Source organism: Eublepharis macularius, chromosome 7 (assembly GCF_028583425.1).
Source record: "Eublepharis macularius isolate TG4126 chromosome 7, MPM_Emac_v1.0, whole genome shotgun sequence".
Classification (NCBI taxonomy): Eukaryota; Metazoa; Chordata; class Lepidosauria; order Squamata; family Eublepharidae; genus Eublepharis; species Eublepharis macularius.
Window position 1 is genome coordinate 101,428,119 of NC_072796.1, and position 144,179 is coordinate 101,572,297.

The window sequence follows — 144,179 nt, forward strand, 5'->3', positions numbered from 1 at the left end:
ATAATATTTAAAAAAGTTGAGGTCTTCTGTTGGCTTCATGCTGGAGGAGATTTCCTTTTTTAAAAAAGAAAAGTGTATTGTGGTACTCTAAAGAGAGAGCCTATATTGTTCCATCTACTAGAAAACAATCGTGAGTAGCCTTCATGGCTGACATTTCAATGAAACTTAGAGAAGAAAGAGTTTTTTGGCTTTCACAGCCTTACATGATTATCCTCTTTGGCTTGAGGCTTGAGGAATGCTTATGTCATGGAAGGGAAATAAGACTTGATTGGAGCCTTCAAGGCTGACTACATAATTTATTAAATAAAAAAGTTGAGGTCTTCTGGTGGCTTCATGCTGGAGGAGATTTTCTGTAAAAGAAAGAAGTCTATTATAGAACCCTAAAGAGAGATCATATATTGATGCTTCTACCAGAAATGACTCCTGTGCAGTCTTCATGGCTGACAAGATTTCAATGCAACTAACTGAAGCAAGAGTTCTGTGGCTTTCACAGCCTTACACGATTTCCCTCTTTTTGGCTTCAGTCCTGAGGAATATTTATTTCATGGAAGGGAAATAAGACTTGACTGCAGCCTTCAAGGCTGACTACGTAGTTTGTTACATAAAAAACTTGAGGTCTTCTGGTTGCTTGATGCTGGAGAAGATTTCCTTTTCTGTAAAAGAAAGAAATCTATTGTGGCACCCTAAAAAGAGATCCTATATTGTTGCTTCTTCCAGAAAAGAATCCTGTGAAGCCTTCAAGGCTGACAACATTTCAATGAAACTAACAGAAGCAAGAGTTTTGTGGCTTTCACAACCTTAATATTTTCTTCTTCTTGGCTTCAGGCCTGAGGAAATATTTATTTCATGGAAGGGAACTAAGATTTGATTGGAGCCTTTAAGGCTGACAACATAATATGGAAAAAGTTGAGGTCTTCTGGTGGCTTTATGCTGGAGAAGATTTCCTTTTTTTAAAAAAAGTGTATTGTGGTACTCTAAAGAGAGATCCTATATTGTTGCTTCTACCAGAAAAGAATCCTGAGCAACTTTCATGGCTGACAACGGTTCAATGAAACTAACTGAAGCAAGAGTTTTGTGGCTTTCACAGCCTTACATGATTTTCCTCTTTTTGGCTTCAGGCCTGAGGAATATTTATTTCATGGAAGGCAAATAAGACTTGATTGCAGCCTTCAAGGCTGACAACATAATATTTAAAAAAAGTTGAGGTCTTCTGTTGGCTTCATGCTGGAGGAGATTTCCTTTTTTAAAAAAGAAAAGTGTATTGTGGTACTCTAAAGAGAGAGCCTATATTGTTGCATCTACCAGAAAAGAATCCTGTGAAGCCTTCAAGGCTGACAACATTTCAATGAAACGAACAGAAGCAAGAGTTTTGTGGCTTTCACTACCTTAATATTTTCTGCTTGGCTTCAGGCCTGAGGAATATTTATTTCATGGAAGGGAAATAAGATTTGATTGGAGCCTTTAAGGCTGACAACATAATACGTAAAAAAGTTGAGGTCTTCTGGTGGCTTTATGCTGGAGAAGATTTCCTTTTTTTAAAAAAAGTGTATTGTGGTACTCTAAAGAGAGATCCTATATTGTTGCTTCTACCAGAAAAGAATCCTGAGCAGCTTTCATGGCTGACAACGTTTCAATGAAACTAACTGAAGCAAGAGTTTTGTGGCTTTCACAGCCTTACACGATTTTCCTCTTTTTGGCTTCAGGCCTGAGGAATATTTATTTCATGGAAGGCAAATAAGACTTGATTGCAGCCTTCAAGGCTGACAACATAATATTTTTAAAAAGTTGAGGTCTTCTGTTGGCTTCATGCTGGAGGAGATTTCCTTTTTTAAAAAAGAAAAGTGTATTGTGGTACTCTAAAGAGAGAGCCTATATTGTTCCATCTACTAGAAAACAATCCTGAGTAGCCTTCATGGCTGACATTTCAATGAAACTTAGAGAAGAAAGAGTTTTGTGGCTTTCACAACCTTAATATTTTCTTCTTCTTGGCTTCAGGCCTGAGGAATATTTATTTCATGGAAGGGAAATAAGATTTGATTGGAGCCTTTAAGGCTGACAACATAATACGTAAAAAAGTTGAGGTCTTCTGGTGGCTTTATGCTGGAGAAGATTTCCTTTTTTTAAAAAAAGTGTATTGTGGTACTCTAAAGAGAGATCCTATATTGTTGCTTCTACCAGAAAAGAATCCTGAGCAGCTTTCATGGCTGACAACGTTTCAATGAAACTAACTGAAGCAAGAGTTTTATGGCTTTCACAGACGTACACAATTTTCCTCTTTTTGGCTTCAGGCCTGAGGAATATTTATTTCATGGATGCGAAATAAGACTTGATTGGAGCCTTCAAGGCTGACTACGTAATTTGTTACATAAAAAACTTGAGGTCTTCTGGTTGCTTGATTCTGGAGATTTCTGTTTCTGTAAAAGAAAGAAGTCTATTGTAGAACCCTAAAGAGAGATCCTATATTGATGGTTCTTCCAGAAAAGAATCCTGTGCAGCCTTCATGGCTGACAACATTTCAATGCAACTAACTGAAGCAAGAGTTTTGTGGCTTTCACAGCCTTACATGATTATCCTCTTTGGCTTGAGGCTTGAGGAATGCTTATGTCATGGAAGGGAAATAAGACTTGATTGGAGCCTTCAAGGCTGACTACATAATTTATTAAATAAAAAAGTTGAGGTCTTCTGGTGGCTTCATGCTGGAGGAGATTTTCTGTAAAAGAAAGAAGTCTATTATAGAACCCTAAAGAGAGATCATATATTGATGCTTCTACCAGAAATGACTCCTGTGCAGTCTTCATGGCTGACAAGATTTCAATGCAACTAACTGAAGCAAGAGTTCTGTGGCTTTCACAGCCTTACACGATTTCCCTCTTTTTGGCTTCAGTCCTGAGGAATATTTATTTCATGGAAGGGAAATAAGACTTGACTGCAGCCTTCAAGGCTGACTACGTAGTTTGTTACATAAAAAACTTGAGGTCTTCTGGTTGCTTGATGCTGGAGAAGATTTCCTTTTCTGTAAAAGAAAGAAATCTATTGTGGCACCCTAAAAAGAGATCCTATATTGTTGCTTCTTCCAGAAAAGAATCCTGTGAAGCCTTCAAGGCTGACAACATTTCAATGAAACTAACAGAAGCAAGAGTTTTGTGGCTTTCACAACCTTAATATTTTCTTCTTCTTGGCTTCAGGCCTGAGGAAATATTTATTTCATGGAAGGGAACTAAGATTTGATTGGAGCCTTTAAGGCTGACAACATAATATGGAAAAAGTTGAGGTCTTCTGGTGGCTTTATGCTGGAGAAGATTTCCTTTTTTTAAAAAAAGTGTATTGTGGTACTCTAAAGAGAGATCCTATATTGTTGCTTCTACCAGAAAAGAATCCTGAGCAACTTTCATGGCTGACAACGGTTCAATGAAACTAACTGAAGCAAGAGTTTTGTGGCTTTCACAGCCTTACATGATTTTCCTCTTTTTGGCTTCAGGCCTGAGGAATATTTATTTCATGGAAGGCAAATAAGACTTGATTGCAGCCTTCAAGGCTGACAACATAATATTTAAAAAAAGTTGAGGTCTTCTGTTGGCTTCATGCTGGAGGAGATTTCCTTTTTTAAAAAAGAAAAGTGTATTGTGGTACTCTAAAGAGAGAGCCTATATTGTTGCATCTACCAGAAAAGAATCCTGTGAAGCCTTCAAGGCTGACAACATTTCAATGAAACGAACAGAAGCAAGAGTTTTGTGGCTTTCACTACCTTAATATTTTCTGCTTGGCTTCAGGCCTGAGGAATATTTATTTCATGGAAGGGAAATAAGATTTGATTGGAGCCTTTAAGGCTGACAACATAATACGTAAAAAAGTTGAGGTCTTCTGGTGGCTTTATGCTGGAGAAGATTTCCTTTTTTTAAAAAAAGTGTATTGTGGTACTCTAAAGAGAGATCCTATATTGTTGCTTCTACCAGAAAAGAATCCTGAGCAGCTTTCATGGCTGACAACGTTTCAATGAAACTAACTGAAGCAAGAGTTTTGTGGCTTTCACAGCCTTACACGATTTTCCTCTTTTTGGCTTCAGGCCTGAGGAATATTTATTTCATGGAAGGCAAATAAGACTTGATTGCAGCCTTCAAGGCTGACAACATAATATTTTTAAAAAGTTGAGGTCTTCTGTTGGCTTCATGCTGGAGGAGATTTCCTTTTTTAAAAAAGAAAAGTGTATTGTGGTACTCTAAAGAGAGAGCCTATATTGTTCCATCTACTAGAAAACAATCCTGAGTAGCCTTCATGGCTGACATTTCAATGAAACTTAGAGAAGAAAGAGTTTTGTGGCTTTCACAACCTTAATATTTTCTTCTTCTTGGCTTCAGGCCTGAGGAATATTTATTTCATGGAAGGGAAATAAGATTTGATTGGAGCCTTTAAGGCTGACAACATAATACGTAAAAAAGTTGAGGTCTTCTGGTGGCTTTATGCTGGAGAAGATTTCCTTTTTTTAAAAAAAGTGTATTGTGGTACTCTAAAGAGAGATCCTATATTGTTGCTTCTACCAGAAAAGAATCCTGAGCAGCTTTCATGGCTGACAACGTTTCAATGAAACTAACTGAAGCAAGAGTTTTATGGCTTTCACAGACGTACACAATTTTCCTCTTTTTGGCTTCAGGCCTGAGGAATATTTATTTCATGGATGCGAAATAAGACTTGATTGGAGCCTTCAAGGCTGACTACGTAATTTGTTACATAAAAAACTTGAGGTCTTCTGGTTGCTTGATTCTGGAGATTTCTGTTTCTGTAAAAGAAAGAAGTCTATTGTAGAACCCTAAAGAGAGATCCTATATTGATGGTTCTTCCAGAAAAGAATCCTGTGCAGCCTTCATGGCTGACAACATTTCAATGCAACTAACTGAAGCAAGAGTTTTGTGGCTTTCACAGCCTTACATGATTTTCCTCTTTGGCTTCAGGCTTGAGGAATACTTATGTCATGGAAGGGAAAGAAGACTTGATTGGAGCCTTCAAGGCTGACTACATAATTTATTAAATAAAAAAGTTGAGGTCTTCTGGTGGCTTCATGCTGGAGGAGATTTTCTGTAAAAGAAAGAAGTCTATTATAGAACCCTAAAGAGAGATCATATATTGATGCTTCTACCAGAAAAGAATCCTGAGCAGCTTTCATGGCTGACAACGTTTCAATGAAACTAACTGAAGCAAGAGTTTTGTGGCTTTCACAGCCTTACACGATTTTCCTCTTTTTGGCTTCAGGCCTGAGGAATATTTATTTCATGGAAGGCAAATAAGACTTGATTGCAGCCTTCAAGGCTGACAACATAATACGTTAAAAAGTTGAGGTCTTCTGTTGGCTTCATGCTGGAGGAAATTTTCTTTTTTAAAAAAGAAAAGTGTATTGTGGTACTCTAAAGAGAGATCCTATATTGTTGCTTCTACCAGAAAAGAATCCTGAGCAGCCTTCATGGCTTACAACGTTTCAATGAAACTTAGAAAAGCAAGAGTTTTTTTAGCTTTCACAGCCTTACACTATTTTCCTCTTCTTGCCTTCAGGCCTGAGGAATATTTATGTTTGCACTTATTAGTTATTCCTTGTTAATGCTCTTGTGAGTTTATGCTGGACCCACATTGATTAAATAATGAATGAGCCAAGGTCTTCCATTTGCTTTATGCCGAAGAAGAGTTCCTTATCGGTAAAGAACGAATGAGTCTCCTTCTGGCTTAAGCCCAAAGCAGGTTTTAATGTGTAGAAGGGAAGCAAGAGTCTATTGTGGCCTTCAAGGCTATCACATTGTATGATTTTTTCTTAATCTCTGTGTGGGTCACATGGACGGACATTGCTCTTGCTCACAGCCAGTTTGGAAACTTCTGGAGGAAGTTGTTAGTTGGGAAAGATTCCTCTCCTTCAGAATTTTACTTCCGCAGGCCTTGCTTTTCATGACAGGGCAGTGCTGTGCCATAGGCCTCAACAGTCATATCAGCCACATACAAGACATGTGCTCTTAATAGAAAGGGAGAAAGGTACCTAATAATATTTTAAATATGTAAGTAAGGTAAGAAGCATTTTCAATAAAAAATAAAATAATAAATGTCTTAAATATAATTAATTAAGCTAAAATTAATGACTGGTTAAATAAATAGCTATAATCATTATTAATAACTTTTTATAATTAAATAATTTACTTAATAAAGAACTAACATTCTAAAAGTAACTCAGAAACCCACAGAACCATGTATTGTCGCTGCGCTATCCCACCCAGCACATCTGGAGGGAGCAGTCTTTCCCACCTGAGTTTCTGCTCCAGAAGTTTCCAAATCATGACTGAAGCAGGGGTGAAGTCCATCAGGGTGACCTCTGGGAGAACAACATTTAATAGCTGAGCAACCTGTTGTTCCCTGTAAAAATAAGCAGGTGTCTGCTGGCTGCTTGAAGCCTGCTGCTCTTTGCTTAGATAGAAAGCCAGTGAGATGGTTTCTGTGCCTGACCACTTTTTTCCTAAATGACAGAGCAGCAATGAATGCTGTGATGGCATAAAGCTTCACATGCATTAATGAACAATAACTAGGCAGAGATTCTCTTTGGGGCTACAGTCTGGCCAGTTCCTCCCATAGTCTGTGCAAGATCTCTGAAGGACTCCTCTGTGCCTGTGACCTGCTGTCAGCATTTGAACCTGGGGCGGAGTGATTCGCATCGGGAGGAACTCCATTCCAGTAGGGTAAGCTGATCTTCTGTCAGTATTCCACAGAGAAGGACTTCCTATCTTTATTGGAATGAATGTCCAGAATATTTTAAAATCAGTAAGCCACTTTTTTTAAAAAAGGGCATTGTTCATTTTGTTCACAATAGTATATTTTCTTGCCAAACGTGGTTTGGAACTGACATTACTGGAGGACCACTTTGGGCCTTTCAACCTACTGGCCCACTGCAGTCATCTTCAGAGGCCCTGCTTTTGGGTTCTCCTGCCTTCTGAAATTAGGAGGGTGGCAACCTGGGAGACGGCCTTCACAGTAGGGGCATTGAAACTGTGTAACTGCCTCCCCAGGGAGATTTGTCTGCCCCTTCTATTATACTCTTCCACAAGCAGGTGGAGACATCTTTGTTTTGTTTAATATTCTTTTTGTGAGCCCTCCTCCATGCCTGATGTTTTAATTGCTCTTTTTAGCTTGTGTATGTATTTTAATGCATTAATATTTTTCAATGTTTCTGTCTAACTAGAGATTTTCATCCTGCTGTGTCCGTGAGGTTCAGGGGCAGCTGTGAGGGGAGGTTGGAGGCTGTATAGTTCCTACTTCAAGGAATGTCCGCAAAAAGGTAAGCTTGTGTCTATTGTTGTCCAGTGTGAATATGTCAGTATGTTTTTATATTTATTTTGCAGGAAAGATTTCATGGCTGAGAAATATACTGATGGGTACTGAAGAGAAATAATGAGAATAGTATTTATGCAATGTTTCTGAGAATTCAAAGTATAATTTCATGCACCATGATTGAAGTAGCAGTGGGAACTTCAGGTCCAGAAGCAGCTGAAAGACCAATTCGATTTCTAGGGTATGAGCTGTCAAGAATAAAAAATCCCTTCCTCAAAAGCTCATGCCCTGGCCCCATAGCATTAAAAAATGTGAACCATGTACAAGAGGGATAACTTAACCATAGACTGAACTAGCTAACTCATTAAGACTGAACAAGCTGATTTTTTTTTCTGGATAATTTCAGAGAAGAACTGGGAACAGCAACATCCCATGGCATGCATGAAGAAGAATTTCTTGCATTTAAAGGAACCAGGAGGCTTGGACTGGCTTTAACCTTAAAGAGACTTACTCAATATTAACAAAGCAGGGTTGTATCAGTGGCTTCCTGCTGGACCCATGTGTATTAGATAAAGAAGTTGAGGTCTTCTGGTGGCTTCATGCTGGAGAAGATTTCCTTACCTGTAAAGAAAGAAGTCTGTTGTGGCACCCTAAAGAGAGATCTTATAAAATTGCATCTAAAACCAGAAAGGAGTACTATGCAGTCTTCATGGCTGAAAACATTTTAATACACCGAGCAGGAGCAGAAATCTTGGAGAGGCTTTCACTGCCTAACAAGGTTTTCCATCATGGAAAGGAGTGTCCTTCTGGCTTAAGGCCCGAAGCAGTTTTATTGTCTAGAAAGGGGAAAGCAGCCTATTGGAGCCTACAAGACAAACCATGTTATGAGACTTGTTTCTGGCTTCCATGGGCCCTTTTGTGTTGTGCATGGAGGAAATGTCAATGCATTTAAATGACACTGGATGCTTGTACTAGCTTTAACCATGAAAAGATATATTCCTTATTAATGCTACTGTGGCTTCATGCTGGTTCCATGTTTATTAAATAAAGAACAACCCAAGATTTTCTGTGCACTTCATGCGGAAGAAGAGTTCCTTATGGGTAAATTAACAAATGAGTCTCCTTCTGACTTAAGGCCAAAGAAGGTTTTAATGTGTAGAAGAGAAGCAGAAGTTTATTGTGGCCTTCAAGGCCTACCACATTGTATGAATTTTTCGCAGTCTCTGTGAGGGTCACACGGACAGACGTTGCTCTTGCTCACAGCCACAGTTTGGAAACTTCTGGAGGAAGGTATTAGGTGGAAAAAATTTCTCCTTCAGAATTTTATTCCTGCTGCCTTCCTTTTTGTGATGGGGGGGGGGCAGTGCTGTGCCGTAGGCAGCCAGCCTCAACAGTCAGATCAGCCACACACACAAGACAGGTGCTCTTAACAGAAAGGGAGAAAAGTACCTAATAACTTTTTAAATAGAGCTAGAAGTGTTTTGAATAAAAATAAAAATAATAAATGTTTTAAATAATAATTTAGCTAAAATTAATGACTGGTTAAATAAATAACTATAATCATTATTAATAACTTTTTATAATTAAATAATTTACTTAATAAATGACTAACATTCTAGAAGTAATTCAGAAACCCACAGAACCATGTATTGTCGCTGCACTGTCCCAGCCAGCACATCTGGAGGGAGCAGTCTTTCCCACCTGAGTTCCAGCTCCAGAAGTTTCCAAATTATGACTGAAGCAGGGGTGAAGTCCATCAGGGTGACCTCTGGGAGAACAACATTTAATAGTGGAGCAACCTGTTGTTCCCTGTAAAAATAAGCAGGTGTCTGCTGGCTGCTTGAAGTCTGCTGCTCTTTGCTTAGATAGAAAGCCAGTGAGATGGTTTCTGTGCCTGACCACTTTTTTCCTAAATGACAGAGCAGCAAGAAATGCTGTGGTGGCGAAAAGCCTCACATGCATTAATGAACAATAACAAGACAGGGAATCTCTTTGGGGCTACAGTCTGGCCAGTTCCTCCCATAGTCTGTGCAAGATCTCTGAAGGACTCCTCTGTGCCTGTGACCTGCTGTCAGCATTTGAACCTGGGGTGGAGTGATTCGCATCGGGAGGAACTCCATTCCAGTAGGGTAAGTCGGTCTTCTGTCCGTATTTTATTCTGCAGAGAAGGACTTCCTATCTTTGTTGGAATGAATGTCCAGAATATTTTTAAATTGTTAAGCCACTTCTTTAAAAAAAGATATACAGGAAAGTTACTTTAAACACTGTGAGAATTAGCTAACTAACTAAAGTTGAGCAAGCTTATGTTTTTTTCTGTATTATTTTAGAAAAGAAATAGAAGTTTCCAAACATCTTGTCATCGCATGTGTGGAGAAGATTTTATTGCCTCTACAAGAACAGGCTTTAACTTTCAAGAGGTTTATTCTGTATTAAGCAGGTGGGATTCTTGTGGAGGCTTCGTACCAGACCCTTGTTTGTTAGATAAAAAATGTTGAGATATTCTGGTGGCTTCATGGCTGAGATTTCCTTATCTGTGCAAGAAAGAGGATTGTATTGGCACCCTAGATTATTGTATCTAAACCAGAGTGGAGTCCTGTGCAACCTTCGTGGCTGACAACATTTCTGTGCAAGTAACAGAAGCAGGAGTCTTGTAGCCTTCACAGGAATTGAACCTGTGAACCTGTATTCTTCCACTCTCTCCCTGGGGGCCTGTCCTCTTTTTGCATGACCGCTAAATTTTCTGAGGAGGGATTTTGTTAAAAGCTTTTTTGAAGTCCAAGAATATGGCTCCTGGATTGTCCTTATATATGCGTTTTTGGTTCAGAAAAAAGATATCTATGAGGGGGAAATGCTGGAAGTTTGTAAAATTATCTCTTAGTAATGCTTCCTTTATGTGCTTAATCTTTCATTAATTACAGTTTCCAACACTTTACCTGGAACAGACTAACTAAACTGGTCTATAATTTCCTGCATCTTCTCAAGATCCCCACCACCACTACCTTAGCTTTTAATAACATTACATTCACAACCTTCTAATTATCAGGGAGGCTGATTTTAGCAGCCGGATGCATAATTCCGTTACAAGTTTAGGAATTTTGCATTTGTGACCTCTAAGTGCCTTTGTGCATATGCTGTTTGGACGCAGTGACTTTTTAGTTTTTAATTTATCCATCAGCCTCAGAACTTCATCTTTCATCACCTCTGTTTAACTCAGTTCTTCCAACACCTTCCCAAATACATGCTGACAGACTCCTGTATTCATTGATTGGATGTTGCATCCACATTAAAGATAACCGTGTTTATTCCTTGAAGCAAAAGAGTTATCTTGAACTGCTTATTAGCATGCTGCATTTAGCAGTGCTGTGATGCCTCTTTAGCTCTCCCTGGAATTACCTGACCTTTGGGCTTCATTGGAAAACCTGTCTTCTCACTGTCCCGAGGGTACGCAAACCCATCCACCAAGGCAATGTCTTGCAGCATCCTTGGCCCAAGGAACTTTAGGCCACAATAAACATGTTAGTTTTTAAAACGCCACAAGAGGCTCGCTGCAATAAACTAACTCAAGCCACCTCTCTAGAACTGTAGTGGATTGTAGTTGTCAGAGAGCCCTTGGCAACCTCTTGTGCAGTTTTCCTTTCAAGGGCAGGATTCAGTGCTCAGACAGGACGCTCATGCTGGAGGCAAAATGACATTGATGGGGAGGGGAGGTAACTAGGAGCAGCAGGCCCTCAGAGCGTGCATGGGAATATGCCTCGCCAACGACATGATGCTTTCTGCCAATGGAATATCCTTACAATCCTATGAAAGTCACAATGCAGGAGAGGGTTTTGCTTCCTTGGTCTGTGCACGCCAGTGTTGTTTAGAGATAAACCCCACTGCTTCTCGTTTTCCCCCACCAGAGCAAATAACAATTTGACCGTATATGTATGTGAGAAGGGGAGGCTGCCAACTGCTTCACCATGAAACTGCCCACCCAGAGATCTCAACTAACACAAAACACTAGTTGAAGGTAAACCAAAATTACTTACACATTCACAAATATATTTTTTCTGGAAAAGTGCAAGGTGCTAAAGTGCTAGACAAAAATATATAGGTATAGTATATGCAAATCTAATCCAACATCCAGTAAATTTTCCTATCAATCAATAAATAATACATCCAATACCATACAATAGATAACACACAAATACTTCAGTTCTTAATAGAAAATCTCATACATTACACCTAACCGGTGAAGAGAATCCTATATAAAAAGGACCATAAGAGGTAAATTGTAAAGTAGAAGTAATAAGATTTCCAAAAATTACATCTCACGGTCTCTTTTTTTTCTTTTCAGGTGGTGGGGCAGATTCTCCAAGGGTGATAACAGCAGTCTAGAAAATCATATTGAAAATGGAGCTGAAGCTGAAGAGCCTAATGGGTTTTGCCAGCACATCACACATCCCGTTTTGCAATAAACTTTTTCAAAGGCTCATATTCAACAAAGCATTCACTGTAATAAAAATATGAATATAAATAAATTCAAAAGCTTCCGTCTCTTAAAGATACTGTCCTTATTCATACTAAACCCACAGTTATTTACTTACAGCCTGTAGGCACATTCTGTTGCAACACCAAGTTGGTCTAAAGCTGACCAGCAAGTTGGTCTAAAGCTGACCAGCAAAGCTGTATGAGGCAACATTTGCAATTCTCATTTAGGCAGCCATCAATTTGCTAACTCCTGACATTTTAAAGAAACACACAACTTCATAAAAAAACACAAATACTCAGTTTCATTATTTAGTCCATATGGGGCAAGATAATTTAATCTTAAAATCCATTCAGACTCTGTAATTTTTGTTGTATATCATAATTAAGAGAAGCTTTTATAACGCGTAGTACTGAGATCTTCCTGATGGCACTGTATAAAATGAGAAACTAGGGGGGCTTCTATGTTCTTATTCTTAATTCTTGATATGTTCTTGAATTCTAATATTTAATGGACAGGTAGTGCTTCCTACATATAACAAAGGGCAACTAAACTGTATCACATAAATCACATTTGGGGTCTTACATGTAGAGAAAGCAAAATTCTCAAAATATAAGGGTTTGTTTGTCTTGGGGTTCGTGATAAGTGAAACCTTAATGGAAAGACTATATTACAATTTCCACAAGGGAAATGTCCTTTTGGCTGTTGCACTGTGTTAGGAGAATCCTGGAAATTAGAATGTACAATGATATCCCTCAGATTCCTTGTTCTCCTACATCCAATAGTGGGTGACCCAGCTATGTCCCTCACAATATGCAAGTGTTTGCGTGTAGTTCTACTGATGCCTGACGACAATGGGGTGTAGTTGACTGCCCATCTAATTCTGCTGTCCAGTTCTCTATTTTTAGGGGTAAGCAACAAGCTCTGGGGTATATGAGCTGCTTTTCTATTAGCTTCTTGAATGATCCTCATAGGGCAACCCCGTGCCAAGAAAGAGCTATCTAGAGTTTTGCTTCTGCTCACAAAATCCATGTTTCTGGATGAGCTTCTTTCTGTCCTAAGGTATCACCTGTTGGTATATTCCTTCTCAGATGCCCTGGGTGGAAGGATGAGAAGTGTAGGAAGGAGCATCTGTCTTGTCAGTTTCTTAATTTACAGTCTCTATCTTTAAAGACAGTGACGTCCAAACAACTGTTGCATTGTATGTTGGCCTCCCATGTGAAATGGATATTGGTGTCAACAGTGTTTAGCCATTCAACTAGTGCCCCAGCATGGTCTGAATTATTCATAATCAAGAAAACGTCGTCTAGGTACCATTTAAAGAAACAAATCTCTTTATAATAAAGGTTAATTCTCCCATTCAATACCTGGCTCTATTTCAGATGTGACATATATAAGTTAGTTATGGACGGGACAGCGGAACAACCTATCGCCACCCCCTTCGTCTGGTAGCAATACTGTTCACAGAAACTGAAATAGTTCTTTTCCAAAACAATATCAAGGAGGTCAAGGGGGTGGGGGGAGACTAATTCTTCCAGGCATACAAAGCTGTTTCTATCACTCTTCTGGCTCTTTGTGTGTGTGTGGGGGGGGTGGGTGTCAAGGTATATAAAATTTAACATCTAGTACAATTTTGAGGACTTCCAAGTTTTTTACCATCATGGTGTCATTAATATAAGCAGGGGTTCTTTGCACAAAAGATTGGACAAAACTGTCAAGATAACAAGCCATTAAAATTATACAAGAACATCTATCAAGAATGGAGAATAGTAACATAGAAGCCCCCCTTATTTTCTCATTTTATACAGTGCCATCTGGACTGCAGAGCCTTTGCCTGGCTTGGAGCGGGGTGGGTTCTATAGTCAGGGTGCAAATTTCAGCCTTTGCCTTTCCCCTGCCCCCGCCAAGTCTGTATGCAAGACAGGCTGCTTATTGCTTTGGGGGGAGGGGGAAGTGTAGCTACTGTCTATTCCGTCCTCCTGTTTCTGGAATCCTGGTTGTCAGTCAGTTAGTTCAAGTGAAATGTTTATCTCAGGTGAATGCTGCCTACCTATTGCACAGTGCAAAGACTGAAACCACTGCCCCATTTCAGCCTGCCTTGCCTGGCTTTCAGTGGGTCGAACCACTTATGTTTCCCCTACCCTAGCATGTGGTCCTGGCAGCCACATTTACATTCAATCAGAAAGTTGTTGCAGAGTCAGAAAGACAGCACAACTCTCAGCACAAATGTGCCATTCAGAATCATCCAGTTTGGTGGCAAGTGGCATGCACCTGACTGTGGGTGCAGAGTCACTCTCTGGTCCTGCCTCTCCTGCCACACAGACAATTAAAACCTGACAGTGAGTTGCCAGAAAAACAGGCTGAAATTCTTCTGCCTGGCCAAAAATATTGGAAGCCATGCTCTTAGGAGTCAGAGCACTTATATTTCTGATTGAGATGTAGTTCAGGTCAGATTGTGGCCCAGACTGAGGCTCCAGGTCACCTCCTCTAATTCCTTTGGTGGTGCCTCCTTTTGCAAGGGGAGTGAGACCTGAACATACAATCAAGACTCAGATGTTTAAGATTCCAGCAGGGTGCAGAAACTCATGTTAAAAGAGTTCATTTAACAGAAAAGAAGTTAATAAGTTCTCCAAAAAATAAATGGGTGATGCTTTGGTCAATGAAAAATATCTCCCTGGGCTAGTGGAGCAGAGACATGAAAAAGATCAAGGGTCCCTCATGTAGCTTTAGCTGAAGTGATCCCTAGTTCACCTGTAGATTTCTTGATCCAAATCTGGGCCAATCAATAAACTTGTGCTCTTTGCCTTTGGGGACACCTTCCCATCCACAACAGCTGCCTTGCTGAACTACTACAGGAAGTGGAGAAGAATCTAATGAGTTTCCAGAGTCCCTGAACCTTGCTGGAGGCTTCCTGCAGTCCCCCTTCCCAGCCAGAATGAGTAAAAAGGGCCCATCTAGAGGCTTGAATTTCGCAAGGATTAAATTCTCCCCAGAGAGTGAGAAGCTGCTTCTACCAAATCTTATTCTTCCTAAGATAAATAAATACAGAGCTCATTGGCACCTGAAAGACCCATTCTCTGGCCAGGACACCCAAGTGACTGGCTAGGGAAGCCCAATGAAGAGGGTGTCTGCTGGGGAAACCAGGTCTCCCTCTTCTCTGCCCCCCAACACTTGATAGAGCAGTGGGGGGTAGTCAAAAAAGGCATGATGTCACTTCTAACATATACCTGGAAGTAATGTCACATTGCCCCAACTGTATGGTTTGACCCCAACTGTATGGTTTACTGCAGCATTTTAGCAAATCCCATAGTGGCACATTGTGTGATGTCACTTCTGGTTACTTGCCAGCAATGACATTGCACCATTGGCACAATGTCATCACTCCTCGGCCCCACACCCTCCCTCTGCCACTGTGCCTGCCGATACACCACAGGAGGCAACCGGCATCCTTTTCTGGGCCTACTAGGTCCCTCTCCCCCAAAAGCTTTGCCTTCCAAGGCACTACTCCCAAATCTCCAGGAATTTCCCAAGCCAGAGTTGGCAACTGTAGGGCCCATAGTACCATCGGCTGGGTCCAAGCCAAGTCCTTGTGCTGTTGCTGCAGGAGCTTGGATTGGACTGGGTCAGTTGTAGCAAGGGCCCAGGAAAGGATGGTATACTGGGAGGCAACAAAGGACCCTTAATCTGCTGACAAAATTCTTGCATCTGACGTTTGGTGAGCCACAAGGCACTTCAGCTAATTCCCTGGAATTTCTTCCTAGAAAAAAATGTAATTGTGGGCTGCTACTCCTTTCCAAAAATGCACTGTTTTAAATCCAAAATCCATTTCAGACATGAGTTCTCCTGGACTGAGATGAAACTGTAGTTAACTTTCCCCCTAACCTTGCTGTAATGCTTTTAAGTAAATGTGTACATGTGTCTTTAAATGATTGGTGTGATATAGGTGAAGAGTGGGGGTGAAAGAGAGGGATGAGTGAGTGATATGATTGGTTGATGACTGAGAGTGTGGGCGGAGCGAATGCAGTTTTAGACTGAGAGTGGAGAGAAAAGTTTCAGTCAGGAGAAAGCAGGCTAGCTGTGTGCTGCCTGAGCACGTTTAAGCATTTCTGTGAAAAATATTCAGTCAGAAGAAAGCAGGCAAGCTGTGTACAGACTGAGTAATTTTAAGCAGTTCTGTGAGAAATACTGAGTGAGGAAAAGAGAGACTAGCTGTGTGCTGCCTGAGCAGATTTAAACATTTCTGCAAAAAGTACTGAGTCAGGAGAAAGCAGGCAAACTGTGTGAATGAGTTTAAGTGAAGTAACTTTCAAGAACTGAGAACTACTCTTATGAAACCGATACACTTCTTGAAAAAGATAAAAGTTTATTTTTGTAATATCCTGGAGTATGTCATTGCTATATCCCATTCCTATCCTCAGGGCCACATAGAACCACAAAGGAGCCTGAAGCTTGGGCACATGAAGGGAAATTTAAGTAAAATATTTTGGAATATAATATTCCTGGTAGCAGCAATCTACGCAGAGGGTGTAAGGGAAAGATTAAAGGAAACATCTACCCTAGAGAAAGAAAGGGTCGTAAGTTAACACTTGCGAACAAAATTCAACAGGAATATTATTAAAACTATTGCCTGTTTTTGTGCTGATGATGTGTAACGGGCATAAAAAGGAACTAATCAGGATAGCAGCAATGAACATGAGTGGAAAGGAAAAAGTTCTTTCAATGCAACATATGAAAATGCAAAAGAAAAGGACATTTTTTGTGACATGGTCACTGCAAGTGTAACCCCTGTGAGGTTAATTGGTTTAGCCCAGTGGGGTGGAGTCAGAAGCTAGAGGCAGGCTGCTGAGGAGGAGGCTGTTTGCTGGAGAGCTTAATAAATTATAAGCTCATCACCTTGAATAAGGTAATCAAATGTTGTATGTAAAATGTGATTTAAAGTGGTGTTTGTGTATTGTATGTAGTTGGTGTTACTGGGATTGTATTATTTTTGTAGGGCTATAATTCCCAACAAGAAGACAGAAGCCTGCTGCACAGTTGCTTCAAATGGATGAGAGAGGACTCATCATCACTTCTTGGATGTTGAACTGTTTGCCTTTTCAAGGACATTGTTGATTTGGAGATTTTTTGTATGGTTGCACTTAAGAGTTAATTTTTTTTAAAGTTGTATTTTATTAATTGTTAAAAAGTTTAAAAGAAAAAAAAGTTATTTCTTAAAATTTTATGAAAGTTGCTTTCTAAGCCCCATAGAATCCATGAAAAGAGAAGTTACACAAGCAGACTGACAGTGGCTGCAGAAGCCTTTCTTGTATGGGAAATAAGCAGATCTGGACTTGGGAATAGTTCCCAGTTCTTTTCACTAGATGGCACTAAAGCACCAGGATTGTTTAGAGGGGCTGCTGCTATTGTGCTGTGCTGGAAGAACAGCTGGACGTGCAGGTGAGCAGAGACAGGTGTGCTGGCAGGCTGGGATGATGAAGCAGCCCAAGAGTTACTGATAGCAATGCCTGCCCTAATTCCTACAAGAAGCAGTAAGTTTGGACCTGCACTGCACCCAGCTTCCTTTTGGCCCTGGGTGCTCTTCACCTGTATCTAAACTCGTATGACCTGGAAAAGGCTTATTTAAGGATAAGAAAACTGGGAACCAAGGATGATAGAGCAGTGTGACTGGAAATGAAAGGCCATTACAAGGGGTTTTTTTATTTTTATTTTTTATTTATATCTCATCTCATTCTCCAATGGGGACCCAAGGTGGCTTACATAATTCTCCTCTCCTCCTGTGGGGTAGGTTAGGCCAAGAGTGTGTGACTGGCCTAAGGCCACCCAGCGAGCTTTCATGGAAGAGTGGGGATTTGAACCTGGACCTCCCAGATCTTAGTCCAGCACTCTAACCACTACACAAACTGTCCTTTCAAGAAATGGCAAAACAGCTGACAAGCCTATTGCAAGACCTCCGTTGTAATCCCATGCCCTCTCATTCAGGAGTTAGCCCCATTATACACGACTGTCTTCTGAGTTAAACACATCCAGATCGTGCTGAACAAAAAGGAATGGCAGGAGATGAGCCTAGCAGGAAAACCTGGTCCTCAGAGCGAATATGTTGTGTTGGCCCCAAAAGTAGGCCTGACTTCCACACACTTCCTGAACATTCCTATGCTTTTGTTTCCACAAGGAAAAGGCACTACAAAGCAAACCACCACCACACTGCAAAAAGAAACTAGAGTTCGAAGTCACAGACAAAAACAATTTTTAGCATTACAAGAATAACAGTTAAATGTGGTCAGGAGGAGTTATTAATCCTTAGAAGTGCAGCTAAAAGTTTCTTAAATGCAAATATTTCCATTAATTCTACCTTTATAGGGATAGAGAAGACCCAGAAATACAGTGAGGCAAGAGGGCTTGTAAGGGCTAGAATCCACTTTATTTTCTCATCCTCAAAGTTGTCCTCTGAGATTCAGCAAAAGCTTATGGGTATCTCCTAATATCATCTATTGAAAAGCCACATTTCCTTTATATTTGTAGCTGTATGTCAAAAGCACATGATCCAGGCTGACCCAAAAGCATAGGCAATGCTTTTGGTAATCACCCTGATGCTGTGGAACTCCCTTCCCCATGAAGTTCCTCTTATGCTTGTCTCCTCTCCTTGATTCTTCCTGGAGGCAGGCTGAAGTTGAGTTTTCTCACAAAGCATTTATGATGTGAGGACAATTCACTGCTGATCTTTGGGCTTTTGATGCTTGTAATAGTGTTTTGCATCCTTTCTCCTCTGTTTCTCCCTTTAAGGATTTAAAGGGGTTCTGCTCTACCTTTGTTATTCCTTGACTTCATTTCCACTGTAACAAGAAGGCACAAATTAACTCTTGCAGGATAGCAGAGAAGCCCATTTTATTCACTTTGTTTAAAATGGTGGTATCTTTTATTCCTAGTTTTCAGGAATATAAAACTTTACTGCGCTTGCAGCTAACCTTCATACTTTGCTTTGTCTTTTATGGCTCCCTCTGCAGATATTTCTTACACATAAATAAGACTACACTTGCCTAAGAAGCCACAGCCACCCAGAGCAGTTTCATTAATGAGTCTTTGCCTATGAATCTTCCTTTCATTCATATCAAGTCCTGAGATTGGCCTGGCTCTGCAGCATCCATGAAGCTTCTCAGCAGGAGAGGAGGAGGAGCAGCTCAAGAACTAACAGAGCATAGTGGCGAAGAGAAGGAATTGTGATCCGGATCCACGGTTCACCTCTCTGCCACAAGCTCCCCAGGTGGCCTTGGGCAAGCCCCTTTCTGTCAGCCCCAGGACAACATCGACAGCATGGGGCGATTACACATGTGACAGAAATGTCTCCAGCTGTCTTCCTGATCCAACCACCTCTCAACCCCTCTCTGGCGCTTCTAGTGCTCCTGTCATGTGCAAGAGGAACCGGCAGTTCTAAAAGATGAGCAGATTTGCTAAGAATTCTGGGAAGCCCAAATCTTGCCAGGAAACAGACCTCATGAAGAGTTTGGTGACGCCTTAAAGATGAACACATTCATTGTGGCAGAAGCTGCCATGAGCCGGTGCCCACTCACTGGGTTAGTCTTTCAGGCATCGCACTCTGCAGGGCTCCTCCTCTGGAATTGGTCTGGGCCGAGGGAAAGCAGCTCTGCCGCCTGCTGCTCTCCCTTGGACTTTGGCAGCCTCCCTCTCACTCCCAAACACAGATGGTCCTTGTAGTACTGAGGAAAAGGCATTCACTATCACAAAGATCTTTATGATATGTCTTCACGGGACTGCGTCCTGGCATCAGGGAAAAGCTTGATTCAGTTCAAGTCCAGCATTAATAGGAGTCAGGGATATATAAGAGTTTAAAATCTTCCTTTATGCAATCATAACCCATGAAGGAGAGAATGTGCCGCTTATAGGAATAGGAAGACTGCTGGGGTTGGATCAGATCAAAACAGTCTTCCCAGAGAAGGCTTCCCTCGTGGTTTGTCTTCAGCAGCTTGTGTTCAGAGATACACTGCCTTTGAACATGGAAGCTCCATTCAGGGATCATGGAGAATAGCCACTGATAGACATGAATTTGACTAATCCTCCTTTAAAGCCAACTAAGGGAGTTTCCAGAAGGAGAGATTTGAATGGACTTTGCTGCTTCAAGATGGGGAATATAATTTTGCAATTCTCCTCTGTCTTAAAAAAAAAACCCTCCAAGTGGAAAATTAGCATAGCACAGAGAGTTAGGCTAGAGAGTTTCTCCCTGAAACTGAAAAACTGAGGTGCCAGTTTTCTGTTTGCAGGGAGTTTTCTCATGGAAGACAACACAAAAACATAACCGCCTCTCGACGGTCACAGACATGAGCCTAGAAATTTTATCTGATGATTCTGAATCTACCAAGGCCAGCCTCGTCTCCCCTGACTGGCAGCTGCTCTCCAGGCAGAGGCCTTTCCCATTACCTGTGACCAATCCTTGTAACTGGAGACACTGCAAGGGACTGACCCTAAGACCTTCTCAAGATAGGTAGCCATGTTAGTCTGTCTGCAGCAGTAAGAATCCAGTAGTATCTGTAAGACTAACAAAATTTGTGGTAGGGTATGAGCTTTTGTGAGTCACAGCTCACCTTTTCAGATACCATATCTGAAGAGGTGAGCTGTGACTCATGAAAGCTTATACCTCACCATAATTTTGTTAGTCTTATAGGTGCTATTGGACTCTTTCTACCACTTCGTCCTGGTTCACATATACACCAGGCCTTTCCCACTGGCCAGCATATCTTGGACAGTTAATTCCACAAGTTATGTGAAGATGTACTCCCTTTTCTGTTTTAAATCCACTGTCCTACTTTATGGGATGAGTTGGACTCTGAGTTCTTGTGTGATAGGAGGGGGCAAAAAAGCTCTCTCTCTCCACTTTCTCCATCCCATGCATATTTTTATAAACTTCTATCATTTCTCCCCTTAATTATCCTTGTTCCAAACTGAAAACCTCACCCTCTTCAGCCTTTCCTTATGGGTATGGTGCTCCAACCCCCTAATCATTTCAGTTGTCCATTTCTGCCCTTCTTCCTGATCTGTGATAACTTTCTGAGTTGGCACTCATCATAACTGTATCCAACAGAACCACTGCAGCCACTGCGGATTTAAGGTACTGCAGTCATGGCCATTTCATTACCATGCTCTTTCCTCACCATTCCCGGCCCTTTGCCTTAAAAACCGAAACGTCCTCATAGCGTCTCTTCCCTTTCTCCTTTGGCTCAAATGCCCATCTGTTAGCACTCAGGCCTTGAGCCAAGGGAGCCAATTCCCTCCCTGATGCTGCATCGGCACATTGCTCAGTGCAGAGGTGTTTCTCCAGCCCCAGGAGGAGTTGGAACAAGTTATATACCTGCCCCTTTTACATAAGGTCTCGTGACACAGCCTTGCTGAAGATGTTCCAACCAGGGCAGGATCTAGGGTTGCCGGCGCCCAGGGCAACCCTAGTCTGACCCCCCTTGCATGCGTGCACAGCGCATCATCATGCAGGGCAGAGCGGCAGAGGCAGCGTGTGGGGCTGGGAAGCTGCCCGCACCATTCACCTGCCCTGCAGGACGGGTGAATGGCACAGGCGACTGCGCTGCCTTTTGCCTGCCCTGCAGGACAGGGGGTGCACGGCAAGCTGGCCACCCCGTCCTGCGGGGCAGGTGAAAGGCAGCGCGGGGGGCTGCAAGGCTGCCTGCACTGCCGCCTGCGCACTCTGGCAGCTGGCAGCTGCTCCCAGTGCCCCCTCCCTGGCGGCGCCGGGGACAGACTACCCCCCTGCCCCCCTTGATCCGGCCCTGGTTCCAACATGCTTTCGGCTTTGTTTACTGAGATGCAGTCTGGCTGCTCTCTTGTCAGCATAAGATGCCTGTCCATCAGAATCTACAAGGCTGCCTGATTCATCAGATACAGGGGAGAGCTTCAGTGCAGCAGCTGCAGCCAGGAGTCTCAAGAGCTCTGAAGGTGAATGACTCATGGGTGTCTCCTAACTGCCCACTGCAAAAAAGGCCCACCCAAAGGCAACAAGGCCATCTTCGCGGTATGATGAACAGGGGAGAGTCTTGCAGCAGCTGCAACAGATGTCACCAGAGGAATCAGATCTAGGGTTACCAAACTCAAGGTAGGGTCTGGAGTTCTCACAGAATTAATAATAATACCTCGTGCTTAACAATCAGTGTCAATATTATCCTCACAATCACCTTGTGAGGTGGGTGGGGCTAAGATCTCCTAGAAGCTGTGACTGACCCATTGTCCCCCAGCTGGCTTCAAGCGGAGAAGTGAGGAATCAAACCCAGTTCTCCAGATTAGAGTCCCACACTCTTAACCACTACTCCAAACTGGCTCTTCACTGATCTACAGTATACAGAGGGCAGTTCCCCTGGAGAAAAGGCAGCTTCAGAGACCAAACTTTTGTTATATCATAAAGTCTAAGTGAAAGGCAAGTCCTACAGTGACATCATATCCTCCCCTCTTCAAACTCCTCCTACCTGTAAGCATCCAAGAATTTCTTAAATCAGAGATGGCAATCCTAATCAGCACAGCCTCAGTCGTGCTTAATGCTGGAGCTAAACCATGGCCGAATCCACACTTCCTTTTTGTTTCCGCGCCTTTTTCGCAACCATGGCGATGTTCAAGCAGATACTCACACGCTTTCCCATTCTGCGTGTTCCCCGCCATCACCACGCCACAACTGAGCCTCCTTTCCATACGTGATAATGGTGGAAATCTGTTTTTGCCTCACCTTTTTTTTTTTTTTTTTTAAAAGGGGCTTTCATAGCGCATTTGCACAATAAAAAAAGGTTGGTATACCAGAAAACCTACTTTGTGGGCAACAGGGTTTCTGGAGAATGTTTTAATGTGACAAATTATTTTCAAATTTGCCCACCATAACAACCGGACAATTGTTAGAAAGTGGTCTGTGACGAGCAAAAAATGGGCCAATCAAATTTGAGGGGGAGGGGACCTTACCATTTCTTAAAAGTCGAAATATCAGTATAGCGCAAAATTAACTTCTTTTTTTTAAAAAATGGAAGTGATGTGCGCCGTCAATGCGGAGGAGGGAACCGCCCACTATAACGCTTTACTCAGTGGCGTGTGGAGAACTGATTGCGTCACGAAGTCGCACTGGGAGGGTGAATGTGATGATGCACAGCATAGTAGCGGAATGAACCCAACTGCCATGACTGCGCAAGATAAGCAGATGGTGAGTGCGTGTGGATTTGGCACATGTCTTGAGGGCCTGACATTGACACCAGTCCAGAGGATACAGGCGTTGATGCTAAGGCAAACTTTGAATCCACTGGGAGGAATGCAAGCCAGGGCTTTTGCCAATGGAAGTGCCACCTGCATCTCTTCCTGTGCTTGGCCTGGCCTCTCTGGGGCAAACTCCCACTTACAGCTGGAACTGGTATCTGCACAAAAAGAGCATAAAACAGGCCGGAACAGACACTAAATAAAAGACACTGCAGAACAAGATTTTAGAAGTGCAAATACTGAAGTGGCATGCTTTTATTAACCTGTTCTCTGCCTAAGTGGTCCCGGAACACCATGGAACAGGCCGGAATGGGCACTAAAGAAATGCCAGTACCAGAAAAAACAGTGGGAAACATTAAAGAAACCAGGGAACAATATTTTTGAAAGGAAAACATGAAAATATCATGCTTTTATTAACCCTTTCCCTGCCAAAATCTGCTGGAATTCCACGGAACAGGCCGGTATGGGCGCTAAATAAATGCTAGTACTTTCTAAAAGTATCATGTGTACCCTTGCTTGCAGAAAAATCTTGAAGACTGCAATCCATTTAAACTAGCCATCAAGTCTTCCACTTGCTCAGACACTGCACAAATACTGTCTGATATATGGGGTTGCCAGGTTCCACAGAAAGGTTCGGATGAGCTACGGCTGAGTTCTGGAAAGGCGAGTGTCAGATTTTCAGGAGGGGAGAAGAACAGAGAATGGGATAAGAATAGCAGGAAGCAGGGTTTTCTGCAGTGGCTCGGGGCTTTAAGGGCACTCAGACCAGGTTTTCAAACCCCCTCCCCATTGTCTGGAGTTAGCCGGGGGGGGGGCATTAAAACATGGCTTCAAGCCAATACCGGTTGCCTGGCTGGAGGCTCCAACAAACAATCAAAAAGAGATGTCCTCTTAATATATATAATCAACCAAACAAAGGACATTGTTTCCCCATAGACCAATTCAGTCAGTGGGTGAGTGCAACAATGAAGGTGAGTGCAATAATGATGGAAAGGGACTGTGTGTGAACATTGAACAGTGGATGAATGTGAACAAAACTTGGTGACACATTGGTTGGAAAGCTACACAAAGCATGGGTAATTGGAGAGGGATTTGACTAAAGCATCAGTAAGTGCATGGAGAGATGATCCATGCATACAGAGGAGAACAGCAGAGCTGATTTGAAGAGCGGGAAACTGGGTAAGTTTGCCAACCTCCAGGAAACAAACAAATAGTTCCGGGGTCCCCAAACTTGCAACCCTTTGGAGCCTGCAGGCACGTTTGTAATTCTGACACACCGTGGTGGGTGCAGGCAGACACAGACTGCTGCAGCACGTGAGCCAGCCAGGAAACACTGGCCACAGCATTCCTTCTATCGCATGGTGAAGATCCTTGTAATGAGGTTCCAGCTGCTGCCAAAGAAATATTTTTTAAAATCTGCACAGTGCAGCAGTAGCCTTGGTGGGCAGGTGTCACATCTGGCATCCCTCTTTCTTAAAACACTTAGTGGGTACCAGGAAAACCACGGCCTAGTCTGCATGGCACACTTTAAGCTGGCTACGTTGAGCATTCTTATTGATTGGTGCTGAAATGGCTTGGGGTCCCATCATTCTGCACTGAACAATATCAAGGGTATTTGGTGTCTGCTGATGCACTGAGATGTGTCTGTTTGGAGCAGCATTTTGTGGGGGCTGGAGCTGATACCAGTTTTTCAAAAAAAAATTCACAGGTATGGTAACGTTGCAGTGTTGGAGCCCTTCCCCTGCACAGCATTTGCTGATTGGGCTGTCCCGTGGCCACTGGAGAGGCAATTGGTAGCGGCATTCTGGGGAAAAACAACTACTTTTTAAACTTGTTCAACATTCATTTATTTTGTTAGAGCCAAAGTAGGAAAGGATTAAAATGCTGGTGCTTCATTCCCTACCAGCAGCTCCCTGACACTTTGTTTCACAAACCCAATGTTTTTTATCCATTTCTAGATCGCACAATGGCTTTCAACAAGGACATTTTACTCCTTCCTTTCAATACTGACTTATACTTCACTGGACATCATTGGGTATTGGACATAACGATCTTTGAAACAAGAGAAATTATCATTGTCGATTCAGCAAAAGATAGGGATCGATCATAGCAACACAGAAACATTTTGTTGTCAACTGCTGCAGCATGTCATCAAATAGCAGGTGTTCCTTTTAGGCATGCAGAGTGGGAAATAATGTTAGGTGCAGACACAGTTCAACAGAACAATACTTATGACTGTGGAGTATACACAACATTGAATGCCTATAGTGTTATTTCAGGAGAAGCATATGGTACCTTACAAAGTGAGAATGCCAGAAACTGAATAGAAGTAAACATTGGTTTGCAGCTGGAGCTTTCTATCAGTTTACTTTTGGTTTCGCTTTTCCTAATCGGTTTAGCCCAGAAGGGGCCAAGTAAATGTATGGCCTTTAGCCTACTGCTTTTGCATTTCAGCAGGTCTTCTGATTCTACATTTGAGATATGATTGACTGTTTAGATTTTTAAAATCATTACTTTGGCAGAAGCAGCCACCACATTACAAGAATCTTCACTGTGTGAATGAAGGTACACTGGGGCCATTCTTTCCTGGGTGGCTCACCTGCTGTAGCAGTCATTTGGGGTCTGAACTAACCATGGTGTGTCAGAATTATTAAGGGACCCGAAGACTCAAAAGATTGAGGACCTTTGAAATATTTATTTGTTTATTTTGTTGGATTTATACTCCTCTTTCCCTGCAAGCAAGCTCAGAACGGGTAACAGCAAACCAAGTACATAAAGGGATAAAACAGTAATAGCATAAAACAAGATAAAAAAATTGTTTGTTGAGTAGAGTATAAGATGGGATTTTTCAAAGAGAGACTATGGAGGGGTGCTCTGGGTCAATGGTCATCAGAGTGTGCAAAAGTGAGCAAGGAACTCAGGCAGGGTGTGACATGTTAGGGAAACATGGAAGCCTGGAAGGCCGCTGAATGGGAGAGGGAAACAAGAAGGGGGACAAAAGGAGGATTTATGCTTGAAAATAGAGGAGATGGCTGATATTAACCGCATGAAAGTAAAAGTAAACTGAGGAGCTGACAGAAAGGATAAATACACAGACGGCACTGGTGATACCTACACATCGTCGAGAAATATCACCTAAAAGGTAAAATATATTTCCTTGTATATCGTTTGAGACTCTGGTTGCAAACAAATATTTCTACTCCTAAGGGTTGTTGTTCCACTCAGGGGGTTGTCATTCAGGTAACAGAGCCCTTCTTCTACACTCAGGGGGTTTCATTCCTGTCCCAGAAGCCTTCTGTTACACCCAGAGGCTGTCATTCCACTCCAAAGCCTGTCATTCCAGTCCCAGAGCACTTCTGATACACCCAGGGGCTGTCATTCCATTTAGGAGCCTGTCACTCCTGTCCCAGACTCCGTCTGATACACCCAAGGGCCATCATTCCACTCCAGGGCCTGTCATTCCAGTCCCAGAACCCTACTGATACACCCAGGGGCTGTCATTCCAGTGAGGGGCCTGTCATTCCAGTCTCAAGAGTTCTTTTGTCACACCTAGGGGCCGTCATTCCACTCCAGAGCCTGTCATTCCAGTTACATAGCCCTTCTGATGCACCAGGGGCCGTCATTCCACTCCAGGGCCTGTCATTCCAGTCCCAGAGCCTGTCTGTCACACCTAGGGGCCGTCATTCCTCTGAGGAGCCTGTCATTATAGTCCCAGAGCCCTTCTGTCAAACCCAGGGGCCGTCATTCCACTCAGGGTCCTGTAATTCCAGTCCCAGAGCCTTTCTATCACACCCAGAGGCCATCATTCCACTCAGGGGCCTCTAGTTCCATTCCCAGAGCCCTTCTGTCACACTTTCAGGCTATCATTCCACTCAGGGTCCTATCTTTCCAGTTCCGGAGCCTTTCTTTCACACCCAGGGCCATTATAACTCTCCGGGGTCTGTCATTTTATTTATTTTTATTTTATTTATATTTCAATTTACATACCGCCCATCCCCAGGGGCTCTGGGGATGGGCGGCATTCCAGTCCCAGACCCTATCTGCTACCCCCATGGTCTGTCATTCCACTCAGGGGCATGTCATTCCCGTCCTAGAGCCCTTCTGATACAGCCAAGGTCTGCCATTCTACTCTGGGGCTTGTCATTCCAGTCCCAGAGCCCTTCTAATACACCCAGGGGCCGTCATTTCACTCCGGGTCTTGTCCTTCCAGTCCCACAGCCGTTCTGTCACACCCAGGGGCTGTCATTCCACTCAGGAGCCTGTCATTCCAGTCCCAGAGCGCTTTTGATACACCCAAGAGCTGTCATTCCATTTAGGGGCCTGTCACTCCTGGCCTAGAATCCTTCTGATACACCCAGCAACTATCATTCTACTCAGAGGCCTGTCATTCCAGTCCCAGAGCCCTTCTGATATAGGTCCATCATTCCACTCAGGGGCTTATTCCAGTCCCAGAGCTCTTGTGATACACCCAGGGGCCATCATTTCACTCTGGGGCCTGTCAGTCCAGTCCTAGAGCCCTTCTAACACACCCAGGGGCCATCGTTCCTCTCAGAGTCTTGCCATTCCAGAGCACATCTGCTACACCCAGGGCCTGTCATTCCACTCAGGGGGCTGTCATTCTTGTCACAGAGCCTTTATGTCACACCCAGGGGCTGTCATTCCACTCAGGGGCCTGTTATTCCAGTCCCAGAGCGCTTCTGCTACACCCAGGGTCTGTCCTTCCCGTCAGGGGGCTGTCATTTCTGTCCCAGAACCCTTCTGTTACACCCAGGGGCTATCATTCCACTCAGAGGCCTGTCATTCCAGTCCCTGAATATCTGGGCCCAAGGTCCTTCCTTCAAAACACACTCTACTTTTTCTTTTCAACTTTTTTTTTTTGCTGTAATGTTTCAATGGAGCCCATGCAAGTAAATGGGCATTGCTGGTTCCCATTATTTCCAATGGGCATTGAAGCCTCTCTCATTATTTTCAATGGCAATCCTGCCATTCCTTTTAGTACATCTCCTTCAATTTCTGCTCATCATGCTGCTGTTAAAGCTTCGTTAGGACAAAAAACAAAAGTTGCCAACGCCAGGCTCTGCAGGAAGAGGGGCGGGCTACCAAAAAGCCGGAGAAATTCAGGCTGCCCCTCTACGGGTATGTTCTCGGTGTAAGCCCCACTGAATAACATGCGGCTTACTTCCGAGCAGACCCGTTTAGGATCGCACCATAAGCTAGAAGGCATACCGAAGTCAATGCGAAGTGACGAAGGCGCTGAGGCATACACGCATACACTTCACAAGCTGGGCAGCGGTCTCAGGCAAAGCGACCCTCGGTTGACAGAACGCCAACGAAGCCGGCCCGGCCGGGCCCATCCCCTCCGCACTGCGCGCCGCGCCGCCCAGCTCCCCACCCCTCCTTGCCTTAAGAAGCCAATGGGCGCCGGGGATGTTAGCGGCTGGGAGGTGGCCGTGTTGCTAGGGCAGCGGCCTCGCTCGCCTGGGCGGCCGGGAGTAGGAGCCCGAGGGTGGCCGTGGCGCGCCATGGAGGGGCTGGACGGTAAGGGCGGAGAGGGAAGCGGGGGAAGGAGACAGACAGCGGGCCCTCCTCGGAGGAAGGGCCTCTGGCGGAGGCGGCTTGGCCGGGAAGGCGCGGAGGGCCGGCCGAGCCTTTGTGTTTAGCTCTGAGGGGCGGGGAGCGCGAGAAAAAGTGGGGAGTTGCCGCGGAGCGGGACAGAGGCCGGCGGACGAAATTGGACCCGAATCTCCCTGTAGGAAGGGACTGGGGGGAGTCCCTTGCCTGCAGGAAGGGATTCGCGCGCATCCCTGACAGAGGCGCCTCTCGCCAGCGCGCTCTCCCTTTGTTCGGGGCGTTGGCGGCGTGTGCTGCTGCTTCTGCGGGTTTTCTATTGCACTCCTCCCTCTTTCCTGTCATTCCGTGTTAACAAAATCCGTAGCCAAGAGGCTGGTCTGCGCCTCACACAGTTGTGGGGCGCAGTGTACGGATTAAGTATGAGTGAACAAAATAGGGTAGAATAAAATGTAACGGGTGGAGGAATAGGCTGTGTTAGTAGTCCAGTGACGGGCCATTCGTTTTGTTGGACATATCCCTGAAGCTGGATGAAGAACAATTTTTTTTAATTCACCTTCCTGAAACTGATTAGACTTTAAGGGCATTTTCAAGAGCGATGCGAGGGTTTAAAAACCAACAGCAACGCTAGAATACATCATTATGTGAATACTGGATTGGAAAGGATGAGGGTTTCGTTTTAAAAGCGAATACTCTCGCCAGTGTTGGTTTTATATTTCAATTTCAGATTTGGAAAATTCAAAGACGAATGAAAGAAAGCAAAGAAAAAATGACTTAAGTGTCATTTGCTGGAAAAGGCCTAAAACCCTTTAGTCTTGGAATGAGACTATAGCTGGTTGAAGATACCTTCCCTCTTGATGGAATGGGGTTTGGCCAGGCTGCCTTGGCATGGTAGCATTCCTTCATTCCAGACCAATGACCTTTTATGGCTAACCTTGGCTGTTCAGATTTAGAGTTCTTAGCTTTCTTGTTCTTAATATACCGATAGATATATAGATATAAATTAAAGTATGCTTAGTAGTTTGCCCTGTTTTCTGGTCAGTATTCATGTGTTCTTGTTGTTGTTTATGCACTTACGTATATATACTGTAACAAAACCTTGAAATTACAAAAGCTATCCATGAGACCAGCGGAGGGGAGGGGTGGCATGAAAATTATTCTTGTGTCCTTTTAAAACTGCTGGAGTAGCAATTCTTGAGGGCTGCTTAAACATACACAGAAACCAATATCTTTTAAAGCCACAGAAGTGCTTCTGGAAGTAGCTTATTTTTGAAAATGGAAAATAATGTATATGCATGTCTAGTCCTGTGAAAGGCACAAGCACCTGGATTTTTCTTATTTAAATCTGCCCTGATAATAAACATGAACATTATTTTAAAAATACAGTTTTAATATTTGCCTAGGAACGAAAGCAAGAGAAGTAATAATGATGATATATAACTTTCAAGTAGGCTGGGTCTCAGTGGCACACTGCTGGCTTTATATCTTGTAGTTGCAGTGTTTAAGTATTTAAGTGTTTAAGTATTTAAGTTGCAGTTTTTTGCAGTGTGCTCTTTTAAAGTGTTGAATATGGAGAACTAGTCTTCAGTTGCCATTCTGTTTGATGGCAGTAAAATAAAATTATAGTAAAGTTTTGTGAAATAATTTGAAAGATGCTTTATAATAATTAAAATAATTAATCCATGTCAAAATATTTGAATCTCAGTAGCTAGAGCCTGTCTGGCGATCTGGTTTTGAAATCTGCTATGTCTTGGGCTAGTGCACCATGAATACATTTTTCTTGCTGGTAATTTGTAAATATACATTTCTCACCCCTTAGTTTAACTAGTATTTTCTTGGTGTTATATGTAGAATATGTTAATGATGTTTGAAGCTTAGAGTGCTCTAAATCTTAAGACAAGAAGGTTATTCTTGAACTAAAGTAAAACTGATTTTGAAAGGTCATGTAGTATAAACGAGTGTGATTTTACTTTGGACACTTAAGGAAAAACTAGTGGTTTTTTTTCTCTTTGTCCTTTATATAGTTAGATTCTGCCCTATTTATGCAGGACTGAGAGTATTATGCAGATTGTGGTATTCTCTTTCAAGCCTGTTAGCAGTTATTCCAAAAATTTATTCATGGTTATTTCACTATGCAGGAATTCAAACAAATATGTCTTTCTCCCTGAACTGGAACAGAAGCTAGACTACTGTTTCAAAGTCTATGTTGAACCCGACCTGGCACAAAATCGTAAAAAAAAGTATAAACTTTGAATCAGAATAAATGCATAATAAGCATTGGTGTGTTAGAAACACAATTAATTATAAATTTAAGGTTTTAAAATATATTTTGGATTTGTTTAGGCCCCCAGACAACCCTTTTCAAGGCATAGGAAACAGTTGTAGAGTAGAGGATTGCTGGTTGTTGTGGGTTTTCCGGGCTGTATTGCCGTGGTCTTGGCATTGTAGTTCCTGACGTTTCGCCAGCACCAAAAGACAGAGATCTCTCGGTGTCACAGTGTGGAAAAGATGTAGGTCATTTTTATCTACTCAGGAGGGGTGGGGTTGAGCTGAGTCATCCTGTAAGAGTTTCCCAGGGTGTGGAATGCTAATGGCGGGAGGCTTCACTGTATCCTGAGGAGGTTCTTTTGCATATGGATTGGTACTTGATGTGCTAATCTTCTCTGCAGGGCTATTGTCGGGGATAGAATGTTTTGTTAGCCTGGTGTTTTTGGTGCTACACCTCTGAAGATGCCAGCCACAGCTGCTGGCGAAACGTCAGGAACTACAATGCCAAGACCACGGCAATACAGCCCGGAAAACCCACAACAACCATCGTTCAACGGCCGTGAAAGCCTTCGACAATACATAGAGGATTGCTGCTTTAATTTTGCTTTAGTGCATACTGCGATGCATCCCTAATGAAGGTTAAAAGGACACACATTCTCTGTGTTAGACACTCTTCCTCCAAACTGTTGTGTTGAACCAGTCTCTGTTGATCTGAAGACTGGTTCAACACAACAGCTGAACCAGTCTTCAACCTGTCTGAAGGTTGATGTTGAAACCTATGCTCTCTAAACTTTGACCGAAGAATTAGCATAGGAGTTGACAGTTCTTGAAATACAAAATTCTAGTATTCAAGAGGAGTCTTGAGTTGAAGTTGTAGAATTCTCTGCCATTGGATGGTGTGATGGCCACAAGCATAGATGTTTTTAAAAGGGAATTAGACAGATTCATGGAGGATAGATCCATTAATGGCTACTAGCCATGATCACTATTGGGGACCTCTATATTCAGAAGTGGTAAACCTCTGAATACACATAATAGAAGGCACTGCCCTGTTCGTTGTTCCTCCAGAGAAAGTTGTTGACAACTATGTGATACCAGGATACTGGATTAGATGGGCAACTGGCCTGATCAAGAAGTGGTATTCTTATGTGTGTAGGGATGTAACCTAGTAGGTCGCAGTGGGCCAGCACATGGGACTTGAGAAATGCAGGCTGGATTAGGGCAAGGTTGATATAAACACATGAATTTTCCTTGTACTGATTCAGGTCACTAGTTTATCAAGGTCAGTGTTATATACTTGAACTGGCAGGGGTGGTCCATGGTCTCTCCTATTTTTAAATGAAGATTCTGAGCATTCAACCTGGGATCTTCTGCATTTAAAGCAGATGCTCTTTCATTGAGTCTCTCTCACACACACACACCAAATTGGTTAAGGTTTGATGAACCCAGGCACTCGGGAATTTAGCCCACATGTTTGCAAATCACTTGCCATTGAGCAGTAGTTTCATATTTTATATCAGATCAACGCAGAACAGCCTAACATCATCCAAACTTCAGCTGTGTCTCAAGCACAAAGCAAGAACTAAAGGACCATAAGTCCTGCAGGTTAGCCCAGCTACAGATTTCAACTTATTTCTAATATGCATTCATCTTCCATATATGTAAAATAATCATTTTGCAAGTAGGAAATGCTAATAATCCCATGTTCAAAGAACAATCAGTTTTATCACAATTTCAATGGCCAGGTTTATTATTTGTATATATCACTAATTTTGTTTTGGTCTTAAAAGATTAAGTTGTACAACTATTGTTTGTACTACTTTGTTGCTATAAGGGTTGCTTGGTGCCTAGGCAAATAATCTCTGGTCTCTTGAATAGACAATGTGGATCCATTCACTGTAGCTGTGATCTAGGATCAGTAATAGATCGTTTATATGGAAAGGAGGAGGAAATACACCAGAAAATCATTCAAAATAATTATGGTTCAAAGTAGTGGAATTGTTAGTAATATGCATTAAAGCATCATCATTTTCTGAATGAAGACTGCAGTACAGTAAAAAAGAAATCCTGGATTTTGCCTATGTAATGTCCTTATAAATTAGTGAAACTGAGAATCTTGGTAACATTGGCTGATTCCGCACATGTTGGATAATGCACTTTCAATGCACTTTATCAGTCGTTTGAGGTGGATTTTTTGTTCCGCACACAAAAAAAATCCGTTCCAAATGATCTGTAAAGAGGATTGGAAGTGCATTATCCAGCGTGTGCGGAATCGCTCATGAACAGGTACTGCTTGACTAAAATAAACAGTTCTGGAATCTACAGAAACAGTTCTGAAGGTGCAGGAAAAATATTTGGAGAATTCAGAACAAAAACTGTGTTTCTTCTACATTTTTCCAAGGTTTTTTTTCATTGTTTCCAGCGGGAAAAAGTTCTCTCTTGAAATGAATGAAACGCTTTTTAAGATACGGTTTTACATTGCTCATAATGTGTAGTATGGATTTTTTAAAATTAGATAGTGATTATTCCTGTGAGTGTGTACTGTTCACATAGGTAATAATTAAATGTTATTTTGTCCACAATTAATATTCTAAAATGCTGCTCCAACTACCCCCTTGACTGAGGGGAGGAGAGGAGTTTCTTGGGTGGCCTGCTGTGGAGTGTTGGTGGTTTCACAGAGCTATGTGTGCAGGTGCACAACATGGGAGACAGGCAAGGCAAGCTTTATTTGAAGCATCTGCATGCTGCCATTAACCTGATGCGACCCATCTCTAACATGATTCCCGTCTTCTCTCTCAACTTCTCAGTGTGCTCAAACTTGTTGCCTATTTGGGGGGCCAAGTAGAATTTTTTTGCGTCTGGCACAATTTGGCTGCAAGCTGGGGGTGGGTCACCTACTCTGCTCTGAAAATTGTGGGAGTGACCTGCCCAGGCAGTAGGGGGCCAGTAACCCGAAGTTTCATATTCATAGTATCCATGTGGATAAAGCTGTTTGATTGGTATATATAAAGCTTAAGTGAGTTCTCTGAGGCATCAGTAATAGAGTGAAGCGGCAATTTCTCAGACCAGAAACTTGGGATTATGGTGCCTTCATGAAGCTGGGACAGGAACCTCGAGAGCTCCTCTGTTCCATGACTTGTAGACTTTGTAGCTGGAGAGAATAGACATGACAGACCTCTCTCAAGCACCGGTACATTCTTGGCAAGGAGGAGCCTGGGTGGTATGCTACTTGACTGCTCAGGGCTTGGAGCCAGAATGGCCTTGCCATAATACAGGCATAAATCGACATAAGAGGCCTGACTCTTCTATATCCCATCAGTGGCCTGCACTGTGAAGGTCTGAGTTTTGCCTTTGGATGCTGCAGATTCTTGTGCATGTTTCATTTATCATCAAGTCATGTCCAACTTATGGCACCCCTATGAATGAAAGACCTCCATAATGTCCTGTTGTTAACAAACTTGCTAAGATCTTGCAAACTAGAGGAAATGGCTTCTTTTATTGAGTCAAGCCATCTCATTTTGGGTCTTCCTCTTTTCCTACTGCCTTCATCTTTTCATAGCATATTGATTTTCCTACAGAGTCTTCTCATGATGTGACCAAAGAACAATCACCTCAGTTTTGTCACTTTAGCTTCTAGGGAAAATTCAGGCTTGAATTGATCTAGAACCCACTTAATTGTCTTTTTGGCTGTCTGTGGTATCCGCAAAACTCTTCTTTAGCACCACATGTAAAATGAGTCAATAATCTTACTGTGAAATAAATAGTCCTTGATTAGCCCAGATACTTGTTTTGACTGCCTGCAACGCAGTGATCTTCAATAGTGTTATCAAGTTAACTCTGTATCCAAATATGCTACTAGTCTTGTTGTGGCTGTATGAAACTTTGTGCAAAAACATATTTACTTGAGTTTACTACAAAAAACTTTTTTTTCTGTTTTCATTTTTTATTTTTCCTACCTCTCAGATAGCAAAAAACAAAGATACGTGTGCTAAGGGTGCAGAACTTGGGTCTTGCTTGCTTTTCAGTATTGCATTGAATTTTGTAAATATACCAAAGAGTAATTTTATATGCCAACTAAATTATGCCTTGCATGAATGATGTGCTTTATGTTGCTAACATAGTAAAATAAATGTTGGCTTAATAACAGAGTAAGCAAGATCAATATATAGAAAAATAGACGAAACACTAGAGAGCTCAGAGCTGAGAGAGCTCTGAGAAAGCTATGACTGACCCAAGGTCACCCAGCTGGCTTCAGGTGAGAATCAAGAGTAGAGAATCAAACCCAATACTCCTGATTAGAGTCCTGCCACTCTTAACCACTGCACCAAACTGTCTCTCAGTGCTAACCTAATGTTTCTGGACGTATACCACTGGGGACTTCAAGTCTCCAGCTATAAAAATGGTACAAGGGGAAAATCCTGTAAAGGGAAGGGAAGGCTAAAAACATTCATTTCGTTGTTACTGTTCCATAATAAGGATCAGTAATCATCAGACACTTATATGTATGTTGATCTTTTTATCAGATTTTCAGCCAACTAAAATCAGCAGATGAACTAGACACCAAGCAAGATTACAAGATTCTAACTACCTCACAGAAGCTAAAACTAATTGTGAAGCACACCAAGTGAGTGCTTATACACTCTCGAGTGGTAGAAGAATGGTACATGGGCTGAACGTTGTGGTAAACAGGAAACCAGTTGTACCATTCACATGCTTGAATGCTAAAGGGGGGGGGGGGAAAGAAACATTCACATGCTCACAAACTTTGGATCTACACTTGGCCATATTCCAACTACAAGCCAACAGTCAGTATAATTAACATGTATCATGCTTCTCTCTACAGGAGCACATTTATTCAGTGTTTGAGTGGAAGTATTCAATTCATCCAGAGCCTAAGTATCACTACAGCAGCAACTATGAAGTACCTAAGGATTCTATGTGTTGCTGGAATAGCTTACTCCTTCCAGTACTCAGTGAGTTTCTTGAGTAACACAACTGTTTCTTTCACCACGATAGTTTAGACTTAAGCTCCTTGAGGCAGGGATCTGCCTTTTTCACATTTTTATTTCATAAAACACTTACGTACATTGATAGTAGTATACGTGTAACACGTAAATCATATAAATAATAATACCTCTTTATTCTCTGCTTCCTTCTATCCTTGGAATACATTTGGTAAATTCACAAAGATACACACTGAATTGGGGATTTCAGTAATCTACCAAGCCAAGATAGATTAGATGCTGGGAGTTATATGATTGGATCTGTTGTGGTTCTTGACTCTGAAACCTCAAAGTCATGATCCCTCTGTTGAATCCACTTTGTGTACCTTTTGGACCACCTAAGTAAACTTTGTTCTGAAAACTCTTCTTGCAAGCCAACTTTGCAAAGTAGACCTTCTGTTTTAGTTCTCCAATAGGCTTGGAAATTTGTTCCTTCAGTGCCTTGGGATAGACAAAGGGGCTGGTGGCAGCAAGCAGGGCAATTGTCAGGCTTTTCTCTCATTGCCAGTTTTGTAAGTTCTGTATAACCGGCTGCTGAGCTTGCGCGTGCATTCCCCCTCAGCTGGGCAGAGGCAGCAGTGCCAGGCAACCATGACAGCACAACAGGAGAGTTTTTTAAAAAATAAGTTGAAACATAGGTATTTGGAGTATGGCTAGTGGCAGAAATCAATTAAGCAGTTCTGTCTCTGATCATTACTATTTTAACAACTTGGTTTATTTTAATTTACTCTCTAGAGACATGCTACTCCACACAGTATTAACATGTTTTAAGAGATAAATGTAGAACTTTTTTTACTATGAGAGACTTGCTGTATAAGTCCAGCAGAAAAAATGCTTTGAACTGTTTTTTTTAATATGTCACTTTGCAGCATAAAACCAGAGATTTTCACAGCCTATGACTTTTATATTCATTTTAAGCTCTGTTTGATACTGACACTGTTCTTTTATGTACTTTGTAGATTCATTTAGGTTAGAATCATAGGGTTGGAAGGGTCTTCCAGGGTCATCTAGTCCAACCCTCTTCACAATGCAGGAAATTCACAACTACCTCTGCTCCCCGCCCCCCCCCCCCACACACCCAGTGACCATTGCTCCATGGCCAGGAGATGGCAAAAAAGATGGTTTTTATTGTGCTAAATACGTACAATAAACACATTGGATTTGAATATTTCACTGTAATAAAGTACCAGATTTTAAAAAATATATATTCTGGTTGAATTTAAGGGGAGGGTAAGAACAATATTTTTAATTGGGTAGTAAATCATAGACTTTTCCAGTGTTGCTGCTTTCTATTTGGGTGCAAAAGGCATTCAGGAGACAAGGCAAGTATAATTTGTAAGTTTTTGCTTCTGAGTGTATAAGTTTGGAATGAATAATTTAGTCTAAAAATTGTCCCCTGGTAATAGAATGTATGTTTAAAAGTTAAGCAGAGAGGATTCTGTGCAGTTTCTTGCTTAGTTTTGAAGAAAATGTTGGAATATTCAAGCACTGGCAGTTTGAGCATTGGAGGGCCACAGATAATTTATTTCCCCGAACTGCGCAGTTTCCGGGAGCCCACTCACCTGGGTGACTATATAAATATTGGCCCCTTTGGATACAAGGGCAGAGACCAGAATGCTGCACCTAGAAGCTGTGCCAGCACCACCCCTCCAGTTCTGCCTGCCAGCTGTGGCCTCTCCTGTTGTCTTACGATGGTCAAACACTTCTTCATTTCCAAGCACAGTTGGCTGGGCTCTGCCTTTAAGAGCGAGGAAGGTGATGCTTTCACTGCAGCCAAGTACAAAGAGGGCAGAGAAGAGTCTGGGAGAGGCAGCACTATAGCAGTCACGGTCAGTTGGGAGTTTGGAAAAAACTACCTGATCTTCTCCAACTCTGTCTCCAGGCAATAACTGCATGCCCTTTCTGTCATGGAGGACAGTTACAAAGTAAATATATTTGTTGGCAAAGAGTATTGTTCAGATTTCTTGTTCAAGAGTAAGCATCTTTTATCAGTAATGTGGACAGTATTGGAAGAAGAGCAAGACTGTGCTACTCCCCATTGTTCAATTGAAATACAGAGGAAAATGTTCAGTTTCCAACAGGATTATTTGTTTTTGGCAAATACAATTACAGTCAGCTGGGCATCTGCCAAGAACAATAGTGGAAGGATAGGAACACTGAAAGGACCACTGCTGTGGTTCCAAAAATGGGCACTAATTGTTGTGTATTCTATAGTACTATCTATTGCCATTCTTCCACAAGTGCATAAGAAGTGCCTGTAAATCGGCTCAAAGGCACCGTCATTGGCCAGGCTTTTGAAAGGATGACATTTCTTATTTATATCAATGCTAGTACTATGAAACATCTTTTAATAGAAAATTATTTGCTAACACATTCTTTGAAAATTAACCAACTAAGTAAGCAAATAAAGCAGTTCCATTGGTTTTAGTAGGATCCTAAAAGTGGCTGTTCCAGCGATGAAATTTCAATGGGCCAGATGTCCAGGAGCCCTTTGGCAAACAGCTCAATGCAGGCTGAGAGTGAAGGAGGCACCTAAGGATGATGTCAGCTGTTTTTGCAACTTGAAAAGTACACATGGAGCACAATGGGATAAACTGCCCTCCTCCCTCCCAGTTTCAGGTTGGGAAAACTGTATATGGTTGGGGAAGCCCTCTCTACCCATGCATAGGGTTGCCAGCCTCCAGGTGGTGGGTGGAGATATCCTGGAATTACAACTGATCTCCAGGCCACAGAGATCAGTTCACCTGGAGAAAATGGTAACTTTGGAGGGTGGACTCTGTGGAATTATACCATGCTGAGGTCTTTCCCTCTCCAAACCCTGCCATCTCCAGGCTTCACCCCCCAAATCTCCAGGAATTTCCCAACTTGGAGATGGCAACTCAGCCCATTCACCAAATTGACTCCATCCATGCCTGGAAGGCATGGACTCCTAGAACACATCACCTGATTCCAGCCTACCTGGGGATGCAACTGGGGAAATAGATTGTGTAGTTAAGTGTCAGTCAATGTATACTCTTGTCTAAAGAAGGGAGCTCTGACTCTGGGAAGCTTACACTCTGAAAATCTTATTGGTCTCTAAGGTGCCACTGGACTCAAATCGTGCTGTTCTACAGCAGACCAACACAACTACCCACCTAAACAGTCAATGTATATGAATGGCAATATTTAGACATTTGCTTGCAGATAAAAAACTTGCTCCATTTGTTTTGGCAATATACTTAATTTCCTAAGAAGCTGTAATTAAAGGGATTTTTAAAAAAAATGCTGAGAAATTAATTCTGTTCTCTTGAACACTGGAGAAGATCATATAATACAGTCTTGGAAACTGAAAATACATAGAGTGCAGATGTAGTAATTTGGGACATTTTCAAACCTAATTTAATTAGTATTTTGCATATAGTGGTAGATTGTTCCTAAATCAGAGGCAGGAACTTAACAAGTTCAAAGATTCCCAAGGATTTTGTTTTCATGGGTTTCTCTTGTGGGATGACAAAGTGTCATGCTATCTCTATAAGCCTCTCCATTAGTTGCTTAATATGTGAGTTCATCTACAGGTATACTGAACAAGATGTAGATTAGTATTGTCACTGGTTTGTGAGGAATGATGAAATTGTTTTGTCGAAATATATGGAATAATTTTGGGTCTGTTTCTTTTAAGGTAATGGAAGTACAGTGCGAACTGAAGATTTATTACCATGCAAGATCTGTGGGAGGACTTTTTTCTCAAGTGCACTAGTGAGTAGAAAATGTGTTGGATTCAGTAAAGAGTAAGCATGTATTTTTAGAAGTATAAATTGTTATTATACAGTTTTTTCTAATTACTTTAATTCTCCGGAATTGTACATTCAAATATTGATGCTTTTATTTATTCTGAGTTTTGTTAGGCTTGCTTATTCAAAATAAAGTAGGATGGTATATTATATGAACAAAGATACAAGATTTATTCTGCCAGGTTTTCTATGATCATTTTTCATAATATAGATAGCTAGTAATTTGGGGTGAGTGAGAATCTCTTCCTAAATCCAAATTTGCATTTCCTTTCTCCCCCCTCTAATAGAAAAAACATGTTCCGATTTGTCAAAAAACTGCTACTAAGAAAAGAAAAACATTTGATTCCAGCAGACAAAGAGCGGAGGGAACTGATATTCCCACAGTAAAACCTCTGAAACCACGGGTAGGTACAGGAATGCTAGAATACGACCATTTTTGACAAGCATGGATAATGCAGTTGAGTTGCATGAATATTATAGCTTTGCTGAAAGTTTATTCATGTATTCAATCATCGAATGTAACTTCAACCAGTTTATTGACTGAAAAAAATGATGCTATATTTGAAATATGTGAAATACATGTCAAGAATTAGCCAATCTAATCTTAAACTCAGAAGTAATTTTTAATTTCCACTGATTTCCATGATCTTTACTTCTTTTCTGTATCACACTCTTAGGATTATTATGTCATCCTTGAATTTAAGTAGTAATTGGTTATACACATGAGGCTTTTCAGAAACACGTACTGAAAGGCCCTTTTTCCTTAAATAGTTGCAGCTGACATATAATGCAGGGCCATGTGTTGCTGTAACTTTGTATATATTTGTAATTTACTCTTGTACCCAGATTCTATGGTAACGAAACTTCTGAAGGGCAGTATATAAATCGAATTTTATTATTATTTATTATTATTATTAAATACTACTGATATTAAATCAAGGCACAGACAAACAGTATGTTTCTTATTAAACTAACAATATCACAATGACAACCAGCAATCAACCAGAATTACTCCAGTTTCAGGCAAGAGTTATTTTTAAGCTAAAACTGTAAATTTGGGGGAAATGGGTGACAGGACAGAGGAGAAGTTGAGACAGAGGCCCTAACTAGCAGAGAGGAGCAAAATACCAGCTTTCGGCGTAGTACAGTATGAGTTGGAAAAGCAGGAGGAGGGGGGATTAAGATGGGAGGCAAAGATATACCTTTTCTAGTCTGTGTAGAAATCAAGATGGAAGAGGCAGGATCTGGTGAATTGGGAACCTGCATAGCAATCTAGCTTCTGGCAGGATCAAGTTATTGGCTCTAAAGCCAGGCTAGTTATAAGATTTGGGGGGCATTGGCCAATAGGAGATTTCTTCAAACAACGAAGGTTTGCAACAGAAGAAAAAGGAATGGCTTGGGGTTGAGTGAAGTATTAGGAAAACGTGGGAGTGTTTTGACTGAAAACTAGGGGATGGGGGGTCAGTTACGAAGACAGAGAAAACGGAAGGCATGACACTGTGTCATACCTTTGGTGGGAATTTTGGGACAATGGGAAGGTTTGAATCTGATGTTCCCAGCTCTCACAAGGCACTTGAATCTGAATTGTGTTAGTGGTTTGTGATTGCATTATCATGTAAAGAACAATACAGGGAGTGGTATCTTTGTCTTCTAGTCTGGTGTCGCTTAATTTCTTTAGTCGTGTTTGCACAACTACAGCTCACCTTCCCTGATTTCTCTCACCCCAAAAACGCTTCTCTTTCAAAAGTTGTTTGGAGTAGGATCCATCCTGGGATACAAAACATGGTGATTATTCCCATTGCTCTGTGCTTTCCTCACAGACTTTCCTCACAGCTGGAATTTGTTCAAATGCAGTATATGTGTTCAGGTTGAGAGCAAGGGCTGCACAGATGAAAATGGGGAGGGGCACCATCAACATATTTAGATTAGCATAGGTCAGAAACTTGTATAGTCTTATACCCACAAGAGTTGATTTAGTATGATAGATTATCTAGCTGTTACTAAATAACATCAGATTATGTATCAAATTATAAATGAAAGCTGAGGAGAAATTCCCAAAGAATAGCTATCTCCAGTCTTACTGACAACAGAATGGTAAGGCAGGCAGATGGGAAGAATGTAGTGACTGATTGGGTGTATGGTACTTGAGAACAAGTGCACTTCTCTGTACACGTTCTGCCTTAGGCATGAAAAGCTTGAATTTGAAAATCAAAAATGTCTCATGAAATACTAACAGAATTGCTTCTGTATTTCTGTTCCAACGGCTCTCACAACTTCCCCTACCTAGAAGCTAAATATTAGGAATGCTACAAATTTGGGGTTGAATGTGATTGGCTGTCCTGTACATTGTTGAGCTGTTCACCCAACCTGTTTGGCTCCAGGTGAATAACTCAAATTGTTGACAAACAGAAACTGCCTCCCAAACACCTTGCTGACCCTCAGGCTTTACAGAAATCTAGCGAGAAGTTTGGAGGTGGAGATCAAAAGCCAACTCTCAAGGTATCAGGTGAATTTATCTGCTTTCCTCCCCCACCACCCAAGCTTCTCTTGCTCTCTCTTTTCCAGGAAGGCAGGAACACATACAGAAACTTGAAGTGGGGAGAAGAGGAGCAATTCACTTCATTTCTTTTCTTTCCCAGACTGTCAGCATGGTAGCAGAGAAAACTAGAAGACTCCCCTTGTTCTCTGAAGCCCAAGCAGTTTCAGGTGTTGAGGGAAGAGAGGCAGATTGATCCCTGTCTCTAGCTGTTGTCCTGGTTGCAAAGGATAAGAGCATATTGCTCATATTTTCTGCAGCCCATGCATGAGTTTTGGATGGAGAAGAAAGGAGTGTGTTTTCATTTATTTTTCTCTCCACCTCAGACTGACAAAACAGGCTGACAGCTTAGGCCACAGGAGAACAGGAGTGATCTGCTTCTGTTATTTGTCAGCTTGGGGGAAGGGTTTTCGGTCTTATTCCAAACTCTTGGTGTGGGGCCATGGATTACTTCTTTACCACCTCTTCAAACTGTCATCTTGGGCTGAATAAGTTATCACTTCTGTTTTCCTCAGTCCAAGCTATAAGTTTCAGGTTGAGAGAAAACAACAATCTTCCTAAATGGCTGTGAGTGACAGTTTGGAGTGGGGAAAAGGAATTAGCCTTTTTGCTAAGGTAAGCATAAATGGGTGTCTGTCTTCACAAATTAATATTACTAGAGGTGTATATCAAGATTGCTCTCTTTCTGTGCTTCTTTTAGCACTCTCCTTAGAATCACTAGCAATCAAAAATCCATGGTATTAAAATAGGAGTAACTCAATATAAAATTGGTCTTTATGCAGATGATATCATTTTTATCAGATATTGAACAATCCAGTAAAAATTAGAAAATCTTATCCAGATAAATTGGAGATTATTTGTCTTAATACAAATTTGAATCAATGTAAAAAAAGGTAACTAGATTTGGAACATAAAGATCACTGACCAAATTAACTATCTGAGTATCTGGTTAAACAAGAATAATGATGGAATTTTAAAGGTCAATTTTGATCCAGTAATAGCTGAAATTAAAAAGCAATTTCAGTTTTGGGAAACCTTAAATCTCTCTTTTTTTGGATGTGTAAATACGATAAAAATGATGATCCTTCCTAAACTAAATTTTTATTTAGTTTAGCTGAAATTCCAGAAAAGATGTTGAAAGAGTGACAGCTATTAATAAATGCTTTTATCTGGGATAAAAAGAAACATAGGATACAATGTAATAACATATATGATGAAAAATTAAATGGTGATTTGGAGGTACCTAATCTCAAATTATATTACCAGGCTGCCAGACTTAGTTGATTGAAAAACAAAGGAGCCTGAAATTTTCTACCTTTGAGAAGATGGGGATTTTCAGGATTTAGTGATTATAGAACCTGATAATTCTTCTTCCTGGGCACAGCCCCTGCATCTGGAGGCAAACCTGATAATTAATAACCGTACAATGATATTAAAGATATTCTAGATCCTAGCATTTCAGTATTTGAATATCTCTAAATTAGAGGGTACTTTTGCAAATTGACACAAAAAAGAGTTATTTTAAAGCCCTTAACAGAGTTTGAGGAATTGCTTTTAGCAGATGTTAAAAATATTATTTCGAGTATGTATTCTTGTTTATTGAAAATGATGCTCAAACCTGATCAAACCTTTTGTAGAAAGTGGCAAAAATATAGGAAACAACTTAGATGATTCAGCATCGAAATTCATTTTCACTTATGTTAGCTCCTTCACAGTTTGCCTCTCTTTTTGAGAAAATGTGTTGAAAATGATTTACAGGTGACATTTAACTCCTTTAAGACTGGCAAAAATGTATGACTGGCACCTGCATTTGCTAGTTCTGTAAAGAAGATAAAGCATTTTTTTATATATATAGTGGATGTGTACGTATACGTGCCTCCAGTTACTGGAAGCAAGCAGTGAAAATTATATCAATAGAACTGGAATAACAACTGCCCCATAAACCAGAGACACTGTTGTGGAATTATTTACTGATTTATCTAGAGATCAGCAAATGGTTGCCTTACATATGATTACAGTTGCCAGGCTGGTTGTTGCCAGGCAATGGAAACAAAAAATACTCTTAGTCTACATGATTAGTTGTTGAAAATAAAGGAGATCTATATTTTAGTGAAATTAACCGCTTATCAGAAAAATAGATATTTTAGTTCTTTTATGGTCAAGAGTGATACAAAGAATGGAACTAGCAATTATATAACAGGAAATAGGATTGATATTCTCAATTGATGATGAAGGGTTTTATGTGTCTATGGAGGCAGAATGAGGAGACTTAGTTTGATAATGTATTTTACAAATATTGGTATCTTTTGTATGTATCTGTAACCTGTTTATTTTAATAAATTTTTAGAATAAAAAAGGATTCAGCTGGACTAATGATGCACCATTCCCAATATGCTGAGTCTCAGCAAGGCTGGGATGCATCAGACGTTCCAGTCTGGGACAGCAGAAGAGTCCAACTTCTGGCTGATCCTTGCAGTCCGCTGAGAATCTGCTCCTGATCTCCCCGAATCTGCTCCTGATCTCCCTGAAGTACTTTGTTTGGTACACTGCAAAATTTCCCCAGCTGGAGATGAGAAGCTGACTTCTGTCTGATCCCTCATCAGCTGGTAGTCAGATTCTGGTGACTGCAAGTATCCATTCCTGAAAATAAACTCGAACAGATTGCAAACAACCAAACTTCCTATAGATATATCAACTATGTGATTGCCATGGGCAATCAAAACGTGAGCCAAATCAGCAGATGTTCAAGCATCCATACTAGGTGTAGGTTTTGTAGCAATTCTCTTCTTTTTGAGAGAAAACATACTTCACAATAGACAGAATTTTCTGTTTAATGGTTCTATATGTAATATTGGTTACATACCTAAGTAATGCATTTGTATCAAGACACAAATATGTGTGTTCTTCCTTATTGGCTTCTTAGCCAGAACCCCCAAAGAAGCCATCAAACTGGAGACGAAAACATGAGGAACTCTTAGCAGCAATAAGAGCAGCCAAAGGAGTTGATCAGGTTCTTAAAGAAGGTGGCAAGCTACCACCACCACCACCACCTTCTTATGACCCAGGTAAGTAGGCGAGATGCTGAAGCTGTGCTTGGTGAAAGAGAAAAAACTATTTTATAAATACTTTTGAAGAACTGCAAAATTTAATTAGCCTTTGGAACAGCTGCACTGGCATATCCTGTCTGGTCAGGGTATAACATGCAGTTCAGAGTTTCAGCAGTACATTCTCCACTTTCTTTGCACTTCTTTTAAAATTCTAAGATATTTCAAAAGCAACTGATGCCATCTAGAGTGGACAGGATGGTGTATATATCTTCGATTCATACGACTGTAAATGTAGTATAAAATATAGTATTAGATATAGAATTTAGTGCCATGAGAATAAGTTTTCATTTCTTTTTTTTAAAAGTTTCTAGTCCGTATGGCAATAGGGATAATATTTGAAATTGTGTAGGTAATGCCTACCAAAATCCCAGAATCCAGGAAAAATCCAGATTTTGATTTTTGGGGATGGGAGACATCAGTACTATGCATTTTTCCTTATCCAGACAGATAAAACCAGAAAAAACGAAGCTAAATAGAATTCTTTAAAAATATAGTATGCAGATTAGGCTACTCTGAAAATTATTTGCATAGTTTATGCACATTGTAGAATTTGAATTTCTTAGGCATGGAATTTTGTGCGTACTTTGCACAGATTAAATACAGCTCAGAATATGATCCTGCCTAGAAGTTTATACTTATACTTCTGTTTTGCTTTTTCTCCTCCCAAAAGTCCGTTGAGTCATTCTTATCACTGTATTAGTAGAAGGGCTTATATATGTTTATCTACTGTACAGAGAGGAAGAGGAGAGCACCCAAAGCCGTTCTTTATTCCTTGGTATATGCTTGAATCATTTTGGGCAAGGGATTGTTGGAGTATTCTAATTACATAAAAATGTAGTGTGGAAATGATCGCACGATTAAGCAAAAGTTGGGTTGACCTGCTACATATTAAGTATTCCTGCATCTAAATATGCCGAAGAACCAAGCAGCGGGATCAACATCTAGGAGTGAAAGTGAAAAATTTAAAAAGTCTGGCCAAACATGGATCAGAGACTGAAAATTATGCTCTAGTGGCAATAAAAATGTATTTCTCTATCACCATTCTGTTATGTCTTCCAACACAACTTACCTGGGTAATTAAAGGCCTCTTACAGCCAGGCCCTAAATATGATCAGGAAGAATCATCAATAGCTTGCTTTGAATTGTTTGCAGGACACTTTGTAGGTAAAGTCATTCCAAGCCATTCCCAGTTGGATTGCACAGGCCCTTTATCCAAAGCTTCCATCAGTTATGTTTGCTTAGATGGTTTTTGTCTTTTTTCATTTAAGGATGTGGAAAATATTCTTGACGAAGTTTAGCCTACTATCTGTATAACTTTTGCCCAGCTTGCCTGGATAAAGCTAGCATGGAGAAATGGCCAGTACTATCACTTGGGGCAATAATGTTTGCCTTAGGAGTAGGTTATGCCTGTTCCATTGAAAGAAGCAGTTTAAAGATCTTTTTTGAAAAAGACTCTCTAGATATAATAATTTATAGACTAGTCTTGAATAGAGATGGGCACGAACAGGAAGAAAAACTAACATGATGTTCGTTATTCGTTGCCATCCACAAACAGGGAATCATGAACAATCACGAACATGACCCTGTTCATGAACATGTTCATGGTTGGCTGTTCGTGGGAGCGAGGGGGGAAACTCTGAAGGGAAGAAGGTTCCCCATGCCGTTTGCAAAAAGTGTGGGGAACTTCCTTCCCTTCAAAGTCTCTCTCCTTCTAGCCAGCTGGAGGAAGGGGGGGAGACTTTGTCAGGAAACCCCTGACAAGCGGCTGAGTCCGGGGTGAAGTGCCCGTCTCCCTGCTGCTATGCAGCAGCAGGGAGAAGGGCATTTCACCCCAGCAGGCTGCACTCAGCCAATTTCCAGGGGTTTCCCTGACAAGCAGCTGAGTGGGGGGTTTAAATGTCCCTCTTCCTGCGCTGCGCAGCAGCAGGGAGAGGAAAATGTAAAGCGTGGCAGGCTGCACTCAGCCGCTTGTCAGGGAAACCCCTGACAAGCAGCTGAGTTGGGGGTGAAGTGCCCCTCTCCCTGCTGTTGTGCAGCAGCAGGGAGAAGGGCATTTCACCCCGGCAGGCTGTTCGTGCCCACCTCTAGTCTTGAACTTCCTTTTTTTGAGTACAGTGATCAAGGGGTCCCTGGCTTCCTATACTCACTTTATTCTGACATCCAGAATACCTTTTGGACTGAAAATGCCATTTTTTTGCTCTTAAAGCTGACCACTGTACGTTTTGGATGGGGAGTGAAAGTACTAATTCTTCTTGACCTCTTTGGTCCTTTCAGTACCACAGATTTGGCTTATTTACTTATTTTATTTAAAAATGTATACCTTTCCTTTCTGCCCTGATGAGGACCACCATGGTGGCTAACAGCTTAAAAACACATGATAAAAGCATATTAAAAACATTAGTGGATCGTGCAAGACGGATATGTGAGCCGCGCTTTCTCAATGAGGAAATTAATCATCTAAACCACGCACTTCAGGCAAATGGCTACTCCAGAAATGAAATCCGAAGAGCAATCAAACCCAGGATGAATCAAACAACCAAAGAAAAACAGTCTCCCACAGGAAAAGTGTTTTTGCCATATATCAAAGGAATTACTGATCAGATGGGAAAGCTTATGAAAAAGCATAACCTTCAAGCAGTATTCAGACCCACCCGAAAAATACAACAGATGCTACGATCAGCAAAAGACAGCAGAGATCCCCTCACCTCTGCAGGAGTATACCGTATACCCTGCAGCTGTGGACAAGTTTACATCGGGACCACAAAGCGTAGCATCCAGACAAGAATAAAAGAACATGAAAGACACTGCAGACTTGGACAGCCTGAAAAATCAGCAGTGGCTGAACATAGCCTAACTCAAACAGGGCACAGTATCTTATTCCAGGACACCAAAATACTGGACAACACTTCCAACTACTTTGTCAGACTGCACAGGGAAGCCATTGAAATTCACAAGCATAAGCAAAACTTCAACAGGAAAGAAGAAACCTTAAGAATGAACAGAGCATGGGCTCCAGTTCTGAAAAACACCAGGCCAACAAAACACTCCACACCCGACAATAGCCCTGCAGAGAAGATTAGCACATCAAGCACCAATCCATATGCAAAAGAACCGCCTCAGGACACAGTGAAGCCTCCCGCCATTAGCATTCCACACCCTGGGAAACTCTTACAGAATGACTCAGCTCAACCCCACCCCTCCTGAGTAGATACAAATGACCTACATCTTTTCCACACTGTGACACTGAGAGATCTCTGTCTTTTGGTGCTACACCTCTGAAGATGCCAGCCACAGCTGCTGGCGAAACGTCAGGAACTACAATGCCAAGACCACGGCAATACAGCCCGGAAAACCCCCAACAACCATATTAAAAACCCTTAACACAAAACAAAAACACATCCTGAAAACAAAACCAGGCTACAGTACAAAAATGCACATACATAAAACATAGGCCAGGAAGAAGGGATCACTGAGAGAATGCCAGACCCCCCCCCCCCCCGCCCCCAAATAAGTCTTTATGTTCTGGCAGAAAAATGCAACAGAAGGTGACAGGTGAGAGTGTTTTGTTGCCATGACTGAGAAGGCCCTATCCTGGGTTGCCACACATCTTATCTCAGAAAGCACCTGAAACAGGGCCTCAGAAGATAAGTGTAGTGGTTGGGTAGGTTCATCTGCCTAATTTAGGGTGTTAGGGCACTCCAGTTGTGAAAAGAATTTGGGTAGGGTCTTTTAAAATGCTGGTGACGTTCCTCTCTTGCATTCTCTTTTTAATATAGTTGTGTTTATTCCTTGAATCACTGTGTGTATATAGTAATGGATTTATTGAGGGCTAATAATCTTTAGCTTAGTTCACACAAGGAGAAGTAGTTGACAGTTAGCTACCTGCTAGGATTAGATGGTTTGCTGCCCTTGGAAGAGAAAAGGCGCTCTTGAATAAGCATTGCATCACAGGGTGGTTTCTGGGTCCAGGACCACCTTTTCCTAGCTTCAATTGATTTGCCAGTTGTGCTGTGTCGTTACAGAATAACATTTCTACTGTGAGATGGGGGAGCATTACTGTGGCACTCCTCTTGCTCCTGGGCCACCTCACAGCTCTTCGCCATCCTTGGGTCATTGCCCATGCAAGGACTTCTGGGTGCCAGGTTACATCACTGGACTTTTCTCTCTCCTGCTTGGGTGAACACATCCTTCCTCCTGTCTGCCCCACTGCTCAATGCCTGAGGAAGGTCCAGTTCAACCCTCTTTGTCAGCCCTGGGCTTGGATGTCTTCTGAGGGTGGTCTTGTAGGCCTATGCCATGCCATTGCCCCAAACCAGGGCTTCTTGGCATTTGAGTGTAGCCAGAGGCTGCAGCTGGACTGGCCAGCTGCCTTGCTATAGTTCCACTGTTGGGAGCCTTGTCCAGGGCTGGCACTGCTCCTTGTCTTTGGGCCCCAGACGATGACATTACTGACCTTTGTCCCACTGCTTGCTGTTTCTGGTGAGCTCGAGTGCTCTGCTGACACCCGAGGCCAGCCATCTGTCCTCTGGAGTGGGGGCTGTCAAGTGTGCCCCTTCCACCATCCTTGGGTGTGTGGCGACTGCCTTTGCTGCTTGTTCTGTTGGCTTGGGGGGTGCACAATGCATGACATGGGAGAATCCCGCATAGTCCACATCTGGGTTGGGCTCTGGCCCCAGCACTGGACAATTATTTTTAAAATAGACATGGGGAAACAGAAGTGTTTCTATCTACTTTACATAGAGCTGTAACCACTAAATCATGCATATGTACCATCAAGTCACAACCGTCTTACAGCAACCCTAGCAAGGGGCTTTCAAGGCAAGAAGCAGAGATGGTTTGCCATTGCAGACTCATCCTTGGTTGTCGCCCATCCAAGTACTGATCCTTCTTAGCTTCCAAGATCTGATGAGATTGGACTATACCATGCTCCCCTCCAACCATTAAACCTCAGAGCTTGTAGTAAAGACAGATGTTCTCTCCCACTGTTTATCCATTACAGGTTAACAGTCTGCTGACCGGAGGGCAGGGGCAGAAGTTTATTTTTATTCCAGGTATAAGTGAAAACCTTGTACCCCAGCCAATAATCACTCACTGTTGTCTTTAAGGCTTTTATTTAAAATCAATCTGAAAACAGTAAAATATACAGAAATCACAAATATACAAATTATACCACCATATGTAAAAGATAACATAAGCAGATAAGCATACATATCATAATCCCTTTTTATATCAATCTTAAATATAAAATACAATTTTAAGATTCTCTCCAGAGCACTTTCTGAAAGATAGCCTCACACTCAAATCCAAGAGATTCAGGTGACATTTGACCAATATAGGTTCAGTGACGTGACCCATATGACCACACCCAAATCCACCAGCTTGTCACTTCAGATGGACTAAGATGTGCTTCTCTCTAAGTTTAAGTAGACCTTTCTCATGGAATACACATGACAAACTTTATACTTGTTCAGAACAAGCTGCTGAGATTAAACTGGGCATCATTTCTACCATTGTGCTTTATTGTATTCAAAGATGTTCAAGAACTGAGCGGAAAAACATACCTTGCAAATATGAAATATGAAAAATAAAATAATGGTCAGGCCTGTGTCCTTTTGTTCAATCAATATCTATTTCAGGCAAGGGTCTGGTACACTATCCTAGTGAACCACTGTTCTGCTACAGTATCTGCTAAGGTCTAGTTGCCCCAGTAATTGCATGGGTTGGCAGCATTCAAAGTATTGGCTCTTACCTTTAAACTTCTAAATGGTTTGGAGGTCAGTTTACCTTGAGGAGCATCTTCTCCCATAGGATACACTCCATGTGATTTGATCATCTTCAGGTTCCTTAGTTGTCATAAAGTGAGCTGATAGCTATGGAGAACAAACTTTTTTTAAAAAAAACATTCTTTGGCACTCCATTCCCTGGACTTTGCCAAACTCCTTTAGTACTGGCATGTAGTTTCAGGGTGTATTATCATTGTTTGTGGTTTAAATATGTGTATTTTTGCGTGGCTTTTTATTGTGAACTGTTCTGTAGATCTGGGCTAGATCAAAAGTCAGTGTTAAAAATAAAATCTGTAAATCTGTTTCTGTTGATGTTGAATTTAGATTATATCCAGTGCCCATATTGCCAGAGAAGATTTAATGAAAGTGCAGCTGATCGGCATATAATTTTCTGCAAAGAACAGGCAGCTCGTATTTCTAATAAAGGAAAAGTGGTTACTGATTCTAAAGGGAAGCTTCCTACTAGATCCCAGGTAAATTATTCTTTCTAACCCTGAAGGCTTTTTCCTATCCATTTATCCAAAATAACAGAGGTTTTAAAGTCAAAAATCTTCTTAAAGCTGAGTAACTTAAGAACTGTATTTCTTGAGACCTTAAAAAAGCAAACATTTAAACATACAGAATATAGAAAGACACAGGAAAATAACAAGTTAATGGATTTTGATTGTATCATTTATTTTTTAAAACTTTAGAAGGAGAAGTGGAAGTTTTCTATGATCTGTTTTACTTATATTGACCGTTTTCATTGGAGAAGTTTAAAAACAGGCAAACACTGAAAGACAATAAAATACTAATAGAATTCAGTTGGAGTGGTTTCAGCAAAGAAAACTACTGCTTGCCTAGTAACATTGTTATTTCCTGTATTACCGTTAAGGGGTAAAGTGCTCTAATCTTTGATAACTGCAAGACTATAAACTACTTTACACATTAAATTTGATGCATGCTTGCAGTCTTTATGTATAGGTCCTTGAAACAATACTGTGTGAGGTTCCAGTTTTCCCCATTCTATATATGAGGAACTGAGAGAAGGCTTCTGCACAGCAAGAATACCAGCTCACGTTTTTTGTATAGAAGACCAATCCCATATCTACTGGCTTACACTGATCCCTTTTCTTAAGGTGTTTTTGAATAGAAACATAGTGGTTAATTATGTAGTTTTACAAAGCTCCATTTCAAAATTAAGTAGAAGCTTTTCTTTAATAACTCTGGAACCTTGGAAGAACACTTTGGACAGTGTTGTAAGCTACTTTGGGTCCCTGTTGAGAAAAGTGGATTAAATTAATCAATAAATTAATGCATTCTTGTTCTATGAAAATTTTTGTGTCCAATATCAGACTTGGTAAAAACTAGTTCTGCTAGTTGTATCAGAAATACAGCTTTGAGCAGCTTGCCGATATGATGTCAGTGAACCTCAGGCACTGTTTGAATCTATCAGGCATTTCTGCAGTTAAAAGAAATCAATCAGTGTATAGGCTTGCATTTTTTTCACAAATAAGAAATACATATATAAGAAGTTGTCACCAGTCCTAAAATATGCGGCGAAGCTAACCATGAATCCGCCTTGGAATTGTTGGTAGATATTTTTCTACAAGCAGGGAACCCACAAGGACTTGCAGGAGGAGGGGCATCTCATATCCCCTTATATCCCCTTCCCTACTATTTTTTCCCTTCCCTAGCAGCCCCCTATCTCCTTTTCCTGTTCCCTTCCCACCCAGTAGCTAACATACCTTTAGCTAGCCCAGGCCCAAGTGCTCTTCTGTCATAGGACATGAAGGCAGGGTACTTCTCTAAGGCTGTTTTGGCCTCTCTGTGTATTCCTCTTCCTTCTCCCCCCTCCACCCATCCCACGCCAATGGCTTTGCTTTACAGAAACCAAGACTTGTTGTATTGTTGCAGTTCCCTAGCAACCCCCAGCATGGCCTCTGAGCGTTCAGTGGGCATTCTTTTCTTAAATCTTACAGGTGTTCTGTTCTGGTGAGAAGTCTTAATACCCTGATGTATTTGTTTTCTTTTAGATTTCAGATTTCTCTACAAACCTGTGGTATCCTTTAGGTTTGTAGAAAATCCCCCTCTGTGTGTCTTGCTCCATTTTGTGGATATGGTTATCATTTAATCTATAGTCCAGTTCAGAATTAGACATATGATAGTGATTGTGAACAAATTTTGCTTTCCCAGAGGGAAAGAGAACTGTGGTACATTTGTATATATTTTGTGAGGAGGTGGAGGTTTTTTATTATTTCAGGAAATGGGATTGGAAGTAGATTTAACTGCCTTTCCTTGTAATTGGTTAATCTGAGGATTGAACTGGTCAAGACACTGGAAGATGAATGACTGGATCTCCACCCACACTTGTCATCATTAAATAGCTGTGGAAACTTTTGCTTTACATTGGGACCACAGTTGTATCCACTCTGAGCCTGCTTGTGGACTATAAATATAATTAAACAAATAAACAAAACAGGATGAGAAGAGGTTTTAATTTTTTCCTTTCATGCCATTTTTCCAGTTTCAAGTGCTACCCTCTCCAATTGATATTTACTGTTTGCAAAAACATGCATGCATAATACAAGTAAACAATATGTTACTCTACAGGGGTGGAATTCAACTGGGGGATGGCATTTGAGGCAGTGAAAGTGATATTTAACCTTCACTCACACACACTTCTTTGGCAGTCCCAATGTACATGTTTTTTGGTTGCTATTTACGAAGGAGGAAAATGGAAATCTTCCAGTGTCCTTTCTGGTTTGAATGTAAGTATTTAAAGAGACACTTGATTTGGTTTTATGTCTGTTTCAGTACAAGTCACCCTCTGTAAAGAAGATGCCTTCCACGGGAATAACATCGCCAGGCTCATCACGTTTGCCGCAGCCAAGTAATATTAATAAAATTGTCACAGATACGATGTTACCTATCATGAATTCATGGATAATAACACAGGGCTAGTAAGACACGTTGTTAAAATGTTCATATGACATTCTGGTGTCACTTCTGTATTACAAGTTTCAACAAATTTAGACGGGACCCTTTGTGAGTAAGGTGCCAGTGGGGCTCACTAGGCTCTAGCTGTGGGTTTGTTTATTTTTTAACAAGATATTGAACTTTTAGAAATTCCTGTTTGCCATCACAACTTAAAAGCTAAAAATACAACCTTTCTTTCAATTTTGTAATGGTTAAAATGCACAGATCTTTAGAGCAGGTGTGAAATTTATCACATACCATCTTTTTACGTATCAGCCATTCTAATGTGAGTATCAGACTAGAAAGAAATGTGAACAGATGGATATTTGAAATTTTGCAAATCTAACTTAAATGTGTTAACCATTGTCTTGCAAAGCTACTAAAGCTCGTTGGTAATATGGAAAGTTTGCAGAATAAGAACCAGCATGGCGCAGTAGCTAGAGGACGGGACTTGGGCGAGGGGAAGCCTGGGTTTAAATTCCCGGTCTGCCGTGAATCCTTCTGGCCGATCCTGGGCAAAAGGCTATTTCAAGGGAGTTTCTGGGCCACTCCATTCTTTTGTGCGTGACTTGACTTCATTTCTCTAAGCCTCAGTTGGCCAACAGTGAAGAAAGTAAAAAATGACCTGCTAGACACAGAAAAAATGTCTCCATGCTTGCATCAAAAGGTACACCTGCAAATAAAATATTGTCTACGAGTGGACCTGTGGGAAGCAAGATCCAGAGTTCATCTCCAGCTCATAAAAACTCAGTGAGGACAAGCCCACAAACGGGGTAAGTTGTGCAACTGATTCTGTGTACAGAGAATGAATAGTCAGATAATGAACAAATATGCTTCCTTTGTCTCATTTTGATAGTGTAAAATAAAAATAACAGCTTCTATAAGTACTGTAGGCTAAACACACCCTTACTAAATTTTCCATCAGAATAATGGAACCTCCTGCGGATTCCGCCCCCCTGCAGCCCACTGTGATCACCCCAAATCTCTGCTCCTGGGTTATAGAAGACTCCAAGGGGGTTCTGCAGAGAGAAGGGGGAATGGGGGGCGGGGGGGGGTCTGAATACAACCCAATAGCTGTATCTGGTGAGAGAGTCTGTATTGTTTGATTGAAATATTCCTGTGCCTGTCTGTCACAAAAAAATTTCTGTAACTTCTTTGAATTGAATAGCGTTGCCTTTGCCATCTTGAAGACTGTCAGAAGAAGTAGTATAAAAACATTGCAATAGAAGGCGCATTGTGATTATGCCCATGTATGTATTTGAACCAGTTCCCACAAAGCTAGGAAGGGCAAAGTTTAGGTGAGGCTGAGATGAAGGTGCTGTGTTGTCAGGGTTGCCACTTCTTACCATACAATATCATTTTTTACGGATGGCAGCGTTAATGCCTAAAGTAAACTTTAAATTCTGTGTAATTATACAAATGGTTTATTCTTGAATTCTCACGTGGATTTCATAATACTTTTGAATACAGCATTTCTTGTGTATCATAGGCAGCATTCATAATGCTTTTTAATTACTTCTGCCTTGTTCTTACATTGTTGGGTGGAATGATTTAATATCTCTTCAGAAGTGTTTGGTTTGCTATGAGCAGTTCGTAAGTGTTCGGTACCATCTGTTCTTCGGGCACTTGAGTGATGACTTGTGAGTGACTGTTGCTCTCTGCTTGTGGCTTCCTATAATCTGGATTACGTGAGTTACTTTTATAGGATTTAACTTTGGAGGCTTCATCCTCTGGGCAAGTCGATTGATCTGGCCACTTTGTCCCTCCAGCATTTTCTGTGATTTTAGTCCTGAACCGAACCAGAACCATATGGATATACAGACTTAAATACTTAAACCTTTATCCTCTAGATCATAGTGCGCCTCTGTAGATGCATACTGTCTCTAAAGTGGTTTAAGAATGCAAATTAAGATTAGTCAAACATATGGGTATATATCTTTTTATTAAGTCCTGGGTCTCTTTTGATGCGAGTATGGAAAAAAACTATAATTTGCTCTTATACTCCAGTCACATTTTCTGGGGTCAGAAACAAGGCATCCGGTATCTTACTGTAGCGATCACAAATAGGTAAACCGTAATATAAAGGTAATTTATCTGAAGATTTTTTTTGATAGAAATATTTATAACTTTATCAAACTTTTCCAAGAATCAAGAAAAGAAATATAATCTTTCCTGTCACTGGAATGTATTAGTGATAAATGGGGCTTCCATTTTAAGCTGATTTTTTTTTGTTTGTTTTATGGTAACATCCACTATTGGCCCAGAGGCAAAGGTTTTTATATTTTTTTTCCTAAGGCAGCATTCTTCTGTCCTTCACTTTATCCTTATATCAACGCCTGTCAGGTAGGATAGACTGAGAGAGAAGGATTAGCCCAGTGGTGAGGTGGTAGGGACCTCTGCTGTCCCAAACACTGATTCCTAGTCCGACACTCTAATCACTACACCAGTGGCACTTTAGAGACCAACAAGATTTTCAGGATATATATAAGCTTTCAAGAGTCAGAGCTCTCTTGTTGATCCCTAAAGTACCAAATCCTGCTGTTCTACTGCAGACCAACACAGCTGCCTACCTGAAATTACACCATAGTGGCTGTTAGAGCTGTCTGGAGAGAAACTCATGTTAATTAGAGGCTTAAGACGTTGCCATTTACCATGTGATGTTACTTGCCCACATGCTATGGAAAGCTTCACCTGTCCATTTGCACACATTAAGCCTCCATTAAAGGGACCAAACATTTTTTAATGCAGGCATTTGGCAATCCTAGCTAGGTTAGGCAATAACCAGGGCTCTAACAACCACATGCACCATACCTCTAGAAGTTTCAAAATGTTTTGCAGGTGTAAAACCCATCAGTCTGAATGCATCGATGACCACTTGAAAAACAATAGTTGAAGGGGTTTTGATTCAATTCACACTTAATCTTCAAGAGTCCAGTAGCACCTTTAAGACTAACCAACTTTATTGTAGCATAAGCTTTCTAGAATCACAGTTCTCTTCGTCAGATGCATCTTAGTCTTAAAGGTGCTACTGGACTTTTTGATTTTGCTACTACAGACTAACACGGCTAACTCCTCTGCATCTATGACACTTAATCTTGTGACTTTTGTTAAGCAGCTCTTTATCTTATATGCTTGCTGCATCTTGCTTACCCACCATTATTCAGTAAAGGTTTTTTTTCTCTGTCTTTCAGAGGGGTGATAATTAGCACAATGTTTCATTAGGAGTTGTAAAGAATAACAGCTGAGACAGTGGCCTAAATGCAGGAATCACAACTGTTACTTGTGGTTCCTGTGATTAACTGCTTGAGGCTGGTAACGTGATTATCCTCTAGTAGGGGTGTGCAAATTGGTATTTGTATACTGAACATATACCCAAATGATACCTTATTGGCAGTATACCAAATAACATTAGAGAATCCCAAATATATTCAGGAATATGGAATACCTTAATGCTGGATAAACCAGAATATATTTGGGTTTATTCAACAAATGCAGTGCTGCTTGTTTTAAAGCTGGCTGGCTGGCTGCTTCTGCAAGCTCATTTTCTTTCTTTCTAGGCTTTCCTGAGCTTTTTCTCACAGGGGAGGGGGAGTGAGTGAATTCCTCCCCTTTTGCAGGCTTCCCAGGATTCTCTGGTTTGATGTTGTTCTGTTGGGCTTGCATTAGCCCTGAGTTCTGCCTGGTATGTTTGAGTGACACTGGTTCTGTTGCAGAGAAGTTAGCCGTGTTAGTCTGTGGTAGCAAAATCAAAAAGAGTCCAGTAGCACCTTTAAGACTAACCAATTTTATTTTAGCATAAGCTTTCGAGAATCAAGTTCTCTTCGTCAGATGCCTGATACAGAGACTGGACAAACACAGAAGAGCAGAGGGAAGAGGCAATTAGGGGGGGAGGGGGAGGGAGCAATAAAAACATTCCTTTGCTATTGCAACAGTGTCCCTTCAGTTTTGTTCTAGTGAAGTTCTCTGATTTGACATTGGTTCTGGTGGGTTCTCTGGTTTGATTTTAGTTCCCTGGCTTCAGTTTGGTTTTGTATTATACTGTATGTCTGAAGACTTAATCTAAAAGGGAAAAATGAATGTCATAACTATTTATTTCTCTCCAGTGGTTCTGTTCTGCCTTGTGCCTGATTTGATGTTGGTTCCTTCACTTCAGTTTGGTTCTGTTGGACTTGATTAGTTCAATTTGCGTGAGACGTGCATTGAGACTGGCTTTCAGCCAGCAGTTGCCCCTGTGTATTTGGTTAAGGTTTCTTTTCTTTGTCCTAGAAAGCCTTAGATTTTTACCCCATAGGAAACAATGGAGAGTGGCTGTGTAATTTTCAGTGAATGTGATTCAGAACAGATACTGAGTTTATCTTTGTGGTGTTGTATTTTTATCTTATTTCTGTTGCTTCATCCCATGCTTCCTTACCAGACTAATAGCAATCGATTTAGTCCCAGAGTATAGTTGGACATTATGATGTAGCATCCTTGTTGCTCAGCAGGTCTGGGTCCAGTTAGTATTTGTTAGTATTTGGATAAAAATAAATATATTAATATTGCTATGGTTCTGTTATCGCTAGATGTCAACTGGAAGTTCTTGGTATATATGAATAGCCAAAACTAACTTCTAAAATATTAAGTTTGAATATTTTTCACTTTGCCCTCTAGGTGGCAATATTTAACTACAAAGAAACAGATAAATCAGCTAGAAGCTGTGGCTAAAGGCTTATTTTAAAAAAATTAACAAAATTCTTCACAATTGCTGTGTGATCAAAGGCATTTTATTGCCACCATAAATGTAGAGTGCACGTGTATTTTGAATTTATTTTAATGGTGCAGCAGATAAAAAGGTCATTTTCTCATTTTATATGAGGAAAGGGAAACAAGTCTAAAATAGAGGTGTTTCTGTAAAGGTATTATTCAGGCTAACATTTTAAGCAAGAAACATTTTAAGCAAATTTTTACCTAGTGTAAAAATGGACCAGTATTCTCTGTAGGAAAAAAGGGGAGATTATAGATTTCTAGTTAGTTATCTGACTGAAACATTTAATTCCAAAGTACAACCTGCTTGCTGCTTGTACAAAGTACACAGATCAGAGACCATGCTTTCAAGTTCTTCTATGTTCACTTCTATAGGGACCAAGGTCTGCTGGCACAGAAAGAAATGATACGTTCAGACTGGATTTCATTCAAGTGAATTAGGAAACCCTGTAAAAGCTTGGTTGCATAACTGATCTCTGTAGAACTCTGTATCTGAGTCAAAGAATTGGTACTGCAATGCTTGGTGCGGCCTATGTAATTATAGTAAGATTTGTGATGCTTCAGTGCCGAGAGAAATTGCTTACAAAATGACCCATCTCATCAGTGCTGTGATGTACTTCTGCATTATGGAATGGTTGATAGCTGAAGAGCTTACATAGAGCACAGAGCAGCTGTTTTAAAATATGGATGAAAAGTTGCTTTGGGATATGTTACCTGGAGTATGTTGCCAGAGAGACTATAAAAGGGTTGTTCATAAAATTGGAAATGTGTGTACTACGTTCTGTTTCAAAGAAAGCTGCTGTTTACCAGAATGTATGACTGTATGTGGTACCACTGTGCAAAAGAAGCAAAGATGTGATTCAGGAGTGGCCCACATGCCCTCCTTGTGTTGTTCAGCACCCAGGGAAGCCCTTCCCCATTGGTAGCTTTCTTGAATGTAGAGACCTGCATTTCCGGTAAGACTGCACACAAACCATAGCATCTGTGTGGGGGGGAACTGGATTGTAACCCAGTCTGTGGATTGTTTCCTGTGAATTTTTGCTGATTTACTGAATTAATACTGTCTTCTAGAGGCTCCATGAAATCACGGACGGTAGTGCCGACCAGTATGGCACGGAGCACTGGCATGGGCATGATGGCAAACAAAAAAAAAGGCTATGGCACTGAAAGTTACTGTAACAGGTGAATAATTATTACTATAAACCAGTAAAAAATAGAGAGTGCTGTTTTTTTGGAAACGTGATTGCTTGGAACTATATAATGGATGGGAAGGGAGTTTAACATTAAATTTCTGCATCATTTAGCTGAGCACAGTAAGTTCCTTACTTACAAATGGGTTGTGTTCCCAAAGTTTGTTTGGTAGTTGGAATGCATTTCTTATCGTTAGTCCTCGTACCTCTGTGCAGTCTCACATTGGGACTGTGCATGTGCAGGCTGGCTACGGAGAGATTTCTGTAGCTTTAAAAATTACTTAAGGGGGCGCTCAGCCTTCACTGTGCACAAGCAGAGACTTTCCCACCAAAACTGAGTGTCAAGGCTGAGCGCCTCCGACCTTCCCTCATTTTATTTCACCGCTGTCGAGAGAGGTTTTTAGGTAGCTAGTGTCGTGTTAAGAGAGTGATTATAGTGATGTCGTCTTCTTCAAAATCCTTGTTTAAAAAATGCTCTCAGTGTGAGACAAAGATGACTCACACCTATGAACACGAGCTTTGTCTTCTATGCCTTGCGAAGGTCATGATGTTGTGGCTTGCTGCATCCGTCAAAAGTTTACTCACACATTATTCTGTGGACACAAATGCAAGAAGGGATTCAGTGGTGGGAACAGCTGAAGTACAATCATTGTTCAGCTAACCACTCACACTCTCCTCCATTGGTGAGTAGCTCGTTATACTCCTCATGTGGGACTGCACAGAGATACAACGATGAAAAACAAGATTACACATACCTGTAGCTGTTGTTCTTAAGTAGCTTCTGTGCAGGCCCACATTCCCTCCTTCCTACCCTGCTGTGTTATTTAACTCATATTGTTATCTCCGGTGACTCAGGAAAACTGAGGGAATGTCGGGGGCGCTCAGCTGTCAGGAAAGTCTCTGCGCATGTGCAGTGGCCGAGCACCCCTTTAGTCATTTTTAAAGCTACAGAAATCTCTCTGTGGCTGGCCTGCACATGTGCAGTCCCAATGTGTGCCTGCACAGAAGATACTCGATAAACAACTGCTACAGGTAAGTGCAATCCTGTTTATATTCATACAATAGAACATGGTTTGGTTCCAGGGTTATCCTAGAGAAGCCTATTTAATCCAAAAAATATTGTGTGCTTATAATGGAAAACACTGAAAAACAGTACCACTGTAACAGTGTGTGGCAATTATACAAGATAGACAAAAGTGTAGAATAAGATTTTTCAAAAATTATTTTTCCTTCAATGCTGGTGCTGCCTTGTTTACAGAGAGGAGATTTAGTGAGAGAAAGCTAAAAACACATACCATAGATTACACTTTGAGAAAAGGGGGCATACATTTCTTTAACTCATGCTAAAATTCTTCAAGTTTTGGGATTCTTTCAGAAGCAGTTAAGAAAAAAAAACTTTAAAGGGTGGCAGGTGCAGTTTGGGAGGGCCAGACAGCCATGGGAAATTGCTCCAACCCTCCTCGCCTGATAGCACAAACAACAGATGGAGGGGGGCGGGGTGCAGCTGTACTTTTCCTCACTACCTGCTCAGAGAAATGCTGGGTGCTGCCTTCTAAGTTGACTTCCTGGTGTCTGCTGTGTTTGTAAGTATGGGTTGAGTTATTCCTAACTCAACCATTTATAAGTTGGAGACTTAATGTAACTAGGAAGAGGATGGTATTGCGAGTAAATGGTGAGTGGAAGGGTTCACAGTATTAATATGTATCCGATTCCCCAAGTTCTCCCTCTTCAAAATATCAGTTTAGCTGAATTAAACTCTCTGTTTATCTACCTTATTTTCCAGTTTGGTGTAGTGGTTAAGAGCACAGGACTCTAATCTGGAGAGCCGAGTTTGATTCCCCACTCCTCTACTTGAAGCCAGCTGGGTGACCTTGGGCTAGTCACAGCTCTCTGGAGCGTTCTCAGCCCCACCCACCTCACAGGGTGTTTGTTGTGGGGATAATAATAACATACTTTGTAAACCGCTCTGGGTGGGCATTAAGTTGTCCTGAAGGGTGGTATATAAATCGAATGTTATTATTATTTCTGTCTTCCTCATAGTAATTGGGCTGTACTGTTACAGTCTTCATTAATCTTACGAGGCAACTTTGTATGTGTGTATGCGTTCGTTCCTGTGCATGCACACTTGTTTGTGCATGCTTCATAACAATAAGACAGGGCTTCCTCACCAGGCTAGACAGAGAGAGGAGAAAGATTTGTTCCTTTCCCATAGGCAGAGGGAAAAAAAGCAGGGAAGAAGAATCCTTTTCCTACCATGCCTATTTGATGTAGAAGCAGCATTTGTTTTTTTACAACAAGCTGTTTACATCAACCGTCTGATGAAATGGCAACCCTACTCCAATGAGATGTATCTAGAGCTAAGCCAGTATTTTCTGGCTCTGCTTTTGTAATCATCAGGCCCCCTTCTTTGGTTTTCATCCTGTTTGATGTGGGGGCTGTGCCTAATTTGGCTTCAACTATGTTCACTTCTGGAAGAACAGGTAAGAATATATAGAAGGCCCAGTTCAGCTTGTTGACATTATCCTCACCTTTGTGAAAATGGTACATTACTTGTTAACTTGATTTTGGGATTTGTCAGAAGTTGACATTTTTAGAATAATTGTTGTTGAAAACCTATTCCATGGATGGGAAGTATTGTTAATTGTTATAAAGTATTAATACTAGTTTAGATAAGCTTGTAACATTATTCATTTTGAATTTTTAATACTTGATGAAGGACTGGATACGAGAGTGGAGACTGTTCATCTGTCAATGGAGGAAGCTCTAAAAGCAGTGAAGGAAATTCTCCTGCACAGTTACCAAAATTCTGTTATGAATGTGGAGCCAAATACCCAGTTGAATCTGCAAAATTCTGCTGCGAATGTGGAGTTCGACGAATGGTTTTGTGAACACATTGTAAAGAAATATAAAAGAGAATAAGCTGTTTTGTTGCTAATGGCCTCCAGAGATCTGTACTGTACCATCCCATCAGAATTCATGCTAGAGCACCATAATTTTCCATGAGCTTGTCTTTTTGGTTGCAGAGTAATTTATATATAAATAGATCAAAATATACTGTATATAAATGATAAGTACTTAAAACTGTACCATTCAAGAAGATATTCTTGAGACACTAATGGAATTTCTTTAATGGAGCAAAATGTTAACTCAAGAAGTAGTAGGGTTTTTGTAATCCTGTTATGTATTATACCCAGATGCTAGTCCTAAATAATTTTATCTTAAAGGGAATGTTGAATAAAGAATTACCATAAAATATTAAGTCAGCACATTACTGGAGGAGCAGCTCATCCTAAATCTTTTAACAATAGTTGAGATTGTTCTCATTTGGCTATATTATTCTCCTGACCAATTGGCATTTTTTCCCAGGGTCTGCATACAAAAGACTTAATATTTTTCCTTGCTTTGTTTTCTCATATCCTTAATTAATTCAAAAAATAACCTACTTTTTCTTTAAATTCATGTAGTTTTGCAGAGTAATTCAACCTTCAAGCATCTGTGGAACCAATCCACCAACCCACGCTGCTCAGATGAGTTTCAATGAAATGAATAGAACGTGTGAAAGAACTTCGTGCATTCTGTTCATTATCAGCCTTTCCCCATAATGTTCTTCTTTCCCATCGCTGTAAAACCTTGTTCTTTTCTTTTCCCCAAAAAGAAAATGATAAACATAGGCTGAATTGTTTGTCCAGTGTATTCTGAACTAATTTGTAAAACATTTCTTGCCCTTTATAGAGAGAGCCCTGCAGTTATTTCACAGTGATTGTAAGATACAATTGGAAAAAAATCACGTTTAAAAACTGGTTATGGTGTAAATTGGTTTCAAACAACACATTTGGGTTATAGTGTACCTACTGTGGTGTTAGTACCTTCTAAGGTAAAACTAAAATTCACTTACCTTCAAAATGAGAAGAGTGATCCACTGAGGACCTTAACCTTCATCAGTATTACCCACCACTTTCAACCATTTAATCTATGAAAATCTTTCTTAATTGTGCCTTTGTTACTTCCTATCATTTTTCAAGTATAACAATTTTTGAGCTTTCAGATGGGCCGTTTCCAGACGGCCCCCCGCCTCGCGAAACGTCGCGCGTCGTCGCGCGTCGTTGCGCAGAAAACGCGAAATATCGCGTTTTCTCGCGCGAGTTTTGCGCGACGTCGCGCAAAACTCGCGCGAGAAAACGCGATATTTCGCGTTTTCTGCGCAACGACGCGCGACGACGCGCGACGTTTCGCGAGGCGGGGGGCCGTCTGGAAACGGCCCTGGTCATTTTGGTCTGCTATTGGAGGATTATTAAAATAATCTTAAAATTTATTTTTATTTTTACATCCTATAGCAAATATATTGTAGGTAATAGCAATTGAAATATTTAGTATGCACTTGGTAAATCAAGGTCATTCTCCCCTCCCCCCTCCTTGCTTTCTAGAGAAACCGATGCTGGTAAATTGCAGGTCCCTAGAATTAATCGGCTAATTGATATGAAATTGTAGTTGTGGATTTCCTATGTTTCCTAAAAGCTGTAGTGATGGTGATGGTGACTCAATATTAATTCCAGAAAATGATTACTATCATATAATATTTAGCTGGTAAGTTTTAGTTGCAATGTGTTAATGGCTAGATGTGATGGAATTTAAGCAGTTCTGGGAGAGCGAGACCAAAATGTGTAGAATGTCATTCAGTTTGCACCATTTTGTACTGCTTGCATTACCCTGCAATTCTCTTTCATATAATCCTTCCAGATATATTTTAGATCTTCATTGTAAAAGTTTTATGGAAGCACTTGTGGGTTCTGTATGTAACAATGAATTTCACTAATGTGAAAAACAATGGTTGTGTGTTAGCTGTGCATATAGTAAAGTAAGCAGCATTCACTCCTGAGCAAGCATTTACTTGCAATATAGAAAATACAGTAGAAAAATACTCAGAATTTCGCTGTTTTGTAGCAATTGTCAAGCAAGGTTGAAAATACTTTCTATTTAAATGAAGGGCTGTTACCTTGGTACGACCGGCTGTAAAATAACTTTACTCAAAGCTCATGAAGCCTGTAAGATTTTTTTAAAAAGTAATTTTTATTTCTATCCTACTGAAATGAACAGAAATTACATCCCAAGTACTGTTCCATTCATTTCAGTAGGATCTCTCGAGGAAACATATTCAGTATTTTACAAACTGAGATTACTCCAGATTTAATTAATTTGTGGGTGATGACCCAGTTTTTTGCATACTGCACACGATGATACATTCTTATTTTTCTGATTTTGAGAGAGAAGAGGGGAACTATGCTTCATGTAGTTGCATTGTTTAAAATACACTGTATTGTGCAGTACAAAGGATATGATTGAGCTTATTAAAAAATTTAAAACAGCAAGGCTGTTAACAAATGGGCTCTAAAATGTGGGTTGATTTCTAATGGAAAGATTTCCCCACAAACCATCAACACCTTTGCATGCTTTCATCATAGTATTCACTGTCTTCAAGTAGTAATAATTAGGATCAGTTACAGATGCAATAACAATTTCTGTTTCCTATGATGTTGAACCCGCCCCCCTCCACTCCAGTTCTATTTAAATCTGACAAATCTTCTGCATTTTGTAATAGAAGCTCAATGCTGGGCAATTTATTATGAGGTATGCTAGGACCCAGATGGTTACACACAATTGTCCGTGCACAGGCTTTCCCGTGATAGCTGTTCATGCATGAAGGTTATCATTTGATACTTTTGTAGCACTTGATGCCACCAGCAAAAGCTGCAGCTGATAGGAGGACATGGTGGTAGTTCCTTCCCTATGCACAAAAGTACTTTCTGCCTATGCATGATGTTCTTGAGATCTCGGTGAAACTTTGGATGTAGATTACTTGTTCCTGTCTCTTAGTCACAGTTTCACAATCTTCAAAAGAAACGGAGCTTTTCAGAAAATTCTTTCACTCCATTTCCTAAAAAAATTTGCAAAAAGCGATCTGACAGCCTGCGTTATAAGTCCTTACCTATTTTTTTCTTTGAAATATATGAACACTGTGATTGCCAAGTTATTGAATCCCATTTAAACAAAGACTTTCCTAGGGCATGAGCTCAGTATACGTAAGATTTCATTCAGGGCTGCATCATGTTAGTCACAGAGATCAATCTCCAGGTAGAAGTGTGTTTCTGGCAAAGACTAATTACAGAGTGGCATGGGATGAGGTTTCTTTCATGCTTCTGATCCCAGACATTAAGTTAGTTTTTGTGTGTAGCTGTCTATCATTCAGAATTAGGCCATTTCCACATGGCTTACCTTCCCTTGGAATGACCCAGAACATTGCGCAAAAAACGTGGAAGATCGTGTTTTCTCACGCAAGATTTGCGCAATGTGGCATGACGTCGCGCATATCTTGTGCGAGAAAACGCAATCTTCTGCGTTTTTTGCGCAATGTTCCGGGTTGTTCCGAGGGAAGGTAAGCCGTGTGGAAACGGAAAATGTGAAGGAAATATAAACTGCTGCGTGTTTGGCATTTTGTACAGAACAGACTAGTACTTTGGGGTTCATACTGGAAAGTTCTGAGTACTCTACAGATCTTGCTGGATTCATCAAGATTTTGTGTGGACTGTGCTTTGCTTTGTTGTCAGATGACTGAAGATGCATATAAGGTCCTACCTAATCACCAAAGAACCCATTTATTTTTGCTTCGTGTTTCCACAGATGCTTTAACATATTATGCCTGTCTAAGAATACAACTTGCTTATTGCATTTGCCTGATCTGTCTCTTTAATGTATCAGATCCTTGCCTTTTCCTTTTAACTACTAAGAGCCTGACTTCTACTAGTTATGTGAGCTTGTTCCAACTCTGTTTAGACTTGTTATTTCCTGCAAAACCAATCTGTAAATGCTTTTACTATATGTTATCTAGATTTTTTGTTAAAAATAAAACAATTATGGCATACAACTTCATTTTTATGTCTTAGCAGTGTGCAACTGGTCCCTGCAGTTTATGCTGCAGAATGGTACTAGAATAATATAATTGGTTCTCACACTTATTGAGTGCCTGGGTACTGTCAAGAGTAGATAAATGCCAGCAAACTAGAGCTGAATCCTAATGACACTAATATTATTGTTAGAACTATAAATGTTAGTAGTATTTTCTTAGTATGGTAAACAGACAACAGCTTTCCTTTATCTCTGAGTATAAGATGGTACAGCATCATTTTCTTTGGGATCATTTTCTTTTCCTGTTTCTTTTCCGTTGCAAATATTAAAATACCATAGAACTAAAACACCTTTAAAACATTGTGTAGTATACATCATTATGGGTGTATAAAGAAATGAGAATTGTATAAAAATTCAAGTTACAGAAAATTATAAAAGCATTTAACTTAAATACAAACCTTATAGTTGTAAAATATGAATATATTATTTTATAAAATGTCTTAAAATATTAAGTTACTGCATTAAATGAATGGCATCCAAAGAAGTCAACCCCAAATTTGAGCAACTCTTGAGCATTCCTGCAAGAACTTTCTTGACTTGCATATACAAAAATAGATGCCTGTCTTCACAGTTCTTACTGCATTTTGTTAGAAGCTACCTCAACTGCTTCCATGCTAACATTCCCCAAACTAGATAATCCTACTATCTTTTATAAATAAACCACCTTTTCCTTCGTCTCACCTGTCTTCTACATCAGCTATAAAATCAATTGCATCCTTTAGAGCAGTGCCTTATCCAGCAAGTTGCTTTCTTTGCAGTTTTTAAAGTGCTTGGCTATTCATTGAATTTCAGGTAAGTAACATATAAAAAATTTTCAAAGGGCAAGTAAAACTTGTAAGTAAACAATTATATATATAAAAATCTTTCAAAGGGCAAGTAAAACTCACAAGTAAACAATTATAGTTTTCAGTTGCATTTGTTTGCTTCTGGTGTTGAGAGTTTCTTCAAGACACTGAGGGCTCATCTTAACTATTTCCAGTTGCTTTCTTCCCAGAAACACTGTACAAAGGTGCTTTATGAGAGTTTTGGTACAGAATATTTGAGTAAGTAGAGAAGAGATAAAGGCAGTGCAGAGTAATTAGAAAAACAGTCCATGCAAAAAAAAAAAAAGGTCATCATTTCACTTAAGAGTTCATATACTGAATCCAGCATGACTTAAACTTGGAGATGATTTTCTTTATACGACACAAGACTGAAGATTTTTGGCAAGCCTCTGGCCTTTGACGACATTTTTGTGTTGCGTGGCTACATGTCTATATTAAACATAAGAAAATTGGATTTTAAACAGTGAATGGTTCATAATATTTGTGATTCAGTGAACAGTGTCAGGGCCATACCTAGACAGTGGCAGGGTTCAGACATAATATGAAACCATGATCTATTAACAGTGGTTAGTTGAGAGTCAAATCCTCATTTCAAATCATGGGTTGTCTTGAGAAATGTTAGTTTCGTTGCCTTTGTTCACTCCCCTGCAGAGAGCTGTCTGGCCAGTACTGGGGTAAGGGCAGCACTGGAGAGAGAGAGTCAGGATGCCAAGCCAAGGTTTCAGATCCTGGTTTGATGTCCTCAACTAACCATAGAGAAGTATCCCCTTATGCTTCTGCCTATCCCTGTCTCTGATTGTCCCTATATCTCTGATTGTAGACTTATTATTTCTAATGCCAATAAAGGTAATTGATTTGATTTGATTTAGTGAAATATCCCATTTTAAGACAATTGCACTAACAACATTTTAAGCCATAGTTTCACATGGTATCTGAACAAAGACATATTGTACTAGATGGACACAGAATTATATAGGGGGGACTGACATCAAAAAGTCAGGGCAAAACAGTTATTTTTAATTAAGTGAACTTAGTTTTCATATTAGGAAAATAAGGCCAGAAAAATATATACCCATTTTCATAGGAAATATAGCCATGGCCACTTTTAAAAGGCTTATAATTTGTAGGAAAAAATGAAGGAATCCTACCCATTCTTCATCTATGCAAATGGAGTACAGAGAAGCAGAATGTCACTGCTACTTTTGTTTGTCAGTCTTCCCTTTGTATTGTGTCCAGGACACTGGAATGAAGAAATAGTGGATAGAATACTGCCTACACATTTCCCCTTATTTCCTTAAGCAAAACGTGTAAGATGTATTTTTTTTAAAGTTTTTTTTTATATGGACCAGCTATCTTATAATGCCAAATAAGAACTATTCATGAAAAATCAAAGAATAAAAATGGCACTCACTCATTGCTTCTACTGAGAACAAGCTTTCAGTGTAAAATCTGTTAACATATGCTACTAAGTATGTTAACTGAGGGCGAAGCTACAAGTGACGAATGACACTTGAACGGCAAGTGTATTTCTCCCTGTTCACTTGCGCTCCACTCAATCCACTTGCCGTTCAAGTGTCATTCGTCACTTGTAGCTTGGCCCTGACTGTCCAAATTCTGGTGAAAGTTGGCATAAATGTGTGAATTCTGACAATCCCAGCCCAATTTGTGAATGTTCAAGTCTAGATATTTGTATCTTGCTCTATCAATAAATGCTGGATATCACATTTCATGTGTTTCTCAGACTTTCTGCAGTCATAAACTTGGACCAAGGCAGGAAGGATATCCTTGAGGAATTTACAGGGGAGCAAAAATCCCATTCACTTGCTGGTCCTATCACCTTTCCACAATCTCTTCTCCCTCTTCCCATCTTCTTCTCCCCTCATTGCCTTCTTGTTCATTACCTCAATGCTTTATACTATACCACCTCTTCCCCTGTGCTGGTTCACTCCCTCAACCCACCCCCACCCCCATGGCTGTTCCTTGCTTATTTACAAAATGCCTGGCTTTTTGATCCACATCTTGGGCCAAGTTCTGAATTAGATATATAATTGGCACTGCTGAGATGTGAATGTTGACATTAATCAAATTCCAAACACGGTTACATCTGCACACTTAAAATGTATATAAAAAGAGATCACAATATTTCATGTGTAAGGAACAGTAACTAGAATACAAAATTTGTGTGAAAGGAAAGGAAATAATGTTTTAAAATGTCAGCTTATTACAGATGAGATAGCTAGGAATATAACTATTGTAAAGGTATTTGGCTATATATAAAAAGATTAACAAGTGTAGGGGTCTAGAACTTGCTTTGATTTTATCCTGTGGCTAGAGTCCATATTGCATTTGAGGGCCCTAAATTCTAATGAGCCTTGAAGCTCCAGCATTAATTCTTACTATAAGCTATTTTCCATGGTTCCTATTAAAATAAAATAAAAATCACAAATAGCTAAAATATGCTGTAAAATTAAAAACTGGTTTTCCATTACAACAATACTCTTATGGCTAAACATTTGTAACCTCATGACTTATCCATCAGTGTTCATTGTTTGCTCTTTACATATTTGTTACTATATAGACCAGACCCATATGGCAGACTACAAGGGAAAACCCATTAAAAAAAACTGAAAAGATCCACTGTACAATACCTTAAACAAGCTGGATATGTGGTTATAAACATTGGTCATGTTGTTCTTTAAATGAGTGGTGATGTTACAGGTAGATAGTCTATTGAGCTGGCATGCCATATTATGTATGTTCTGTGAAGAAATGATGAGTTGGAATGCAGTTAGACTTTATACAGTGACAGTCTTACAGACTGATTCTTCAGGGTGGTCACCATAAAGGCAACAAAGGGAATTCAGTGATCATTCTCCATCCACTTTTGAGAATTCAATATTTGTGGGAAAGGAGACAGGCATTACTAGTCTAAAGTTATGATTCCCAGCCCCATTGTAGGTCACTTTCTGGTGTGAAAACTGAGAATCTGAAATATTGCTGAATCTTTCCCGTTTCATGGGCTATGCCTTCAACAAATTCACTAGTTTAAAATTTTAAAATGGTACAGTTAAGTGGACCTCCTCAGCTACACAGATGTTCATGTGCAGACTTAGGAAGTCCTGGAAATACAGTAGGGAGGCTCTTTCCAATTATCTTGGCTACTTAAGTACATTACAATATTATATGACTAACAATTTCTCGATAACTGTGGGAGGCCTTGCTCAGTTTAAAACAAAAATTGAGTATACATGGGATGAAACTAAGAAACTAAGAAATAAACTCTTAAAGAACTGTTTCTCATACTGTGTAATCCACCTTGAGTCTCAGAAAGGCGGGCTATAAATGACATAAATAAAAAAATAAAATAGTATCCATCTTTTCTATACACAAACCACAACATGTTATTACTGAAAATGTGTAATATGCATGTACCTTTTCTGGCCCACTGCAGTCTGAAACAAGGCTGAGTTGAATTTGAAGGACATTTTTCATCAAAACAAACAAACAATCCTCTACTACTGAAAATTGTGTATCCCCTTTTGGGGACCTAAAAAGGAGATCAAAAACAGCTTCTCTTACAACTATTATGGCAGTTGCAACACCATTCAGTGGACAGTGGGCAATGAAATTCTAGCAGCCTCTTTGCAGATATTACATTTGCACCTAGTCATGCTGCATTTACCAAATCTTACTTGCTGCATAATAGCATCAGAGTCTGGAAAGATGGATGAGAACAGCAATTTTAAAAAGTGACACCAGTGCAGCAGCCAATCATAAATAGAAGCAAACAGGGTAGGCATTTGGAGATAACTTGGTGAGCATTTTGCCCCAAAAGCCTTTTTTTGCACCAAAAATCTCCTAGCAAACATTCAGCTTAGTCATAGTCTGAAACACTGTTTACAGTTGATATGTCTAATAGTCAGGAACAGGGCTTTTTTTCTGGGAAAAGAGGTGGTGGAATTCGGTGGAATTCAGGACCGCACAATGATGTCACTTTGGTTCAGCTGGAACAAGGGTGGAGTTTTTTAAAGTTTAAATCGCCCTCAGCAAAAATGGTCACATGGCCAGCGGCCCCGCCCCCTGATCTCCAGACAGGGGAGTTTAGATTGCCCTCCGTGCCTCTCAGATACGGAGGGCAATCTAAACTCCCCTCTGTCTGGAGATCAGGGGGCGGGGTCACCTGCCATGTGACCATTTTCAAGAGGTGCCAGAACTCCGTTCCACCGCGTTCCAGCTGAAAAAAAGCCCTCGTCAGGAACATAGGTCATCTTTATGCCAGTGTGATACTGACATCACCTATCTCCCAATAGTCTAATAACTTTTGAATACTCAAAACCAAAGTCCGTAATTTAACAAAGGATTTGTGATACTGAATTACATCACTGTTGCCACAAAATTTCATTTCTTCAGGGACAAGAAGTTCATGCCTTGTAATTATTTGTCCAATATATTAATTCCCAAATTTAGAAAGGATTTTACTTTGGCCTGAATTAACGTATATGCCCTTGTGCATGTTTTATTTCATTGCCCTTTTTATTATGATCTTAGAAATGATTTAATTACTCCTATTCTCAAAAAAAAATTCTAGATAGATCAGAGGAATTGTAGATTTCCATTCTCTACTTAGACCATGAGACTTGGATCACAGATAAAGTGGCCAAATTCCGTGCAACTGCTAGACTTTATTGTAGCTCAGTATTAATTTAATGAATTATATTTGTGTATTTTATATAATGTATGTAATTTTTATGTAATGTATTTACTTTTGTGCTGATCTTTGACCACAATAAACCAATCAATCATTCATCCTAACATCATCACTCAGTTTGCTCATGGGCTCTTACATGGAAACGATCTATCTATATTCTTATTCCATCCTTCCCCAAACGAGTTCATACCAGCATGCATGATCCCCCCCCTATTTTTCCTCAGGCTGGGCTGAAAGAGAGTGACTGCTGAAATAACCCTGTGGTTGACTGGTGATTTGAACTGAGGTCTCCAACGTCCTAGTCCAACACTCTAACCACTACAATGACACTGAAAACAACTATGTCGGGAAAAGTATAGAGAAAATTCCTATCATATTTATCAACCAGGTTTAGACTTCCACTTTTCAGGTGAAGACAACAATCTTCCCATGTTTGGCATTTTTGTGAGGCAGGCCAAGAGTTCCCCACTACTGACTTGAACCATGTATCATCAAGCCTTTTATAAAAAGGGAAGGCAGAAAGACAGCTATGCACTACCTCTGCAGAAGCTTTCCACTTCTGTTGTTGTTAGTCAATATCTACACTATGCTTGACTTAAAATCAGGATACCCTCAAGGTACAACACACTTTGAACTGAGAACATGGATACTCCTCAGATGCTTCTGGTACTAACTGACACTAGAGAAAGGTAGGTCCTTCCCCCCAGCCACACCTGAGAGCTGGTGAAGTCTGTTCTTCAGTTCTGATTGCTCCCAGAACACTATAACTCCGCTAAGTTTGTAGTAGTGTGCTCTGGAGCTGGTATCTAAATTGTAACTATATAGAACAACCAGCTATCTTGTGTCAGTGTATAAAAACAAGACTGAATTCCATATATGTTAACTGAAGAATAAGTAAAAAAAAATAGTAACTTATTCTGGTTGTTCACATTACATATCTCTCCACAATAACAGAACATGCATGTTTAGGGGCGGTCCCATTTTCAAGATAATGTTGTGGAATCCAGACCGTATTTTGTCATAAAACCTGACACCTTTATGGAAGTCAGGCACTATCATGCGGACAGTTCTACATTAGTGTAACTACTGTAACAAAGCTAGAGAAAGCATAAGTCTAGGACATTTACATGAGAAACTCAGAGATGTTAACATGCTAGATAGCTCCATTTCACACAACTTTTGAAAACAGCTTTCTTTACTACTGAATTGTAGGGAAATTTCAGCACACCTTTATGAAAATTTGGTGTGGTCACTGTCATCCAGATAAAGTTTTTCACAAGCCACCACTGGTCATCCATGTATGGATTGTGCATACTCAATTTCACATACTAAAGAAACAGGCAGTATTTCTGTAATTCACAGACAGCATTTCCTGTCCCAGTTCTTCCCTCATATCACTTCCAAATGAATTTCTTAGGCCAAATACCTGTCTATTCTGGGCTGAGAACAGGGAGAACACAGCAAAGGGCAAGGGAAGAAAGAAGGCCATGTTCCACTGTCTTGACATCCCACCAGGTTACAGTTCTCGCCACAGACACCACATATGCAAAACAGAATAATCATATTACCTGGGCAGTATTGCAGATTAATTCTTTGGTGTTATTCTGCCTACATTCATGGCCATGGTTTTCAGATTCATTTACCTATAATAAATTACATTGTAAAGACAGTAGTTTAACCAAAACATTTCTGTTTATTTCTTTCACATGCTCCCATATAGCCCAGGAGTCCATTATCTATGTTTCTGAGAAACCAACAAACATCACATCCTACTATGAACCCCAGACAAGCGGCATTCCAAAGTACACAGCCTTCGCATATGAGGGCTACCCTCCTGCCTTTGACCACCATCTTCTTCTCCATTACTCCCTCTAATCCCTTTTAAGATTCTAAGAGACTCACTCTAGTAACCATCAGAAAACATTTTAGTAAATTCTTTATAAATCAACACACATATGCAGTGAAGACAAGAAAATAACAACTAATGTGTGACATGGAAGACACTCTTTCCAGGGTCAGGTCTTAGTTTCCATAACACAGATCAAAGTTTGTGTCGAATTGAGGTACAAAGTTTGTTCTTGCAGGAGTAACTTCACACATGATGATCTTCCTACAGAAATATTATTCTACATAGGAAAAAGTGTACATGTAAAGTTAGTAGTTGCCAGATCTCACCCCCCGCCACCACACACACACACACACACACACACCACCACCACCACCTTATTGTTGCAAAGGTTGGAAGAAGCAAGAATGTGAGAAACTGGCATGGGGGAAAGGACAGAAAGAGAGCAATGCACAGGGCAGGGGCAGCCTTAGGGAGGTCTAGCCTGTGACCCACTTTGAGAGGCTTCCCAACCCACTTCTGGGTCCTGACCCAAAGGTTGGGAAACACTCCTCTAAAACCGTGAACAGCATACAGTTGAAAGGAAACCAATGTAGCTTGAATCACTTCTGTGAGATGAACTCTGCAATGTTCCACTGGTCATTTTCCTAAAAGATATACTTCTAACCATCAGAGTTGCTCAGTTAGTTGTGATAATGGCTTGTATAACACTGTCAGGCTATGGATGACAGGCTATGGCAGATAGACTCCTGTACCATCACAGCAAGAAGCCAGGCTCTTGGTTAAAGGTTGTATTCAGGAATCAGATCATTTCCACAGATATGTCCATAGAATTACTCAGAAGCAGAGTAAGCAACTAAGCAGTAAGAACAGGTTGACAGGAATGGTAACCTGTGGGAAAACCCTTCCTCTTAACACACACATTTAATCCTTCCCCCTCCCATCAGTAAAACAGGACTTTTGGCACGAACCCATCCTGAGAATGTCTCACATATTTGTACTATCAAGTCTAGACCCTGAGAAAGCAGGAGATCAGAGTTGAAACACAGCAGCGTATGTGAGTGAGCACTACAAGGTCAGAAGCACTGAGAGCTACAGTCCGTTAGATAAGTCACCTGCAGCTTCAATAAGCCTGTGAAAGCAAAACAGTTATGGCATTGGCAATATGACATCAAGTTATAGCATGAAACTGGTTCAGAACAACAGGTAAGCATCAAGTAATGGCATGGATGAGGCACAGACATGACATATGCATATGCTTTTGAATTTGTCAGACATCATTTTGTCATCTATAAATATATGTAGGAATTATAGAAACATACAGCTAGCGGGGACTCCAAGGGCCATGTATTCCAACCTCCTGCATAAAGCAGAAGATTCAGAGGTCTCTCTCCCCCACCTCCCCCAGTGACCCCTTCTCTATGCCCAGAGGGAGGCAAAAAACCTCCAGGACACCCGGCCAATCCAGACGAGGAAAATTCCTTCCTGATCCCAAAGTGGCAATCAGCATTACCCTGTTGTGCAAGTACCACACCAAAAGCCTGTAACTGGTTCTCCAGTTCAACTGTGGGACACATGACATTTGTTTAATGTGTACTTAGTGAAGAATAAGTCATTCCCTCCCCCGATATCTTAAACCCATTCAACTGTCTTCCAAATTTTTACACCCATTGCTTCAGTATTATCTACTTGTAGTTAATAACATTATAACATTCGATTTATATACCGCCCTTCAGAATGACTTAACACCCACTAAGAGCGGTTTACAAAGTATGTTATTATTAGAATTCCTAGAACCCAGTGATGTGGGGAAGAAATTCTTCCTGGTAATATGATGTTATATTATTCTGTGGTGGATTTTCTGCCCTGCGTGGCAGAACAAACCCACTAACCTATAAGCACTGCCCTTTCTTGCTCTCTGGGGTCTGTGGGGTTAACCAGTTGTACTTCAAGTCTCTGCCTGGCACATGCTACCCATTTAGTACCCACCCAACTCTGAGGGGCTTTCACTCCTTCTCTCTTGTGTCTGCTGCCACCTCTTGGCCTTTGTGGGAATTGCCTCCGTGGAAGGCCAATACTCCCCACTCCCTTGGGCAAGCTTACCACTCTGAGCCCTGCTTCATGCCAGGCTCCCAGTGCCCGGCACCTGGATACTTCAGGGACTGTTTACTGCATCGGTGCATCACTAGGGGATCAACCAACTGCCAACAGGCCATCCCCTTCCTGTGGCATCTGTTTTAGGTAACATGTTTGAACAGTGGGAGTCTATGTAGTACAGAGAATAGCAACCGGCATTTAAGAATTTTTGTAAAGCATTTATTTAAAAAAGAGGGGGAAAGTACAGCACCAAAGGAAGCAAGGGGTATTCACAAGAAGAGTTCCTCAATCCCTCTCTCAATCCCAAGTTAGTACATGACTAACTTAGATCTTCTGTTAGATCTAACTTAGATCTCTATCTTAGAAAGTTCCAACTTATTGAGAAGTCCTTATATCTTTCATGGTTCAGGCCTTCAGCCTCCACATAATCAATAGCCACCACCAGCAAAGAGCCAGCTCCACTCCTTCAGCTTCCAGCTCAAGCCAGCCAAAGAGACCCCCTCCCTGTGCCAGGCGGCTTTATTCTCTCCCTTTGCCCACCCCCTGTGCAGGTCAAAGGGGCATGTCAGACAGACTTTTCCTGAGAGCTCCAGGAAGAAACCTTTCTGGCATTTTAGTTCTCCCTCCGTCATCATAGCCCCTGTCCCCTCCACACGCTCACCTGGAAGGATAAGCTTTTTGCAGAAAGTCCTCTAGCCACATCTGCATGACATCCCCAAGGCGGGATGCGGCTTAGAAAACACTTGCCTTCCCATCCCCCCTCCTACCTGTTCTTGGTTAAGAGACACTTTTAAAACTGGGGGGCTGAAGATTTTTATACTGTTGACACCCACAAATAAAAGCATTTCTCCACACTCTATAGTCTATCCAGAGCTGTCAGGTCTGTTGTGCTGTAAATCAATCATGTTAGTTTGGCTAAATGTGGGACAAACTAACAATCATCTTAGTTCGGCTAAATACAGATGAACTCCAGGGTTTGTATGTGGTCCAGGCTTGTACATGCCATATTTGTCTTCTTTTGCTATCATTTAAACTTTGCTAACATTGTTTAAATATCAAAAAGAGTCCAGTAGCACCTTTAAGACTAACCAATTTTATTGTAGCATAAGCTTTTGAGAATTAAGTTTCTCGAAAGCTTATGCTACAATAAAATTGGTTAGTCTTAAAGGTGCTACTGGACTCTTTTTGATTTTGCTACCACAGACTAACACGGCTAACTCCTCTGCATCTATTGTTTAAATATTTGTTATTTATTTAAATTTGAATTAGAAAATATTCTCAAACTGCTGTAATACATCAAGGACTGCAGATGTATTGGAGTAAAAGGGGTGCTGAAAATTCCTTAGCCTAATTATAATAAGAACCTAGAAATAAAAAAACAGCCATGTTGGAAAAGTTTCTTGAATCTTCCCGGAATTTCTACAATTAAGAAATGAATGCCAAAGCCTCCTCCTGTTATTGTCGATAAGCACTGGTATTCAGAAAACTACTGCTTATGAACAAGGTCATTTGCACATGGTTTATTTGCCCAGGATTTAAATGACGTTGGGAAGCAGATTTTTTTCGCTGCCTCCACATGGCATCAGGGTGAATTTGTGTGCCTACTGGGGTTTCCCCTGCTTTTCTCCAATCTTTCTCAAATCTGCTTTGTGTACAAGTTTTGGGAAAGATCAAATTAAAGTCTGGATGGCTGCTGCTTGGTTGGCAAAGTTTGGATTTTCCCACCTACATGGCAGCCAAACACTCCAGCTCTTCTAATCCTTACACAAAATGCAGACTGAATGGTGTCAGGAGTGCCGTGGTGACAGACATGGTGTTCATAAGCCCTCTGCCACCATCAGCTATGCCTGTTCACCCACTGGTTCCTCCTCCCTTTGCAAACATTAGGATGTTAGGGAAATGAAAAGACTGGTCAGGAATTCCCCATGCTTAGTTCTTCCAAGATTTTTTTTTTAGAAAACGCTCATGAGCACTACAAGATTTCTCCAAAAACAAAGCATGGAAAACAAACTAATTCTGAAGCAAACCACAGATACCATCTCTGCCTACAGTACCTTTGAAGTTATCCTGCCTATGATGCTCTTTACGAATGTCAAAGCCATATATTCACCCAGAACACAAATGACAACGTTTTTCATGCAGTTTGTATGAGGAAATGCAAAGATTTCCTGTCTTCTTCTTTTTTTTTTTAACTGTGGAGTTTCAGGGGAAGCTTGAAAGTAAGTTTCAAAGAAGGGCAAAGTGTTGAGTTTAGAAAGGGGTGAATTTCTAGTGGTTAGGAAAATATAGAGGGACACACATAGCCATTCTTTCATGGTCCCTGTCAAAGTCTCATAATAATAATAATTAAAAAATCTTCATTTTTAACAGCTTAACTAGAGCTGGTAAAATCTTTACTCCCCAATGAGTGTTGGAATTTTTAAGAGGCAGTCCAATGGACTTGCCAGCATTTGGACAATCCCATCCTTACTCCAAGCACAGAGTGATAGCAAAGCTGCTCCTTCCTTATTCTTGTCCACACTCAAAAGTTGTGGCCATCGAGGCCATTCTCCTACACTAGACAGCATAAAGGCTCAGGTATTGACAACCAGAACTGAGAGAGCTCCCTCTCCAGTCACCGGATTGGACAACCCAAAGTGTTTAGTTTGCTATCTCCTCCTTATCCAAACATATCGCAAGGCACTTACCAATTAAATGAACAGCCATCAACCAGCACTAAGCTTTACCAATCTACACTAACTACCAGTTTATTCTAACCAGTCTATTCTAACCATTTAGGAAGGTTCTACTCCCTGTTACAGTACGAGCCAGGCTAGGAAAGGACTCTCTTTTGGCAAAAGTTTTCAAAAATGTTAGGAATAGACATAGACACGAACAGAAAAAAAACGAACATGGTATTCATTTTTTGTTAACAACAACAAGGAGGGACTCTGCAAAGCAATACTAACAAAGACAGGGAGAAACCCCTAAGAGTCCAAACAAAGCACTACCAGGTGCAATTGATTTACCATTCAACAATTTAAAGTGCTAAATGCTAATGTATTTTACACAAAGATAATGCACATTACCAAAAATAACATCATTTCATACTAGTACATAGTTCATGCCCAAAACAATATCGTCCCATATAACTTTTTACATATATGGATATAAGGTGCAGTCCCAAAAGTCTCATATGATGTAATAATTGACAATAAATGGTATATTTGAATTGCAACAGGTAAGTAAGTTCCACACACGCCGCCAAAATGTTGCCCACGGCCTTTCAAAAGGCCCTGAAAATTCCGTGGAGCAGAAGCATCCAGAGCCAGGGGCTTCCAGAGAACAGATCCGGAGTTGGCTAATAAGCGTGGATAATATAACAATTGACATTAGTTGGCAATGAGCCAATGTATTCAGTGACCGCCCTTTGAGAATGACTTGGGAGATGAATGGTGAATACATTGGTTGTAACAGTCCGTTATTATAGTTTGGCTGGGAAGAAGACTTTCACGAAACGAGCAAATTCAATTGCTGGCGGGCTCGTTGCCAACTAGTGTCAATTGTTTGGCCCCAGAGCCTGGCAGCAGCCCAGAAACCTGAAGGGGTAGATCCTACCGCACCACTCCCAGAAACCTTACCTGAGCAGGCAGCAGGAAAGGTATCAGTAATAAATAATAGCTTGGCTCAGAGCCTGGCAGCAGCCCTGGAACTTGAAGAGATAGATCTCTATTCCACCACACACAAAGAAAATTCAAGCTCCAATGCACTCTTCCTGTCTCTCTCTCAAAATGCCAACAGCAACTGTCTCTCCCTCACTGTCTGCAAAACCAGAGCTAGGAGCCCCCTCCCCCCTGCTCTTTGCTGCCTTGTAACAAATTTGGAGCTCCACACTTGAAAGGAAGACCTGCCTATCAAGCTAAATTGGGCTTAGATTGGGGTTTCCAGGGCAACAGCAGGAATTCAGACAGAGTTCAGTCCCTCCCTGCCTCCGGTTGCCAAGGGAATTGATTGCAGGTGCCAGATTGTCTGGCTTGAGGAACAGCAACGAATAGCAACCAACCAGGCTTGCAATGACCACCTGTTTGTTTAGAATGGGGCCTCAGGAACAGCTTGTTTGCGAACAGCTGATTGGGCTGTTCTTGGGTTTTTTTAGTTGGTATTGCTGTTCGTGCCCATCTCTAGTTAGGAACCATAAAAAATGGCAAAATCCAGGTTTCTCTCCCTGTTTGGCACTAGATAAGCCATGCACTGCACAACTTACTTGATAAAAAACTCCTTTGTTTAAATTATTTCAAAATGAAATTATTCACATGGTGGTTCCAAAACAAAGTGCATCCCATGCTTAGCAAATATCAGCTGGAACCTTTTAGCTACCAAAAAACCCACACCACCCTGTTCTCTTTTAATCTCACAGGAGTACTTCTGGATCAAAGTTTCTCAATCAAGAATGAGAGAAATAGGGTTTCAGGCAATAAGGATAACCAAACTGCCCAAGAAGTAATCAGAGAGGAGTATGCCAAAAAAAAAAAAAAATTCCTCAAACCCTTTCACACATGAACAACACTGAACCCAACACCTTTGATGGGATGACATCTTGAACAAAGAAAAATGAAATCCACTTCTTATCCCTGTGGAGTGGCCTAGCAGGAAGTAGTCAAAGTCCAAACAATGGCCCATTTCTTCATAATATTTTTTAACCTTTTAAATACAATTGTCTGTCAGGTTAGAACCAAAACCCTTACAGTATCAACAAACCATAACAGCCAGACATAACCAAGTAAAAACAATCAGAATAAAAATTAGTTAATTTAACCCAAATGCTGGAGGAAGATGGTAGTCTTAACTTTCTTGGAGGCTGAAGGGAATGGGGCCAGACATGCTGCATGACCTTCAGCAAGAACTCCTTCTCACACATGGCCACCCACTAAACTTCTGATGGCAGTGAAAGTGCTATGCCTCTCCTGATGACCTGAATGCTGGAAAAAGCTGCAATTATCACTAGTTAGAACTTTAAAGATTATTATAGACACTGGGTTTGATTCCCCACTCCTCCACTTGAAGCCAGCTGGGTGACCTTGGGCTAGTCACGGCTCTCTGGAGCTCTCTCAGCCCCACCCACCTCACAGGGTGTTTTGTTGTGGGGATAATAATGACATACTTCGTAAACCGCTCTGAGTGGGCATTAAGTTGTCCTGAAGGGTGGTATATAAATCGAATGTTATTATTATGATGGTTGTTGTGGATTTTCCGGGCTGTATCGCCATGGTTTTGGCATTGTAGTTCCTGACGTTTCGCCAGCAGCTGTGACTGGCATCTTCAGAGGTGTAGCACCGAAAGAAAGAGATCTCTCAGTGTCAAACTGTGGAGAAGATGTTAGCAGGTAATTTATATCTACTCAGGAAGGTGGGTTTTGGTTGTGTCATCCTGTAAGAGTTTCCCAGGGTGTGGAATGCTAATAGAATGCTAATGCTTCACTGTATCCTGAGGAGATACATATCTGAATGGAAAAAAGGAATCATATTAAAATTTACTATAATTTCTTACATATTTGCAAATTAAGAGTTGGCAATATTTAGAAACTTTTGAGTAGGCCATAACCCCTGGCCTACCTGCTCCCGCACTGCCATAGGCTTGCCAGGCCTTCCACTAGCAGGAAGCCCTGTTGCCCACCAGCACTCGGAGCAGTGGCTGGAGAAAAATAAAATTAAAAACAGTAGCATTGCTACGTTGCTTCTGGGCACAACCTAGAAGTGACAAAGGGTATCTCTGGAAACTCGGAATCGCTAGAAACTCAGGCAGTTCCTACACCTACTCTTTTATCACATGCGTGCCCCCTTATTCCTGCCCCATCTTCCCTGCCAATTGCCAGGCTTGATTGCTCCTGGGTGCCCTCTCTCCTGTCTGAGAGCCCAGGAGCTGTAGCCAATGGAAAAACGGGAGATGTCTAGAGCAACAGTGGACAAATCCAACAATGCACAGGCTAGAGCTCATCATAAAGCCTACACTATGGTGGTGATGGTGGTGAAAAAATTTTTCTTTGCCACCACTGCACCCACACAGTGTAAACCTGTGGACTCTCCTAGGTGGTCAGAGGCCTTTGGGGTTCTAGTTCACGGGAGAAGGGAGATTGCTGTGTGGCCTGCTGCAATCATTTTGCTAAACACTTTGCAGATACAAAAAGAGTCCAGTAGCACCTTTAAGACTAACCAACTTTATTGTAGCATAAGCTTTCGAGAATCACAGTTCTCTTCATCAGATGCATCTGACGAAGAGAACTGTGATTCTCGAAAGCTTATGCTACAATAAAGTTGGTTAGTCTTAAAGGTACTACTGGACTCTTTGATTTTGCCACTACAAACTAACACGGCTAACTCCTCTGCATCTACTTTGCAGATAAAATCTCTCAAATTCGTTCCAACTCAATATCTATATTAGCAGTGACATGATCAGATGGCCCCAGAATGCCTGTTTATCCATTGTGTGAGATACCTTTCAGTTTGTCCAGTCTGAGGATCTGGACAGGATTTCAAGTTTGAGACCTGCTTATATGAGCTTGTCCCTCCTGGCTGTTTAAATCTACTAGAGAGGGGGCTGGCAGACCAGGGTCGAATCCACATTCACCCATTACCCGCATGTTTATTGGATATCTTCCGTTTGCCTCCAATCCTTGATTTTTTCCTCTTCGTTCACATTCCTGCTTCCAATCCGTCTTTCTCGTGCGTCCCTCCGGTCACACGGCCGCTCGAAAACCGCTTTTTGGGGCGGAACCTTTTTTCCCACCCATTTTTTTTATTTTTTTGAGCGCACTTTTCCGTTATTTCAATCTTGCCTTATAAAGAAACATCATTGAAGATAATGATGCCTCTCTTTCCCCCACTGACAGCACTGATGGCTCTCTCCCGTTTCTTTTTTGGAAATTTGGAAGCATGTGGGAAGCTTTTGTAGGCATTTCCTATGCAGGACAGTTCAGTGCCTGAATTTTACTGAAGTTTCACTTCCTTGGAGTGTCATTATTTCAATATTTAATAATTTCGATATTACAGTAATATAAAATAAAAAAAATAAAAAAACAGTTAAAAGGGGAGTTTCGCGAGTCCATTCTGAGGGTGGATTCACCCCAAAATGATTTTTCAAACTGCCAGATTTGATTCAGAAACAGCATAATCAATAAATCCAATGCTATGAAGTCAAAAACAGTCTTTTGCAGACTACGGAGCACTTGCAAGTTGAATCAGCCAATAGGAACTCTCAGAACGGCCAGAGAGACAGGAAGGGGGGTGGTTTTTAAAAAAAACCGCGTAAATTGTGCATTGGCCCGTTCACGGCCACCGTGAAACTCCCGTTGAAAACCTGTGACCACATATTCGGGAGAAATGCGAATGAAATGCGTCTGTTTAATGAGGTAATGTGACCGGCACTCGGGATTGCGTGGGGAATGCGGAGAACATGCGACTTAGAATGAGTAATGTGGATTTGACCCAGGTCCAATTTGTAGTTAATGCCTCCTTGAGAGGGGGAGTGGTCACTCCAGCCTTGAAACAGGCTGTGGTACATCCACTTCTAAAGAAGTCTATGCTGGACCCAGGAGCATTGAATAACTGCTGACCAGTCTCAAATGTATCATTCTTGAGCAAGGTGATTGAATGTGTGGTGGCTGGGCAACTTCAGGAATTCCTGAATGAAGCAGATTGTTTGGATCCATTCCAGTCTGGTTTCAGGTATAGCCACAGGACTGAAATGGCCTTGGCTGCCCTGAGGATGGTATCCTTCTGGACCACCTTTGGAACTTGGGACTGGCAGGTACTCTTTTGCCGTGGTTTCCATCCTACCTTGAAGGTAGGTTTTGGATTGTGGTGCTGTGGGCTTTGTCCCTTTGCCGCTTGACTATGTGGTTCCACAAGATTCTATCTTGTTCCCTACGCTTTTCAACATCTGGAGATTTGACTTGAGTTGTCACTAATATGCAGATGATCATCAGTTCTACCTCATGCTTCCAGCAGATCTCAGGGAAGCTATCGAAATTCTGAACATGTGCTTAGAGGCAATTTTGGGGTGGATGAGAGCAAACAAGCTGAAATTTAACCAAAATAAAATGGAGGTGCTATTGGTGGGGGTTAAGGTTTGAACCAGGAAAGAGGATATCTCCTGTCCTGGATGAGTTTACTCTCCCCATAAAGGAGCATGCTGGACCCTGGCCTCCTGTTGGATAAATAGGTGGCAGTGGTGGCCCAGGGTACCTTCTCCAGCTCTGGCTAGTAAGCCAGCTGCAGCCCTTCCTGGGTGATCTATATAATCATATATACTATACAATTGAGTAAGCATATTTCAGACAACTCACTTTATACCCTGGTGCACCACCAGAGGGTGCTGCCATAGAGGGAAGCCTAGACAAGGCACCATGTCCCTCCAGAAAATGTGCCATGGTGGGAAGCCCAGGCCGGGAGCAGGATGGGAGCAGGTGGCAATTCCCAACCCCTGCAATCACCCAGCTGGTATTAGAAGCAGAGCAGGTGGCAATGCCCACTCCCACCTTAACACAGCTGGTATTAGGTACGGAGCAGGTGGCAATGCCTAACTTCCACCTTAACACAACTGGTATCAGCAGCAGAGCAGGTGGCAATGCCAGCCTGCCTTTGTACCAGTTGGGATCAGGAGCAGAGCAGTTGGCAATGCCCACCCCCTGCCTTAACCCAGCTGGTATTAGGAGTGGAGTGGGAGGCAATGCCCTCGCCGTGCCTTAACCCAGGTGATATTAGGAGTGAAGCAGGTGGAATTTCCCCTCCCACCTTAACACAGCTGTTATTAGGAGTGGAGTAGGTGGCAATGCCTGCCCTCCTTTTCCCGACTGGGAGCAGGAGTACAGCAGGTGACAATGCCCCCCCCCCGCCTTAACCTAGCAGGTATTAGGAGTGGAGCAGGTGGCAATGCCCACCCCCTGCCATCACCCATTTGGGATCAGGAGTGGAGCAGGTGGCAATACCCACCTCGCGCCTTCACCTGGCTTAGATCAGGAGTGGAGCAGGTGGCAATGCCCGTCTTCCCTTCACCCAGCTGGGATAAGGAGCAGAACAGGTGGCAATGCCCACCCTCTTCACCCTACCGGGACAAGCCACTAAGCAGGCAGCAATGCCCACCCTGACTTCACCCTGCCGGAGTCAGAAGCCAAGCATGCAGCAATGCCTTCCCCCCCTTCAACCTGCCTGAATCAGGAGCATAGCAGGTGGCAATGCCCACACCCCCTTCAGCCAGGTGGAATCAGGAGCAGATCAGGTAGTAAAGCCCGCTGCCCACCTTCACCTGTCAGGATCATGCGCGGTGAAGGTGGCAATGCCCAACCCCCTTCACCCAGCTGGGATGTGGCTCGGAGCAGGCGGCAATGTCTGCCCCGTTCACCCAGCCATAGTCAGGTGCAGAACAGGAGACAATGTCCCCCCTTTTACCTGGGATGTATCAGGCATGGAGCAGGTAGCAAAGCCCACCACCCCTTCACACGGCAGAGATCAAGCAGATCAGGCATGGAGCAGATGACAATGCCCACCCCCCTCCTTCACCAGCTGGAATCAGTGACAGAGGAGGAGCAAATGCCTGCCTGTCCACCCTCCCCTTTCTAGAGCCTGTTGTATTTTTCCCCACACGGGCTTTGTTGATAGTATATACATGTTAATGTTATTTTAATGTTTTAAATGTTTTAATATGTAATATTTATTGTTTAATATTTAATATTAATATAATGGATAATTATAATTAATCAATATGTAAAGGTAAAGGTGCAAGAACCGAGTCATTACTGACCCATGGGGGGACGTTGCATCACAACGTTTTCTTGGCAGACTTTTTAGGTGGTTTGCCATTGCCTTCCCCAGTCATCTACACTTTACCCCCAGGAACCTGGGTACTCATTTTACCAACCTCAGAAGGATGGAAGACCAAGTCAACCTTGAGCCGGCTATTTGAACCCGGCTTCTGCCAGGATCGAACTCAGGTCGTGACGTGAGTAGAGCTTGGGCTGCAGTACTGCAGCTTACTACTCTGTGCCATGGGGCTCTAATGTTATCAATAACTAGTTATCAATAACTATTGATAATAGTTATTGATAATTAAAATAATAATTTTAAAATAGGTATTGAAATTTACTTATATGTAAAGGTTTCATATAAATGTTTTAAATAAATAAATTAACCCTACGCCAACATGCTATGACCTGCCCTTTTGAAGAGGAAGCAGCTGCATGGGGTGGACTGCAAAGGAGAGAATAGTTCACTGGGCAAACATAATGGGGGTTGTGCTTCTCAGGTATATCTTCAATGGCAGCAAAGGATACAGGTACACATATGGATACCCATAACTATACATGTATAATATAAGGTTTGGTTAGGCCCTAGATTAGCATAAATTTTTGAATAGGACAAAATGGAACAGGGAGTTGACATTTCTGTTACTGAACGACAGATATAAAAGAAATTAAACACACTCACAAACAGGCTGAATTGCGAAGGGTGGGGTCTAAACTTTAGAAAATATCTAGGCGATCAGGGTAGGTAACAGAACTTTAAAACACCAGCCAATATAGTTCTTTACCATCATAAAAAAACCTTTGTGTGAGATTGGGCAGGAAATACCAATCACCTGAAAGAAGCTATGTGAAAACCTGAAGAGTGAGAATCCATTCACATGATATAAAATAATGTTCTCAGCGTGAACAAAAGGGTTTAATGGCTACTGAATGTCTTTTAGGAAAAAAGAGCTGCCACAGTTAATGCATAGCTGTCTTCAATTTTTTAAAAAGTAATTGTCTCGCATGCAATTATTCCACATTCTTCTATAACTACTCTGATGAGGAAATGTCTTGTGAAGCATGCTGTTAATGGAAGTTGTATTTAGAATTCCCTAAAGTATCATTTATCTATGTTTAAATCTTGAGAGTAGTTTTAGTTGGTTCAAAAAGTTTATCTCAATAGCCCATAAGAAATAAAACACAAGTGAACAGCAAATATATAACAACTCCTACCACTTAATTCCATTTTACAAAGAAATGACACCAGAACTTTCCGTTATGTCAACTTTATCTCCCATACAGTCATCTCTATTCATATATCCTATTAATATTGCAGTGCAGAACTAAATTATGATCCATATTTAAATGAGCACCAGAATTACATAGTAGTTAGAGCACTGATGTTTGAATCAGGGAGACCTGACTTCAAACCTCCACTTAGCACAATGATCCCTAGTGAGAAAGATGAACTACCAAAAATGTAAATAAAATAAATAAAGTAAATAAATGTTCCAAAGAAGCAAATTAGGCTAAAGATTGGAGTGAAGACAAAATGGGGATTACTGACCTAGGGAGCAAAAATCAATATATGTAATTCTCAACATGACCAAATCTGTGGATATTTAAATCCAGAAACTAAAGCCACAAGCAGACAAGACAGATCTTTCCACAGGTTCACATAAAAACATATTAAAAAGGTATAGTGCCTGTACTTTAGCAAACAAATGCCGTCTGCAGTGATCATTGTGGGGATTGCTAAGCAACCAAAACAGTATTGCTAGCTTCCAAGCCTTAGCATCTGTTGGAAAATGGCAAGGGGGGTGGCCCTTTCCAGGGCTGTTTTGACCTTCGAGGGAGGACTCAAGGGACTGAGCCTGGCAACAACTACCAATCAATGAACTATCTCCTGACTTACCTAGGACTGGCTGCTTGTTATTGTTTAACAGCAGCCACCCACAAAAGACAATGTTTATTAAAATTTCAAACTATGATCAGGAAGACCCAGATTTGAATCCCCACTCTGCTGTGGAAGCTTACTGGGTTACCTTGGGCCAGTTATACATTCTCAGCCTAACCTACCTCACAGGATTGGTGTGAGGATAAAGTAGATAAGAGGAAGCACAAACTAACATAGGACAAACTGAACAACATTCTCGGAGCTGTCAAGGTATGGTCAAGGTAAATGGAAAGAAACCAGGATATCACTGGAGATCTCCCAGTTCAGCACTTTGACCAAAGCATTTCTTGTGTGTACAGCACATGTCAACTCTGCCACAGACTGCTGGTATCAGATTGCCACTTTGATACTATTTCAATTACAGCATGCTAAAATTACATTTTATTCAACCAATCCATATTATTAAAACAAATGGCTTCACTGTTTTTTTATTCTGTTTTAACTATTACTTTCCTATCATAATGCTCTAAAAAGATTCACTTATTTCATTTATACTCTGCACTTCTCCATAAAGCAGAATCAAAACAGCTTACATTGTTTTCTTCTCCGTAATTTTATCCTCACAACAACCTTGTGAGTTAGGTTAGGCTGAGAGTGTGGTACCAGCCCAAGGACACCCAGCAAGCTTTTGTGGCAGAGTGGGCATTCGAACCATGGTCTCCCAGATCCCACTAACCACTACACCACATTGGTGTAGTCCCTATCTTTTTTTCTGAATACAGGTGATCAGGGTGACTCAGAAGATGTCTTATAGTTTGTTTTTAAAAAAGGAGAAAGCAAACCTTGGTCACAAGCATGTTAAAAATATGTACTGTTTTCTTAACACCTGTAAACAGCAATAAGGATTCTATTTTGTATATCATTATTAGGTGTCCATTTTACACAAGGTAGGATCAAGTGAAAGATCTTACACTTGTTCTCCCATTGTAGATATACTTGCACTGCTAGGGAGTATACTTGAATATAAGACCACATAGAAAGTAAATCACTTGAGTGTCCCCATGTAAGATGTCTTGTGTAGAGAGACTCCTTGGCTCCTCTATTTTAAAGGTTCAAGGAAAATATCTACAGATATCCTAAGAATAATTCTCTGTTCCTCATCCTTTTATCAAGCTCTTGGGTTAGGTTTACTATTGTCAACTTCATTCCGTAGTTCTTTATCTGCTTATCTTAGCTTTTAAAGTTCATTACAATAGTATTTGTTACCACGATCTTTGTCTCGACATCATATTATTCTATTGATTTTTCAACACTAATACCATATAGTATTTTCATATACCATTTTCATTAAATATTTAGCTGATGACTTCTACTCTTGCTAGTTATAAATCATTTTTCATAATGGAAGATCATCTTCCCTTGGCTTCTATTTTTAACAAGAATCTACAAAAATATATTTTGTTCTCTGAATGAAATGTAAAAAGTATTCTTACTACCTTTTAAGTAGTTTTATCACAGTTATTTTCTCTGAAGTATCAAGGTATAATTGAAATGGACAACAGACTGCTTAAAAAGAGACTTGTAGTATAACTCCTTCTATGTGCTTCGCTTTAAAATAATCTCACCATTTTTATAGCAATTATTTCATACCAAAGCTTGGATGTCAAAATACAACATAAATATAATTTAGATTTTTCTCATTAGGATAATAATTAAAATTTGTAATTAAATTGTATGAGTGAGCTGTGGGCATCACTGGAAGGTCAGCTAATTCCATTAAGTAAAAAAATAAAGTTTAGCGACTTCTAGACAGCCCAAATTGTGGCCTTAAACACTTGTTCAGTATCTAAACGTTTCAAACAATGTTGCAACAAACTTTAAAATAGAATGTTTACAACTGCAATAACTCTAAACATTGCATTTATCCATAGATCTCACATATTGCACCTTATTTTCATGATGACATCTGCCATCACAACTCAGACTAAGAATGCTAAATTTTTTCACATAAAGAAACATTTTAATTTTTTTTGAAAATTAAAAAAAAATGTCTACCTACCAGTTGTTCAAGGTGGTGTCTTAGAACAAACATATAAGCTGGCTGCATATCTTTCTTCTCACAAGCAGACGATGCAACAGGCATCAGAACTAGGAAAAGTGGCTGAATCCCAAAGACATACCTTAAAAAAGCTAGATAATTTAAATTGAATTAATTCCATTTAATACCACAGATACTATATGGCTGGATAGTCATGGTAACATAACTAATATTAACATTTAGTTGATAGTTATTAAACATATGTAATAATTAGTGCTCAGCAAGATTATCTGAAGCTGTTTCCACATGCTCTTAAAGGGATGATCCACTCACCAAACACTGGCGGCTTTTCCCCAGGAATCCACATAGCTCCGTTTGCAAAATGGTTGCGAGCCGTTTCGCTTCCGTGTTTTCAGTGCCTTTTTTGGGAGCGCAGAAATTGTGTTCCCAGGAAAGGCGCTGAAAACATAGAAGCCAAATGGAAGCCAAAGGGCCCACAGATGTTTTGCAAACGTAACCGTGTGTATTTCTGAGGGAAAGCGACCAGCATTCGGTGAGTGAGCCATCCCTTTAAGAGCATGTGGAAATGGCCTGAATCTAGATGGAAACACTGACCTGAGTTTAAAGTTCAGTGATTCTCATACTTTGGTAACCCCTGTAGAGAATAAAACCATTTATGAAATGCTCAAGTAAAATCAGAACACCCTCCAGAAGTCAAAAAGATAATGCAATGATTGACAGAAAGTGAAAATTCTGTGCCCAGAAAACCAGTTAGCCCATTTTCTTGCCAAGCAGGATTGTCCTAACATCCCAGTCAACTACATAATAATGACTTGCTGCTCTTTTCACCTCCAACAGCAAGGGTCAAACAGGTGAAATGAGAAATTTTCTGCTACTCCCAAGTGCTGGAAATAATTCTGTTGAAATTTAGAGCTTCAAATATTTTCAAACGCAGCAGGAGATACAGCTTGATAAGCATCTCACTGCACACCCTTAACTGCTGGAGTACAAAGATGCAAATAAAGAATGTTCAATGACTACATATTTATTTATATAAAAGATTGCTATACAACACTCTCCAGAGTCTGCTCAAGGCAGCTAACATAAAATGGAGCAAAAGATAAATAAATAAAAATGGAACGACTTTGAGTGGTTAATTTAAAGGGATTAAAGGGAAATGTCCAAATAACATATTGCTCATTCAGTGCACAACTCATAGTATTCCCAGGGCTTTTCCTTTTAAACCAGGGAAGAAATAAAAATTGTTTTCCTTGGGTTTAAAGGGGAATCTTTGGAGTAGCCAGGACTTTTTTTCAGCAGGAATGCGGGGGAATGGAGTTCCGAAACCTCTTGAAAATGGTCACGACTGGTGCCCCCGCCCCCTGATCTCCAGACAGAGGGGAGCTTAGATTGCCCTCTGCACCGCCGAGAGCAACCCACTGAGTTCCACCACCTCTTTCCCAGAAAAAAAGCCCTGGGAGTAGCTAATGGGAAAATTCCATGAGGAGGAGGGTAGAGCTAAGATTCACTTTCAAAATATAACTCTAAAGGTTTTCCCCATTCTTTTCTTGCGAAACTGTGCTAAAACACAAGGTGGTAGAAAAAAGAAAATGATGAAAAAGTGGTAGGTTCCAGGCTGGGAGTGAGTCCAAGAGTGACTGCTGTTGCACCTGCACTTTTGCAGAGGCATAATGAAGGGGAGGAGCAGCAATTGGGACAGCAGCAATGAACAGAGCTAGACTGGGCTGGGTGGATATAATTCCCATGCCGCTTGCTGATATCACTATGACAACGACATTTTTTACATTCCTGTATGGAAGAAACTAGAAAGAAAATTATACATTTTAAGCGGGAGACATTTTTAATAAAGCACAGGTGACAAAGTTATACAACAAATTTTCTATGGCAAAAAAGGGGAAGCCAGGACGGAATTTTCCATAGATAAAGAACTAAACAAGTAACTTCTATAAATTTGCATATACATGGCAGCTGCAATTTTGGTACACACAACTGAGAGCCAGAGTGGTGCAGTGGTCAGAGTGCTAGCCTTGAATCTGGGACACTCAGATTCAAATCCCAACTCTGCCATGAAAGCTTGCTGGATGACTTTGTGCCATTCACATACACTCAGCTTAACCTACTTCACAGGACTGTTGTCAGGTTAAAATGGAGGAGAGGAGAAAGATGGAAGCTGCTTTGGGTTCCCACTGGGAAGAAAGGTAGAGCATAAATGAAGCAGTGGTAGAGAAAGTGTCATCAAGTTGTAGTCAGCTTATGGTGTTCACAAGGCAAGAGACTAACAGAGGTAGTTTGCCATTGCTTGCCTCTGCAACCCTGGTCTTCATTGGAAGTCTCCTATCGAATTACTAACCAAGGCCAACCCTGTTCAGCTTCTGAGATCTGATGAAATCAGGCTTGCTTGGGCTATCTACGTCAGGGCAAATGTAAAAATAAATAAAATTCTAAAAAATCCCACCTCATATCACAGATCAAAAGTAGTATAAGTACATTTTATTGATCTTGGTGAACAGATAAGACTTTTTCAATTTCCAAGTACTGAATAGGCTTGAATATATTTGCTCTAGCACATGATAGCGACAGAATATTTCATATGGCTGTATGAATGTTTTAAAGAACCTGTAAGACCCAGAGGGCATTTTACTGAAAAATGTCATGAATTCTACAGAATTTGTATGGTTGTTGGCAAAGGTATTAAGTTTACTGTAGTTTTGGGTCTGTTTTAGTATTTTGGTATGTATTAGTTAACTTAATGGATTGTTATTGTATGTTTTAAATTTCCGTTTTTAGCTACTTTGAACCTTATTAAAAAGGCAGGAGAAAGTATTGGAAAAACGTGATAGCAAGTAGTCACATACAACTTATGAGTGAGTGTGTGTGTGTGTGTGTGTGTGTGTATATATATATATATATATATATATATATATATATATATATATATATATATATATATATATATATATATATATATATATATATATAAAAAATCAATCTCTGGTCTTATACCCTATTAAGATAATGTTTTACAGTGATTTTCTTGTGATTCTGTATGTATGTACTATTGTAAGTTGTTTTAAGTTGTGGATATGTGTTATAAGTTCTGAGCTTGAGACCTTTGGTCAAATGAGCCAACATATAAAGAAAGTATACAGTAGTTTTACTGAAGGGGAGACACCATTTTGATGTTTTGTCTTGGACCCAAATATCTCTTAAGGCTAAACTTGTGCTGAATCTGACTGAAAGTAGACATGGGCATGAATTGAAATAACAAAGCAAATTTCATCACAAAACGGGCCTTTTTTATGTGTTGCGAAACCGCGTTTTGTGGGGTTGCGGTTATCAGGAAATTCACGACTTTTTGGCCTGTTTCATTCACTTTGTGAATGATTCATAATTTCAGACAAACTGGTGCCGATCCATTGATTTGCTAGGCAACAGTGGGCCCAGACTTTTTGTTGCCATTGGAAACCCTAATCGTAGCCCACTTACCCTTGATAGGCAGCTCTCCTAACCATCTGGAAAGCTTCCATTCTTCCCTATACAAACAGGAGCAGGGGGTTAATCCCCTAGGCAACCAAGGAGGTGAGCCTTCTGTAGCCATGGGCACACCAGTCTCAACCCTCCAAATCCTGTTAGGTAGGTCTGTCAGCCAACCACAGAACTCCTGTTCTGCTTTATATCAGCATTTGTTATAAAAGGCATCTCTCCCTGTCTCGTGCTTTTCAGTCCCAGTAGACAGAGGGATAGGGAGGACCTGTTGCTGGGATTGGAGTGAGAGAGAGTGTGGATTGGAATTGTGCTTTTGGCTACTGCTGCTAGTTTAAGAGAGACTGAAAGAAGCCTCTTATTTCCAGTTCTTGGCCTTGCTGTGGAAAGATCTTGCATGAGGGTGCCTTTTTTCCTCCACCCCACCCCACATGAGTCTTAGGCCTTTGCCTGGCTCTGGGGCCTAGGCCTCTCCTTTTTTAATTTGCTTGTCTTTGTTTCTTCTCAATTCTTTCTCTGCTCTTTTGAGGGATCACACTCTTGCTGTTTCCTTTGGTTTTGTTTCTGGGCCTCAACCCCCAAGCACAGTCTCAGGGCCACTACCTGCTGGTTCTGGGGCCTCTCAGTCTCCCGCCTGGGCAGGTGTCTCTGTAGTGTTTAGGGGCTCTTCCCCCCAAGCCCAGTCTCAGGGCTGCTGCCTGGCTCTGGCGAACAGCTTTGTGTGGATTCCTCCCCTGAGGGTCTTACTCTTCTTCTTTTTGCCTTCTTTCTATTTCTGTGCACTTGTTTGGTGCAGCTCACTCTTGTTTGTTTTGTGCACCCACTGTCTGCATTTCATTTTTATTTTGAGCACCTCTCCCACCTGGGCAGGTGTCTCTGTGTTGTTTAGGGGCTCTCTCCCCAAGCCCAGTCTCAGGGCCACTGCCTGGCTCTGGGGCACAGCTTTGTGTGGGTTTCTCTCCTAAGGGCGGAAACTCCTCAAAGTTATCTTGTTTCTTTTGCTTCAAAATTGTTTCTGAGTGCAGCACTATGAGGCATGGAATGAAGGGCAAGGGTGGTCATGGGGGGAAGAAGTGCACAGCTTGTCCATGTTTCCCATCGGAGCCCAGCAATACTGGGGGGAGTTCTTGGTGGCACCAGAGACTCCTACTGTATTAGATCTCTCTGTGACGGCTGTAAAGGAGGCAGAATAGGTCTCACCGCTGGCAGGGGAGGAAGTGGATACTCTCAAAAATTTTGAGGAAGATGATGAGGGGGATTCTCAGGAGGAATGGCAGAGTTTTGGAGAGAAATATAGCTCCTCCACATCCCAAACTCTTGGGACTGTCCCTGTCTGCAGTCTGCCTCTCACTCCGTCTTCCCAGCCCCATGTCATAGAATTGGTTTCTACGTCATTTAATGTGTTATATAAAATTACTTATGTTTTGTTTCAGCAATGATTCATCTCTGTATTTGGAATTTGTACAATCCATAGCTTATTGTATTGTTTATTGAATTGTTCCAGCCATTGATTGTATGGACTTACATTCTGTAATCCACTTTGAGACTCAGTGAGAAAGGTGGACTATAAGTAAATAAAATAAGTAAAGTAAATAAATAAGATATGCAGTTCCATAATACTTTCTCCTAATTGTTTTATCACAACTGCTGTAAAACCAGAATAGAACAACAATCAGGGGTACTGCATCATCCTTTTCTTTTCTAGCTTTACAGTGAAATCCTATGGAGAGTTACTCCAGCCTAAGTCCATTGACTTTAATGGTCTTAGACTGGAGTAACTCACCATAGGATTGCACTGTTAATCCACTAATACCCTGCTTTGGTCAAGGATCCTGGAAAAATGATTGTGTTTTTTTCCCCTGAAGTCTTTTCTGTGTGAAAAAAAAAACAATAAGAATTTTAGAATTTCTCTCCATTTTGGCTTTAAGCTACAATGGATGGAAATGTGCTTTAGCTGAAAAAAAATGGGATTAAATGTCCACATTACTTCATGGCAACATTCACATACTTCTGTAACACAGGCTCTTAATATATAAATAATTACAATGTATATATTTACAGTTTTTAACCATACAGCAAAAAACAAGTACAAGTAAAAAAAAAGCGAGAATCCAAAGGTTGGGAGTATGGCTGTGAACAGATGCTGTATTTTTGAGCAATGAGCCCATAATGGGAATTCATCCACTTCAGGCGATACAGGAATATTTCTTCCAGACTGCACTTTCATGGGGAGGCACCATTACTTAAATGCCATTCCTTTCCCTGCTAGTACTTCTATCACTATCAAGAGTTCTGATAACAAAGTGGCCTTAAAACTGAGGGCACCCTTCATGACATCATCACAACAGGGGATATAAATCATCATCACTTCTAATTCACAAACCATTTTTAGCATGACATACAGAAAAAAACCGTTTTTGATTTTTAAAAGTTCTTTAAACTGTATATCTCCATTATACAGTAGGCACACTCACAATTTCACAAAACCCTCTGCAAATGGAAAACAAAAGCAATTGTGCATGGTCACAAAATAATATTTTCCTACTTCTTCTACTTTGCTGAATGCATGCTTTATTGCATAGAGCCAGCTTTAAAGAGATGTTTTTGCAGTAAGGCAGTTTGTCATTGATATGGCTAGAACCAGTGCTTTTTTTCTGGGGGGACGCAGAGGTACGCATACCCCTAAACATTTTGAAAATCTAATGGGAGAAAGTAAACATTTTAAAATGTTGGAATTCCTGCGTACTGAGAGTATCCCTAAACATTTTTTTAGAAAAAAAGTTCTGGCTAGAAGTATAGGGGAACAATTGCTGGATATGACTAAGAAGAAAGTTGTTCAAGATACCTGTGTACCCAGAAACAAGGCTTGCCCAGCCCAATAACTGGATAGGCCACAAAGGGAGTCTAGAGGCCTAGAATAAAATAACCTTGAAGAAGAGCATAAAACATTAGAGTTACACAGTTGTATTGCTATGGGTAGATTAGAAGAGCCATCTAACTCATACTAATGCATACAACGTACCAAGACTCAGGTGCAGGGAGTATCTGAGAATGGCAGGAATGTATAGCTCATAGAGGCTGGTAACATTATTCAAGGATAGTTACACTGGCTGAGGGCCAAAAGATATGCAGATATGTAAGAAACTTGTAATCACTAATTCTACATAGACTCTGTTAACACAAAAAGTAGCAATAATGAACTAGGTATTGTTATATGTTTTAGGAAGACATTTCAAATACAAATAATCTTTTTGGTGTATGAAATCATAACGATAAGTTAGTCAAGAATTTGAGCAGCTATTACATGGTTCTGAAACCCTATAAAACTAATCTGAAAGACAGCTTCTTCTTTTGAGATACTCTTTGCCTGTGATCTTCGTATCTTTGGGTAAGATACTTTTTTGGACTTGTGTAATTGCACTCCTTTAATGATCTATGCAGTTATAATGGATGGTATGATTTTCTGTTGCTTGAGTTGATATCAAGAATACTGAGTAATTATTTTGTAATAATAAAGGCTTAAAATGGAAGCAGAGACTCCATAATTGTATTACTTGTACCTGGTAACGAACCTAAGATGTTATCTGTGGTATAGCTCTTGCTAGGAATTGAATGACTTGATACAGGAAACCTAGCTAGATACCAGGGCTTCTTAACTGCATGCTTATATCTAAATCAAGCCTGAACAGGTCGTACATGGAATTAGTCTCCCACGTGCCCCCACTTCATCCATACAACTAGGATACTACAGGGGGAGAAGTAATGGGGGGGATCACTAAGCAGGGTATCATTTCTCTTCTTACTAACAATTATTGTTGTCTACATACAGCCCAAGAAAGAAAGGGGAATATTAAAGTTATGAGCAATCAGTAGGAAATGAATATGCTTTATAAAATTGCTTTTTTCCAGTAGGGAGAAACAGCAGTATATAAAGAATGGATGAGAACATGCATGCAAGCAAGCAACTGAGTGGAAAGGTGAAAAGATAAAATTTCTTCACTGAACATTAAACAGGAACACTTCCGCAATATATTTTTTAACCTCAACTGCCAGATGTTCGTCATTGCTGGTTTAACCCACGTGCTACTGAGATCTAGCAGTAAGTCTACTGCTTGTCTGTCTCATTCAGTCCATACGCAAATGAAACCAAAGCACTGTTTAACAAAGATAGGAGGACTTTGGATAGCCTGGCAATAAAACAACAGACCTATTATAGGAACTGTAGCATTTTGTGTGTTTTTTCATACTGTGGATTTAAAATTCACTAGGAGAACATGCCAGCAGAAGCACGGTGCTCCAGCCTATGAAATGCTGGAAGAACTCTCCAAAGGGAGTGGTTAATTTTTATGAAGTGTCACTGGTTTCTTTATGGTTGTCAAATTAAGCCATATTAAAGGGCTGCTGAATCTGACAACCCCAAAATGACAACTGTGACACTGTCATACTACATGTCAGATCACATATAAAGGATTGTTATAGACATTATGGATCTATGTAACTGTGTAATTGGATATACTACTGTTGATGTGTACGTGAAAATAAGGAATAATTTTGGTAGTGAATATCCTGCCTGATGAAGATATTTTGGTTAGTATTAGATGACTTTTGTGTTTGGAATTTGTTAGCCAACGTGGCTATTTTCAACCGTTTGGTAACCCTAAGTCAATCCTACCTAAAAGGTAGGTATAAAAGATCAGTACACTAGCAAAGGGAAAGAACATAAGTCTGCTCAGAAGTAAGTCCCATTTTATTTAATGAACCTTATTCCCAGGAATGTGCTCTTAAAATTTTTGCTAAAGACACCCACTGAAAGCAAGTCTTGACTCTTGCCTCTGGACTTCAGCCCAACATTTGGTTACATTGTTTGATTTGATAAGATTTATTTGCATGTTCACACACACCTCAGAGAAAGCATAGGGTTTTACTCTCTCTTCTCCCCATGTATGCAGGCTCTAAAAACATTAGAATTTGAGTATTTTTTTTAATGAAAAACTCATTTAGAGGATTTTGAAGGGTTTTATACAATATATATTTGTTTTCAACAGTTGTGACTTTCCCCTTATTCTTGGATCCTCCCTAAAGAGTTTACTGGAAAAGGCTCAGTTCTCTCACAGGCGGGGAAACACCTGCTGGAAGCCAGCCTGGGCTATGGAGACGACCCACGCATTGGCTGCTGGAACATAGCCGGCTTTTCAGCACTGAGAGCCGGTGGGGATGGGGCTAGATTGCAGCGCCAGCTGGGGGAAGGGAGAAAAACATATGTGATCAGCACTTCAGGTCAGCTGTGTAGCGTGGCACAGGGGTGCCCCCCCTCACTCAGGCCTGCCTTCCCGCTCACCTCCCCACCGCTTTGAAAGGACAGGAAGGCGAGCAGCGAGGCAGCCCGCTTCCCCACTTGCCTCCAGGCTTCCCCGCCTGCCACGCCGCAGGGGTGCCTGGCAGTGCCGGCAAAAAAGCAAGAAGGCAGCCCACTTCCCTGCTTGTGTCTCCACTGCGCTGCCTGCCGCACTGGCGAGGCACCCAGCAGCTCTGGTGAAGGGACGGGGAGGCAAGTGGGGAGGCAGCCCGCCTCTCCGCTTGTCTACCCACTTCGCTGCCTGCCATGCCACCGGGGCACCTGGAAGCGCTGGTGAAGGGGCAGGAAGGGGCAGCCGCCTCCCCGCTTGCCTCCCTGCTTCCCCGCCTGCCACGCTGCCGGGGCAGTGAAGAGGTGAGAAGGCAAGAGAGGAGGCAGCCTGCCTCCCCGCTTACCTCCCCGCTTTCCCACCTGCCACACTGCTGGGGCGCCTGGCAGTGCCAGCGAAGGGGCAGGAAGGGGTGGCCGCCTCCCTGCTTGCCACACCACTTCCCCGCCTGCCACACCGCCAGGGCACCCGGCTGTGCCGGCAAGGTGGGAGGGGCACCCGGCTGTGCCAGCAAGGTGGTGAGAAGGCAAGTGAGGAGGCAGCTTGCCTCCCCACTTGCCTCCCTGCTTCCCCACCTGCCACGCTGCTGGGGCACCCAGCAGTGCTGCCGAAGGGGGAAGGGGTGAGAAGGCAAGCAAGGAGGTTGCGGGGCACCCGGCAGTGCTGTTGAAGGGGCAAGAAGCAAGTGAGGAGGCAGCCCGCTTCCCCGCTTGCCTCCCTGCTTCCCCACCTGCCACGCTGCCAGGGCGCCCGGCAGTGTCAGTGAAGGGGGAGAAGGCAAGCAAGAAGGCAAGCAGCCCGCTTCCCTGCTTGCCTCCCCGTTTCCCCGCCTGCCATGCTGCCGGGCACCCGGCAGTGCTGGCGAAGGGGAAAGAAGGCAAGTGAGGAGGCAGCCCGCTTCCCCGCCTGCTATGCCACCAGGGTGCCCGGGAATGCCGATGATGGGGCAAGAAGGCGAGGAAGCAGCCCTGTTCTCCGCTTGTCTCCCCACTTCTCCATCTCCCACGCCGCCGGGGAGCCCAGCAGTGCCGCGAAGGTGCAAGAAGGCGAGGAAGCAGCCCTCTTCTCTGCTTGTCTCCCCGCTTCACCACCTCACATGCCATTGGGGTACCCGGCAGTGCCAGAAAAGGGGCAAGAAGGCATGCAAGGAGGCTGCCCGCCTCCCCGCTTGACCCCCCCTTCCTCGCTTGCCACACTGCCGGGCGCCTGGCAGTGTTGGTAAAGGGGAGAGAAGGCAAGTGAGGAGGCAGCCTGCTTCCCTCCCCTCTTCCCCACCTGCCACACCGCCAGGGCACCCGGCAGTGCTGCCAAGGGGCATGAAGGCAAACGAGGAGGCAGGCCACTTTCCCGCTTGTCTCCCTGCTTCCCTGCCTGCCACGCCGCTGGGGCACCCGGCAGTGCCGGCAAAGGGGCGAGAAGGCAAGCGAGGAAGCAGCCCTCTTCCCCACTTGCCTCCCCGCTTCCCCACTTGCCACACCGCCAGGGTGCCCAGAAGTGCCGGAGAAGGGGCGAGGAGGCATCCCGCCTCCCCGTTTGCCTCACTGCTTCCTTGCTTGCCACGCTGTCGGGCACCCAGCAGTGCCGGCGAAGGGGCGAGAAGGCGAGTGAGGAGGCAGCCTGCTTCCCTGCTTGCTTCCCCGCTTCCCCACTCGCCACGCCACCAGGGCAAGAAGGCAAGCGAGGAGGCAGCCCTCTTTCCCTCATGTCTCCCCACCTTTGCCACCTCACATACCACCAGGGTGCCCGGCAGTGCCGGTGAAGGGGCGAGAGGGCAAGCAAGGAAGCAGCCCGCTTCCCACTTGCCTTCCCGGTTCTCCGCCCACCACGCCGCCAGGGCGCCCAGCCGTGCCGGCGAGGGGACAAGAAGGCAAGTGAGGAGGCAGCCCTCTTCCCCGCTTGTCTCCCCGCTTCACCACCTCCCACGCTGCCGGGACGCCCGGCAGTGCCAGCGAAGCGGCGAGAAGGCAAGCGAAGAGGCAGCACGCTTCCGCGCTTGTCTCCCCACTGCCTGCTGCACTGGCGGGCCGCCCAGCAGCTCCGGCAAAAGGATGAGAAGGCGAGCAGCCAGGTGGCCCGCCTCTCCGCTTGCCGCCCTGCTTCCCCGCCTGCTATGCCTGCGGTGCCGCCAAAGGCAGGCAACAGCAGCAAAGGGGCGCTGGGGGGGGGGCATGGACCAGGTGCCCCCTCAAAATTTTGCGCAGGGGCAGCAGCCGCCCCCCCCCCTGCAAGCTACCCCTCTGCTTCATGTTTTGACCTGCTCTGCTCTCCGCAAGCTAGTCTCTACCCTTTTCCTGCTGTTTGCTACTGGGGCATTCCGGGTATCCCTCCCCAGCGCTGCTGGGAATAAGGCGCTCCTACTTTCGTTCTGAAAAGGCTGGGAAATTCCCGCCGCAGGCTGAGCGGATAAAAGGCGCGGAACAGAGCGCCACCCTCCCACTGCACGCTGCGCTGCGAAGGACACTGCAGGTGAGGCAGGCGCGAGCCTGAAGGGCGGGCGGCCGGGCTGGCAAGGAGCCAGGCCGCCAGGCCGAGAGGGTCTGCGCTCCCCTCGATGCCTCGAAGGCGCTAATCACGGGGCTAGGCTACCAGAGCATGCAAAAGCGCGCGCAGACGCTCCTTACCATGGAACATGGTCCGCGAGGAGGTACTTTGCTGCTCATGGTGGTGCCAGAGTCGTGCTCATAGTGTTCCGTGGATACGAAAGCTGGTCGAGGCTGCAAAAGCCACGAGGATGAGCCTTTTGCCTTTTACAGTGACACAAATTGTGCTGCGTCTTTGGGGCAGGAATATTCAGAGCCTCTCAGAGCTAACCCGGCTTGGTAGTGCGTTCGAGGTTGTGGTCCGAGCCAGATTACTTTCGCTTTCCGCTAAGCGCCAGCTGCAGAGGGCTCCAGTCAGTCAGCTTGGCATGAGCGTGGCATGCTTGGTTGGAGTCGAGCCTTTCCCCCACCTGTCGAGGGCAAGAGGCGAAGGGTGGGCGGCGACGAAGGGAGCGCCAGGTGCCTCGAGGAGCTGCTCTCGTTGTGCTGGAGACGGGGGCTGGCAGCTGTTCCTTTGCTGGGCGCCGCTCGTGGGCAATACAGAGGCGGCGGAGTTGCACCTTAGAAATGTCTCCGCGAGAGGCGTGGACGGAGCTGCTGGCGTGCTTCTGCTGTCCCGTCTGAATGGCGAGAGGAGGAGCGATTCCGCGGGTCCCGGCTCCTCGCTCCCCATCAGAGGCGACCAAGGATGCACTGACTGGGACGCGGCGTCGTTGACACGAAAGGAGGGAGGGGTTTGCCACAGTGGGAGTGGGCTGGGCAAGTTGGCTTCCTGAAGCTGCTCGGACCCAGACTTTCACTGCCACTGGTGAAGATGCCAGCAAACTTGAGTCAGACGTTGTTTGCTCAAGCTGGAACACGTCACCTGTTCCTGGGATCGAAGAGGCCACTTCCTATAGTCCAGAAGCTGGTTGGTATGGGAGGGGGTTGAGGTGGCCATTTTGTAGGAAATAACCCTTTAGCAGCAGGCTGCTGTAGTGGGCTGGACCTTGGCCTCGCCCTCTGCTCTGGTCCTCTCCATAATTCTGAATGGCATGGAGGCTAATCTGCTTGAAAGGCTTTGTTTATGAAAGTTTGTGTTTTAAGCTGAGGTGGAAAAAGGGACAATAGCATAGGTTCTTGTGCAGACTTTTTTTTTTACACACACATTGTGGAAGATTGTATTCAGAACTAAAGTTTTAGAAGGCAAGCAAGCATACCAAAGCGCTCTCTCTCTGTCTCTCCTCCAGCAAGTTCCAGGTGATGTGCATGGTTGTCTTATCTCCCGTTTTTATCCTTATAACAAACCTAGGAGATAGGATGTACTGAAAGAAAGTGACTAGGCCAAAGGCAAAAATATGCTTAATGGCTGGGAGGTGGGGAGGCAAGGGAATATTTGCCTGGATTTCTCTAGTCCTTATCCAGCGCTTCAAAAAGTGCTGCCAAAAGATATATACTACAATGGCTCATTTCCAAGGGCAAGTATAACAGACTACATTAAACCTCCTAGTTCAGAAGGAGACAACAAACACAGAAGAAGGCTAATTGTGTTTAAGGCCCCACCAGAGGACATCTGGCTGGCTAATGTGGGAAATAGAATGCTCGGCGAGATTTGGTTGCATTCACAGGGCTCATTTTATAAAACCTGTGGAATTTTAAAGACTAATAAATTCATTGAGCTGTAAGCTTTCATGAGTCGAAATCCATTTCTCCAGGTACTTGAAGCATTAATTGTGTCCGGTGCTATAAGCCAGTTTGGTGTAGTGGTTAAGAGCAGCGCGACTCTAATCTGGAGAACCAGGTTCGATTCCACACTCTTCCGCTTGAAGCCAGCTCGGTGACCTTGGGTCAGTCACAGCTTCTGGGAGCTCTCTCAGCCCTACCCTCCTCAAGATAATAACATACTTTGTAAGGGCAGTATATAAATCTGTTGTTGTTTTTGTTGTTGTTAATACCGTTTCTAGGTTTGATTTATATATATTGTGTGTATAGTATCAATCAATGAATAGTTCCTAAGAAGCTGGTTGGGGAAATCTTGTAGGTTTGTCACCAAACCACAAGTAGTGGCTGATTCAAGAAGCACTGCATGGTGGCTTCGTTTCTGGTATCAGAATCTGTAGGCATCCCCAAAGAAATTATTTGCAATGAAAGATGAAGAATGCTTTCCTGGAAATAACCTCCATTAAGTAGACTTTAGTAGTATTGTGTAGGATTGCATAGTTGGCTCCTTAGCCAAAATTTGAGGAGTTGCTGATCCTCAAGCTTTCTGCAAATGCTTCCAGCTTCTTGAGTTCTATCTTGCAGGCTAACTTGTAAAGAGATCATCTAATACTATTTTAATGGTTTGTTCAAAATAAATAAAGTTCTGATCTATAGTCAATTTTGAGAAGTACAAGATAGGCATGAAAATGAAGGAACATTTCCTGAATTAAAGCTCATGCCTTAATTTTAGAAATGCCTTGAAAATAACAGAAGATCCACACAATAATTTTTAACTCACGCAAAACCTAGGCTGTCTTGAATGGTGGCCAGATGAGGTTAGGAAAGCACCTTTTGGGTGATTGTCAGTACCGTTCTTTCTGGACCCTACCTCACACTATTATTTCATGATATTGCAGGCACAACCTGGTTGATCTGGTTAGAGAGGGCCTATTTTAATTGTGTGTTTGCTATGTCAATGGCACACATATTTGTCAACCACCTTTGGCCTTTGTGGGAAAAGTGTGGTTAAAAATATTTTGCACAAATGAAATGGTGAGGAAGAGACCCATGGTAATACATGCAATGCACAAATTCCTAATGAATAATTGACAGAATCTGTGGCTTTTTATAAGTTGTGAGATTCCTTTTAAATATTACAGTACTATTTCTCAGTTGTTTTGCTGTGGTTCTATGCCAGCATAGCCCTTTTGGTAACAACATACATTGCATCACAACTTTGTGAATAAAAATAATTTCACATTACAAGCAGACATAAATTACAGAGATAGGCAAAAGTATCCCAGTTTTTAACATAGTTATTTAAACTATCTTTAATACTCTTTGAAGATGTTTTTTTTTAAAAAGGTGTGTTCTTTGTTTTTTGGGAGTACAGTTTTTTGTGCACAGTAACAAGACAATTTTAACAAAACCTGTAAAATATTTACAAGTGTCAGATTAATTTTGGAAGGACTAGGGAGTCCACATGCTCCTTTTTGCTTTTCCATGGGCCTTTTAACTTTTTGTGGTTGGAGACTCTTGTAATGTGTATCAGACTGTTCTGAAAGAAAGTACACTTCCTCTTAGTTTTGCACTCCTTAGGAAGATAGGAGATCTTGTGGCATCTGAAGCTGTTTTCTCATCATTTGTTGGGAGTTACAATTATCTTTAGCAGCCACTAAAAAACACAACAGCAAAATGGATTCAGATACTTTACAATCACCATTTTTTTCCTAAGAGAGGCAAAATTAAAAGAAAAGTTTCTTTTAGGATATACCTAGGAATGTTGCAGAAATCCTAGTCCGATAAAGACCTATGGACAAACTTTCACATTCTGGTTCCATAAAAAGCTCCATGGTGCTTAATATGTTATCTTTTAATTTCATATTTAAAGATCTGTTGCTCTTCATTTTGTCTATCATTTCATTTCCCCCCTGTTTTTCTACTTCTTACAGAATTTACACAGGCTCACAGTTACTCCAGTCTAAGCCTATTAACTTCAGTGGATAGAGTGGAGTAACTCTGCATAGGAATGCCCTGTTGGTCTCTCATTTTACAGTTGAGATGTTTGTGAATGGAACTCTCACATACCTGTACTGTGGATTTGTTACTGATCTCTGTTAATGTTACTGTGGTGTATTTATTGATTCTTTTTTATTGATTCTTCTTTTAATTCTAACAGTTTGTTTGTTTCGGGCAGTTTGTCGTTCTGGGCATGTCTCCCTTGCCTGAAACAGCCTGAAACAAAATGCACACCATTTATTTGTGGGAAGGAAAAACAATATGGATTATGGGTTGGATACAAATAGAGACTTGCATGGACAAAAGGCCTATGAGATAGGGTTGTGATAATGAGAGGAATTTGGACAGGATTGAATGAGAAATCCAGCTGGCACCAACCCTATGTGAAGTTTTTGGCTCTAATGAATAGTAGGGAAAAGAGTGTTTAATATCTGTCATGACCATTCCAGAAAATTAACACTGCAATTATACTAGCTAGCCAAGATCGATGGCCATCAAAACAATATACTGTTCCTACATAATAGATTGGTAAGGATATTCTTCTGCTTACAAAAATACTCCAACTTTAATTAGTTAATAAATGAATAATGGGTAATTATTTATGAATTTAGAAGTCAAATGTTAGTTTATTGTGTAAACATCATTTTACTGGTAATAAATAAATTTTATCTGAATGTTGTCAAAGTAAATAAAACAATTGTGATCTTAGAAAATCAGCTCATATAAGCATTTTGAAATAATTAAAATTAAAAGGATATTTAGCTTATGTTTTCTATATGTTAGTGTTATTGCTAAAGTGAAAAAAAGCCTGTACTATTATACCATTTCATTCAGGAGGCTATTATAGAATACTGAAAATAAATAAAAGTAAATAATGTTCATAAAATCTTTGAAGCCCATAATTCATTTGTTAGGTTTACTTCTGTTATTCATACAGGCAGATAGGTAGTCCTTCCCTGATTGGTGAGCACCCATCTTAGCTAAGTTATTCACCCAGGTAAACTCAACAGGTGTCTTCCCCTTGGGGTGGAAATGAAGTATAGTAGTCCCAGTGTTTAAAGGGGGGGGCAAAGCAGATCCCCAGAATTACCGTCCAATGAGCTTGCTGGACATAGCTGCCAAATTGTATAGCAAATCTCTTCTATGTAAGCTGGAGGAGTGGGAAGCCTCCAACCAAGGCATCTGTCCTAAGCAAGCTGGCTTCCGTTTAGGGCATTGTACCATCAACCAGGGCTAGGGACATTCCTAGCACGACATGAGAATGCATCCCCTGCATCCCCCCCCCCCAGCCAGGTGAGAGGTGCAGGTGGCAGAGACCGGGAGCAGGAGATCTTCCACCCCCACCGGGGGGGGGGGGGCTGGTAAACCTAACGGCCAGCTAAGTACAGTTGGAAAATCAACAAGTATTGGTTTGTCCCTATTAACAGTATTAGCTGGCATACAGGTCCCTTGAAATATCATAGCTAATTGCAGTTAATATATCTTTTTCATCCACAAAATTTTCCTTAACCTCTTTTAACATTAACTAAAGTCCAAACAGGCAGCCAATGCATGAGTTTTAAAAAACAGGTGAGATAGGTTATGTCATATGGTCCCTGACAATAACTGGGCTGCAGCACATGAAGCCTTTTAATTACACTTTTTGTAAAAGTGATAACTTAGCATTGTTGAGAAACAGTTTTGAACTATCTAAGTAATATGAGCAGACACTTTAAGATCACATATGACTTCAGACATTTCATTATAAAAAGTTCCCTGAAGTATCAATCAAAGAAGTCACTTGCCTTATCAAAGGATTACAACTAGGGAAAGCATCGGAAAAATTCCCTGTATTTTTTTTTCTTTCAAGTGAAAAGCCACTTCTCATGCAGGAGCCACTAGATGTTTAAGAAACAGGAGGTCCTTAAGAAAAGCTGTATGAGTTCCTTTAGAGGATGGACCACTTAAGTTGGTGGAAGGCTCTGTCGACCTGGAGGAACTTCCTTCAGCCTAAAGTGGAATAATCCGTACTACAAAGATCAAGATCTAAATGGACAGAAAGCTCAAGTTTCTGTGTCATGCATCATTTCAATAGAAATCTAGATCCTCTGGTAACAGTAACAAAACATTGATGGTCTGCTTAAAGAATAATGCAACCCAATGACTGTAAATATGCTTTAAAGAAGTTTCTTCTTTTAAAAAAAATCATGTTAGATTATTATCTCTGAACTGTCTTTTTAACTAGAGTGAATTCTTTCCTTTTTAAAAAAAAATCAGGCTAGATTTTGCTGACTGAAATAAATGATGAAACAGCTGCCATTGATAATAAAGTCAATAAAGGGATTGACTTTTTACCCAAAAAAATCAGGAATACATACATCACTTGTTCATATAAGGACTTAATATTTCTCCAAGTTTATGAACGCTTTTAATTTTGTGTCATGTTTCAAGGGACTGGTGAATGATGAAGCTAAATATTGGAAAGTTAGGTTGATTTCAGTGACCTCTGCTTCAATGTTTCCGCTGTTTGTTCATTGGAAAAACATGCTTATGAGTGGAAGATGTTCACTGTTCATTATATCATTGTGTTGATATTTAATTTAGATACAGTATTGATGCTTAGTAACACTAAATGCTACTGCTATTAACATTTATGAAATTTCTAAAATCACAGATGCTGTAGAAGTAAATAAGACAAAAATTCTACCCAGAGGGAAGACAAATACAACTATATGGAACTAGAAAAAGTGCATAAAATCAATCATGAAATAAAATGCTGATTCCTAAACAGATGTGTTTTCAACCAGTTTTTAAATAACTTACAGGCACATCTTAAATCCCAGCATAAAAAGGCTTAGGATGGTAACTAAGCCCTACGCTGGTGTATCTCAAAGATACCATGGCTACAAGACCTGTTGTCACCACATCAATAACAACTACAGTGACATAAAATTGGATAGTGTCAGAGGCATAGCATGCTTTCTAAGCCACTACAGCTCTGAATAAACCCCTGATGCTAGTGAAATGTTACACCATCAGAAACTTTATCCCAGCTCAGATCATTCCTGTAGGGACCCTAGTAAAGATCATTCACACAGGGGCCTGTCCAAGGAAAAATTCAACTGCCACCCACCTCCCACCACACGCACAAGCTTAGCTTAGAATGCTAAGCCGCCAGTGTTAGTGCCCCAAAGCCCTTTACAAACACCAGCTGAAGTACCCATCCCTCAGATGATAGGGTGATCAGCATGTTGCTATACATCTATATGCAAAATATGTATATTGCAAGTTCCTGCAAAGTAGAAAGGCAGATAATAAATTTTTAAAATAAAAATGTGCACACTTAGAGAATTGAGCCTTTAACTGGTTCTTGAACTAACGCTGCTCTGCTGAGAACCTTACAAGAACTCCATACCAAGACACAAACAAAATAGGGAGACCCTGCTCCCGTAACCAGCAGGGTGCCAGGTCATTGTACCTCCAAACAGGTAAGCAAAGGAAAGGTAGTCCCAGCACACACATGGGGCTGCTGCATCCATCCTGTGTATTCTCTTAACCATCCAGACCCACTGGAAGGAGAAAGCTGGCAGTCCTACCTGTCCTAATTGGGGAAATGGGAAGCACATCTGTAGTCTGGGTGACTACCAGCCACCTTTCTCTAATCTTTGCTGCTGCTTCTGGCCAAACACCCATGGTGCGTAGTACCTTGCTATGTGTCAGTGCCCCATGGAGTAGCTCCAAACACAGTTCCCCTGCTGATCCTCTCAAGGAGTAAGTATAAGTTAAGTGTGGTTGCACTATATTCCTCAAGTAAAGCAGCCCACCCTGTGAGGATATCCTGCAAGCTGGGAGGGGACAACTGCAGATCCTGCAATCACTTTTTTTTTTGTTTTTGCCATTACTCTGATTTGGTTCCAGTTCCCTTGACACCACTTAATAAATGCATGCATTGCCCTACAGCTGTGTCTTTAAGCTTTGAGAGATTAGGCTTGGTTTGCAGACCTTGCTCATTCCTTTTTCCAGCTGTTTCCATTGGGCAGTTCCCACAAGGAAAGGGTTGAGGGGGTGGGCTCACTGGCCAAAATGATACGTGAATGAAGGCAGCCAATCAATATAATGATGTTTGATGGAGCAAAACTTTGGTTGTACTTGGGATTCCAGCTGGAGAGCTGTAGGACTCTCTTCATGTGGGAACCTAATGAGGAACTTTAGATATGTTGCCTTTGCGTCTTTCCAGTGCACTATTTTGAATTTGTTTTATTAAAATAATAGAAATGTAGAAATGAGCACTGACTGTAAAGTCTCAACAGGATGTTGGGATGGTTAACCCTTCATGTTCCTGCTGAGTCTTCCCTGCAAATACCCCCTCCACATCAATTTTTATGTTCAACTGGGTGTACTTCTGAGTTCAGATCACATCTAGGAAAAATATTAGTTGTAAAAGTGTCAAGAGGAGGTCTAATGCAGTGAAATTCAACATGGGGAAGTTAAGCACCTTACCTGCCCATTTATTTCCCCCTGCAAGTGGTTCATCCACCACCACCTTTGATATTACCATTACAAAGAAGCATAGAGTTGGGGATATATTTGCCTTGTGATGCCTTAAGAAAGAACTTTACCTGGTTTGACTCATAAATGCCTTGATCAAAAATGTAAATACACTGACATTGAGCAAGCTGGGTGCATCATTTTTTTTGAACAATAGGTATACTGAACTCTTACAGTAATTAAATTTCAAGTATCTCTGCTGAAAACTGAATTCTAAGAATCCACAAAATTTTGGAATTGGACTGGACTGGCTTATGGTAGATATACAGCTCAAGTTTCTAAATTTTTTGGCAATAATTTTTTGTTCAGATGATTTTGTCCTCACCAGATGATTTCTGTGTCATGTAGTAGATGTATTTTTGCACTATTGTATCTATCTTCTTAAACTTTGTGTGTGTATTCAGCATACATTACTTGACTCCTGTCACCCAAACTCCAGTTATCTAACTTCGTGGCTACATATGCAGCCATACACAAACAAGTGTGCCTTTCCATTTAAAGCTATGCAAGCAACACTTTCAGTTTTAATGAACTCCTTGCTCTCTTCTTGTTTTGCTGTCCTACAAACCAATCAGACAGATGCCCAGTGATATTAACATAGTATAATGTCCTTAGAGTGAATAGAATGACCTTAAAGCTAGAAAAATACATATAATATGCTTTCAATATTAATTCTGTATTTCTTCATTCTCATTACTGACTTCAACATCACAGAAACAGTTTTGGTAATCAGCGAAAAGGCTACACATACCAAACAGACAGTTTTACAGTGTTGCTATCAACTGTTATGACCAATCTATGCTGATTTCTTATGTTAATGTATTTTTTTCCTTCATTTAAAAATAGTGGATTGGATCTAGGGAAGATTTCTGTTGGTGCTAGTACCCTTGTGAAAACATGGAAAGGCCACTTTGGCAGTTTGCACTACATTAACCATTGTATCCCATCTTTCACGTCCACTTGCACAAATATAACTAGTGCTATTGCTTGCAAAAGCAGAACTATAGCATCTGCAGAAATCCAATACAGACTTGAAGAAATGCTAAAACAGAGCATAAGCAATTCTAAGACAGACATGTTAAAACAACATAGAACTACCAATAGGATCATACTTAAAAGCAACAGATAGTAATAGTAGCTCATACTTAAAGCAATAAATAAGTACATAGTAGAACATAGTAGTGAAGTCTATGGTCCCTATCTCTTTTATGAAGCATCTCTTTGAAACCACCTCCATACAGTACAACCCTCCTATCTGAGTAAAAAAGCCATTTTGAAGAATTCAAAATTATTGCGTAGAAGAAATGATTCTAATTTTGCTATTAAAGAGATCTCTACTTTTTCATACATATTTTAAATATGTCTTCTTATTCTTTATTTTTTATTCTGCTCCTGAAAGTCTAAGATTGTATGTGTGCATGCCATGCACTCATGCAATATGTAAGTATATGCTCACATTCTGCTAAGTATTTTAGAAGTTAAACGTTTAAAATCTTCAGGATACATAATACCATCTAATAGTAGCTTGACTGCAGGTGGCTTGCAATTACTGGAATGAGCATCATAGGCTTATCACAAAGTAAACATGCCTAAACTGGTGTTAACCCTTGTATTTGCTGCTGAAAAATAGATCTGTAGTAACTCAGTTGATCAAAAAGCAATGTGCTCCATGTACAAGTTTAATAGTGAAAAACTTTTAATAGAATATGACATGTACAAATAAATAACATATATTCAGACAGATAAACATGATGAAGATCACAGATCTCCCCTCAGTCAGCAATTGTATAAACACATACATATCAGGGCTTCATAGGAAGAGGAAAGATGATTGACCCCTTGATCAATTGTGCTAGTTGGAACTGGGTTGGCAGAATTTTTATTAACATTTTAAGGGGGGAGTGGCTTTCTTCCTTTCCTAAAGATGATAATGCTCATGTGTTCCATTGTGTTCCAAATTATAATAATTATTTTAACACTTGCTATTTCAGCACATGGGCTTCGTAAGGACTGTCACACACATTCCTACAATCTGTTTAAAATACTTCACTGGAAATTGATGGAAAAAATATGTTGATTTCAGCGGCCCATGGATTGACACATTTCAAAATATTAGTCTCTTCCCACAGACTCTTGAATGGAAAAGTGTGGGCTAAAAAAATGTGGTTTGGAGCTTCGGGTAATGGCAAAAATGTTGTGGCCACCACAAGAACATTGGATTATATGAGTGATAGGAGTTCACAGCTTCCCAAGCACACACAGGCCCAATTCAGACTGGAAACACAGCACAAATGGAGAAAGGACTTCGGTCTCCTACCATACCAAGAAACAGCCAGGGGAGCTTCTTTTGTTTCAGTGGAAACTAAACATAATTATGTGTATGTTTCCCAGTACAGCTCCCAGGGTCAATTTCAGATCAGGAAGTGGAAGGAAGGGGGGCCGATGCCTGTTCTTCATCCACGCTGCAGCCTGGTCCAAAACAGGCTCCTGCATATATGGGAACTAAGAAACTCCCCATATATGTGATCCAAAGTCTTCAAGGCAGCCATAAAGACTTTGTAATGCATGAATCAGTCCTGAATAAAGAGAGAGGATACTGTCTCTTCAAAATTTACTGTCATTACCATAGGAGTGTGTATAGCCATATAGGCATCGAAGCATAAAGATTCTTGGATTTCACCCACAAATATAGATATGGAAATTGTTAAATGCCATTCACACAACCTAAAGATCTAAAATGTATGAAGCGCATAATGAAAAATACCTAGGATACTACAAAAAAGTGGGGGAGAGATGGACATTTTCTTCTATCTCCCTGCAAACCTATCAAAAAGGAGGGAAACTTAAATAAAAACTTAAGAAAAATTAGAGATGATGGGGATAAATGGATAGTTTTTCAGAGTGGAGGGAGGTAAATGTTAGTTAGGATTTTATGTTCCTGTCATACTCTAAAAACCTGTCATGTTTGGTACCCTTTATTAAGCACGTAAGAAGAGCTCTGTTGGATCAGACTAGTGATCTATCCAGTCCAGCATCTTGTTTCACACAGCGGCCAACAAACAGGATAGGGGCCAAGGTTTTCCTCTGATACCAGTCTCCTAGCACTGATATTCAGTATTAAATAAGATCACAGTATTCTAAAAAATAAATGCAAATCAGCAACAAGTTCTTCACCCAAAAATATTACCATAACACTTCAATAGCGACTAGTGTGCTAAAAGCGAATTAATTTTTCATAAATGATATGGTCAGGTGAAACACCATGAAAGTACATTATGTAAATTGCAAGCATTTTAAGACAGAAAAATCCCTAACTAACTGCAAAATGCCTTTCTTTAAAGCAAACATTTCAAAACTGTTGAATCCATGCCTACCACGTTGTTTTCAGAACTTAACTATATATATAAAGACAAGTGTCCTGACTGACTGATCAACGCCCAGCCCAAACCCCTGGGCCTAGAAACGTGAAATTTGAGGAGAACATTCCTTTTGTGATGTAGGGAATCACTAAGAAGGGATTTTAAGAAATTCGCACTCTAACGGGGTAAAAAAGGCATAAAATGTGTTTCCCCAGAGGGATACAGCTTCCCTGTGTGGCTGGCAGGCTTCTCCTCCCCTGCCGACTGCCAACTCAGCCACTCTGCCCTGATTGGGCTAGCTTTCAAGATTATTTGCATATGGGGCCAACATTCTAAACAGTTGCTAAGGGAGTCAATGAATGTGTCCTGAGATAAAATGCACATCCCAGTCTTCCCCTAAAAGTTCACTAGAGTTGCCAGTCTCCCTGTGGTGTAGCGTTGCCAGCCTCCAGGTGGTGGTTGGAGATTTCCCGGAATTACAACTGCTCTCCAGGTGACAGAGATCAGTTCCCCTGAAGAAAATGGCTGCTTTGGACAGTGGACTCTATGGTATTATACCAATCTGAGGCCCCTCCCCTCTCCAAACCCCACTCTATCCAACCTGGACCTGGCAACCCTACTGTGAGGCCTGCCTGCTTGCACCCCCCTCTCTCTGATGGGTCAGCTGTGGAACTCTGTGTTCTGAGGTAAAAATAAGGTCAAGGACACTACAGACAGTTGAAGAAAGACAGTACAAGACTCCTGAATAGGGATTTTATATAAAAGTCAGTAAGGCAACTGAGTTTTTAAGTGTTCATGGGGAGATGGTGCACGACCTTTCTAGGGGCCATTTCAATGCAAACCTCTCACATGAACCTGTCGAAGTGCCCACCACACCATTCCTCCCTCAGTCAAACTCCTAGTCACACCTCTCACAGCTATCACCTTTTACTGCCACCAATAAGCCTTCTGGCAGATGTCATGCAAGATACACTGATGCTAAAAGGAGGAAGCAACTTAGAGCTGTGGCAAAGAAATATGTACATCGTACTCCTGTGGTGCACCAAGCAGCAGTAGCCAAGTACCAACAAGATCACCCCGAGGTGCACAGAGTGGCAGAGTCTCTCTCTGAGCAAAGCAATCCTGGAAGACGAGTAGAGAGGCGCTCACTTCTGTCAAGGAGTTCCAGACCCCTGGGGCCCAGCCCAGCTCAGGGAAGGGACACAGGCTGCCTGGAAGGTCCTGTTGCAAATAGCAAACCAAGTAAGCTGCCACCAGCTCCCCAGTCTATCCCTAGGCTAAGGAGTTAGGGAGCAAAGCTCCAGAGCCTATTAGGGAATTTAGCCAAAGCAAAGTCTACCTTGCAAGGATAAACTTACAGGCAGAGTTCACAGCAAAAGAATAGTTGTTTGGTAGGTGGATCTCAAGCACACATAGGGTGAGTTCAACAAAGGTTTTATAGCAGTGAGGCTTCAGAGTCTTAATAACCCACACAAGATAAAAATATAAAGGTTTATTAATTCCAGGTGCAGGGTTATCACACACGAGACAAAAAGTGAGTACAAACAAACAAAAACCTACAGCAGTAAGCTCTACATACCACAGTAAATTCTTAGGAGGCAAAGCAAGTTGGTTTCTCAATTGTAGCAAGCAAAAGTCCCACAAAACAGCAAGGCAAAAGATGGAGCTTCAGTCCTTCTCAACAAATAGAGCCAAAAACAAAGCAAGAGAACATAGGCAGAGGTCTAAGGTAGACACTCAACATAAGCTTCTCCATGTTGGTTAACAGCCGGTTTATATTGGTTCAAGCTGGAACCAAAGTGAGGCAGGCCTAACCACACCCGCTCCCAACCTGACCACATCACCTGACAAGTACACAAAGGGACATGTGGAAGGTCTGCAGCTCTTGACACATGACCCCAAACTACAGGTGTGAAGTTAATTACCAATTAGCTAGTAAGAACAGCTTATCTTGACTCAAGGACAGAGCATACATAACTTACTGCTAGCAAAAGTGAAAAGCCTCTCCAAAAGAGGGGAGGGAATTTCTCCAGCCAAGGAAGCCTCCAACCTAGCTCTCAAAAGGGCTTCCTATACTCTTAAACATTTTTTCTTTACACCTTCCCCCTAGATAAATGAAATTACTGGGTAGAGTCCCAAATTTCATTTAAACAAAAACAAAAGAAAAAATGTTAGAGGGTGCAATTTACAACAATACCCGTGTCCCTAAGCACATAACAGGACACATGGGCAAAAAAACCCCCTGCAAACAATAAAATATGCATTCAAGAAATTAAAAACAGCCTGTAGGAGATTCAAGAACAATATTAGTTACAGTGAGCAAAACAGGGCAGCAACTGGTACATTAAAGACAATTGCAGAAAGGAAAAAAAAATGGTTGCAACTTTAAACTGCATTTGGTGGATTGCATTTGATGTACACAGGCAACCCATTGCAAGTTCCAGTCACAAGCTGGCAGGTAAGATGAGGAACAAATGTATTACACTCTTTTCTTTCAGGATGGCTAACAAAAGTAGGTTTCTCTAAGACAGCATAAAGTTGATGTTTCAAAGTAGACTCTGACACAAGGCTGTCTTGGCTTTCTGCATCTTTACAGTCAACCCAGGAAGGGTCAGATCCAGTATTCTTTAAGGCAAACATCTCCAGATGTTTCTTCACAAAGTCGCCATGAGGTAACTTAGATGGTTCAGCATGGCAAGGTGACAAATTAACAGCTGCAACAACACTTCGGCTAGAGCAATTCAAGCCGTTTAGCTCGGACAAATTAGCTGAGTCAGGAGGACAATTTGCTATAGCAACAGTTTGTTTAGAAACTGACTCAGTTGCAGGCACATTGGCAATATCTTTCTCTCTGCACTGGCAAGGACAAAAATTAGCTTTTAAGGCTTTACCTGAGTCAAGTTGGTTTAAAGGAACCTCATACAGTCCACAGACTCTGATAGAATTCATACATATTCTAGGCCCACATTCCATTTGAGCCCAATTAGTTGGTTTTGAGTCCATAGCAGCAACATTTCCAGATAAAGCAAAAGCTAAAACTTGAGCAGGTTGAAGCACAGCTGCTTCTCCTTTCCAGTTCTCTGTCTGGAGGTCGGTGTTTGTTGTCTGTAAAGTTCTTACAACAGGTGGACTTATCTTTTTCTGTTCTTTATCTTTCAACAATTCACACTCAGCAACAGGTCTCGGTTCTTTACTCAGTCTCTCAGCCACAGTGGGGGAGGTCGTCTCTTCAGCTGGGGAAACAATGTCAGTACTGGCCGGCTTAGAATTTTCTCCCTGTCTGTGGAGTCTCATTCTTTGAGCAGTCTCTGCTGCCTGTTCTAAGGTATCAAGGTCTCGGTCCTGCACTAATGCAGCCAGATCTTCTGGTAGTAGTTCAAAAAACTGCTCTTTCAAAATAAGTTCTTTCAGCTGCACAAAAGTTTTAACTCCTTCTGCAGCAAGCCAGCGATCCAAATTCTGGGCGAGTTTGGCAGCAGTTAGATAATAGTTCTCTTGATTGCACTCCACTCTCCTAAACGCCCTTCTGTAGCTTTCAGAGCAGAGGGCAAATCTCTGCAATGCCAAAGTTTTAAATACCTCATAGTTCCCAACGGCTCTAGGTGGCAAACTTCCCAACAGGTCAGCTAGTGCTCCAGTAACTTGGGAACGAAGAATCAACATATAGTAATGAGGTGGAACACGCAAATCTTGACAAGTCTGCTCATACAAAGAAAAGAAAGCAATAACATCTTGGCCATCTCTGTAAACTGGGAATAAGCGCCTGTCAAATTCCCAAGGCAATAAATCCCGAGGTCTAGCATGCTGGAATGAGGAAGCGTCTCTGTCGGTCCGTCTCCTAGGACTCACAGCTCTTTCCTCTTTTTTGACTCCAACAGAATGCTGCTGTCGGCTCTTCAGCTGTACAGTATCATCAGGCAGAGCAAAGTTCACATTCTTAGCAAAACATGTTCTTGGATGAACAGGTGGAACACGTTGGCTATCTGCTCTTGAAGCTTCCAACATCCTCTGTGACAAAAAGTCAACTTTCTTTTCAAGTGCTTTAATGTCCTTCAAAATACAGTCCACTGTTCTGGCAGTTAGTAATGTACTGTCAGCTAGGATTTCACTAGTTGCCTTTACTTTGGAGGTTTCCAGATCTCTATTTTCTCTAAACAAATCTGTCTGCTCGTCTAGCCACTGTTGCTCCTCAAACTGCATAGACTCTTCAGTAGTTGCAACAGGGATAGACTGACAGTTTGCTCTCCAATCATCTGGTTCTCCAACACAGTCAACAGTTTGAAAGGTCTCAACTGAGGAAGTGTCTCTGTTAGTCCAACTCCTAGGACTTTCAGCTTTTTGGTCTTCCTCCTTTTCCACTGACCAGAATTCCACATTACGCCGTCTCCTGGGCTGCCAAGTATCATATTCAAGCTCACTTCCACAAACATCACTCTGGTCATTACCTCTGAGGTTTCTGCAACGCACACTCCCAGCGACATGCCATTCACCTCTTGGGCTGATACGGCTCCACATTCGCTCTTTCTCAGAGTTGCATGGAGATACATCCTCAGGGTCAAAGAATCGTGTTCTTGAACGAACAGCAGGCAAATATCTCTTATCTTTCCTCTGGCGCTCTGATCTCAAGGTTCGGTCTGGCACAGGGAAACGAGGTCTGTACTTTTTCCACAAAACTTGGTCTGGCTCTCCAACAACATCTATAGTGAAAAAGCTTTCATCCTCATTCTTGACACAGGGGTTACGGCTTTTTCCTCCTGCAGCCATTTTTCAAATGCCTAACTGCGCTAGTCAAAAATAACAAACACTCACACGAGTCTCATGAATAACCACTGCACATGCAAAGCAGGCAATTGACTCTGGAGTCTCAAAGGTCCAACTCTGACCCGCAAGTCAGTAATTAGACAAAACCCACACCGCTGCCAACCATGTCAAGGAGTTCCAGACCCCTGGGGCCCAGCCCAGCTCAGGGAAGGGACACAGGCTGCCTGGAAGGTCCTGTTGCAAATAGCAAACCAAGTAAGCTGCCACCAGCTCCCCAGTCTATCCCTAGGCTAAGGAGTTAGGGAGCAAAGCTCCAGAGCCTATTAGGGAATTTAGCCAAAGCAAAGTCTACCTTGCAAGGATAAACTTACAGGCAGAGTTCACAGCAAAAGAATAGTTGTTTGGTAGGTGGATCTCAAGCACACATAGGGTGAGTTCAACAAAGGTTTTATAGCAGTGAGGCTTCAGAGTCTTAATAACCCACACAAGATAAAAATATAAAGGTTTATTAATTCCAGGTGCAGGGTTATCACACACGAGACAAAAAGTGAGTACAAACAAACAAAAACCTACAGCAGTAAGCTCTACATACCACAGTAAATTCTTAGGAGGCAAAGCAAGTTGGTTTCTCAATTGTAGCAAGCAAAAGTCCCACAAAACAGCAAGGCAAAAGATGGAGCTTCAGTCCTTCTCAACAAATAGAGCCAAAAACAAAGCAAGAGAACATAGGCAGAGGTCTAAGGTAGACACTCAACATAAGCTTCTCCATGTTGGTTAACAGCCGGTTTATATTGGTTCAAGCTGGAACCAAAGTGAGGCAGGCCTAACCACACCCGCTCCCAACCTGACCACATCACCTGACAAGTACACAAAGGGACATGTGGAAGGTCTGCAGCTCTTGACACATGACCCCAAACTACAGGTGTGAAGTTAATTACCAATTAGCTAGTAAGAACAGCTTATCTTGACTCAAGGACAGAGCATACATAACTTACTGCTAGCAAAAGTGAAAAGCCTCTCCAAAAGAGGGGAGGGAATTTCTCCAGCCAAGGAAGCCTCCAACCTAGCTCTCAAAAGGGCTTCCTATACTCTTAAACATTTTTTCTTTACAACTTCCACAGAAGGTCAAGGCTCACTCAAGCATGGCAGATGATCCTTTGCTACCTCCAAGTTGCCTCTTAACCTCATCCATGCAGAAACGCCCCTGTTCTGCATCTCAAAACAAAGCAACATGGCCCAAGTGTTGTGGAACTGTAAGCTCATTGTTTGGAATGAGAGCACCCATGGTGCTTAAGGGGTGCTTTGAGGCACTGAGCATAACCCTCAAAGATGTCAGGAGCAACAAGACAGTGATAGAGGGAGTCACAGTGCTGCTGGCTGGAGACTTCTGGAGGACTCTGCCAGTAGTCCTAAGGGGAACTTGAGCTGACAAGGTTACCATGTGTGTCAAGGCATCATATCTGTGGTCCCTCATCAGGAAACTCTCACTAAGAAAGAATATGAGGGTCCACTTGAGAGGGTCTACTTGACCACTGGGGAATTCTCTGAACTATTAAAAATAGGTGACAGAGAGTATCCTGAGTTCAAAGGAAAGGTGACCATTCCTGCAGGCCTGGGCACAGTACTGATGACCCTAAACAGAGCTAGCAGCCATGTTATACCTTGATATTGCCACTATTACAGAGAAGTCCATGGACTGGCTATGCAAGCGTGCCATTCTGACCCTCAAGAATGACAAGGCTGCCATCATTAATGAAACACAACTCCCTCAAAGGGGCAGAAATGGAGTACAGGTCTGTTAACTCAGTCGTGCAAATGGATGATGTGGTCCGCTACTCATATGGAGTTCTTCAGTACGCTCAACCCTCCTGGCAGCCCACAAGCTTCTCCTCAAAGTGGGGGCTCCAGTGATGCTGCTCTGGAACCTCAACCCACCCAAACTCTGCAATGGAACTAGACTGTGAGTGAAACCCCTCCACAGGAATGTCGTCGAGGCAATATTGTTCACCAGTAGTGCTCGGAGGGAGTTGGTGTTCATACCACACATACACTCATACCATCAGAGAACCCCTTCGAATTCAAGAGATGGCCGTTCCCCCTCAAGGCCTGCTTTGCTATGATGATCAACAAGTCCCAGGACCAGACACTGAAGGTGGCAGGAATTGACTTGAAGGAGGATTGCTTCTCACATGGGCAGTTCTATGTGGCCTGCTTATGAGCTCACCCAGCACCTAGTGATCCTAGCACCTGAGGGGAAAACCACCAATGTGGTCTACAAAGAGGTCCTTCAGTAGAAAAAAACCCAGTTTTACGTATTTTTCACTTTATTTCTTGCATTACAATCTTTTCCTTTTAAAAATCTCTTCAACCAATGTTACATTTCAAAATTCAGTTCATCAGTTTTAGGCATCAACACACTTTGCTTTATTCAAACACTTTTGTGAAGCTCGGATACTATGCTATTATACTACAAAACCAACTAAAACCCTCCACAAACCAAAAAATATTACATACCCATAAGTATTATAACTAGATTTAAAGTAGTTAAATACTGTAGCGAAGCACGGGCATCAAGCTAGTCCTCCTATATAAAAGGCAAGTTGTGTTGGTGATAACTCACTTTTTATCGATGCACAGGTGCACTCTGGCCTCGAGGCCGCTGCAAAACACCCACTTGCCGCTGGGAGGGGGCCTGCCAAATTGACAGCCTAAGCACTTCTCCTTGTGCCTCACCTGAGGGTCGCTGAAGAGAAGGTGGAAGTCCTGGCAGTGCTGGATGCCTATTCGCACTTGCCTGGGAGGGGTCCCCGTTGGATCCTGTGGAGTTTATTCTCTCCTCCCTAAAGAAGCCTGGCTGCAATCAAGAAATTAAGAACAAAATGATATGTTACTCACCAAAATGAAAATGGTTTCCCTTTCTTTGGTGTTCCTCCTCTTAAAATATGCTGTAAATCTATTTCAGTCCCAATTTCCTTTTGCTGCTATTGATACACTGCCGCCAGTCTCTGAGTGAAATAAAAATTATTTGATAAAACTGGATAGGAGCTACATCCTGCTGTTGTCTACGCTGCAACTTCAATAAATATCATAACTGCCACATCAAGCCACTAAATAGTAAAACAAGCTGACTTGAACTTCCCCATCATGATTTCATACAAATGCCTGGATTTCTCACCAGAACTCTTTAGCTATTTGGTCTAAGCACCATAGCCTTCATAATATTTCCTAACATTATGCTACTTGGTTGTTGTGGGTTTTCCGGGCTGTATTGCCGTGGTCTTGGCATTGTAGTTCCTGACGTTTCGCCAGCAGCTGTGGCTGGCATCTTCAGAGGTGTAGCACCAAAAGACCATCGCTCTCCGGCCATGAAAGCCTTCGACAATACATTATGCTACTTCATAGTAGCTTAGGCTAAATTGAGTTAGTCTCATGGCTACATCTTGCATCACAGTACAATTACTAGAGGTAGTTGTAGCAAGTTGCATATGAAATACTTGCTTGCAGCCGAAGAATTAGCCACTTAGTTCAAATCAATGTAAAATCCACACATACACCCCTCCATACTTATTCATAGCTCGTCTTCTCCATGTGCTGGATCAAAATGATACAACTGTTTTAAATTCTTGTATACAGTGTCCAAAGGTACAGCATCCCAGATAGAATCTTGACTTCAGAACCACTATCCATATGACCATCTGTCTGTCTCTGTCTGTCTGTCTGTCTGTCTGTTTGTTTGTTTGTTTTCGGACTGCAGTCCTCAGACTTCCAAACTTCCATTCTCTTGTTATTTCCTTCCTGCCAACAATTCATAACCCTTCCTGAGATGTTTTGCCTCTGACCTACATATTCCTTGGTTCCTCTTCCACTCCTTGTCTCCAGCACCCACTATTTCCTCAGGCCCTTCCTTTTCAGCCAACTGCTACTTTGTCTCACTTCTTTTAGCCTCCTGTGTCTTAGCCATATCCCTGAACGCTTCCTTCTTGACTTTAATTGCGTTGAGGTTTCAGAGTCCCCTCTCTTATTAGCCTCTACTTACATCAGTTCCCCATCTCCTTTACCATTTACTCCAGCTATCCTCTCCATTTCCTCCGTTTCCCTCCGGATCTTTTTCCTTTATTCATTCATTACTTGGATTGCACCCCTTCCTCAACCACTTTGCTTTTAGGCTTGTGCTGCTTGCCTTCTGTATGTGATTTCTTCCCTTATACTTCATAAAGGTAATAAAGAAGGAATACGTGTGGAAGTTCATAGAAACTCAGAGATTTTAAAATTATTGTACCTACATTTCCTTATTTTGTGTGTGCATTAATTGCATTAATTATTATTAATTGCAAAGTAGCAATGAGCTCATATATGACATTCAGTATTACATTTTTGCCATCTACTGAATACTTCACAATGTGTTATTTCAGTTTTCTCCGATAAATTGTAGGAACATCAGTAAAAAATAAGCAAAAAGAAATCGCTCATAACTTCATTGTTTTTTTAAAGACTGTTTACCTGAGGTTTGTTTTATGCCGCTGAAAGATTTAGTGGGAAACATATTATAGCTACGGTTTTTCATTGCATTCACCCCATTCAAATCCTGCAATGTCCTATTTGTGCACAGCAAGAACATACTCAGGAGTAAGTCTTCTTCAGAGCAAACTGGGATTAAACTGTTTTCTCCCACCACTGCTCTGTTGCAATAGATCCTCTAATTCTGGATTAGTAAGAGAGTGTTATCCTCTGCCCCACATTCTCCAAAAAGCTCACACACACTGCCTCCTTTCCTTCTTACAGCATAGCAATTTGAGAGAGGAAGTGCTTATTTTCTGTTCTTTTTCCTCTCGCTGCTGTATGATGGGAACAGCAGAGAACTGGCCCCTTATTTGCGTTCAGCTAGGTTCTTCTGTGGCAGGAGGGATCAAGGTCACCCCTGTATCCTGCCCTGCTCTGATCCTTTCATTAACCCCTTAATTAATTATTCCCAAACCTAATTTTGCCTTTACAACCTTATTGCTTGCTACTTTTGAAAAAAAAAATCTGTTAGAAGCAGTATTTTACTTTAACAGCATATAGCAGAACTGAAAACAAAACAAAATTAAGTTCAAACTTCCCCTTAATGTAACTGGTCATTTAATTAAATATTTCCTGATCTTGTTTCTTCTTTTCTTTATAACCCCAGATGTTTAAAATATAATGGGGGATGGGATTTCGTTGTATCACATTCAAAAATGGTTCTTCTAGGCAAAATAACCTTACTCTGTTATTCTGCAATAGACAGACTGGTGTTACAATTCTGTTCACTCTTTAAAAATATCCACAAGCCGTGTCTGAGAAAAAAAGGGAGAACAGGGCGGCAAACATACATTCCAATAGTTTGGGAACAATGTCATTTGGAATCTCTTTTGTGAACAAAAGATGACAGTTCAAGACAAAAGGATAGTCTGGATAAGAACGTAGGCTACAATTCTGTACATAAGCTGATTAAATCTCAGTCACCAAGTACTTAATCTGCATAGCTCTGTGTAGCAGTGTAATCTTAAATAACTGTACAGTTTCCAAATGTACAGAAGGAAAAATGTTCCAGCCTATATGAGCCAAGTGTATTGTAAGATTTTACTATATAATCTAAGAGAAAGAGAATTCCATTAAAAACCTGTCAGTGGAAGTGAGTAAGTTCTCCAACATATATGGTAGTGGAAAGTGCCATCAAGTCATAGCTGACTTATGGCAACCCTTGGTGAGGTTTTCAGGGCAAGAGGTGGTTTGCCATTGCCTGCCTCTGCAATCCTGGTCTTCATTGGAGGTCTCCCATCAAATTACTAAACAAGGCAGTCTCTGCTTAGCTTCTGAGATCAAGCTTGCCTGGGCTATTCAGGTCAGGAGGACCTCCAACACAAGTTGCCTGCAATTTATACAACAAATTAGCAAAATCTGGAGATTCACCTTCCATGTATATCATATAAATTGTCATGATCTCCTCTCCGTTATATTTAAAACAACATTCTATGCCATAAAATACCCCTGAAATCAAAATTACTTGTTGCATGGTAAGACCATATATTTAATATGCATCAACATCTTTTAAAGTTTAGCTTTAATTTTATTAGTTCATCAGCAGATTTTTAAAATGTGATAAAATTAAGAAAGGGTTTACAAATTTACCCAGCACTGCATTTATTTGTTTATTCTCTTTTTCTTTGGTGCATTTTCATGCTATCCTTTCTCCAAGGAGCTTATGCTAAGTGGACTAGAGAATATGGATACGGACAGCTCCCCTTACTCTTTATTCTACCCTATATCTCACACAGAACTGAGAGCACAAGCAGTGTCAACGAAAATGTCAAGGGCCTATCTATCACATCTGTACCCTGCCCTTCCTTCAGAGGAACTCAGGGTGGCTTACGCGGTTCTGCCATCCTCCAGAAATCTTGTAAAATAGGTTAGGCTGAGAGACATTGGCTGGCTCAAGGTCACCCAGTAGGCTTCATAACTATGTTGGACTCTGAATGCAGATCTTCCCAGTCACACTTCTACTCCATTGTTGTGATTGTACTATCCTAGACCTTATCACCTCGTGGTAAGAGGCCAGCTCAAGCCAAACGGCATGCACCTATACAGTATGGGGAACAGATACACTAAAGCAGAGCTTATCTAAACTCTAGCCTCAGTCCTCAGAAAACTTTGGAAGAGTTCCATGTAAAACAGCCAGTGTGGCCTAGTGGCTAACACTCAAGACAGACCAGGAAACCTGATTCCAAATTTTCGCTCAGCCCTGAAGCTTAGTGCCCTGTCCCTTAGTCACATCTACTTCAGAAGGGTTCTAGTGTGGACAAAATGGGTGTGTCTGTGTATATACACTACACTTCGGAGCAATAGCAGGATACTAAAATGATTTATTTAGAAAGCGTATAGGTTGGCTCTCCAGAGGCCAGCTCAAAAGACAAGTAAAACAGTACAATGAAACAATTAAACTACAGCATATAATCAAACCCTAAAACTCAGCATATAAGCATTTTTACCTAAGGGTCTTGTGGTATCTAAAAGTCTAACAAATTTATTGTGGCATAAGATTGCATGAATGATAGCCTACTTTGCCAGATATATAAAAATTACACTGCATAGTATAGATGTATACACACTCACACACATACATAGATAAAAACAGGGGAAGATGGTTGGGAAGATACTATTAAAAAGTGAGGTTAGAGACCCAACAATGTTTACTCACTTTAAAATATCCATATATGAATATACCCATTGATTCCTATGGAAGCCATTTAGGCAGATGAAACTAATGAGCTGTAAAATGCTTAACTGTTTGATATATTGTGGTGTAGTCCTTTCTTGTTTATTATCATAACATAAATTAAAAAGGCTAGCCACTGTTAAGTGCTGTGAGCATCCACTGATTTTAATATGAACATGACATATCCAACTTACAACACATGCTTAATTTTTTTTTTAATAAACCAACAAGATTTTAAAATATTTAACTTTGGGTGGATTTTTCCCAAGATTTTTCTTAATTTGATTTATGGCACTGTGGTGGAAAATTAACACTGCATTGTGATGGTTTCTATCCCAGCCATACGTGGAAGTATATCTCTTAGAATCCATAGACTTAATATTCAATAGATCTCAGATTGGAATGATCATTTCCATCTCAGGTATGATTCAATTCATATTAACGTATAGTTAACAAAAACTGTCACAAACTGAATCACCCAGCAGAGGGAGCCCAAACTGTCTTGCGAAGACCATCTTGAAAAATCAAACTAAAATGGGTGGCTGGAGTGGGGGAACAATTCAGATGACCACATTTTTCTAAAGTTTCCAGATTAATGTCCTCTTTTCATAGATTATTTATTGTATTCTCTTATCCTGATAAAAGTAATATTTGTTGGTTTTATACAACTTCTTAGTGTTTAATGATTATGAGAAATATTAAACCTAATGCGTCTCTTTGAAGAAAGATGCCGTTGTACCAGTAATTCTTGATCAGCGCATTTGTTAGCCTGGTGATTTTGCAAGTGGGATCTCGTTTTAGTTTTGGCATTGTATTTAGTTTTGGCATTCCCTCCACCTACAAGAAACTAAAACGAGATCCCACTTGCAAAATCACCAGGCTAACAAATGCGCTGATCAAGAATTCCTCACTACATCCCGACACGCACAGAAAACTATGCAAGACTGAAGCACAGCCACCTAGACTATATGGACTCCCCAAAATACATAAAGATTCAGTCCCACTCCGACCCATTGTGAGTGCCATTGGTTCACCGACATATGAATTAGCTAGACATCTGGCAGATCTCCTGCAGGACCACATCGGGAAAACCTCGTCTTACATCAAAGATTCAGCAGATTTCATCAACAAAATCAGTTCTCTGAAACTCAATCCACAAGACATACTTGTCAGTTTTGATGTTGTATCCCTGTTTACCAAGGTTCCAGTAAAAGACACTATTGCACTGATTAATCAGATTTTCCCAGAGGATGTAACAGCCTTATTCCATCATTGTCTGACAACCAGTTACTTCCAATGGGACAATGAATTCTATGAACAGATGGATGGGGTGGCCATGGGGAGCCCACTCAGCCCAGTTATAGCAAACTTCTACATGGAACATTTTGAAAAAACAGCTCTAGAATCAGCACCCCACAAACCCAGTGTATGGTTCCGGTTTGTGGATGATACATTCATCATTTGGAGCCATGGGGAGGAAGAATTGAGGGAGTTTTTGAATCATCTCAACAACATCCACCTGAACATACAATTCACAATGGAGAAAGAAAGTGAGGGAAAACTCTCATTCCTGGATACCTTGGTCATCCGCAAAGCAAACTTTCAGTTAGGTCACAAGGTCTACAGGAAACCAACTCACACTGATCGGTACTTACACAAAAACTCCAATCACCACCCCCGACAGAAAAGAGGCATAATGAAAACATTAGTGGATCGTGCAAGACGGATATGTGAGCCGCGCTTTCTCAATGAGGAAATTAATCATCTAAACCACGCACTTCAGGCAAATGGCTACTCCAGAAATGAAATCCGAAGAGCAATCAAACCCAGGATGAATCAAACAACCAAGGAAAAACAGTCACCTACAGGAAAAGTGTTTTTGCCATATATCAAAGGAATTACTGATCAGATGGGAAAGCTTATGGAAAAGCATAACCTTCAAGCAGTATTCAGACCCACCCGAAAAATACAACAGATGCTACGATCAGCAAAAGACAGCAGAGACCCCCTCACCTCTGCAGGAGTATACCGTATACCCTGCAGCTGTGGACAAGTTTACATCGGGACCACAAAGCGTAGCATCCAGACAAGAATAAAAGAACATGAAAGACACTGCAGACTTGGACAGCCTGAAAAATCAGCAGTGGCTGAACATAGCCTAACTCAAACAGGGCACAGTATCTTATTCCAGGACACCAAAATACTGGACAACACTTCCAACTACTTTGTCAGACTGCACAGGGAAGCCATTGAAATTCACAAGCATAAGCAAAACTTCAACAGGAAAGAAGAAACCTTAAGAATGAACAGAGCATGGGCTCCAGTTCTGAAAAACACCAGGCCAACAAAACACTCCACACCCGACAATAGCCCTGCAGAGAAGATTAGCACATCAAGCACCAATCCATATGCAAAAGAACCTCCTCAGGATACAGTGAAGCCTCCCGCCATTAGCATTCCACACCCTGGGAAACTCTTACAGAATGACTCAGCTCAACCCCACCCCTCCTGAGTAGATACAAATGACCTACATCTTTTCCACCCTGTGACACTGAGAGATCTCTGTCTTTTGGTGCTACACCTCTGAAGATGCCAGCCACAGCTGCTGGCGAAACGTCAGGAACTACAATGCCAAGACCACGGCAATACAGCCCGGAAAACCCCCAACAACCATTCTAGTCAATGTTGGTTTTTATATTTGCACTACAAATTGACTGATACGAAAACAGGTTTAAGCTTTATAAATAAACACATTTTTATAGGCTACTTCTTAGGGCAAGGTGATAAACAACACATGATAAACAACACAGAAATGTTCCTACACATCTACCATGCAATTATTCTTTTCCATAATAATGCAGAACTCAAAATTTGTTCTCTGTCATCCTTATATTGGGCTATTTTGAAACTAATTTTTGTTTCGTGGAAACATAGTGCATAGAACTAACATGAGTAGCAATACAGAGTTTGAAGAGTCTCGCAGAGTTCTGTCTCATCAGGACACTACTATTTTGATTTGGAGAGCTAGAATTTATTACAAAACTCAAATACTGAAGTGTGTGTGTGTGTGTGTGAGAGAGAGAGAGAGAGAGAGAGAGTAAAATTATTCTTAACAGAAGACAGACTTACTAACAATGTCTTCAAATGGCCTCCCGCTGGACTTTCACCTGTAAGTTCTGATTGTAGAAGATGAAACACATGGTTTGGAAGTAAGAAAACTAGTGTAAATTCAAATTCAAGTTGGTTTAAGATGCCTTTTTTCAATATTGCTGCCAGTCATTAAATATATGCCGTTAAATATATGCCATTTTATAGGGCTGAGGCTGTAATAAAGCCAAAGGTTACATCCCCCCAAGCTGTATTTCTTACAAGGCTCAGTATCAAAATAAATGTGAAACCAAGATATTCACATTATGAATATGATTACCTAGCATTTTCACTAGTGGCTTTTAGTTCTGCAGCACACTTTATGAATGGCAAATATGTACCTACAGCTTTATTCCATCCCAGGTCTCTGCAGCAATAATCACAAATAAGAGTGACTCTACACTGGTTCTAATTATAGAACAGTTGTATCAGTTTCCTCACTCCTCCCGCCACATTCAAAAACACAGATGCCAAAATTCTCCCACTATAAGAATGCATTAATGAATTATTGCAATTACACACACACACACACAAACATAATTTCAGATGCAGGACATGGCTATGACACAAAAACTAAGTGGCATTCATTTGGAGGAAACGAACTGTCTGTAAAAACTACTATAAGAACATTATGCCCAATATCTGACTTTGTACTTTATGTCAAAAAGACATTCTTGGCATGAAAACAAAATCTAAAAATGGGAGGAAAACAATTCAGAAGTACTACATCAGAAGAGGACATCCAACATCCAACAGCAAAGCTTCTGAAGAAATAAAAACCTAAACTATGCTTGATTGTTGCTAAAGGATTTCATTGTCAGATATTTGTATGAATGTTATGATGCTATGGAAGTAAATATATAGTCAAATATATAGTCAGATGAAGTAAATATATGGTCAAATTCAAGCAGGAAACTCTGAAAACAAATGTGATAGCAATGAGAAAGCAAGGAAAGGAATATGGAAGTCTTCATCCCAAGGCTGGTTTCCTTACTTTTTAATGTCATATACCAATAGCCAAGTGGTCCCAATCTCTGGATACTTAAACCTGCAGATTGGGGCCACTTGGCTATAAAGCAAATGTTTCTGCAATCTTTGGGAATCCCAAAGGGTTGGAGAAATATCTTAAAGCCACCTGAATTGAGGGGGGTTAACATCCCCCAAAAGAACAGTGTTTCTGCTCAAGTGCACAACACCTACCTCTGGATTCCACATAGGGCTGCCAGACACCAGGTGGGGGCGGGGGATCCCCCGCCCCCACTTACCAGGCCAGCGGGGGAGCACGCACCTTCCATGCGTGCCCCCTTGTGGCGCTGCACGCCCCCGCACACAGCAGCCCCAGGATCAGGCCTGTTTTGGCCTGGATCGGGGGCCCTGTGGAGCGCAGGAGCATTCCTGCGCTCCGCAGGGGCCCACAACGGGCCCAATCCGCGCCCGTTTTGGCACGGATCGGGTCCGTTTTGGTGCGGATTGGGCCCGTTGTGGGCCCCTGCGGAGCACAGGAACGCTCCCACGCTCCACAGGGGTCCAAAATAGGCCCAATCCACGTCAAAACGGACCCGATCCATGCCAAAACGGGCATGGATTGGGCCTGTTTTGGCGCGGATTGGGCCCATTGTGGGCCCCTGTGGGGCGTGGGAGCATTCCTGCCCTCCGCAGGGGCCCACAATGGGCCTGATCAGCGCCCAAACGGGGGCTGTATGATGACGTCACTCCCAGAAGTGATGTCATCATGCTTGCAGGTGCATTGCCTGCCTCTGCAACCCTGGAAAGATTGTAAAGAGTCCTGTAGCATCTTTATTGTAGTATAAGTTTTCGAGAACTACAGCTCTCTTCGTCAGATGCATGGGAAAGATTGGGGGGCAGAGTATTGGAACAGAAGGGGGGACAAAGGGTAACAGGGAAAAGTTGGGTGGGGGGACAGTAAAAGAGAAAAGTCAGGTAGGAGGAAAGGATAACCGAAAGGTTGGGTTGGAGAGGGGGAAAAGAGAAACAGGGAAAAGTTGGAAGGAGAGAAACGGTATGGTGAGTGGAAGGGAGAAAATAGAAACGGAAGTGTGTATGGCGGGTGGAAAGCAAAGCCAGGAGGAATAGGGTTCTGTCTCCCCACAAGTTCCCCCTCTCACTGTCAATACCACCACCACCACCATGGGACTAGTGTACCTCTTGGCATCACCACATCTGCTGTGGCTCCTCCCCCCCCCAACACCACCATAACACAATCCTCAACATTTTGTTGTGGGACCCTGCTTGTTATCTAGTTCTGCACTGGAATTAGAATGTGTGGATTTAAAAAATCTATTGAGGCCAGGGTCAAAAAGGTGTGTTTTTCAACAAACCTGGAGAAGGAGTATGGATCAAGAAATCCACACAATGAGGTGAGGGACAGGTGGGGGGATTTTTCTACAAGCCAAGGGAAAGCCTAAAATCATAGAAGATAATGTGCCACTGACATCTTGCAAGACTAGCTGTGAGATCTCAGTAGCCATTTTGTGGGTTCCTAGGCAACCTGCAAAGAACGTTGCTGAGGATTCTCAACTTCAATAAATTTCATTCTGTAATTACACACTACAGGGAGCATTTAGGGAACAGGGCTACTCAGAGGTAAAACTGATGTGGTTAATGGTTAGAGAACAGCGCCTGGGAAAACCCAGTTTAAGACTTTACTCTGCCATGGAGCTTGCTGGGTGACTTTGGGTATATCATATACTCTCATTCTAATCAACCTTGGAAGGTAACTGTGAGGATAAAATGGAGGAGGGGGAAATGACATGGTCAGCCACTTTGGGAACCCATGAAGAAGAAAAGTGGGATAAAAATAGATATGAAAATCTTTATTCACCCCTCCACCAGTCATGTCTTCTACCTCATACAGGTGGAAATCTCTGCCATGCATGATATTCCTATTAATGTCTGTTACTGGATCAGAACCCTTTACAACAAGCACAAATATATAAAACTAGCAACAACACCTGTTGCGTGAAAAAATACAATGGGTTCTAGAAAACTGATTTGGCAGGCCCCCTCCCAGTGGCAATCAGGCACTATACAGCGGCCTGGAGGCCAGAGCAGAAGGGGGGCGCGGGGAGGAGTGCTTAGGCTGTTGCTTCAGCAGGCACCCTCCTGGGGGCAAGCGGGCACTTGGCAGGAGCCTCGAGGCCAGCGTCATCAGCAATGCGCCTGCGCAAGGATAAAAAGTGAGTTGTCACCAGTAAAGCTTGCCTTTATATAGTAGGATTCTAGGTCACAATCCAGCACAGTTATATTTGATATAAGGAAATACTTAAGTATTTTTTTATATCAAATATAACAATTTTTGCCATTCTGTAAAATGAACAAATAATGAGATCATTCCATCCTAGCTTGAATAATTCTATTCTAAGTAAGCAATTAACCTCTGGTATATAAATAATTAGATATTCCAGATGAGATTTGTGTGGGATGCTTGTGTCTGAAAGCAATTTACTTAACTATAGTCCAGCACATGATTTATTTATACAATTTACAATGAAATACAGTTTCAGGTAGGAACCTGTGTGGGTCTACAGTAGAACAGCAGGATTTGAGTCCAATGGCAGCTTACAGACCAACAATATTTTCAAGGTATGAGCTTTGAAGAGTCAAAGCTCCCTTTGGTAATGGACGAAGGGAGTGTCGACTTTCAAAAGCATATACCCTGAAAATATTGTTGTGCCACTTGACTCAAATTCTGCAGTGAAAAAATTCTGCATGTAAAAAAGCTCCCCTGGTTAATTCAGTTTTGCATAGTTTGTGGAAAGCCTGGAGAGTGGGGTCCCCTCTTAATCTCAATGTGCAGACCATTCCATAAGATGGGGGTCACCACAAAGAATGCATGTGTATGGGCAGCTGTTGATTTTGCCCATTTTTAGGGTGGCACCTGCAGAAGGCCTTGTTCAGATGAGCAAAGCTGCCATGGCAGTGCCTAGGGAGAGAAGTGATTGAACAGATATGAGGGACCAAGGCCATGAAAGGCTTTGTATGTGATACTCAAAACCTTGAACCAAGACCAGTAACTGATGGGAAGCCAATAAAATGAGTACAGAATGAGAGTGATATACATGCTCTGCCTAGTTCCCAATAATAACCGAGCTGTGGTGGTCTGCATCAACTGGAGTCTTCAAGTTGACTTCAAGGGGAGACCTGTTTTATTTTACTGACTGAATTTCTAAGTTTGTGTCACATGCTCTACAAATGGTGCCTGAAGTGGTTTAACATTACAACACAAAACAACCAAATTCTACCTTTAAAATAAGAACCAGTAAAAACAGAAAGGATAAACAAATCTAATTCAGGCCAGAGCAGTAATAAAAAGAGTTGCAAGACTATAAAGTCTCAATGTTTCATTTACTGCCAAAAGTTTATAAGGAAGACAGGCAGACAGGAAGATAGTTCTTTTGGGAACTGTCACTTGTTCTAGTAGTAAGTTGGCTGACCCCTGGGTGAATGATGAAGCATTAAAAACAGACCACCCACAGAAAGGGCAAGAGACTTCCAAAGTGTACTTAAAACATTGGTAAATTATATGAAAAGAATGAGGAAAAAAATTCAAAACAAGCTTGATGACGACTGAAAATACTCCAGAAGGGACAGAACGCTGAAAGAAGTTGAGTGTCTGATAAGGGGGGGGCGGGGGGGGGGGGGAGATCAGCACACTTAAGCCTTGTTTATAAAAGCTTGGAAGGGAAGCCCTTGGGGGGCCAGGTCAGCTTCCCAAATGTCTACCCCACCCCATTCCTCACAGCCATCCAGCTTGTATTGTTTACAACTTTCACTTTTGGACATTTGCAAAAGGAGGTAACAAATGTGTACCCAATAAATACAATTGAATTACACTTTGAAATACTGTTAAATTGAAATGCTAATAATTGTCGAAGGCTTTCACGGCCGGAGAACGATGGTTGTGGGTTTTCCGGGCTGTATTGCCATGGTCTTGGCATTGTAGTTCCTGACGTTTCGCCAGTAGCTGTGGCTGGCATCTTCAGAGGTGTAGCACCAAAAGACAGAGCACTTTTGGTGCTACACCTCTGAAGATGCCAGCCACAGCTACTGGCGAAACGTCAGGAACTACAATGCCAAGACCACGGCAATACAGCCCGGAAAACCCACAACAACCATTGAAATGCTAATGTTTCAATTGTTTACGCTAATGTTTAAGCTGATGGACCTTTGAGTCCAAAACAGCCAATTACTGTTCCATATCTTAAGAAATGGGGGGCCCAGACTTACCTGCGCCTCCTGTTGCCGCCGGCGGGCGGAGGAGCGGGAACCGCGTCGGCCGCTTGCTCGCTGGCTCGCCCGGCATGCTCCGGGCGAGCCAGCGACCAATCGGTTCAAACTCCGGGCCAGCCAATCATGGCGGCCCGGAGTCGAACCGGCGGTGGGCGGGGCCGGCCTCGCGGCCCGGCGGCGGTTCCCTCCAAGGTCCGGCGGCCGGGTATTTAGCCGGCTGCCGGATCCGCCCCCGCCCACTTCGGCGGCGGCGAGCGAGCAGAGCGGTCGGCTCTGCGCGCTGAAGAGAACGAAGAGCGGCGGAGGAAGAAGAGCCGAAGAGGCGTCGGAAGCCCGGGCAAGGCGCGGCGGGTCAGGTTGCCCAGAGGGGTCTAGCTGAGCCCCTCGTGGTTCCCGAACCCGGTCCCGCGGCCCGGCGGAAGAGGAGGCACCGGGGAAGAGGCGCGGGCGGTCGAGCCGCGTCCGGGTGGGGGGCGCCGAGCACTCAAGCGGCGGCACTTGCACCTTCCGCTCCTTCCCCTTGCCCAGCTTCCCAAATCCTCCCGGGCCTGCGGGTTGGTGGCCCGACAGGAGAGGAGGCACCGGGGAGGAGTCCGGGTGGAGGAGAGCACGAGCGAGGCGGCCAGCGGGGCAGGCGCCAAGCGACGGCACTCACACCTTCCGCTCCTTCCTCTCGCCCAGCTTCCCAAATCCTCCTGGGTTGTGCTGGTTGGTGGGGGGGAGGCATGGCACCAAGCAAGAGGAGGGCCCCAGCAGGGGCCAGGGCCGGCGCACGCAGCGCGCCCGCGGGGGCCGCAAAAGCACCCGCGGGAACGCAAAAAACGGCCGCACGTGGGAGCAGGGGCAAGACGGGCAGCAGGCCCAGGTCGGCGGGGGGGGCAGCGGCCCGCAACAGGCCAGCACCCGCTGCCCCACCCTCGTCTGGGAGGAGGGCAGCAGCCCACAGGGGGGGGAACACCACACAGCCAGGGGGCAGGGGAGGCTGCTTCAGGGGGCAGGCAGGCAAGCAGCCAAAAAAGGGCCACTACCAGAGGACCCAGAGCCCAGACCACAGGGAGGGCAAAAGTTCAGGGGGCGGCAGGGGAGGCCAGCCCCAGTGCCCTCCTGGATATTTCCCGGGCCTTGCAGCGCCTTACCGAGCAGGTGGAGCACCTGGGAAGCTCCGGGCCCGGGTCAGGTCAGCCGGCCCTTGAGCCTGGTGAGGCCCCCCAACGCAAACCGTGAGAGAAGGTGAAGAGAGGCCGTGGAGTCGCTCAACGCCAGGAAGCCCGTTCCTCATCCAGCTCAGACAGCAGCAGCAGTGAGGAGCGCCGGAGGCCGGCCAAGCGTAAGAGGACATCCCGCAGGAAGGGGAGGCGCCGCCATCAGCGGGTGGAAACAGACAGCGACTGGACATCAGGTGAGTCCTCCTCCTCGGATGAAGGGGCGGCGGGGGAGGACTATTGGGAGGTGGCTGCCAGGGCCCCAGGCCTCCCAGGCTGGGCCCAGCGGAGGAGGGACAGGTCCCAGTCAGGGGAGGGTGACCCTAAGGAGGTTTGGGGCCCCACAGAAGCCCCCCCACGGGTTGCCTCGTTCACAGATGACGAGGACCCCCCGGGGATTCATTTGTCACGCAAGGTCAGGGAACGCATTTTGGACGGCTACTACGTAGACGTCCTTTCCTTACTCCGCCCAGAGGCGGAGGACGGGAGATGCGCACCTCCGGCCAAACGGGACAAGCGGGGGGGCAAGAAGGAGGTCGCCGAGCGGACATTCGCCAACTGGCTCGAGGGATTTACGGTCTATATGGGGGTCGTCCAGGCCGCGTACCCCGAGCGGGGCTGGCACCTGACCAAACACCTGGGGAATGTCCTGCGGGCACGGGCCTTGGCGGGGGAACCCGCAGCCATGGATTATGACGAGGCCTTCCGAAAGAGGGCCTCCCACAATCCCAGGGCCCGCTGGGATCTCATTAGCCAGAAGCTCTGGCTATGGCTGGTGGGCCCGCACATGAAGGGAAAGGGTGACCCTGTTCGGGGGGGGCGGTGGCAGCCTCGCAGGGACAAATCTCGGGGCGTGTGCTGGGAGTACAACCAGGGGAAATGCCAGCGCACGAAGTGCCGCTTCGAACACAATTGTGACTCCTGTGGTGGGCCTCACCCGCGCCCATCCTGCCCACGGGGGGGGAACCCCCCACACCCCTTTCGTGGGGGCCGGTCCTCCAATAATTCCCGCAAGGACGGGGGATCGGCCGCATCCACCGCACAGCCCTCCAGCGGCAATTAGCCCCCCCCTCGGGGGGCTGGGGCTTGCCCATACCCCTGTTCGGCTTCGCGCCCTGCTCCCCCTACTGGCGCGTTACCCCAACAGGGAGGCAGCGAAGTACTTGCGGGAGGGATTCGCGTCGGGCTTCCACATCCCATACACGGGGCCGCAGGTGGCTTCCTCATCGGGGAATCTCAAGTCTGCCAGGGAGCTTCCTGAGGTGGTGGCGACCAAGATCGCCAAGGAGGTAGCAGCCGGACGCGTAGCAGGCCCCTTCTCCAGCCCGCCCCTACCTATCCTGAGGGTGTCGCCCCTGGGGGTCGTCCCTAAGAAAGCCCCAGGGGAGTTCTGGCTTATACACCATCTGTCATACCCCAAGGGGTCCTCGGTCAACGAGGCCATCCCCTCTGAATTGTGCGCGGTCAGGTATGCATCTTTCGACCATGCAGTGCGCCTGGTCAGGGCTTGTGGGCGGGGGGCCCTCATGGCCAAGTGTGATGTTCAGTCGGCTTTCCGTTTGCTGCCAGTTCACCCGGGGGATCATTGCTTGCTGGGTTTTAAGTTTCAGGATCGTTGGTACGTGGACAAGGCCATGCCCATGGGGTGCTCCGTCGCCTGCGCGGCCTTTGAGACCTTTAGCACGTTCTTGGAATGGGTAGCCAAGAACCGCATGGGGTCTCCATTTATTACTCATTACTTGGATGACTTCCTCATCATGGCTCCGCCCAACAGCTCGTGCTGCGCTACCCGGCTCAGCACCTTCCAGGCCTTGGCCGCTGAACTGGGAGTCCCCCTGGCCCGGGAAAAGACCGAGGGCCCGACCTCGCGACTCACCTATTTGGGGATCGAACTGGACTCGGTGGCCGGGCTGTCCCGCCTCCCCAGGGATAAGCTTGCTCGCCTGCGGGACCTGATCACCAGCATCCTGCCCCGCTCTAAGTGCACCCTTAGGGAGCTGCAGTCCATCATCGGCCATCTTAATTTCGCCTGCAGGGTGGTTTCCCTGGGGCGGGCCTTCTGTGCCCGCCTCGCGCAGGCCTGCCGGGGGGTCACCTCCCCTCACCACCGGATACGGATCACCGCAGGCCTCAGGGCCGATTTGCGGGTCTGGCTGGAATTCCTGGGCAAATTCAATGGGGTCTCTCTCTGGCAGGACCCGCTGGACCTAGGGACAGATCTGCAGGTCCATTCTGACGCTGCCGGGAGCCAGGGGTTCGGGGTCTATTTCAGAGGCCGCTGGTGCGCCCAGCGCTGGCCGGCCACGTGGGCGGGGGCCGGAATCCTCTGGGACCTGACCTTCCTGGAACTGTTTCCCATCCTGGTTGCCGTGTCCATGTGGGGGGAGCTCCTGCGGGACAAACGGGTCACATTCTGGTGTGACAATATGGCAGCAGTGAAGGTGATCTGCCGCCAGTCTTCTCGCTCTGAGCGGGTTATGCGTCTGGTCCGCCGTTTCGTATTATGCTGTCTTGATTTTAACATCACCTTCTCTGCCCGACACATAGCAGGGGTAAGCAACGACCTGGCAGACGCATTATCTCGCTTCCAGATGGAGAGATTCTTCTCGCTGGCGCCGGAGGCTCATCGAGAGCCCGACCCATTCCCGGAGGAACTGTGGCAACTTGGAGGGAGTCCATAACGCAGGGAGTTCTGTGCTCGGTGGCACCTTCCACCCTCCGGGCCTACACCGCAGCGGCATCCAGATTTCAATCATTTTCCGAGGGCTGCGGGGGTGGGGCGACGGGGCCGGCAACCCAAGACACGGTCCTGCAGTATTTGGCCCACCTCCGCGAGCTGGGCCTATCTACCAGGACCATGCGGAGGGACCTGTCAGCTATCGCCTTCTTCTGCAAGGCTGCAGGTCACCCGGACCCTTGCGGCGGCTTCTTGGTGCGCAGAGCGGTGGAGGGTTGGGCGCGGCTGGCCCCCCCTCCTCCAGACCACAGGCAGCCCATTACCTTAGCCATGCTGAAGGGGATCCTCCGCGTGGTGCCAGACCTCTGCTGGTCCCCCTTCGAGGCCCAGCTGTTCCGCAGCCTTTTTATTAGCCTTCTTCAGGGCGTTCAGGGTGGGCGAGCTGGTCTCGGGCTCCCGGTCAGGCGACGGTGCCCGGGCGCTGCGGGTTAGCGACATTGACTGGACCCCTCGCCGGGTCTCCATCACTGTGCGCCATTCCAAGACGGACCAGCGGGGGAGGGGGCACACCATCACCCTGCGGCCCTACAGCAACCGGGCCCTGTGCCCGGTCTGGGCGGTAGGAGAGTACCTGGGTCTGTGGCCTGCCCTCCTCGGGCCACTCCTCATGCACAGGGATCACTCCCCCCTCACCCGCTACCAGTTCGCGGCGGTCTTGCGCTCCTGCCTACGGGCCCTGGGGCTCCCCTCCCAGGATTTCGGTACTCATTCCTTCCGCATTGGCGCAGCCACGGAGGCGCAGGAGCGTGGTCTGCCCACCGCGGCCATAAAGGCCATCGGGCGGGGGTGGTCCAGGGCGTTCCAGACCTACATTCGCCCTTCGGGTGGTGCCGGGCATTAATGTGCAGTCTTATGCTTTTCTTTGGTAGGGCGGAGGAGAACAGTGTGGATCTGCGGGCACAGCATCGTGCACTGGGCTGGCAAGTACGCGGAGGCATCTGGCTGGGGTCGGCACGTGGGTCTGGAGAAACACCTCAACCTTCGCTGGCTAGGCGTGCGAGGAATGCTATGGGAGGCCCTGGTCCCCATGCTGCAACGGCAGGCGCGCCAGTCCGGTCCACCAGATGCGTTGGTCATACAGCTGGGCGAGAACGATCTGGGCAAGCGAGAGGGCCCGGAACTCAGGCGAGCCATGTGCGCCGACTTGGGATTCCTGCAGGGTCTCTTCCCACAGACTGCCATCATTTGGTCAGACTTACTCCAGAGGTGTTGCTGGCGGGGGGCCCGCTCCCCCGGGAAGATGGAAACCGTCAGGCAGAAGCTGGCGCATGCCATGGGCCAACACGTGGCGGCAGTCGGAGGCTTCTTGATCACTCACTGGGACATTTCACATCGCGTGGCCCCCCTGTTTCGTCCGGACGGGGTTCATCTTTCCAGCTGGGGCAATGACATCTGGTTGCAGGACCTGCGGGATGGCCTGCTGGAGTGGCTACAGCGGTAGGAGTGTTGGCGGGAGCCACTTGTGGCTCTGGTGGCGGTTGGGCATTGGATCGGATCCCATTTGTTGGGGAGCCGGGCCCTCGGGCGCAGGCTCCCCAGGCAGGGGATTCCCATAAGGAATCTTGGGAGGGAGTATGAAGGCACGCCCAGCTCTGGGGCTGCCGGGGCATTCTCCCTCCCAGGTGGCAGGGGGATCACCAAGGGTGTACACCAGGTGACCTCCCCCCTTCACAATGCCACTCCTCTGGTCCCCCCCCTCAGCGGGCGCCTGAGGGGGGCGGGGGGTCATCGGCTGGCAGGTGGGTCAGCCGATGCAGTCCGGTGGATCCGATCCACATGCCGCGCCAATACTCCTGTTGCTATTGTTATGTTAATAAAGTTGTGGCCATTTTTTACCCAGCCAATGTGTGTGTGTGTGCTGTTATTTTGCCGCGCGACCCCTTCCCGCTCCTCTTCCTCGGCCATAGGCGGTAAATGAACATTGCTTTGTGAAAGCATATTCTATGATAAATTTTGTTGGTCTTTTAAGGTGCTACTGGATTCTTGTAAGTTTGCTAGTTGCTACAACAGATTAATACAGCTAGAGTGGACAGGTAGCCTGCTATGTGGGCAATCTCCCCTCCTGTGGGAGCAAAAATGAAGAGAGAGACAATGGCCATTTTCACACGTCTTCAAAATAGCGCGATACTCATGGAAGGCTGCCAGCTTCCTCATGCAATTTTTGACTCCATCTGTTTACAAAACACCACACAAGCACCATCATCACTGCCTGCCTGTTTTGTAATTGGATGTCATCAAAAATCACATGAGGAAGCCAGCAGCCTTCCATGAGTATCGTGCTATTTTAAAGACATGTGAAAATGGTATTATGCAACACCACAGAATTTCTAGAGCTTGGCAACCCTAAACACATCTACCCATCTAGAGTTACTGTGCACAGACAGAGGCCCATGCTGATGCAACTAGATCACATTTCTAATGGTACAGCTGATGAAGTGGACAGGACACTAGTCCTCCATAGCTTATGACAGAATAAAAAGTTGCCTTAAAACTCTTGCTTATTTATATGTTAATGGAATGAAAATATGATTGAATGATTAAAATATTGGGATGACTTCCTGGATGGTGGGCATTTCTCCACAGAGCACCTTATCACTTTTCCACAGGTGCATTTTCAGTTCTGTACAAAGAAGAAAATACTGCAGCTATTATATTAAGCATGATTGCATGAATTTGTCTTTCTACTGTACGTCTCTTGAGTGCATCACATTACATTTTTAATTCACTGGAAGACTTCCTAATGCAGAAGGATTTCCATTTGTGGAATATGACTTTCTCACCTCTGTCCTCTTGCAGCCTACAATGCTTCTTGAAATGAGAAGCTTTTTGCAGGGGATTTTGGACTGCAGCAAGTGAGTGGAAGCAAGAAAGTCATATTCTACAGGAAGAAATTCTTTCAGCCACAGAAAAGTTCCTGGTAGATCTATGTTTATATTAGAAATATATCCCATAAATGGAATTCACTGAACTCTGGTAGAAAATCCAGAATAGGTTACTAATTATTATTAACATTTTTTTAAAAAAAATTATCCCTAGGAGGCTTATTTGTCTGCAATAATCAGAAATTATGGTCTTTTACGTAATAGATGGAATTTAATAAATCATTTGAAAATCAGATAAAGGGTTTGTCTGGCAGAATGACATTCTGAACAGTAGTTTTATACACATCCATCACTTCCAACAGGTCAAAAATAAAAGAAGTGTGCTTGGATGCCAGAAGTTAGCCGCACCTGTAAAGTATATAATTGACAGCACTTTATCTTGACAAAAGTAATCTAACTCTGCATGAAAATACTATGTAATTGAATACCTGAAGCTGAAGTTATATTTCAATGAACCTTCATTTGGGGTTAATTGCTTTAAAAGCAGCAGAAAAAAGCAGGTATAATCACTGAAGCAAATTAATAGTTCACATAGAAAGGCACAATTTTTGATATTATGCCAAACCACAGAACCTAGAGTCATTTTACACATTCACCTTACATTGTAGCTACAGTCTCATGCATATCAGTTACTCCTGGATCATTCTAGTATTGGTGTTTGGATATTTTTGCTTTCTTTTTTCCCCATGGATTGTATTGTTTTTCTCCTCTTCTTTTTCTGGCTACCATGGTCTATTTCCACTTCCTGTTTCTGTTCATTTTCAGCCCTTTGGGGAGGAAATCATTACTTGTATTAATTTTGTATTAGAATACTCATTGATTTTTGAGAATGTTTATGTACTTCTAAACTATTTGGCTGTTTTCTGAGCTAACCATTGGGAAATGAAAATGGACTCTATACTCTTACTGTAGCTAAAAGACTGGTATTACAGCACTGAAAAAACCAATGCCCATTGTTAAGGGATTTTTGGGACCCCTCTTCAAAAATTCCATATGTGAGCTTTCATTCTCTCAAGACACCCACACAAGAGGCAAATTTGCCTTGGTAGGCAGATTCTCTCTCTCCCTCATTTTAGAGATTAAACTGCAGGTCAGCTTGGGTTTACAGTGAGGCAAGAAAGTTCCTTTCAACTATAAACATTTTCTTGTTTTGACTTCGTAACTAAGTTTTAGCCATGGAAGAATAATTGCCCAGAGAAGTCTCAAACCCATTACAGAGGTGTGGCTCCAATCATTTAAAATGTTTATATTACAGTGAGATCTGACTGACCTGTCACACGATGCCATGTATCCTGGGAAACGGAATTCTGAAGAACTGTTTGTATTAACCTTCTTGATCTTTTAATTATGGAAACAATTAGTGCTTGTATATAAGATTTTCTGATGTAACTGTTCGTTACACATATGAGCATCTGAGCTTTATTTGGAAACAATAAAACTCATATTTCCTTGTATCACTGTGATTGTTGGGATATATTTTGGTAAATAGAGGATATTTTTATTGGCAGCAGAATACTATTTTAAAAAATTCCCCCTAACACCCATCTTTCATAATTCAATGGATTGGGGACCTTACAACTTTATCAACATTTGAATGCAAGGCATACAGACGACCACTGTGTATGGATTTATTTTTAGATATTTGGAAGCCTTGTATAGAAGCCTACATATAAACATGTGGCCATTGTTGTTAATGCTTTTTGTTATTGTGCATGAGGAAGTGTGCATGAAACAAGCCTGAGATATTTGGAAGCTTGTTGGGCGAAGGAGCCCCCTTCGGGGGTTTCCAGGCAGTTCATCATATACCCACCTGAGGATAACATCATCTCCTCCCACAGTCGACATCTTCTTTCCACTTCTCCCCTGAGGGACTTTGCATTGGTTTGTGTAACATCAGCGGGTGTCCTCAGCACTGATATACGGAATACACTTACAAGAATATCCATAGGACTGGGTTCATGCTTGAGGACACTTACGCTATTCAGTTATGTTTCACTCTGCTGCTCTTATGAATTATGAATATTGTAGTGATTCACTGTTTATTGCATTGGGTATGAATTTACATGCACCTTTTGTAGTGAATCATTGTTCATTGTCTTGTGTATAAATTTATGAAAAAAAAATTTTATAAACACTTGTACTATACAGTATATATGGTTGTTTAGCTGAGCTATAAGATCAGCCTGGAGAAACAGCAGTTTGTGGATGCAACAAGTACACTTGACAACTGCTTCACTGACCTTGCTGGTATTTGACTTCTGGAACTGTGGCTTGTGGACTGGACCTGACTATTGGCTTTGCTGGAACCCCTGATGCTGGACTGGACCTGGCAAATCTGCTTTCTAGAACCCCTGACTTTTGGACTGGACTCTTAACTACTCTCTGCAACTTTGCTGTGACTTGACTTCTGATTCCTGAACCCTTGCCCTAGGCTCCTGAGAGTACTACACCAGTATACTTTGTTCCTATTTATTTCTCTTGCTTTAACTTCATTTATGACTATTGCAATCCAGCATGGCCACTTAAAATGATGCACATGTTAGATATCTGGCTGTGGCCATTGTCATATGCACAAATAAATTTTTTATACAGTATTGCAAAAGTGCATACTGGTATTGTTTAAAAAGGCATACTTAATACTGGATGCATACAAACACTTTGGCAGTGCATGCATAAGGGTAGGGAATGGAGCAATTGTAAGAGGGTGCAACAAACCCAATGCTTATGTGAATCTAGTTTAATGTATAATCAGTGTTCATGAGTATTTGGGAGCAAGAGTCATGCAATTCCAGGAATTGAGGCAGATGTTGCTAAAATATTCCTTGTCTGTATTTATTTTGATTACGCTTGTGGTCTCTGAAGTTCCTGCATATTCTTACTAGCATTCTAGCTTCTATCAGAATGAGCTATCAAGACACCCATTTGAAAAGAAAATGATAGATTAAAATTGCCAGGTTTAGAGTAAGGATACTGGTAATAAATTTTAAATCCTCAACCAAAAAAAGCAAAAAACCTATACTTTACTAACTAGACATGGGGGTTCAATAGACCAATAATTAAGTCATACAACTTTTAAAAAAAAAACCTTGAAGTTTCAGTGAGTATGACAATACCTTCAAATTAAAAAATAATCTTTAACTGTTTTCTTTTATTTAGTTAATTTATAGTTCACATTTCAACTAAAAATGTCTCCAAAGCAATTTACAGCACAATAAAATACAATTATACAATTTACAATTTTAATGCTTGACCACCACTCTTAGATCTTTAGATCCATGTTATATAGTGATGGTTTCTTCAAGAAAGATCTGATCTTTGTCAGTACAGGAACAGAATAGCAACAAAAAGATCATGGAGAAAATATAAGAAAATATAATTTGGTGAAAACCATGATTTATTTATTTTTCTCCCGCTTCCCTTGCTCTTCAATCTCTATGTAAAGCCCTTAAGCCAATAATTCATGTCATCAATATGCTAATGATACTCGGCTGTACGTATCCTTATCCAAATATCCTGGTGATACAGTGGAGGTCCTGAATTGCAGCCTGGCTGCTGTGGCTGAATGGCTAGGAGTGAACAAACTGAAACAAAACCCTGAAAAGACAAAGGTAATGCTAGTTGGGAAGGCAGAGATCTTGAAGGCCATTGTCTCCACTTTTGAGGGGGTTCAGCTGACCGTTGCGGAATCGGTGAAGAGCCTTGGAGTTATACCGGATTCATCATTACTGCTGTAAACGCAAACAAGTGCAGCTGCAAAGAATGCTTTCTTCCAACTCCATCAATTCTGAAAGACGGCCTCCTACCTTAATATGGAAAATCCGGCCACCTGGAACCATCCTGCAGTAACATTGAGACTAGACTACTGTAATGCACT

At 42.4% G+C, this 144,179-nt stretch overlaps 2 protein-coding genes across 5 annotated transcripts; one reads left to right on the plus strand and one right to left on the minus strand.

The window, feature by feature from the left end:
• Positions 1–28,479: 28,479 nt before the first annotated feature.
• On the plus strand, positions 28,480–63,981 carry ZC2HC1A (zinc finger C2HC-type containing 1A). 2 transcript variants are annotated; one of them, XM_054986038.1, is made up of 9 exons: positions 28,480–28,543; positions 39,503–39,579; positions 39,902–40,018; positions 45,074–45,215; positions 51,365–51,513; positions 53,837–53,912; positions 54,666–54,771; positions 59,813–59,923; positions 62,648–63,981. In XM_054986038.1, the coding sequence occupies exons 1-9, from the start codon at positions 28,528–28,530 to the stop codon at positions 62,817–62,819; spliced, it is 966 nt and encodes a 321-aa protein (XP_054842013.1). In that variant the 5' UTR covers positions 28,480–28,527; the 3' UTR covers positions 62,820–63,981. The 2 variants fall into 2 exon arrangements, with proteins under 2 accessions (XP_054842013.1, XP_054842012.1); XM_054986037.1 differs by lacking the exon at positions 28,480–28,543 and adding an exon at positions 35,735–35,814.
• A 2,706-nt stretch (positions 63,982–66,687) lies between these two features.
• On the minus strand, positions 66,688–102,097 carry IL7 (interleukin 7). 3 transcript variants are annotated; one of them, XM_054984584.1, is made up of 6 exons: positions 101,589–102,097; positions 90,080–90,210; positions 73,992–74,066; positions 70,364–70,474; positions 68,864–68,955; positions 68,061–68,144 (listed from the first exon to the last, which is right to left on the minus strand). In XM_054984584.1, exons 1-5 carry the CDS (start codon positions 101,596–101,598, stop codon positions 68,875–68,877), a joined length of 408 nt encoding a protein of 135 aa, XP_054840559.1. In that variant the 5' UTR covers positions 101,599–102,097; the 3' UTR covers positions 68,061–68,144; positions 68,864–68,874. The 3 variants fall into 3 exon arrangements, with proteins under 3 accessions (XP_054840557.1, XP_054840560.1, XP_054840559.1); XM_054984582.1 differs by lacking the exon at positions 68,864–68,955 and having other exon boundaries at positions 66,688–68,144; XM_054984585.1 differs by lacking the exons at positions 68,864–68,955; positions 70,364–70,474 and having other exon boundaries at positions 66,688–68,144.
• Between the last annotated feature and the right edge of the window lie 42,082 nt (positions 102,098–144,179).

Bases quoted from the DNA above. Each gene is read 5' to 3' on its own strand.
- ZC2HC1A (XM_054986037.1), top strand. From the start codon at position 35,778: ATGTGTTGCTGGAATAGCTTACTCCTTCCAGTACTCA. The intron at 35,815-39,502 runs GTGAGTTTCTTG...GTTTCTTTTAAG, and splicing joins CTTACTCCTTCCAGTACTCA to GTAATGGAAGTACAGTGCGA. The intron at 39,580-39,901 runs GTGAGTAGAAAA...CCCCTCTAATAG, and splicing joins CTTTTTTCTCAAGTGCACTA to AAAAAACATGTTCCGATTTG.
- IL7 (XM_054984582.1), bottom strand. The intron at 70,475-73,991 runs GTAATATGATTA...ATTTCTTCACAG, and splicing joins TAATCTGCAATACTGCCCAG to AACATACATAATATGGCATG. The intron at 68,145-70,363 runs GTATTGTACAGT...TGTTTAATATAG, and splicing joins ACATATCCAGCTTGTTTAAG to ACATGTAGCCACGCAACACA.